The following is a 144,179-nucleotide window of genomic DNA, read 5'->3' on the forward strand; positions in this document are numbered from 1 at the left end:
AAATTGACTAAGAATAAATTATAGACCTAAATGTCAAATGCTAAACTATAAAACTCCTAGACAATAACATAAGAAAAATCTAGATGACCTTGGATTTGGCAATGACTTTTTAGATATAGCACCAAAGGCAAGATCTGTGAAAGAAGCAATTAATAAGCTGAATTTTATTAAAATTACAAACTTCTGCTTTGAAAAATATACTGCCAAGTGAGTGAGAAGACAAGTCACAGAGTCGGAGAAAATATTTTCAATAGTTATCTCATAAAGTACTGTCATCCAAAATATACAAACAACCCTTAAAACTCAGCAATAAGAAAATGAACAACCCAGTTAATAAATGGGCCAAAGATCTTAACAGACACTTTACCAAAGGAGATATACAGATGACAAATAAGTGTGTGAAAAGATGTTCTCCATCATACGTCATTAGAGAATTGCAAATTAAAGCAACACGATACCACTAAGTATCTATTAAAATAACCAAAATCTGGAATAGTGACAACATCAAAATGCTGGCAAGGTTTAGGAACAACAAGAACACATCGCTGGTGGGAAGACAAAATGGTACAGCCACTTTGGAAGACAGTTTGGAGGTTTCGTTAAAAACTAAATATATTTTAACTATATTATTCAGTATTTTCTCTTTGGCACTTACCCAAAATAGCTGAAAGCATATGTCCACACAAAAACATGTTTATAGTGGCTTCATTCCTAATCTCCAAATCTTGGAAGCAACTAAGATGTCCTTCAGCATGCAAATTGATGGATAAACTGTGGTAAACTGGACAATGGACTATTACTGCATGTTAAAAAGAGATGAGCTACCAGCCCTTGAAAAGACATGGGAGATCTTTAAATGCACATTACTAAGTTTGTGATTCCACCCATATGACATTCCGGAAAAGGCAAAACTATGGAGACAGTAAGAAATCAGTGATTTCCAGGGGCAGAGTGGGTGGTAAAAAGGCACAGCACAGTGAATTTTTAGGGCAGTAAAATTATTCTGTGCAGTGCTATAATTGTAGATGTATGTCATTATACATTTGTCAAAACCTAGAGAATGTAAAATATTAATGGTAAACTGTATGGTAATAGACTTTTTGTGATAAGGATGTTACAATGTAGATTCATCAATTCCAACAAATGTACCCCTCTGATGTTGGATGTTGATGGCTGGGGGGAGCTGTATGTGGGGGTAGGTAGGGGATATATAGAAACTCTGTGCTTCCACTTAACTTTGCTGTGAATCTCAAACTGCTGTAAAAATAAAATTTATTTTTAAAGAGTAGGCAAAAACAAGCAATTTTTAATAAAGTGATTTAAGAAATTTTAATAAAGTGATTAACACTGATATATATTTACATGTACAGAGACATAATAATGAGAAAAAGGAGCATGCTGGCATGAGAAAAAGAAGATGTATTAATAGACTATTTCATTCAGAAACAGATTGAAATGATTTTGCAAGTTGAGTATGCGATAAAGGCAGATTTTAAAACAGCAAGTGGTGACTTTTTTTCTTTTTTTGAGTAAAAACAGTATTTCCTCAAGTTGGTTAATGGTGGGTAAAGTAATAATGCACTCTGCAGTATTTATCAAAATATTCACCAAAAATTATTTCAAGACCGTTATAGACTTGAACATTTTAAAGCATCTCAAACTAGGCAACAATAAGAATACAGGTATATATTCATTTTGCTTGAAAGTGGTATCTACAAACATCAAATATTTACTCCCGGTAACTTTTGAAAGTTGTGCATAAAATGTCTAAATTCTCATTTCCTGAAATAACTAAATGTTTTTGTGTTGGTCTAGGTTTAACATTTTCTTCTGGGAAAATCATATTCAATCATTTTTAATGCTAATGGGAACTAGAAAAAAACTATTGTGCCCATTATGGGAGAAGTAAAGTAGAAAATTATAAAAAAAAAAGGACACACTTTCTGTCAACATCTTTTCTGTTAATAGAGCTAGCAATAAATAAACACCAAACAGATTAATTGCCCTATTTAGAATCCGGGGGTTACTAATTTGGCCAAAGATATTTGAGTGTTAATAAAGAAGGAAGAGAAATAATCTGAGAAATGTAAATCTGTTTTTATATGTTCTGACTCAAATTCTCATGATTTAACTAAAAAGGAAAAATACTTTTTCTTCAGAGTTTCTGACTGAAAGTTTTCTATATACCTTGTGACAATTTCCTGACAATAAAACCTACTGTTTATAGTAAAACATAATTTCTTATATCTTTACTTTTAATATATGGGCATGCCCTTAAAAATACATTTGAAAAATTAAAGCAAATTATATGCCCTAGGATGGGTTTCTGATTCCTGGGAATTTTTGAATAGTCAAATTAAATAGTACTATCAATTTTATTTGGGAAATTAATAATAGATATGCTAACTATAAGTAAAAAGCAATTGTGAATGAGCATATCAATCTAAACCCTTAATAATATGGGATCTTTTATTAAGTTAATTATGAAATTATAGATTTCCGTGCATAGGCAAATGTGGAGACATATCGTCACATTATTTTTTTTTTTTTCAGGGTTCAGAACTCGTGGTTTATTGACTCGAGCACAGCGGCCCCTGGGACTCGTCCCTCAGACGGGGAAACAGCCACCCTGTCTGGGAACAAAACCCCCTCGCACATAACACCACTTCCAGGAAGCCCACCGAGAGGTGCACAGATAAACCCTCAGCAAGGCTGCAGGTGCATCTGGCTAAGCTGTGGAGCCTCAAAGAGCACAGGCCTCCGGGGGTGCCCGCTTGGGGCTGCCGCCAGAAACAAGCCCAACAGCTGGTTCTGCACCGGCCCACCTGGGCTCCGTTTGGCTCAGGTCGGGGCCAGGCACGGGAGCGGCGGCCATGTCCCCCCGCCCTGGGAATACGGCAGAGGTGGCCAGGACACCCACGTCCACAGTGGAACTCCAGCTGCAGGGGAAGGGGTGGTGCGGGCCTGGGGAGGGCAGGGGTCGCCAGAAGCCGACCCAGGACCCTACACAGCCTGTGCTTCTCCTGGGGGGCCTGCCCCGCCCCCCCACCCGCCGACCCTCCCCAACCCCCACACGCCCCCCTTAAACACACCAGTTCCTAGTCCTGGAGGCTGCGTTTGCCCCTTGTAGGACTCCCCATCGCCCCCCCACCGCTGGCTGGGAGCAGCCCCACCTGTGAAAGCAGGGCTCAGCTGCTCCGGCTTTTCCGTATAAGGAAGGCGCTGGCATCAGTAGCCCACTTCATGTTAAGAATAGACACTAATAATACTTAGTCACCCCTCCCGGCGGGCGGTGGGGCGGGGCGAGAGCGCCCTCAGCCCGGCAGCATCTCCCCAGGACGCCCTGGCTCGCCCAGGAGCCCCGGCGCCTCCAGAATTCCAGTGGCTGCTGCAGACTCAGTGCAACCCTGTGCCCTACAGAGGGGACACCGAGGCCCAGGGATGCACAGACAATGACCAAGTGACAAAGCTGGGGCTTGAGAAAGGGGACGGAGGTTTCCAGACCAGTGTTCCCCGCTAGGGACCCTCTTGGTACTGTGACCTGAAGAGGAAGTGGGCCAGGAGTCTCGGAGGCCGAAGGTGCCTCGTCCAGAGGGGAGGATGGCTCTGTGCCCAGGTGTCACACGAGGCCAGACGCTCGAGGTGAGAGGACAGGGGTCCCTTGACCCCCCACCACAACCTGAGGGCTAGCCTATCCCTGTGCTGGGAGGGGCCGACGAGGGGGCACCTGGCTCCCAGAAGGCAGGGCCTTCAGGTTAGCTACAGGAACGCCCGATCACCTGGCCACCAAAGTCTCTCTGAATCATAGTGAGCACGCTTAAGGTGCTTCCTACCACGAGCCCCTGAGTGAGGCACTGGCCACGTGGTCTCAGCCACTTCAGCCCTGCTGGGAGAGGGGGAAACGCTGAGGCTGCAGGTGATGCACCCCGCCCCTTCCTGCAGGACTGGCCTGAGGAGGGGCTCTCATTGCCCCCCCTTCCCTGGTTGAGGAGAGTGGAGGCTCCCTCGGTGCAGCTGGGATCCGCGTGCACCCTGCACAGCCCGTCCTGGGTCCTGCTGCTGCAGGGGGACCCTGACCGCCTCCACAGGACCGTGGCCTGAGGGACCTGGTGCCACGTCCCCCCAGGGAACATTATATTTTTGAAAAAAAAAAGAAAAACAAAATCTTGGCCTTTGTTATTCTTCCTTTGCCCACACTCCCTACCTAGAAATAGAGGCATTTGTGAAAATGGTATGGACTTAAACAGCTCTCTATGGGCCTGTCCTTTTCTTTAAACTCTCAGAAAACGAGTAAATTTACAACAGAGTGATTGTTTAGCTTTTTCCCTGATAATGAGAAAAAAGCAAAGTTAAATTCCTTCTTCTATTTATTTTCCAGTTGATACCAATGCCCTTCTGCTAGTACAATTCTCTTAAAAAAAGAATCGTGGCTTTCCTACAGATTTTCTGGTAGTTGGCTCTGTTAAACAAAAAGTCAACCACCCTAACGCTTTATAACATGGGTCCTTTCCCCCTTGGGCTGTGAACCATGGTGCTGCAAGGAAACCTTCTTCAGCTTTTTAGAAACCATTTTGGAAATCCTGGAGAGTATATTAGGCATGTCTTTAAGGTCATTTAGAAATCACTTTATCTATTAGAGAGCACATAAGAAACATCCCTGCCCTTACTATTCTCTCTCTCTCTCTTTTTTTTTTTGTAGTAGGCATCAAGTTTATTGGTCACATTAATTTAAAAATACATCTTCAAACAAAATGGACCTTAGGTTTGGACCAGTATCAGTAGCAACAGTCATCAGTCTTTCCTGGGCACCCAAGGAAACAATGTTGGCATAGCTCCCGTGGAAGCTTCATTTTGTATTTTATTTTTCATTTTATTTTTTATTTTTTATTGAAGTATATTTGATTTACAATGCCATGCTAGTTTCAGGTGTACAGCAAAGTGATTCATCTATATATGAATCAATTTTTCATGCCTTTACTATTCTTTTTTTTTTTTTTTATTTTTTTTTTTATTTTTTTGGGGGTATACCAGGTTCAATCATCTGTTTTTATACACATATCCCCGTATTCCCTCCCTTCCTTGACTCCCCCCACCTCGAGTCCCCCCCACCCTCCCTGCCCCAGTCCTCTAAGGCATCTTCCATCCTCGAGTTGGACTCCCTTTGTTATACAACAACTTCCCACTGACTATTTTACAGTTGGTAGTATATATATGTCTGTGCTACTCTCTCGCTTTGTCTCAGTTTCCCCTTCACCCCCCGCCTCCTCCCATACCTTGAGTTCTCCAGTCCATTCTCTGTATCTACATCCTTGTTCTTGTCACTGAGTTCATCAGTACCATTTTTTAGATTCCGTATATGTGAGTTAGCATACAATATTTGTCCTTCTCTTTCTGACTTACTTCACTCTGTATGACAGATTGTAATTCTATCCACCTCATTACATATAGCTCCATCTCATCCCTTTTTATAGCTGAGTAATATTCCATTGTATATATATGCCACATCTTCTGTATCCATTCATTTGTTGATGGGCATTTAGGTTGCTTCCATGTCCTGGCTATTGTAAATAGTGCTGCAATAAACATTATGGTACAAGTTTCTCTTGGGATGATGGTTTTCTTTGGGTATATGCCCAGGAGTGGGATTACTGGATCATATGGTAGTTCTATTTGTAGTTTTTTAAGGAACCCCAAATTGTTTTCCATAGTGGCTGTACCAACTTACAGTCCCACCAACAGTGCAGGAGAGTTCCCTTTTCTCCACACCCTCTCCAACATTTGTTGTTTCCAGATTTTGTGATGATGGCCATTCTGATTGGTGTGAAGTGATACCTCATTGTGGCTTTGACTTGCATTTCTCTGATGATGAGTGCTGTTGAGCATCTTTTCATGTGTTTGTGGGCCATCTGTATGTCTTCTTTGGAGAAATGTCTATTTAGGTCTTCTGCCCATTTGTGGATTGGGTTATTTGCTTTTTTGGTATTAAGCTTCATGAGCTGCTTGTATATTTTGGAGGTTAATCCTTTGTCCGTTGTTTCATAGGCAATTATTCTTTCCCATTCTGAGGGTTGCCTTTTAGTCTTGTTTATGGTTTCTTTTGCTGTGCAAAAGCTTTGAAGTTTCATGAGGTCCCATTTGTTTTTTCTTGATTTTATTTCCATGATTCTAGGAGATGGGTCGAAAAGGATCTTGCTTTGATGTATGTCATAGAGTGTTCTGCCTATGTTTTCCTCTAGGAGTTTTATAGTGTCTGGCCTTACATGTAGGTCTTTAATCCATTTGGAGTTTATTTTTGTGTATGGTGTTAGGAAGTGTTCTAATTTCATTCTTTGACATGTTGCTGTCCAATTTTCCCAGCACCACTTATTGAAGAGGCTGTCTTTTTTCCATTGTATACTCATGCCTCCTTTGTCAAAGATAAGGTGCCCATATGTGTTTGAGCTTACTTCTGAGTTCTCTATTCTATTCCATTGATCATCCTTTCTATTTTTGTGCCAGTACCATACTGTCTTGATCACTGTGGCCTTGTAGTATAGTTTGAAGTCAGGAAGCCTGATTCCACCAACTCCATTTTTCCTTCTCAAGATTGCTTTGGCTATTCGGGGTCTTTTGCGTTTCCATACAAATCGTACGATTTCTTGCTCTAGTTCTGTGAAAAGTGCCATTGGTAATTTGATAGGGATTGCATTGAATCTGTAAATTGCTCTGGGTAGTACAGTCATTTTTATGATGTTGATTCTTCCAATCCAGGAACATTGTATGTCCCTCCATCTGTTTGTGTCGTCTTTGATTTCTTTCATCAATGTCTTAAAGTTTTCTGCATACAGATCTTTTGCCTCCTTAGGCAGGTTTATTCCTAGGTATTTGATTCTTTTGGTTGCAATGGTGAATGGGAGAGTTTCCTTAATTTCTCTTTCTGCTCTTCCATTGTTAGTGTATAGGAATGCAAGAGATTTCTGTGCATTAATTTTGTATCCTGCTACTTTACTAAACTCATCAATGAGTGCTAGCAGTTTTCTGGTAGAGTCTTTAGGGTTTTCTATATATAATATCATGTCATCTGCAAAGAGTGACAATTTTACTTCTTCTTTTCCAATTTGGATTCTTTTGATTTCTTTTTCTGCTCTGATTGCTGTGGCTAACACTTCCAAAACTATGTTGAATAACAGTGGTGAGAGTGGACACCCTTGTCTTGTTCCTGTTCTTAGAGGGAAATCTTCCAGTTTTTCTCCATTGAGAACAATGTTGGCTTTTGGTTTTTCATATATGGCTTTTATTATGTTGAGGTAATTTCCTTCTATGCCCATTTTCTGGAGAGCGTTTATCATAAATGGATGTTGAACTTTGTCAAAAGCTTTTTCTGCATCTATTGAAATGATCATATGGTTTTTATCCTTCAATTTGTTGATATGATGTATCACATTGATTGATTTGCGTATATTGAAGAATCCCTGCATCCCAGGGATAAACCCCACTTGATCATGGTGTATGATTTTTTTAATGTGCTGTTGCAGTCTGTTAGCTAGTATTTTGTTGAGGATTTTTGCATCTATATTCATCAGTGATATTGGTCTGTAGTTTTCTTTTTTTGTGACATCTTTGCCTGGTTTTGGTATCAGGGTGATGGTAGCCTCGTAGAATGAGTTTGGGAGTGCTCCGCCTTCTGCAATATTTTGGAAGAGTTTGAGAAGGATAGGTGTTAACTCTTCTCGAAATGTTTGACAGAATTCGCCCGTGAACCCATCTGGTCCTGGGCTTTTGTGTGTTGGGAGATTTTTAATCACTGCCTCAATTTCCGTACTTGTGATTGGTCTGTTCATGGTTTCTATTTCTTCCTGGTTCAGTCTTGGAAGACTGTATTTTTCTAAGAATGTATCCATTTCTTCCAGGTTATCCAGTTGATTGGCATATAGTTGCTTGTAGTAGTCTCTCATGATGTTTTGTATTTCTGAGGTGTCCGTTGTGACTTCTCCTTTTTCATTTCTAATTCTGTTGATTTGCATCTTCTCCCTTTTTTTCTTGATAAGTCTGGCTAATGATTTATCAATTTTGTTAATCTTCTCAAAGAACCAGCTTTTAGTTTTATTTATTTTTCCTATGGTTTCTTTCCTTTCTTTTTCATTTATTTCTGCTCTGATCTTTATGATTTCTTTCCTTCTGCTCGCTTTGGGGTTTCTTTGTTCTTCTTTCTCTAATTGTTTTAGGTGTAAGGTTAGGTTGTTTATTCGATCATTTTCTTGTTTCTTAAGGTAGGACTGTATTGCTATAAACTTCCCTCTTAGAACTGCTTTTGCTGCATCCCATAGGTTTTGGGTTGTTGTGTTTTCATTGTCATTTGTTTCTAGATATTTTTTGATTTCCTCTTTGATTTCTTTAGTGATTGCTTGGTTGTTTAAGAGTGAATTGTTTAGCCTCCATGTGTTTGTATTTTTTGCAGTTTTTTTCCTGTAATTGATATCTAGTCTCATGGCGTTGTGTTCTGAGAAGATGCTTGATATGATTTCAGTTTTCTTGAATTTGCTGAGGTTTGATTTGTGACCCAAGATGTAATCTATCCTGGAAAATGTTCTGTGTGCACTTGAGAAGAAAGTGTAGTCTGTCGTTTTTGGATGGAATGTCCTATAAATATCAATTAAGTCGAGATGGTCTAATGTGTCATTTAAAGCTTGTGTGTCCTTATTTATTTTTTGTTTGGATGATCTGTCCATTGATGTAAGTGGGGTGTTCAAGTCTCCCACTATTATTGTGTTACTGTTGATGTCCCCTTTTATAGCTGTTAGCATTTGCCTTATGTATTGAGGTGCTCCTATGTTGGGGGCATAGATATTTACCATTGTGATATGTTCTTCTTGAATGGATCCCTTGATCATTATGTAGTGTCCTTCCTTGTCTCTTGTAATAGTCTTTACTTTCAAGTCTAATTTGTCTGATATGAGTATTGCTACTCCAGCTTTCTTTTGACTTCCATTTGCATGGAATATCTTTTTCCATCCCTTTCCTTTCAGTCTATATGCATCCCTTGGTCTGAAGTGGGTTTCTTGTAGGCAGCATATAGAAGGGTCTTGTTTTTGTATCCATTCAGCCAGTCTGTGTCTTTTGGTTGGAGCATTGAATCCATTTACATTTAAAGTGATTATTGACATGTGTGTTCCAATTACCATTTTCTGAATTGTTTTGGGTTTGTATTTGTAGGTGTTTTCCTTTTCTTGTGTTTCCTACTTAGAGAAGTTCCTTTAGCACTTGTTGTAAGGCTGGTTTGGTGGTGCTGAATTCTCTTCACTTTTGCTTGTCTGGAAAGCTTTTGATTTCTCCCTCAAATCTGAATGAGATTCTTGCTGGGTAGAGTATTCTTGGCTGTAGGTTTCTCTCTTTCAGGACTTTCAGGATATCCTGCCATTCCCTTCTGGCCTGCAGAGTTTCTGTAGAAAGGTCAGCTGTTATCCTGATGGGTTTTCCCTTATATGTTGTTTGTTGCTTTTTCTTGCTGCTTTTAATATTTTTTCTTTGTGTTTAATTGTCATTAGTTTGATTAATATGTGTCTTGGTGTATTTCTCCTTGGGTTTATTCTGTATGGGACTCTCTGTGCTTCTTGGACTTGGTTAATGATTTCCTTTCCCATGTTGGGGAAGTTTTCCACTATAACCTCTTCAAATATTTTCTCAGACCCTTTCTTTTTTTCTTCTTCTTCTGGGATGCCTATAATTCGAATGTTGGTACGTTTAAGGTTATCACTGAGGTCTCTGAGGCTGTCTTCTAATCTTTTTATTTTTTTTTCTTTTTCCTGCTCTATGGCAGTTATTTCCCCCATTCTATCTTCCAACTCACTTATTCGTTCTTCTGCCTCAGTCATTCTGCTGGTTATAGCATCTAGAGTATTTTTAATTTCAGTTATTTTGTTATCCATTGCTGTTTGTTTTTCTGACTTCTTATGAACTGTTTCTTGTACTTTATTTTGTTATCGAGATTTTGTATCATTTTTACTATCATGACTCTAAATTCTTTTTCAGGCATTTTTCCTATTTCCTCCTCATTTATTTGGTCTTGTGGGTTTTTTTCCTGCTCCTTTGCCTGCATGGTGTTTCTTTGTTTCCTCATGTTTGTCCAAACTTTTGGGGTTACTTGTCCTGGCGATAGAGGTGTTTATAGAAGACTGTCCAAGCCTCAGACTAATGTCCAAGTATTGGATTAAACGAATATTCAGTCTAGGAAACACATATATGTATAAGACACACAATTACTGAATCCGTTAGGACATAAGGCTCTAGAAAGACCTGACAGAACCCCAGTGTGCTATCAGATATTCAAAGAGAAACCCAACAGAAATTGACAACTGAAACAGAACAAATCAGAGACAAAAGCAAAAGCAAACAAACAACAAATAACACCCTACACATACAAACATCAATCCAGGGAGATTTTGTAAGCTAGGATCAAATATAGAAATGAGCTGGAGTACCACCAGAGAGAATGGAGATTCTCAGAATGTAATTAGACCACTGTACTAAGAACTGAGATAAAGACAAAAGCCTAATATTAAATACCAAGGCAGTGCGTCATCTGGAGAATAGAGCAAGGAGTCTGAGCAGACCGATAGTGTTGCTTATAAGTATGTTAAGATAAAATAAACTTAAAAAGGCTGGAAGAAAGGGGAACAGAAGAGTGTAATGTGGTTGGAAATATGCAAATAAAAAGAAAGGAATAGAAATGTATAAAAGATAGGGATGAAAGGAAAGTATGAGAGATATTTTGTCCGTACTACCAAAAACTTAGCTAGATATAGAAGTATATAAAAAGGCAAAAAAAAAAAAAAAAAAGAATAAAAAATATCATTAAAAAATTATGTTATAAAACTTGTAGATCCCTTAGGGCTAAGATTGTATTTAATAAATCAAAAAAAAAAAAAAAAAAAAAGAGAGAGAGAGAGAAAGAAAAAAAAAAAAAATCCAGAACTGATCCCAGAATGGACCAGTTCAATAGGTATTGATACTACTATTTCTGTTTCCTTAGCGTCTCAGCTGTAAGTGTCCTTCTCCTTGCTTGGGTTTTTTTTGCGTTATTCTGTGACCAGCAGAGGTTCCTTTATTGTTCGTCTGTAAGCCTCGGTGTGTGGGGAGGGAGAGGGTACAATAGTGGCTCCTTCTCCTGGGAGTGAGTGAGCAGTGGCGCACTGTTGTTTCAGTCAGGCTTGGAGGTGCCTGTTGCAGAGGGCGCCGGTGGCTCAGGCGTACACAGAAAGTCTTAGAGTTGGGCCTCTCTTGGGGTTTTTTTCTTTTTGATGCTGGTTTTTTTTTTTTTTTTTCTCTTGGCAGCCTCCCTGCTGCTGGCGTTGCAAGGAGTTTTAATCTAGCCCCGCCCGAGCGCCTGAGGGTGCTTGTTATCCCTGAGAGCCTTAGGTGACCTGCAGGGCGTCTCTCCGCTGCCTGTTGCAGAGGCCCCGAAAGAGACGGAGAGGCTACGCGCGCAGCTCCTCCCCCCCCGCCCGTGAGCCTGCAGCCTCCAGCCGCCATCATGGCCGGGCAGCGCTCAGGGACGGGCACTCCTCGCCGCGGACCTCCTCCCTCCTGTCCTCTCGGTCCGTCACCCTACCGGCAACAATGTTTCTCACCCTGAACCAGCTCTCCGGTTCCCACGCTCCCGCTCCCGGACCCTCCGTTCAGCCGCAGATCGTCGTCCCGGTCCGGGAACGCTGAGCTGCGCTGCGGACCCTCCGTGTGTTTCTCACTTCCTCCTGTCTGCCACAGCTCCGTCGCTTCACCCTCTTTGAGCCCTCGTAGATGCCTCCCTACCGGCTATGTCAGGCTCCCCGCAGTCCTTTCTGGTGTCCGAGGCCGTCTGCTGGTGTTCAGCTGGTTCTCTGTGGGAATGACTGCGTCCTTCCGTGCATTCCCAATGCATCTGTGGAGAGGGATGCACTCCACGTCTCTCACTTCGCCGCCATCTTCCCCCCCCACCGTGCGCTACTCTATTAAGAGACACCTGGGAGCCATTCAGGCAGCAAGTCCAAGTGAGGACTTATGGCTGCTAATTTGCATCTGCCGCCTGAATGATTTTTGGGGAGAGGGCTGCCTCCACCCCGCAGGCTGTGCAGGTGTGGGCCGGGACCTGTCTCTGCAGGCGAAGATCAGGGACCGTGTTCCATGTCTTTACTATTCTTAAAAGAAAGTTTGTCTAGTAAAGGTTTACAAGGAATCATCTTATATCCTCCTTTTGGGACCTTAGCCAAGGGTCTCACAGCTACATACTTCATTTCAAAATTACTCTGAGGCCACATTTTTACTCGTAAATTCTAAATTTGAGTCTTTATCTCAGATCGTTTTTTACCTTAAGAACATTCAGATGAGTGGAAAGGCTCTCCTAGTCCCTCTGTATGTCCTATAAAATTTGCTAAAATATTGAAAGGTTTTATTTTTAGTGTATCTATATCTGCATCTTTTCAGACACTGCTTCAAGAAACCAGTTCACCTGAACAATTTCTTTAGATCAATTCATAGGCTCATAAAGTTCAATATTTCTTTTTCATCTTATCAGAGGCATTGGTTTTGCTAAATTTTCTGCCACCACAGGCACACATTATCATCCCTCCAGTCTCCCATCTCAGTGTCCTTTTACCTTCCTTCAGTTTCCCTGAGGTGATTCTTGCTTCTGCAAGTCGTCTGGTACCAATGTCATTGCCAAATATTTTAGGTTATTTTTATGACACCATCACAGCAACTTCCCAGTTGGTTCATTCATATGGCTGGTTCTTAGCTGAGAATTCCTTAGAGTCTGTTTAACTGGAAAATCCATTTATAATCTTTCATATGTGCTATGGGCTCTTACTGCATGACTCCTGAGTTTTAAGAGGTAAGATGCAGAAACTGGTTAGTTAAGGGTTATCCCTGGACCTGATAGTTCTGCTGTATTATATTGGTCAAAGTAGTCTCAGAGACCGAACAGATTCAAGAGAGTAAAACGATAGATTCCAACTATTAGTGCAAGAATAGTAAGATTACAATGCCAAAGAGCATCAAGGATGGGAACTAGAGGTACAGTCATACTTAGAAAATAAAATCTTTCATACACTCTGGTTAGAATGATTCTTACACTTACACTGCATGCCTATTACCAAAGTTCATTCCAAACATTAAGTATTAATATTTTGAATAAATATTTACTAATGGCATATATTGCTTCTGAAACAGTGTGAAAAAAACAAAGAAAAAAAATGACAAGCCATTAGAAAATACAAATGGAACTGTAATTCTCTAAGAAATTACTATTTCCATAACTTTTTAAGAAATTAATTTTTTTTGTTCACTAGAAGATATGATAAACAGTAAAAATACAATCCAGAGACTGGGAAATTATTTTGATAATGTCATAAGGGTGAAAATGATCATGCCCTATGGTAGAGCAAATCCACTTCTAGGTAGTACCCTAAGGAAACTCATATATACACAGTGAGACATGTACAAGAATGTTTGTTACAACATTATAAGAGCGAATAGCTGCAAACAAACTATTCATCAAAAAGAGAATAAATAAATGTCCTGTGGGGGGGGGAATCATTTTGAATATAATAGTGAAACAATCAAAAAAGCTTCCAAGTAGCTAACGTTAAAGTGGCACAGATATTTATTCAACTGTGATGCATGTTACAAAGTCTAACATGATCTAACTCTCATTCTTTTCAAGGTGTATTGTTATTTTTTTTTTAATTTTTATTTTTTGTACCATTTACTGTTCTTTGGTTTGGTTTTGGTTTGGTTTTTTTTTTTTTTTTGGCTGTGTTTGGGTCTTCATTGTTGTGCGCAGTCTTTCTCTAGTTGCAGCGAGCAGGGGCTACTTTTCCTTGCCGTGTGTGGGCTTCTCATTGCAGTGGCTTCTCTTGTTGTGGAGCATGGGCTTTAGGCACACAGGCTTCAGTAATTGCGGGGCACGGGCTTCAGTAGTTGCGGCACGTGGGCTCAGTAGCTGTGGTTTGTGGGCCCTAGAGCTCAGGCTTAGTTACTCCACAGCAGTGGGATCTTCCCGGGCCAGGGATGGAACCCATATCCCCCCTGCACTGGCAGGCGGATTCTTAACCACTGCATCTCAAGGTGTATTTTTATTTGTTTGCTTGCTCTTGTTGTGGTTTGTTACTGAATGCTTCTAGAATCTATTATTTATCCTTGTAATTACAGTATTTTCACAATGGTTTTGGGAAAGAGTCTTTATAATTCACTCTGCTGGGCAACAAATAGGTCCTCTCCATCTGAAGTCTTTGTAATTCTAGAAAATACAATAGAATTTCAGTGATGAGTTTCTTCTCTTCAATTTTTGTGTTTTTCTCTTTCTGTAATACATCTTATGTGGTTGCTGAAATGTCAACATTGATTGATTATCTATGGGTCTTTTCTCAAACTTTTAATCTTTGTCATTTGATTCTATGTTCTGGAAAATCCACTCACTACAGCTGCAAAACTTCAATTTTTTTTTTCATATTGTTGTCTTTGACAGTTCTATTTTTAATCTGAGGGTTTTTTTTTTTTTCTTATGCCTCTATTTCTATTACTTCCATTTTTGTTGCATTAATTTCTAGTTTTACTAATTTACTTCATTTTTTTTCTGTTTTTTTAACCTAGTTTTTCATTTTTTTTTTTAATTTAGTATTTTCCCAGTTACCTGTTAATCCTTGATAATCTGTTAGTTGTTAAGATTGGGAAATTTTTGACCTGCTGCCATCATGTCTATGGCTATGAACTTTGGTATAGCCTCTGGACAAGGGCAGCTTCCCCTGAATCATTTCAGTGAATATAAAAGTTTTAGAGAAAAACTGACAAAGTGTTTCTGTGGCGATAAATCTTAAAGCGCTATGTGCAAAAATGAATAAAATGACAATGAGCCAGTTCTGAGTTTAGTTCTCAAATGCCAGGCATGTTTCTGCTGTTTGCCTTGTAGCCCTGTCCAACCACCATGAGCAAGGCTCAGGCTTGCCTACTAGTGAACGAGAGATTATAGGGACATAATTGAGCCCTGCTGGGTCATCCTATGGTGGCTAGCCATCTGCCAAGCCCTGGAAGGTGACTACAGATAAATGAGGGAGACTAGCTAAAACCGAAAGAACCCTCCCCTGGTCTGAGTCTGCGCAAAATGCCAAAATAGAGAATTTTGAGCTATACTTATGGCTGTTGGTTTAAGACACAAAATCTCGGGGATCTTTGTTTTGCAGCAAGATTTAACTGACACAGATTTCTGTACACCATCCACACTTTTATAAATAGACTATGTCAAATTAAGTCCCATCAGATGATGTTTTAATGTCAAATCAATTCCTTCCTGATCCCTGATTGGTATATCAGTGGTTGGTAAAATTATTAGGATATATCCCAGAAAATGCAAAGGGACCACTGCATTCCTCAACACTATTCATCTACTTTTACCTAGATTATTCGCTTCCTATAAAATTTTCTTGTTGCTGATGTGAATTTTCAAGATAAATTTCTCGGATGGTAAGTAGGAATATTTTTACCAATTTCATGTTCATTACTTGATACTCTAATCTTGTACATCAGATGATTTTGAATTAATTTTTTGAGTCTGATCAAATTTGGGTATATTGAGAGCACTGACTTTCTAGAAAGCTTGGCACCATGGAGGCTACTGAAAAAGACTAATTATTCTTACTAAAACATATACCGTCCCATCTTTGTATATTTACAATGGAATGTGGCGAATTCTAGCACACATTTTATGGTATACCAGATGTTAATAGTATCTTGTGTTGTCTTTTAAAGGGCAACAAGCAAGTGATTCATTTTATTACTATTCATTCAACACAAATATCAAAAGTGATGGCATTACATTATATATGTAAGATGTTTAAAATGCAAATATCAGTAGTGGCAGAATGCACAAATGAGATGTTTTTACCTAAATTCGCTCACCACTATTTACAAGATAATAACTGAAGAAAAAGTAATTTGAAAGAATATTATGTTTGTCTTGTATTTAGTTTCAAGTGTTCTGCTCAATGGATAACACTTGTCTTCAAAAAATCAATTGAAATCCTTCACAAAATACATTTGGCTATTCAATAGCAGGAATTGCATTGAGAGAAACTGCAAGATACTTATTCAAAACCTGACTCATCAGGATTTATATATGCAAGGACTTTATTGACCTCAGAGTCAATGGAACTTCAGGCAGAAATTTTGGCTGAGCAAACACAGCTGAATCAGGACCCAAATGAATTAATTTAGTGCCTATCTGCAATATAGATTGGCAATTTTCCAAAATGAATATGTAAGTTGAAAGCAGTCTGGTTTCTAAATGTAAAACTGAACTGCTTGCTGTTTTTCCTTAGCAATATAAGGAGAAATGTAAATCTATTGCTAAGGGATGAAGACATTTTCTAACATAGAATATCTTTATCCAATGATTAAATTAAACTTAGTGCTTCAATTTTAGCTTAAGGTTTGTGTTTGGTGTTGTCATTAAAGGGTTTGTTTGGTTCCAAAATGATACAAACTCAGGGACAGACCTATGGTTCTCGGAAGAAATGAAGACATGAAACATAAAGAAGGATGTATGGTAAGAGTAACCAAAAAATGCAAAGCTGAGAACAAATGAAGGGCTTGAAAATGAACAGGGTACAAGAAGTGAGTGCAATTATTTAAATTTGAACTCAAGGTGATCTACGTCACTGGAGTATAATAGCTAATGAGAGATGACATTCATTGAAGTTAAAATGAACCATCCCTCTCCTGAGGGCTTTATTTGCATTGACTCATTTAATATTCACATTGACCTTATGAATTAGGTGGTATTAGTACCCCAACTGACAATGAGGGAATGAGAAGAATTTGCCCAAAGTTGTATAAGTTATATAAGTAGCCAAAGTTACATAAGTAGCCAGTGTAGAGTCAGGATTCAAATCCAGAGCATACAACTGCAGAGTTCATGTCTTAATAAGTATGTGTTTCCTCTCTCAACCAAAAGTCCATATTTGGTATTTGCTGAATGAGAGACAGACCAAGAACTCAACTAACTTTATGTCAATGTTCTGAGTATCTGAAAATATTTTCCAAATTCCATTACACTAAGGGAAAAAATGGCCCGTGGCGAGCAATGTATAAAATAGCAGTTCTGAAGCTATTCCCTCCCTGCTAGTGAAGCCAGGAGAAAAGACCTTCAAGTTATATTTTAATGATTTGGACCAGATCTGCCTACAAACATGCTAATGGTATTTAATAGTGAAAGAGGAGTCTCCATCTACAAAATTACTTTATCTGGATACAGCCAATATCTTCAGATTATAAATAAACATAGCATTTATGTATTTATAGGATATGTTGGATAGAGAATGAGGGGTAGTCAGATAACCTATGTGATTTAAGGAGTGTAAAACATAGATGTTCCAACATTAAAAAGTCTCTCTTTGTGACCAATGCATTACTGTTACTCTAAAACTGAAATTCATCCTGAAGCAGAAGAAAAAAAAAGACCAATTTGGCAGATCTCACAGGTTTCACACTTCTCAAAAGAAACCAATATTTTGCTTATGTTTTGAATTTTGCACCATCTTTTTTATCAGTAAAATTGGGGGTTGGGTAACATCTATGATTCCTGCAATCTATCTTAGCAGTTCAACCTGTTGTACTAACAGTTGGCAGCAACAGAATTGTTTTTTCTGAACTATGAATCACAGTGTCTAAAATAGGATACAGTAGGGGAAAAAAAGGAGGCAGTGGAAGGAAATGGCAGTAGTTTGATGTCTGTAGAGCTCTCCATACATCTTTTGTATGAAGAGGTGAAAATCTTGAAGCAATTTAAAAGCGAACATATTACCAACATAATTGGAAGAAACAGATTGATATCTTGGAGAATGTGCTAGGTGAATAAACATAGAATATCAAATGAAGGGAAGGTGAGGAGACATACTTTTTGATGGCTATTGTCAGAAACTCTGTTAAAACCTAGCAGAGTAGAGGAAAATAATTAAAACACTTCTCCTATAATTGCACATCCTTCTAATACCATTACATAGTGTAGTAAGGGTCTGTAGGTTTATAGATATTATAAATAGCAGATGACAACATATTTTATTAAGGCTGATTGAAACTCCTCATGTTTTGATGCTACCAGAAACTAAACTGGACAGAAAGGTACGTATACTTAGCTGTAAAAAATTAGATAATTAAATGCCTGCACGAATACATGTAAAATGTATCAAATAACTATTGATAAATGAGAGAAAAAGAAAAATTGAGCTAAGAAGATATCAAAATATTAACAGGAATATGGTTGTGATTAACATGGTTTGCATCAGATTTAATCTGGTTGTTGCCCAGGTGTTAATGACTTATTTTTTTGCAGAAAATGTTGAAAGAGAAGGTGTAGAAAGATGTGTGAGAAATATGTGGTAAGGAAATATTCACTACGTTCAGGGGTTGGATTGGGAAGGAAAAGAGTCCTGAAATGACCCTCTCACTGCTGGGGACACAAGGAGGTGAGGACCTTAAGTTCTTCTTGTAAATATAACATTGATTTAGGTCAAAGTCATTCAAAACCTTGTGATTTTGATAATGGTACTTTCCAGAGGAAAGGTGAAAGCCTGCCTATAAAATATTTCAGCAGCACATGCCACTTCTCCCTAGACTGTGTATCATAAACCTAGAACATGTAGGTGATGAGGTATAGCTGGCTGGAGTCTGGGAGCAGTCAAGTAAGGAGGGAACACAATCAGATGTTCCAGAACAGAAGTGGCTCCCATATTGGACTATGGTGCTTCTCACATAGAGCAGAATCTCACCTATCATCCCCAAATAAAAATATGTCCTAATATGTAAGAAAAAGGATACTTTGTTAGCTATGTCTGATTGTTTCACTTTCACTTACAAAAATATTTTGTCCATGTTTGACATTCATTTGCACACTTTACAAATCTGTAACATTTTTGTCTTTAAACTTTTTTTAAAAAAATCTCTTTATTGGAGTATAATTGCTTTACACAGTTGTGCCAGTTTCTGCTGTACAACAAAGTGAATCAGCTGTATTTATATACATATCCCCGTATCCCCTCCCTCCCGTGACTCCTTTCCACCCTCACTATCCAACCCCTCTTAGTCATCACTCGTCATCGAGTTGATCTCCCTGTGTTATGCAGCAGCTTCCCACTAGCTAGCTATTTTACATTTGGTAGTGTATATATGTCGATGCTACTCTCTCACTTCGTCCCAGCTTCCCCTTCACCAACGCCCCCCACCCACTGTGTCCTCAAGTCCATTCTCTACATCTGCATCTTTATTCTTGCACTGTCACTGGGTTCATCAGCACCATTTTTCTGGATTCCATATATATACATTAGCATATGATATTTGTTTTCCTTTTTCTGGTTCGCTTCACTCTATATGACAGACTCTATGTCCATCCACCTCACTACAAATAACTCAATTTCATTCCTTTTTATGGCTGAGTAATAATCGATTGCATATATGTGCCATATCTTCTTTATCCACTCATCTTTGATGGGCATTTAGGTTGAATACAACATTATATAATGTAAAATGTTAATTTTTCCCATAAATAATCTCCTCCCATTCTTTTACATTCTTGGTTATTATATCATGGGTCAGCCAACTTCTAACTATTTCTTCTGGGTTTTATTTCCATATTCTAAGCAATACGATCATATGCTTATTTTAATTTTTAATATTCATGCCTTATCTTTTGACTTATAACTATGGAAAAAAAAGATTCTACTCCTTCTCCTAGTCCTCCAGCCGCACCAAACATGTCACGTAAACTCATGCTAAGATAGCGGGAAATCAAATATTGACCAAATCAATTTGTATATTTTATCAAAGTCATTCACAAATTAATCATGTATTATGCTATTATTAAATTAAATTTTCTCATATACTTTGCATTATTTGACACTAAAAACTAAGTATTATTTTATTCCTATATACTGATCACTAATACTTTCTCCAAATTATTATTTTAATATATTCAGACACTTTTCCTTCCTAGAGAAATCTCTCCTGGAATCCTGTATCCACTCATCCAGTTCTGGATTGAGCCCTGTTCTTATCCCAGAAATGCCCTCTAGCACCCACTCAGAAGCTGCCCTCATGTTTTCTGGTGGAATGCATCCTTCAGCAGTTTCCTTAGAAAGGGGATCTGGGAGATAAAAAATTTCTGAGATCTTAAATGCTTGAAAATATTTTTACTTGACCTTTGTGATTGATGAGTTAGCTGGGTTACAAAATTCATATTTCTATTTTTCTCTCAGAAAAATTGCAGCATTTTTTCACTTACTTTTAAGGACAATTGCTAGTTTTCAGACATGAAACTCTAAATTCCCAAATAAAGATATGTGATATTTTTCCCTTTATAAAAAGTTTTAATACCTAGTCTTATCCCTATTATCCAAATTTCCTAATGCTGTGGTCTGGAATAGGACTTTTTTTCTTTATGTGTTTTATTCTGGAAATCCATATGCTTAGAATCTGAGACACTTGATTTTCATAGTATTATAATTATTTATATATCTACATTTTTCTCTCACTTGTCTTCTGGGAACTCCTACCAGTCTTTCATTAGACATACATCACGAACTTTCTAAATTTTCTTTTTGTCTACATATTCTAACTTTTAAAAAATATTGTTATTCAACTTTGGAGCCAAACATGATACTGTATTTTTTGAATGTCTACTATCATATATGTTTCACTGCTGAAGAAATATTTTCAGTACCTATGTTTGCAGCATGATTTGTTTGCTAATGCAATCACAATCATTTCTCTGAAAAGGTGTATAGAGTAACCATGTCAAAAAAATAATGCCTTCACAATCTCATATTTGAATTTTGAAATACATTTGACCTCTACTTGTATCCCAGTTGATTCATTAGATCAAATTCTCAAAACATATCTCATTTGAAGAAGATATTTTCATCCCGCTATATTCTTGATAGCACTCCAAACACCCATCCCTTTATAAAAGAATTGAAATTAAATAGACACAATTATTCTTCATGAATTTACTTCCCCTTATTCTAGTATAAAATCTTCTTACTGATAAAAATTAATTAAATGTAGTGTGTGTTTGTGTGTGTATGTAGTTTGTGTGTATATATACATATATATATAGTGTCTTACTATTGTAACATTTTTGGTTATTTTAAATATAAGGTATGGAGATGTGTCTGAAAAGTAAACAATGAAAACTAAGTTATAATTTTATTTATACATAAACAAAATTAACACCAAGAAAGGAAATTACAGACAACTTGAAGCAAAATATGCAACTCTATTGCAAAAGTAATTGAGAATGCTATATGTGAAAAAATGGGATTAGGGAGATGCTTTCCTTTATAACTGCCTATAAGTATTCACATATTGTTAGTTTTATTTCATATTTTAATAATAAAAGGAGAGGGGGAAATATGTGTGTGTGAGAGAGAGAGAGAGAGAGAGAGAGAGAAAGAGTGAGAGAGAACAGTGAGTTGAAATTTTTACTGACTCTGAAGTCTCTAAACTGTCTTAGTCTGGGCAAAGTGGATTCTCATCAAGTAGAAAAGATAGTTGCCATAAATCAAATCCTGTCAGGATTAAGTTCTGGATGTCAGCTCGTGTTTGTCAGACATGGTTACAGGCCAAAACCTGTGATGTAGGTTAATACAAAAATGCAGTGAAATATCTTACACCCAGCAGGAACTTAGAAACAAACACCCAACTAAAGCTAAGATCGCTCAGATTCCATTTGACAGAGATAGGTAAGGGTTTTGTCTATTCTCAGTGTCTCTTCATATTTGAAGTATTTTCTTGCTTCCTCTAACCAACTCTTTTGTTGCTGTTTTCTATTTACCTGTTCTTTTCCTGAGACAATATTTTTTATGTTGCTTTATAGGGGTAGGTATACTTTTCAGCAAATACTTGTGCATAACATGAAAGAATGCATATATACATACATATATATTTACATTATACATATAATGTACACACATACATATCATATCAAAAATCATAACATGGCATTATAGCCATTAATTACATATATAATTTGTATATATGAATTATATATATAATTTATGTATATATACACACAATATCATTTAAAAATATCATCAAAAACAACAAATACCCAGCAACAAATCCACTGTAAAGTGTTCAAGACCTCTGCATGGAAAACTATCAGAACTACCAAAAACTATAAAACAACAGTTAGGCATAACTTAAAGAGGACTCAAACTAATTGGGGGATAAATGTTCATGCATGGAAAATTCGGTATTATTAAGGTTTCAAACTTCCTCAGATTTATCTATGGATTTAGCACATTCCCAATCAAAATGTCAGAAGTTCCTTACTCCCTACTGAGAAATTATTTTATTCTAAAACTTGATGGAAAAGCAAAGGACCTAAAATAGCCAAAATAATCTCATATATATATATATATATATATATATATATATATATATATATATGTAAAGAACACATTTGGAGAACTTATTTTACCTGATCTGAAGATTTACAAAGAAGATGTATTAATCTAGAGATTGTGATATTGATAGAAGAAAGAAATAGATAAATGGAAGAGAATTAAAAGTCCAAAAATAGATCCGCTTCTCTATGGTCAATTTTGAACCATAGCACCAAGGCAATTCAATGGGGGGAATAAAAGATGTTTTCTAAACAAGTGATTCTGGAAGAGCTGTATACTCATAAGGAAAAAAATAATCTTGACATCTACCTAACTTAATAAAAATATTAATTCAAGGTGGATTATAGGCTTAAGAGGATAAACTAGAACCATGAAATCTCTACACGGAAAACTATTTTCGTAACTTGGGGTAAAATAGGACATTTTTTTACAATAGGACAATTTAATCATTAAAAATGATGATTGGATTTTATATAAAAATAAAAGGTGCCAGCTTATGAAAAGGCAGCATTTAAGAGAGAAAAGGCAAATTTCAGATATAGAAAAAAATCATCTGTAATTCATTTAGCTCAGAAATGAGTTGTATGTATAAACTAGTTTTAAATCTCCTACAAACAAATCCATAATAAATATGCAAAAAAGCTAATTAAACATGGATAATAAACTTGAAAAACACTCTGCAAAAGACAGAGAAATGATCAATAAGTACATGAAAAGTTGCCAACATTGTTACATTGTCAGTGAAACAAAGACTAAAAACACTACAATGTCTAAAAGCAAAACAACTGATAATACAGGTTGTTGACAAAAATAGGGCACAGTTGAAATTCTTATGCATTCCTGATTTGAGTGGAAAATTGTATATCAACTTTGAAAAAATGTTTTATGTAAAAGAATTTTATAAGAATAATTACAGCAGCCTTTATCATAGTAGCCAAACATTAGAAACCAACCAAATATCTATCAGGAGGAGAATAGATATTGTAATTTTAGTATTTCATATATCAGAATACTGCTCATCAATAAAAAAAAATGAACTATATGTACACATAACAGCACAAGTGTAATCTCAAAAGCATTATGCTGAGCTACAGAAGGCAGACAAAAATAGTACATAATCTATGATTCCATTTATATGAAGTCAAAAAATAGACAAAATTGATCTATGATGTTAGGGTTGGGAAAGTGGTTATCTTGGTTGAAAGGAGGTATTCACTAGATAGCAGTACACAAAAATTTCTTGGATGATGGAAATATCCTATATCCTGTTTTGAGTAGTTTGCATAGCTGTCATAACACATCAAAATGAAAACTTACACATAAATTTTATTTCAATAACAACATATTTCCCTATTAAAAATAGCAGAAAGGCTATAATTATCTCCCTCATCATTAAATATCCCATGCTTTGTTGATTTTATTTCTATTTTAAAATATTATGTATGTTCATCACACAGAGTTTTGAAAATAAGCACTATTCTTTTCACAAACATAAAAAAGCATTTCTCATCAAAGAGAGAATACTGCTTAATAATGATTTTGGAAAACATTCACAAAGACATTTCTGTCTTTTGAAATTAGAAATATAGCTAACTATATTCATTTGCTTTTTTTCTTATTAATATATTTTAATGTAACTCCACCTTAGTAAATGTTCTTGTCCAACATAAGTTTTTAAAACCATATAAAATACCATTTTATTGGTATGTCATAAGTTACATTACTTAAATTCTCTTTTGAGATATGCAGTCTGTTTACAGTTTTGTTCTGCCTGTTTATAGGATAAGTTTCATTTGCTGGTGCTTCTCACTTGTGGCATTGGCAACCCTCAATCAATTACATTCTGACGTCCTTTCCCATCACACCAATGCATATGAGCTCACTAATAGCATCTGTGACCTCTCCTGCTCATTCTTATCTTACTTAATCCTTTCTTTGGCATTTGTGACAGAGTTCAACCTTCTCTTTTTCTCAAAGTTGTCTGTTATTCTGACTTTGGTGATGCCATTCTTACGTAGTTTTTTCCTGTGGATATTCTTTCTCCATGTATTTAATGAAATCTTTTCTGACACCCATGTTTTATAGGTTGATCTTCAGATTATCTCTCAGACCTTTGCCGTTTTTATATCCACACATTTTCTGGGTTATAGTATCTGAATGACATTATCTAAGTCCATGTCTTCAACTGCAAGCTGTTACACTCGGGACTCTAAATCACTTTTCAGATTTTTACAACTTTTATTTAAGTTCTGGTCCCCTGACCAACATCTATAAGCACTTTAAACATTAAATTTTTCCTTGAAATCCCCATAATTTGTTCTTATTTTTATATTCCCTATTTGATATAGATCTGTGGGCCCAAATCAATATTGCTATTTTTAATTCATTTTCATTAGGTAACATCTTAATAGTATCTCTTAAGTGTGTCTTCTCCCCTCCATTTGTATTATCAGCACACTTATCAAGTCATTATCAGTAATACACAAGAGACATACATGTGTAAAGTGTCAGATCACAGGCTGGGATCCATGGTGACAGACAGTGCTCACCTTGTCTCAGTGCGGCCTTCAGGAAAACAAACACTACCCAAATATGAAAAAAAATAAACCAGAGGCTGTTTATTCACAACTTCCTATAGCGACAGAGTCAGCCATCATCACTTGTGTTTTGCAGAGATTCAAAACCAGTCAAGAGAGTGGAAAGCTCTACATTGATAAAAGAGAGTGTCTCAGGTATTCTCTATGTGAAGGTTGTTGGTGGGGACAGCTGGAAGCAGACTAATTAGAAGTAGAGTATCTTAAGTGATTGGTTTGGAGACTGCAATCGACTGTTTCTAGTTCAACCCAATTTGTAAGTGAGGACAAAAAATATGGAAGTTGGGAGCTGTTTTCCAAGCCCCGACCATTATGGACTGATTGTGGCAAAAACTGTGGTTTGGCCTCCTTGGCTGGTTGCTGCAGAGTTATATCTATGACAGTTTGTGGTTTAGCCTTCTTTCATTTGTGTATTTAGTGTCTCATTCATTGGTCCAGAAGATATTGTCTAATAGCTGGTGCCAAATGTAGTCTTCTAGAGGAAATTTCTTGTATTAGTTCTGCAGATTCTATCAGACCTGGTACTTAGGGATTATGGAGGATGTGATAAGAAAGGTGAATTCTATTTATGTTCTCCTTTCTCTAAGATGAATTCCCTTGGCAGCAGCAAAATTGTATGAAATAAAGCATTACAGAAATTCATGAAGAAAAATTTGGGCAAAGGTGTAGGGGCAAAGCAGACAACCAAACCCAATGCAGGAATCTATTCCTTTCTTTGCCTGTTGGAGGAACTTCAATGTAATCAACTCCAATTGAGTGGTTGACTCCCCAAGGAAATAGACTGCTAGTGTTAATATTCATAGTTGGCATGTTGACCACTCAGCAATGGCTACATCCAAATCAGTCTTAAGGAGAAGAGGCCCAAGATGTTCAACCCATGACCATCTTCTTTTACTCCCCATGGTCACATTGGAACAAAGCCCAATGATTGCAGGAGAGACAAAAAAAGTATCTACTTGACAGCCACAGATTATTTTATCTGTATTCATTAAAAACTTCCCCTGAAGTATTGACCTTTTATAAACTTTCACACATTACACAGATATCATCACCTTCAGGCCATTCATAAAGGTCATCCATGTATCTCCCTCCTTGATTTTCCTATTAGACATTTCCAATCTTATTTCTTCCAAATTCCTGATAACAAATACCTGTAAACACTTAACTCTACCATCCTTCCCCCCTCAGGAAAATAAACATCCAGATGTACTGCTCACAGTTTTGCCCATTTTTAGGATTTTCCTTTACCATTTTTCATCAGAGACACCCTCTGGTGGGGCTATAGTTCTATCAGCTTTCCACATATGGGTGTGTCAGATTATATGAGAAATTATTTCCCAACCAGTTGTGCTGTTTCTCTCCCTCAGGTCATAAGAATTCCAGTATGGTCAAAGGTATAGGATGAAGAAGAGCAGACAAAGAGCAGTAGTAGTATCCCTTGCTTATGTAACTTACCTGTGTTTTAAGACAAGATTCTGCAAATTCAACAATCCAAGATCATGCATCACTTCCACTGAAAAAGAAGTAAGTGCTGGTGCCCAGATTCAGCTCTAATACTCAGTGGGTGAGATAACTTCCAGTTTATAATGGGCAGTCAGGACATGTGGTCCTTTGGAGCCCCATAGTTGCTTATTCTATCTCTATTAGAAAACAATAAGATACAAGGAACTGTTTTTGTTCTGTTTTGTTTTGTGATCCTCCAAATGAAAAGAATCTTCCTTGCAATTCTATCAGGGCCTTCTTTTCCAATCACAGCAAAAATTCATCAAAATATTAACACAAATCTGTCCACCATCCTAAATCTAAAATTTGGGTATCAAAATTCATGGGTATTATACCTTGTCAGACAATTTAGTAAGAATTTGTGTATCCATCAACTTACTTCTGATCTTATGTTTGCTTCTAAAACCATGGAAATCTGACTTTTACACTTCAGTAAAAACATTGCCTCTAAGATCACAACCAAACAGTTTGTTGCTAAGGATAGCGAACAGGCCAGGGCATTTATTATGAATTGGTTTACACCATCAATCTGCCCTCAGCTCTCTTAAAAACTCCTTCATCTTTTTCTCCTTTGTTTTTTTTTAATCCTTTGTCTTGGGTTCTTCTTAATTTACATTGACTCTTCAAATCTTCTTTTGAGTTCCAGAATTTGTCTTCCATGTTTTCTACTTTCACATCTCAAAGGCATGTAAGTTTGTACACAATTTATCTATGTCTGACATACTTCTGCCCTTCCTTTTGGCCCTAACTTCACTGATACATGGTAGAAGCTGGTATGGTCTTGGAATATTCTCTATCATTCACACCAACTACCCCCCCACCCGCCCAGTATTACTGTGTTTATTTCTATTCTTTAATACCCTTTAAACTCTTTCTCCACTTTTGGTATCTTGTTTAATCCATCATATTTTTTTAAGATTATTTTATTAATTTTTAGAGGATTGTTTTGGGTCCTCAGTCAAGCTATTAGAATTATAGTCTAATTCATTATCCACTATATAATCAGAGGGATCATTCTAAAGAATAAAACTGATGAAGTAACTCCCCACACTATATTTGCTATGATTCTCATTAAGCTTATTATAATGTCATAACATTTTAGTCTACATTGGTATGATCTCAGTGTTATCATCCTGAGACACTTTTATGAGTGAAATGAAATGCAAAAGTAATTTATAAGATTAATCGATCTACATCAGATAGAAACCAAAGCTCTTTTGGACTATCCAGAATATCTGACCATTATTGTAACTACAGTTTTTCATGGATACCTTCTAGCACATGAGAGTAGAGCAGAGAGACATTAAGTAAGACCTTACCTTAGCAGAAAATCTCTGCATACTGGTCTTGTCATGATTTGACTTTTAAAAGCATTTACTTCTCTATAAAATGACATTATATTCCCTAAATTTTATTTGATAATTCTGGATATTGACACCCAGGATTCAGAATAACAATAAAAAAGCATAAGTAATGAAATGAATGTATCCATATGTTTGTACAATTTATGGATATATTGAATACCCTAATATCTAATATCTAAAAGTCACACATTAAGCAACATCTCTATATCAGTAACTTACAAAAATACTATTTATCACTCAGTCAGCAAAGGAAAATACTCAGATTTGATTTGAAGGGATTTTTGTTTGTTTTGTTTTGTTTTGTTTTTAGAATAACCTAAACCACATTGGCTTTATTAAAACAAGTGTAAATCTTTGAATCATACTCAGGAGCTAAAGTAAAACCAGCTCCTAATGAAAGATTTAAAAAGTTTAATACATAAACTCTTTCAAATCAATAAGAAAACTCATGTAGTATAATAAAAAAATGTGGGCAGAAGACACAAATACTAACAGAAGAAGAAAAAGGTAACTATAACAAACAGTAATAATAAAAACCAAACTGTAAAAGATCACCCTCAATAAGAAATGTTTCACTTACTATTTTGGCAAGATTTAGGAATGAAAATGTTTAATACATTATTTGGGGGATAGAAATTGTAAGAAACTTTTTTTAGAAATTGAGCAAATGATTCAAGAGCCATAAAAATGGAGTTGTTGAAGTTAGGAGATATTTTCTCTTTTAAAAAGTAGTAGTCTTAGTAGTTGCAATAAAGATTCCTATTTTTAGGAATCTCATTTATTTAGCACTAACCCTGCTGTATGTTTTTGAAGAGTCAATTTTTGAAGAAGATGTTAAAGGCCAGATATTGTCTCTGATCTTAGAAATGGAATAAAATAAGTTAGCATTTGGAGTGAAAATTGTTGATTGTTTTCTTGACAAGATCTGAGTTGTGTAGCATTATCTGTAAACTAAATAGAAGAACAAAATGAACAGATAAATAAAACAAAAAGATTTCACCCAACTTAGATGAGAAAGCCTCAGTATTGATAGTTTTTTGTTTTTGAACTTTTAAATGACTTACAAAGCCATTTTAAAACTGCATTCAATTACTCTCTTCTACTAAAGGAAGCCAAATATAATAGTCTACATTATCAAATTATTCTGGAACATCCCTTATACAAACTCACCTAAGAAAATGTCAATACACATTAATAAAATCAAGTATTTAAGAAATCTTGGACCAGTCATGGACACTTTTTCTGGTTTACTTAACTCTGAATTTCTACATCATATTTGATGATTTTCTTTCTGTGTTTCAATTAATGATTCATGAAATATGAGATATCTTGCTCTGCACCCTCTGTCCATGATAAGTAAAATTGCTTTATCTTCTCCAGATTTTGAAAGGCTAGAGACTATGTGACATCACAACTATAAAGTAAATTCTTTTCAATCAAATTAATGTCAGAATTGTGACCATTTATTATACAAAGGCCTTTTTCTAATTTGCATGTATACATTTTTAGAATTACCCAAAACATGTTACTATCTTGGATTTCAGCATAAACATTTTATGAATGTTCTAGCTGCTGAAAATCACTTTAGGAAAATATGCATTCCATTGTACAAAGATTTGTATCTAGACAATATAATAGGTTATAAAAATTAATGTGATATTTCAAAATGCCTTAAATCCACTGTAGTGAATAAGCAGTTTTAATATAACTAATTTTTTAACTTAGCTGAGTAGTATTCAAATCTTAAAAGTGTGTTATTATTACCTTTAAGCCTTTTGGAAAACGTAAGTATTCAGTACATTATATAATGTTTCTCAAGGCATGTCTTTCCAAAAACAGAAAAAATGCAATTCAGCACATAGCCCGAAATATATTAGCAAAAAATATAAAGTGTAAAGACAGCCTATATTCTACATGTGCCAAAGTAAATGGAAGATTGTTTCAAAATGCAACCCAGCTAGTGCCTCAACTACGAGTCTCTTCTTTAATGTTATACTTTTTATGCATACAACTTTAGTGCCATGATAATTTGCTAAAACTTGATTGTGTAAAGCCACTGATAAACTCTTTTAGCATGTGGTCACCTCTTTTAATATGAAATAAAATAAAATGAGTCTTTCTATGCTGCATATAAATAAAATTATTACAAAAATATAAATATAAGGCATAGAGCCTCATGCAAAAGTATATAAGCACAGCCTTACTCAAAATATGCAGCACATGATAGAAAATGTTTAGTTGACTCTGCATCAGTATTGTGCTTTTTAGTGCAAATATCAGCCTTCATCTGACTATGATTTATGCTAGGCTGAAGATAGTTCACTTTCTTTTCTTCTGTGATATTAGTATCTGGCTTATTAACGGGTTTAATATTGGCTATTATTTCATGATGAATTCACTTGAATAAAAAAGAGATAACCTTTTCAATTCATTAATTTCCAGTGTGATTGGAGTGTACTTATAAATTAACTTGTTTTTAAAGTACTATAGAGTTATGCTGCCAGCAGTAATACATATTTACTGCAACACATATCTTATTTTATCTTTATAATACTCTCTAATGTTTAATTGATGTCCTTGGCAATTCTTTCTTTGCAAATGCACTGACTGTAAATGGAATATTTTAAATCAAAATAATGAAGTGGTTTGTTAGCTTTACAATCATTTCCCTTTTTAAAAGACACAGACTTTCACAAAACATCTCTTGCATGTAAATGGGTATCACATCTTCGATTTTTCATCAACTCATTATTATTGGTTCATTTCAGTTAAAAAATTTTAAAAAGGAAAGAAAAAATACCAAGTTTCACCATTTATTTTTTTTAGTTAAATATACTCTTTTATTTTATTTTCTGGTCTTTATTGGAATATAATTGCATTACACTATTGTGCCAGTTTTTGCTCTACAACAAAGTGAATCAGCTGTGTTTATACATACATCCCCATATCCCCTCCCTCCTGTGACTCCCTCCCACACTCCCTATCCCAGCCCTCTAAGTCATCACCAAGCATCGAGTTGATCTCCCTGTGTTATGCAGCAGCTTCCCACTAGCTACCTATTTTATATTTGATAGTGTATATATGTCAATGCTACTCTCTCACTTTGTTCCAGCTTCCCCTTCATGCTACCCACCCTCCCCCCCACCCTGTGTCTTCAAGTCCGTTCTCCACATCTGCATCTTTATTCTTGCCCTGTTACTGGGTTCATCAGTACCATTTTTTTAGATTCCATACATATGAGTTAGCATACAGTATTTGTTGTTCTCTTTCTAGCTTACTTTGCTCTACATGACAGACTCTTGGTCCATCTACATCACTACAAATAACTTAATTTCATTCCTTTTTATGGCTGAGTAATGTTCCATTGTACATATGTGCCACATCTTTTTTATCCATTCATCTGTTGATGGGCATTTAAGTTGCTTCCGTATCCTAGCTATTGTAAATAGTGGTGCAATGGACATTATGGTACATATTTCTTTTTAGATTATGATATTCTCAGGGTATATGCCCAGTAGTGGAATTGCTAGGATATGTGGTAATTCCATTTTTAATTTTTTAAGAAACCTCCATGCTGTTTTCCATAGTGGCTGTACCAATTTACATTCCCACCAACAATGCAGGAGCATTCCCTTTTCTCTGCAAACTCTCCAGCATTTATTGTTTCTAGATTTTTAAATGATGGCCATTCTGACAGGTGTGAGGTGATACCTCATTGTGGCTTTGACTTGCATTTCTCTAATGATTAGTGATGTTGAGCATCTTTTCATGTGTTTGTTGGCCATCTGTATGTCTTCTTTGGAGGAATGCCTATTTAGGTCTTCTACCCATTTGTGGATTGGGTTATTTGCTTTTTTGGTATTAAGCTATACGAGCTGCTTCTATGTTTTGGAGATTAATCCTCTGTCAGTTGCTTTGCTGACAAAAATTTTCTACCATTCTGAGGGTTGTCTTCTTGTCTTGTTTATGGTTTCTTTTGCTGCGCAAAAGCTTTTGTTTCATTAGATCCCATTTGCTTATTCTTGATTTCCTTTCCATTATTCTAGGAGGTGGGTCAAAAAGGATCTTGCTTTGATGTATGTCATAGAGTGTTCTGCCTATGTTTTCCTCTAGGAGTGTTATAGTGTCTGGCCTTACATTTAGGTCTTTCATCCATTTTGAGTTTATTTTAGTGTATGGTGTTAGGAAGTGTTCTAATTTCATTCTTTAACATGTAGCTGTCCAATTTTCCCAGCACCACTTATTGAAGAGGCTGTCTTTTTTCCATTGTATACTCTTGCCTCCTTTGTCAAAGAGAAGCTGCCCACATATGCATGGGTTTCTCTCTGGGCTCTCTGTTCTGTTCCATTCATCTATATTTCTATTTTTGTGCCAGTACCATACTATCTTGATCACTGTGGCCTTGTAGTATAGTTTGAAGTCAGGAAGCCTGATTCCACCAGCTCCACCTTTCCTTCTCAAATATCTTTGGCTATTCAGGGTCTTTTGCATTTCCATACAAATCATAAAATTTCTTGTTCTAGTTCTGTGAAAAATGTCATTGGTAATTTGATAGGGATTGTGTTGAATCTGTAAATTGCTTTGGGTATTATAGTAATTTTCACAATGTTGATTCCTCCAATCCAGGAACATGGTATATCCCTTCATCTGTTTGTATCATCTTTGATTTCTTTCATCAGTGTCTCATAATTTTCTGCATACAGGTCTTTTGCACCCTTAGGCAGATTTATTCCTAGGCATTTTATTCTTTTTGTTGCAGTGGTAAATGGGAGTGTTTCCTTAATTTCTCTTTCTGCTCTATCATTGTTAGTGTATAGGGATACTAGAGATTTCTGTGCATTATTTTGTATCCTGCTACTTTGTTACATTCATCGATTAGTGCTAGCAGTTTTTTGGTAGCATCTTTAGGGTTTTCTGTGTACAATATCATGTCGTCTGCAAACAGTGACAATTTTACTTCTTTTCCAATTTGGATTCCCTTTATTTTGTTTTCTTCTCTGATTGCTGTGGCTAAAACTTCCAAAACTATGTTGAATAATAATAGTGAGAGTGGGTACCTTTGTCTTGTTCCTATTCTTAGAAGAAATGCTTTCAGTTTTTCACCATTTAGAACGATGTTGGCTGTTGGTTTGTCACATATGGTTTTTATTATGTTGAGGTAATTTCCTTCTATGCCCATTTTCTGGAGAGCTTTTATCATAAATGGATGTTGAATTTTGTCAAAAGCTTTTTCCTCATCTATTGAGATTATCATATGGTTTCTATCCTTCAATTTGCTGATTTGATGTATCACATTGATTGATTTGCATATATTGAAGAATCCCTGCATTCCAAGGATAAACCCCACTTGATCATGGTGTATGATCTTTTTTAATACGCTATTGGATTCTGTTTCCTAGTATTTTGTTGAAAAATTTTGCATCCATATTCATCAGTTAAATTGGCCTGTAATTTTCTTTTTTTTGTGACATCTTTGCCTGGTTTTGGTATCAGGGTAATAGTGGCCTCATAGAATGAGTTTGGGAGTGTTCCTCCTTCTGCTATATTTTGAAAGAGTTTGAGAAGGATAGGTGTTAGCTCTTCTCTAAAAGTTTGATAGAATTCTCCTGTGAATCCATCTGGCCCTGGGCTTTTGTGTGTTGGGAGATTTTTAATCACAGTCTCAATTTCTGTACTTGTGATTGGTCTGTTCATATTTTCTATTTCTTCCTCGTTCAGCTTTGGAAGATTGTACTGTCCTAAGAATGTATCCTTTTCTTCCAGGTTACCCAATTGATTGGCATATAGTTGCTTGTAGTAGTCTCTCATGATCTTTTGTATTTCTGTGGTGTCCATTGTTACTTCTCTTTCATTTCTATTTGTGTTGTTTTGCATCTTCTCCCTTTTTTTCCTGATGAGTCTGGCTAATGGTTTATCAATTTTGTTTTTCTCCTCAAAGAACCAGCTTTTAGTTTTATTGATCTTTGCTATTGATTCCTTCATTTTGTTTTAATTTATTTCTGATCTGATCTTTATGATTTCTTTCCTTCTGCTCACTTGGGGGTTTCTTTGTTCTTCTTCTCTAATTGTTTTAGGTGTAAGGTTAGGTTGTTTATTTGAGATTTTTCTTGTTTCTTGAGGTAGGACTGTATTGCTATAAACTTCCCTCTTAGAACTGCTTTTGCTGCATCCCATAGGTTTTGTGTTGTTGTGTTTTCATTGTCATTTCTTTCTAGGTATATTCTGATTTCCTCTTTGATTTCTTCAGTGACTTCTTGGTTATTTAATAGCATATTGTTTTGTCTCCTTGTGTTTGTATTTTTTACAGTTTTTTTTCCTGTAATTGATATCTAGTCTCATGCCATTGTGGTCTGAGAAGATGCTTGATATGATTTCAATTTTCTTGAATTTGCTGAGGTTTGACTTGTGACCCAAGATGTGATCTATCCTGGAAAATGTTCCGTGTGCACTTGAGAAGACAGTGTAGTCTGTCGTTTTTGGATGGAATGTCCTATAAATATCAATGAAGTTAAGAGGGCCTAATGTGTCATTTAAAGCTTGTGTGTCCTTATTTATTTTCTGTTTGGATGATCTCTCCATTGATGTAAGTGGGGTGTTCAAGTCTCCTACTATTATTGTGTTACTGTTGATGTCCCCTTTTCTGGCTGTTAGCAATTGCCTTATGTATTGAGGTGCTCCTATGTTGGGAGCATAGATATTTACCATTGTGATATGTTCTTCTTGGATGGATCCCTTGATCATTATGTAGTGTCCTTCCTTGTCTCTTTTAATAGTCTTTACTTTAAAGTCTAATTTGTCTGATATGAGTATTGCTACTCCAGCTTTCTTTTGACTTCCATTTGCATGGAATATCTTTTTCCATCCCTTTTCTTTCAATCTATATGTATCCCTTGGTCTGAAGTGGATTACTTGTAGGCAGCATATAGAAGGGTCTTGTTTTTGTATCCATTCAGCCAGTCTGTGTCTTTTGGTTGGAGCATTTAATCCATTTACATTTAAGGTGATTATTGATATGTGTGTTCTGATTACCATTTTCTTAATTGTTTTGGATTTGGATTTGTAGGTGTTTTCCTTTTCTTGTGTTTCCTACTTAGAGAAGTTCCTTTAGCACTTGTCGTAAGGCTGGTTTGGTGGTGCTGAGTTCTCTTAACTTTTGCTTGTCTGGAAAGCTTTTGATTTCTCCCTCAAATCTGAATGAGGTTCTTGCTGGGTAGAGTATTCTTGGCTGTAGGTTTTTCTCTTTCAGGACTTTCAGTTTATCCTGGCATTCCCTTCTGGCCTGCAGAGTTTCTGTAGAAAGGTCAGCTGTTATCCTGATGGATTTTTCCCTTATATGTTATTTGTCCCTTTTCTCTTGCTGCTTTTAATATTTTTTCTTTGTGTTTAATTGTCATTAGTTTGATTAATATGTGCCTTGGTGTATTTCTCCTTGGGTTTATTCTGTATGGGACTCTCTGTGCTTCTTGGACTTGGTGAATTATTTCCTTTCCCATATTGGGGAAGTTTTCCACTAGAACCTCTTCAAATATTTTCTCAGACCCTTTCTTTTTTTCTTCTTCTTCTGGGATGCCTATGATTCAAATGTTGGTATGCTTATTGTTATCACTAAGGTCTCTAAGACTGTCTTCTATTCTTTTTATTCTTTTTTCTTTTTCCTGCTCTGTGGAGTTATTTCCCCCATTCTATCTTCCAACTCACTTATTTGTTCTTCTGTCTCAGTTATTCTGCTGTTTATACCATCTAGAGTATTTTTAATTTCAGTTATTTTGTTATCCATTGCTGTTTGTTTGTTCTTTAGTTCTTCTGAGTTCTTATGAACTGTTTCTAGTACTTTCTCTATTTTGTTATTGAGATTTTGTATCATTTTTACTATCATTACTCTGAATTCTTTTTCAGCCATTTTTCCTATTTCCTCTTCATTTATTTGGTCTTGTTGGTTTTTTCCCTGCTCCTTTGCCTGCATGGTGTTTCTTTGTTTCCTCATGGTAGTCCAAACTTCTGGAGTTGCCTGTCCCAGTGATAGAGGGGTTTATAGAAGACTGTCCAAGCCCCAGACTAATGGCCCAGTGTTGGGTCAAACAAATACTAAGTCTGATCTTGGAGTCAGGCAGTCTAATTTGCGCACAGGCTGAACAGATGGATAACTGATCATAAGCAAATTCTTAACTTTTCTCTTCCTCAATGTCTTCATCTGAGGCGCTACTCCAAAACAGCTTGGTAGGAGAGGCTGAGGGAAGCTGCTGTCTGCAGCTCCACATGGATTGCTTTTAATGATGAATAATTTTATTAAATATAGTTTTCAAGTACCCAATTTTATGATAAATATAATTAAGAATTAAAATTACTTAAAAAATTAACATCCTTTAATTAAAGCAGAGGCAATACATAATTTACTTTTTTTTAAAAGCTCATGTCTTCCATGTTAAAAAGTTCATGACTGTTTTTGTAAACCAAACTCATGACTTCCAGTTCCCAGCCCTGTATATAAGGGGCTTGGAAGTTGGCATTCCATCTTGAGTAAAAATCTGAGCAGACTGAAAAATCAACAACTCTTCTTATATTCATAAGAGAGGGGAGGACCCAGAGCAAATTACTGTCTCCAAAAGTGGAGTGGCAGTTGTAAATATAGAGAGACACAACTTACCAGAGTAGGGAACTGCTAGCAGAAACTGACTCTGGAGTCAGTGCTTGGGGTAGGAAAACTCATACTGTAATTTATGAATCACTGGAGGTTCAGTATAGCCAATTGTGAGACATGAAACCTCCAAGGGGACTCAGGGATAGGAAAAGACCCATGATATTGTGAGATACACCTCTAAGAGTTCCACCAGGTTTCTGTAGTAATGTCAAAGAAAAATCCCCTTGTGCCCCTGAAGGGCAAGGGGAAAAGAAACTACTTTGAAATACACAAGAGCATTCTGTTCTTAACAGGCCTGCCCTCAAGGGAAACAAGCTAGTCAGAGATGAACCTACTCAGGTATTATCAGAGCCTAACTAACCTGGGGTAAGAGAAATATCCAATTCTAGCCCCCTCTAGCCATCTTCTGTCACCTAAGGGAGGAGGTAGAGTAGATGGGGAGAAAACAAAAACAAAACTTAGAAACACTTGTGAAATTCATAGTCCAAAGGCATAGGCTCACTTAAAAACTCAGACTTAACCATAGGCTGTGGAATGCTTCCCAGTCACCCCATACTTCACCACCATATGACTAAAGGCCTACTTATAGCAATTTCCTTTACCCAGTACATCATATCTGTCTATCAAGAAAAAAACTACAAGGCATACCAAAAGGCAAAAAAACCCCAAAACAAACAAACAAAACAAACAAACAAAAACAAAACAAAAACATAATTTGAAGAGATAGAGTAAGAGTCAGAAGCAGACATGGCAGGGATATTGAGTAGACAAAAATAGATGGGCAATGTCAGCAGAGAGGTGGAAAACCAAAGAACCAATAAAAAATATTAGAAATCAAAAAACACTAACAGAAGTGAAGAATGTCTCTGAAGAGCTTATTGGTAAATTGGACACCACTGAAGGCAGGGATCCTGAACTAGAAGATATAGCTATGAAAGTCCAGGTTGTCACTTGTGTTTCTGATCAACTGTCTATAAACCAGAGGTTTCCTTCAGTTTGATTAATTTGCTGGAACAATTCACAGAGCTCAGAGAAACATTTTACTTGTTAGATTCTCAGCTTATTGTAGACGGATATCACTCTGGATAGCCATATGGAAGAGATGCCTAGATGTCATTACAGCATCAATTCTAGGTCTGAAGTCTCATCTAACGATCATCGCCAGTTCAACATTACAAATTCCAACAAATATAACTCTTTTACAACAGATATGAGTGACACTCTGGATATGAAACAATTCCAGGCAAATTACCTCTCCCCATACAGATCTAATAAACTAGAAAACAGTTATCATTTCCCCAAATGCAATGGTGGTCCTTCTTAAAGGGCAGAACATATTTGCAGACACTAGTTCTCTCGGCCTGGTTCCTGCCTATAGAATGTTTAAAGTCTCACATCATTCTTTTTCCCTCCTATATTTGTGCCTTTCAGTTCAAGCTGGCAATATTTCTGCTGGTATACCATTCAACAAAATCTTTTGGGTCTCTGTGTATGTCACAGGGATTTGTGTCATTAAACAATATGGTCAAAACCACAATGAGGTATCACCTCACACAGGTCAGAATGGCCATCATCACAAAATCTGGAAACAACAAATGTTGGAGAGGGTGTGAAGAAAAGGGAACTCTCCTGCACTGTTGGTGGGAATGTAAGTTGGTACAGCCACTATGGAAAACAGTTTGGAGGTTCCTTAAAAAGCTAAAAATAGAACTACCATATGATCCAGTAATCCCACTACTGGGCATATACCCAAAGAAAACCATAATTCCAAAAGAAACATGTACCATAATGTTTATTGCAGCACTATTTACAATAGCCAGGACATGGAAGCAACCTAAATGCCCATCAACAAATGAATGGATAAACAAGATGTGGCACATATATACAATGGAATATTACTCACCTATATGTAATGAGGTGGATAGACCTAGAGCCTGTCGTACAGAGTGAAGTAAGCCAGAAAGAGAAAAGCAAATGCTGTATGCTAACTCATATATACGGAATCTAAAAAAAATAAATAAGTAAGGTGCTGATGAACCCAGTGACAAGACAAGAATAAGGATGCAGATTCAGAGAATGGACTGGAGGACATGAGGTTGGGGGGGCGGGGGGCGAAGGGGAAGCAAGGACGAAGTGAGAGAGTAGCATAGACATATTTACACTACCAACTGTAAAATAGATAGCTAGTGGGAAGTTGCTGTACAACAAAGGGAGATCAACCCAATGATGGGTGATGCCTTAGCGGGCTGGGATGGGGAGGATGGGGGGGAGTAGCAGGAGGGAAGGAATATGGGGATATGTGTATAAATACAGCTAATTGACCTTGGTGTACCTCAAAAACTTGTAGAAGAGTGTAAAGCAATTATATTCCAATAAAGAGCTTAAAAAATAAAAAAAAAAGAGGGTCATCCACAGATCCTTCCTGTGTAATCTCGTATCCATTCCTGGCTTCTACTGAGAAGTTTGAAGGGATCTTTTAATCACATGTCTAATCTCTTCACTACCAGCAAATTTTGTCCCATCATCCTTTGACTTCTCTCCATAGTATGTTTTTCCTAACAGTTAATCTCCTGTTTTTAGCATCTTTTGCAATCTGAACAGGTTGAAATTTGACAAAATCATCAAGTCCTGGTTATTTTTCCCTTACCAGCCCTTCATCTCTTTTCCCTCATATTTTAATATAACCAATAAGAGAAAAACAGGCTACAGTTTCAACTTTGCAGAGAAATATCCTCATTTAAAATCCAGGTTCGTCACTTAGAAGTTCTGCTGTCCACACCAATGTAGAATACAATTTAGCTACATTTTCTGTCATTTTATATCAAAGAATGCCTTTTCTCTAGTTTCCAAAATATGGTCTTCATTTCATTCTGAGCTCTCAGTCAGTGCCTTTAACTTTCATATTTCTACCCACATTTCCTTTGTAATGATGTATGTATTCTCAAAGATAATGTAGACTTCCTATACTATAATCCTAATTTCCTAATGAGCCCTCAATAGCATTGCCTTTAATATCCATATTTCTAAATAATGTTCTCTTTAAAACAATTTAGACTTTTTCTACATATACCTCAAAATCCTTTCAGCTTCTATGTATTATTCAATCCCAAGGCCACTTCCACATATTTAGGTAATTTTTTATAGAAGCACCCCCACTTCCTGGTACTAAATCTGTATTAGCTTTAAATGTGCTGCAATAAACTAACAGAAACTTGGTAGCTTGAAACAATGGAAATTTATTATCTCATAGTTTTGGATGTCAGATGTCAAAGATCAGTTTCACTGGGTGTTGGCAGGGCCATGCTACCTCTGGAGAATGTAGAGGAGAATTTGTTTCTCACCACTCCCAGCTTTTTGTGGCTGTTGTCACTAAGTGTCTTGTCACACCACTACAAGTAGCCAACTGATAGAATTATTAGCTAAATAAAATAGCTGTTGCTTTAATTGACTATGACTTTTGTTGTTATGTTGTTGTTATATAAATGAACCCATTTATTCCATGTTACAGATTCTTCAAATAGTGGAGCTTCTATTGTTTGTTTACTTTTTGGTTTTTTTGTTTGTTTTGTTTTGTTTTTCTTTTAATTCCCTTAAGACTTCTGCAGGCAGACTTCTCTCTTACTGTGGAAATGTCAGTGTAGCCCCAGGTACCACTGAGTACTCATTTTTGCTTACCCAGTGAAGGAAAAAGTGTATGTGGTATCCTGGCTGATTTAAATTTTCCTGAAGGAGGCATTATATCAGATTCCGTATTTACTGATTTCAATCTTCTTGTTGTGTTAACCATTCCACAAAATAACTCCAAGTCTAGAGAGGAATAGCATTTTAGTAAGTTTGAGTGGTTTGTTATACATAAATAAATAAATAGATAATTCTTATATCTTTAACATGGTGTAAATAAACTTGAAATTAGCTAATCTAGCCCCAACAGTCATCTGTTTGAGAAAGAATCTCAACATCATCTCCCAATGGTGAAAAATTAACATCAGAAAATATATGGAATATTTTTTGTGTCTGCATTTTTTTTCCAGTGGGTAGAAGTAATCAATTTTTCTAATAATCTATAAGTAAATATTTAGATTTCAATTCAATTTACTCTCTTAGAAATATGAGGGTTTAATTACTACAGAGAGGGCTTCCTAGGTGGCGCAGTGGTTAGGAATCCACCTGCCAATGCAGAGGACATGGGTTCGATCCCTGCTCCAGGAAGATCCCACATGCTGCGGAGCAACTAAGTCCGTGTGCCAAAAAATAAATAAATAAATAAATAAATAAATAATTACTACAGAGACTCTGTTATTTAAAATACTTATAAATTTAAGAAATATATTTTTTAAATATTTTATAAATATATAAATTTTATAAATATATATTTTATATATATATATCATTTTATTTTAATTCCATAGCTTTTTAGATTCATGGGTCTAATGTTAAAATCTAATCTTGTGTTCAAACAAACTTTGAGTATGCTATTGCAGCCTCTATACCTAGGATTTTACTGTTCACAATAAGAACATTGAACAAAAGTATAACTTGTCTCTATTTTTTCATAAAATTGAACTTGTCCTTAGAAAGATTTAAGGTACGGTTTCCATTGTGAATGTCCAGTGAATTGTCAAAAATGGCTTACGAATTGGCCATTTATTCAATCTGTAGAATAGTCTCTCATTTTTGTGCCTCAAGGCTACTAGAATATATAGTTGTAAAAGGAAATTTTTTCGAACTAAAACGTGGGAACTTCTAATGCAGTTTGTCTTTAAAAGATAGATGTATCTTTGTTTCATTTGGAGGAAAGCAACTATTTTCTAAATATTATGTTTTGACTCCATTTCCATGTTGAAAATCTTCCAGGTACTTTTGAAAGAGAGTTTCTTGCTGCTTACAATATTATAGCCTAATTCAAAACCTTTTTACTATGAAAAATAGCATACTGTAAGGTGATAGGAAAAGTCCTTGGATCTCAATGCATTATTCCAATTTTGGTCCAGTAAAACACTTTTCTAAAAGAAATACATTTTCTTTCCATCTATTTCTAAACATATTAGTTACTTGCTTTTCATTTATTTTGTCTCTTTCTGGGCAGTCTTCAAACAGCTGAAAAAAGTACCTAATTAAGTAGACTATCACTCAAGAGGAAATTAGTAAGTATCTCCATAAAGCCAAAGAAAACTGAGGTGAATTTAGAAATTACTGATTGTAAGTTGAATTGATTAGTACTTCAGTCATTCTTTGATTGATTTCCTTAGTGAAAATAACATTCTGAGCCACTAAAATATGTTATTAATGTTTGTAACTGATACAAGTAAACAATCTTTCTCTTTATAATGTTTTCTATTTTTATGGTCTCTTATACACATTCATTCTTGTTTCAATAACTTATTTATTGAGATAAAATCCACATATCATAAAGTTATTTTTCTCTTACTACTTTGAAGGTATTTTCTCTTTGGTTTTAGAGGTTGTCTATGATGTGTCTAGGTCTATACTTTTTTTGTAAACAAATTTATTGAAGTATGATTGGCATACAAAGAGCTGTACATATTTAATGTATACAACTTGATGTGTTTGGAGATAAATATACATCTATGAAACCATCACTACAGGCTATGCCATAAATGTGTCCACAACCTCCAAAAATTTCCTCTGGTCTTCTTTATTATTATTATTAATATTTATTATGATGAGAATGCTTAATATAAGATCTATCCTCATAGAAAAGTCTTTTTTTAAGCTGTTATTGTAGTATAATTGCTTTATACTGCTGTGCCAGTTTCTGCTGTACAACAAAGTGAATCAGCTGTATTTATATATATATCCCCATATCCCTTCCCTCCCGTGACTCCTTTCCACCCTCACTGTCCAACCCCTCTTAGTCATCACCCGTCATCGAGTTGATCCTGTGTTATGCAGCAGCTTCCCACTAGCTATTTTACACTTGGTAGTGTATATATGTCAATGCTACTCTTTCACATTGTCCCAGCTTCCCCTTCAATCCTCGCCCCCCCAACCCAGTGTCCTCAAGTCTGTTCTCTACATCTGCATCTTTATTCTTGCCTTGTCAGTGTTGTTAATTATAGGTACTGTGTTGTATGGTAGATCTCAAGGTCTATATCTCTTTGAATTTATCCTCCTTTTAGTTTGTTAAGCTTCCTAGACATAGATGAAAGTTTTTCACTAAAACTGAAAATTTTCCAGCCATATTTCTTCTACCCCTTTTCTCCTCTCCTCTATGGATCTTATCTTTCATGTGTTGATAAGCTTCATGGTGCTCTGCAGGTCACCATGAGAGTTTTGTCTTTTTTTCTTATTGTTATTTCTCTCTGTTTCTCTTACTAGGTAATCTCAATTGATCTATCTTCTTGCTTGGGGATTCTTTCCTCTTTGGTTCAAAAATCTGCTATTAAGCCATTTGTGAATTTTTAATTTAAATTATTTTACTTTTAAACACAGAATTTATATTTGGTTGTTTAAGAATGTTTTCTATTGTTTTATTTAGAGTTTTATTTACTGAAACAATGTTCTAACACTTTCATTTTTAAGACAATGTCTTCTACTTTTTGAACATATTTATGATATTGGTTTAAAATTCTTTGTCTCATAATTCCAATGTCAGGACTTCCTCAAGAACAGCTCTTAATTGTCTTTTTATTCCTTGTGTGCAAGCTACACTTTTTAAATTTTTTGCGTCATAATAGTTTTGTTAAAAACTGGGCATCTTCGATACTATAATATGCTAACTCTGAGACTAGCCCATCCTCCCAGGATTTATTGTTGCTGCTGTTTGTTGCTTCTGGTTATTTGTTCAATTACTTTCTTGGACTAACTCTATAAAAATTAGAATGCTGTATTCTTTACTGTGTGCAACCATTGAAGTTTTTGCTTGATCTAGCTTGATAGAGAGCTAATGATTGGACAAATTCTCTTCAATGTCAGGAACCGATAAGTACCTCAGTCTTTGCTGAGGAAGTGTGTGGGACAGGGGGACGCATTTACAACACTCCAACAGGCATTTTACAGCTTATCTTTCTTCTTGTACAGAGGCTCAAATTCAGGTAGAGGTGAAAGCATAGGGTCTTCTTGGGAGTTTCGTGGGTATTTACAAGGCAATGAACATGTGCATAAGTTTCTAGAGTCCTAGGACTATATCAGAGCAAATTTCAGGTATACATTACAGTAATAATCACTGTGCTGTACATTAGATGCCCAGAATTTATTCATCTTATAACTGAAATGTGTACCTTTTGACCAATATATTCCCATTTTTTTTTCTAACCACCATCCACTGGCAAATACCATTCAACTCGCTGCTCCTATGAGTTTTTCAGATTTCACAAATAAGTGAAATCACAGTATTTGTCTTTGTATGGCTTATTTCACTAACCAAGATGTCCTCTAGGTTTTTATATGTTGTAGCAAATGGCAGGATTTCCTTCATTTTCATGGCTAGATATTATATTGCATATATATATGAATATATATGCTATATTTTCTTTATCCATTTATCTATCAGTGAATACTTGGACTGTTTCCATATCTTGGCCATTGTAAATAATGCTACAATGAACAGGGGAATGCAGATCTCTTTTTAAGATCCTGTTCATTTGTTTGTTTAAATTTCCATTGGCTATATATCCAGAAATGGGATTGGTAGATTTTATGGTAGTTCTAATTTTTATTTTATTTTTCAGAGGAAACTTTATACTGTTTTCAATAGTGACTATACAAATTTACATTCCCACCAAGAGTGTACAAGGGATTCCTTTTCTCTACAATGCCCCAATTTTTTAATCTCTTGTCCTTTGAATAATAGCCATCCTAACAGATGTGAAGTGTTATCTCATTATGGTTTTGATATGCATTTCTCTTATGATTAGTGATACTGAGTACCTTTTCATGTACCTGTTGACTGTTTGTATGTCTTCTTTGGGAAAACATCTAACTGGATATTCTGTTCATTTTTTAATCAAGTGATTTCATTACATAACTTTATTTTTGCTATTATTCAATATATATATTTTGGATGTTAGCTCTTTATCAGTTAGAGGTCTAAAAATATTTTCTCCCATTCTGTAGGTTGTCTTTTCACTCTTTTTTTCTTTGCTGTGTAGAAACTTTCAAGTTTATATAGTCCCACTTATCTATTTTAGTTTTTCTTGCCTCTGCTTTTTTGGGTCAATCCAAAAAAATCATTGCCAAGATCAATGTCAAGGATATTTTTCCCTATGTTTTCTTCTCAGAGTTTCATGTTTTCAGGACTTACATTTAAGTATTTAATCTATTTTGAGTTAATTTTTGTGTGCTATGAGAGTCCAGTTTAATTATTTTGCATGTGGAAAACTAGTTTTCCCAATGCTACTCATTAAAGAGCCTATTCCTTCTCCCTTGTGTATTCTTGGTGCTCTCATCAAAGATTAGTTTCCCATATATACACGCATTTATTTCTGGGCTCACTATTCTGTTTCATTGGTTTATGTATCTTTTTACACTAGTACTATTGCCTCAGTCTGTTTGAGCTACTGTAACAAAACACCACAGATGGGACAGCTTGCAAAAGAATAGAAATTTATTTCTCACAGTTCTGGAGGCTGGAAGTTCAATACCATAGTGCCAGCATGGTTGGGTGAAGGCTGTCTTTCAAGTCACAGACTTCTTATAACCTCACATGGAGGAAGGGAGTAGAAAACTCTGTTGTGTTTCTTTTATAAGAACACTAACCTCATGCATAAGGGCTTTATCTCCATGATCTGAGCACCTCCCAAAGACTCTACCTCTTCATATTATCACACTAGGCATTAGGATTTCAACATACGTATTTTGGGGGAAACAAATATTCAGGAACTAGCAACCATGCTGTTTTAATTACTATAGCTTTGTAATATAATTTGCAATCAAGAAGTATGGTGCTTCCACCATTGTTCTTATTTATCTAAATGGCTTTGACTACTTGATTCTTCTGTGATCCTATAAATATTTTAGAACTGTTTTCTTTATTTCTGTGAAAATTCCCATTCGAATTTTGATAGAGAGTGCATTGAATCTATGGACTGTTTTGATTAGTATGGATATTTCAGCCATTTTAATCCTTCCAATCCATGGGCATGGGATATCTTTCCATTTATTTGTATTTTCTTCAATTTCTTTTCATCAAAGTTTTATGGTTTTCAGCATACAGATTTTACCTCCTTCGTTAAATTTATTCTTAAGAATTTTGTTAATTTTGTTGTTATTGTAAATGGGATTTTTTTTCTTTTTAGAAAGTTTATTGTTGGTGTATAGAAACACAACTGATTTTTGTGTGTTGCTTTTGTATCCTGAAACTTCACTGAATTCGTTGATCAGTTCTAATAATTTTTTGTGGAGTGTTCAGAGTTTTCTACATATAATATTATGTCATCTGTCAATAGAGATAATTATGTTTCTTATTTTCCAATTCGGATGTCTTTTATTTCTTTTTCTAGCCTAACTGCTCTAGCAAGGAGTTCCAATACTATAAGTAAATAGAAATGGCACGAGTGGGCACCCTTGTGTTGTTCCTAATATTAGAAGAAAAGGTTTCACCTTTCGCCTATGTACAATATTAGCTGTAGGTTTCTCATACAAACCTGCATACATACAGACAGACAGACTTTTATTATGTTGATGTATGTTCCATCTAAACATAATTTGTTGAAGTTTTTAATCATAAAAGGATGTTGAATTTTGTCAGAGTAGTTGTCCTTAACCTTTAGTTAATTTTTCAATTCTGCCAATTTGATTGTGATAGTGTTTGCCAGATATTTCTTTTCTTCTATAAAGAAGAATATTTTTAGAGTTCCTTTTGCTGCCATCCCTGAAGTCTTCCCTTCCCATTTATTCTTCTTTCAGTATGCATTGATAGAGTACCTAATATATTTTTCCTGTGTACAAATACTATAATGTACTAGATAGCTCTTCTTTGGCCATTAGGGTAATTGAAATTTACAAAGATAAACACCCCTATGAAGATCATTTTCCATTTGCTTCATCACATTATACTCCTCACTAGTTCACTCTTGATCTTCCTTTGAATGAAACAACATCGTATTTGTATTTAAATTAACAAATATTTGAAAGAAGGACTTATAACTGAATGACCAAAAGTATTAGCTGTAGTATGAAAGTAAAGCTTTTGAGATTTTGAAAGTTTTATTTGGACTTGTTAAAAAGATCTGTGAGACCTACCTCAAAAAAGTACAATTTCAACAAAATGGAAAAGAAGAGAAAAAAGCAAGATCAAGATTACAAATGACTAAGCAGTTAATAGGATCACGATAGATCTTAAAAGTTTTTTTTTTCCAAGAACAAACAAATGGAAAAAAAACTCTATAGGGTGCTAAAATTCTATTTATAAAGTAAAAGCAAAGGGTATTCTTTCTTACTTTCTTGGACTCTCTCAAGGGCCACATGAAAAATACATAAGAGAACAAGGCACATGTGTGACATTTCTCCAGTTTGAATGTTACTTTTAAAAATTTACAAAGTTTCCAAAAGTTTGCTCTTTATTTAAAATGTACAAATTGAAATAAAAAGTGAGTCTTAACCAACTGCTGTAACTTGACATGTTAAATATATGACTGCCTAAACAATGTTAGAACAGATCAAATTAATGTATTTCTACACAAAATATCACTTCCACATTGTACTACTGATTTCCAGGTCTACAGTTTCAGGAGTTTCCAATGTAAACCACTGTAATATAGGAATTGGGCCCTGAGAACTGTAAAACCAGCTAAATGCCTGATTCACAGTAGTCTTTTAATACAGATTTTTAAATTAAGCAACATTTTGTAAAAGGCCTTGTTATTTGTCATTGTTTCACCTATAGTGGGACTTTCTCACACTGAATTATCAGCCAAAAAAGATGAGAGAATATTGTAATTGAACCCCATTTACAGAAACAAAATACCAGGTCATGACTACTTAATTAGTATGCTTTATTAAGCATACACTGGGAAATTTCTTATAAAGTGGAACATACTGAACATATATTAACTTTATAAATATTGTCATATTTCACAGGGAACATACAAGTGTATTAATAGCTCAGTCTCTCATGACCGCAAGTGTGATCATAAGCCATGTTAACCTACAGCTGATGACAGTCATCTCTCCTGATGATTTGAGCTGCAATATGGTTATCAGGAGGAATTCTTCAGCATCAGTCAGTATCCTCTTGTGATTCCAGTTAACGCTAAATGGCATGATATCATCAAAGACGCTGAATAAAAGGCCAATTGCTAGCAATTGTGCATGTAAACCTTACTATATTGTCTTGTATATTTTTAATGAGACTTCTTTTAAATCAAACCTAAATCTCAGAAAACTTGTATTCTAATTCTTCCTGTTAGAGGAGGCATATTGATTAAGTCACATAAACTTTCTAAGGATTTTTTTTTTTACTTTTCTTAATTTCTGTTTATTTTAAATTCTATTTGATAAAACTGGTGTAATGAGTTTTGAGTAAAAAAGGAGACATGATAATATGGTTAACTGTAGAAATCTATTATTATTACATATTAATACTAAATATAAAATTTATAATTTATAATTATGCATATATATGAGACATTAATTTATAGCATTATTTTATTCCTTTGAAAATGAGTTTTTTATGTCCATTTTTAATTTCAGTGCATAGGTCTTTAGTAGCATGCTTCACGAGTTGACAACCAAGTCAGAGATCAAATAAATGCTTGCCAAGGAGTCACTTAACATGCCAGCCTTTACATACACAAATGTGGAGTCTTTAAAACATATGCAGCAAACAGTGCTTTTTATACCTTAAAGAGTAATCTGAGGCATCTCTAGCTATGCAAAGGTAGGGTGAGAAGACAGGCCGAATTTTAGTGAATGCATCGATAATGTCACCTCCAAAGACCCAGGCAATGCCAGTCTCATAGCTTAGAATATAGGTTATCAATATGCTTACAACTCTCAAAAATCTGCCTCCTTTCTCTCTAGAAATTAAAGACTTGTTAGTGATGCTAAAGTTACGTTGTTAATCAAGGTGAATCAGTAAGGAAAGAGTCTAGGTCAATGACTTAGCTTAATATAAAATCAGAGCCTTTCCAAGGTGGGGATAGTTTCAGCACACATGGTGCTTATACAAGGAAGTTCTCTGGCAACAACACATCTGGAGTATAATATAATTTTTACTGAGTTTGTTATAAATGAAAGCTCTAAGACCTGGGGGAACAGCATGAATGGGAAGTTACACCAACAGCTGATGGTTCAGATTTTAGCCCTCTCTCATTTGGTAAAAGGAAAGTATTAACTCCAGGTTTGATTTCAAAATCTTGCATTTAGGGACAATCCGTTGTGCTGGAATGAGAAATTGAATCTCTTGTCAAATGGACAAGTGAAGAGTAAAGAAAACAACAAATGATTTTCTATTCCCAAACTGAGAAGCAGTCCATACCAGTTTTACATGGTATGGAGCTCAAGAAACCACGCTAGTATTATTTTCTTCAGAATATACAATACTATGGAACTTGCTGTTGAAATGTTACTTTTGTAAGATGGCAAGACACAAAACTTGTTCAGATGCTCAGGGTTAACATAGACTTTGTGAAGTCTCAACAGTTTTGTTTTGTTTTTTTTCTCTTTTCTCACTATTAAAACATCAACAAGTTAAAGTTCAGTTGCTTTTCCTTGTAAAAAAGATATAAGTAGTTGCCTCTGGGTTTTAGATACATCTTTCCATTTTTCGTCTCTATTTTCCTATGAAATTACAAAGGACCGTGCCAAATACAAAATTGATTTCTAAATAATGTTACCAAAAAATAAAAATGATTCTGTCAAAACATCCAAGTTTCTACTAAAGAAAAAAAAATCTGCCTTTCTGCTTTAATTTAACTAGCAAAAGTATGCCTAGTCTGTGAGAACGAGTGCAGCATCTGTAAATGAATTAAAAAACATTAACTGAACAAATAAGTGAATGAACAAATAAAATATTTTCAATACCATATAATCCTGTCATTCAAGCTTTACCAGAGTGAGAGTCTGAGTGATAAACTCCCCCTCTTTGCTTCCATGAAATATATTTAAGCATATTAAGTCAGTAATAATGAGATTGAGACATTTTAAGATGTACCCAAGAGAGTAATGCTTTGGTTCCTGAATATGTTTAACATTTGAATGACTTCTAACCATCTTAAGGATGTTTGCTGAAAAGATGATAAAATAAATAGTACAAGCATCCTAAGAAAACATGGAGTAGATTTGAAACAAGCTACTTTCCTGAAATCTGATCCAGGACTGCTCTAAAGGGAAGAGTCCTCTCCTTAAGTATTTTGAGGTTTTTTGTCTTTATTTCTTGATTATCATGATGCCACAGTGATAATAAGAAATAAATTGTTCATTCACACATAATTTCCTTATAGTTCAGGTGTACTAGTCACTTGGATGTGGATATGAACATGGCACATAATATTTTCACAAAAAGCTCACGTTTTAGGTAAGGAAAAAACATACAGATACAATTCCTACAGAATTAGATAAAAGCATTGCCAGAGTTTTACCCTGGGTTCTTAGGGAGCTAAGCTGAAGGAATTCTGAGTCTGCCAGAGAAACTTTGCAAATAACAGCTTCCAATTTCTTAATTTCCCACTAGACTTATTCAAATACCATGGAATTAACTGTCTCTTCTGTGCTCAGAGTGTGTGGTATAAGAATTAAAGGATCACACATGCAGAAGTGTGAGGACTGATGATACCAGTTGGAATAGAAAAGTGATTCCTCAGCTTTACTATGCATTCAAATAAGCTGTTTCATTGCTTTGCACTTAAGAAGGAAAATCTGTTTTTTTGTTTTGCTACTTTTTCAATGATAAGCCCATTCATATATGACATAGTAGGAAAGACAAACAGATAAAGGAGAAAAAAGGAGAGAAAAAAAGGAGGAGATGAAAATAAAAGGGCAAAAAAGTGTAACAAAACAGAGAAATGTGGCTGGTAGTGAGATCCTGAAGTTAGTAACTGTCTTCTTCATGTTAGAAACCACTTCTCTTGTAAACCAGTGTGGGGACTTCCACAAAATAGATATACAAACTAGCCATGGGTTTATCTCATGGGTAACAAAGTAGCATCCATTCTGTACAATGGTTAGCATTGCCTCCAAACTGCCTTTATTTATAGCTGTGTAAAATGGCCCCTGTTTGCATAAGAAAGTTTTGTTGGCAGTAAGAGGACTGTGCAACAGAAATCTAAACTAAAACAGTTTGCTTCACGTTTGAATAAAAATGTATCTATTTACTAAGCACATGATTCTTATGACAAGAGCTCAAATGAGTAAAGATAGATAACATACCCAAAATAATATTTATCTAACTTTTATAAGGAAGATATATATTTTTCCAAAGGATTAGATATATTAACAAAAATAAAGGTTCCATTTATTTAGTTCTGTAAAATTAAAAAAATCAACCTGCAATAATCATAATTAACCCCCTTGAAAACATAAACTGAAAGCTATGTAAAACATACAGAACCATAACAGAATTTTATTCTTAAACAAAAGTAAAATATGATAAAAATCACTTTCTTCTTAATTAAATAATATATGCATATCATACGGTTGTATTTTCTTATAACATCACAACGTATGTGTCCAAGTATAGCTGAAGATTCAAATTGGCTGCTACCTTTTAGCATTAGTTTGAGCCTCTAGGTTAATACAAAGATAATCTGAATACATATTTCTCTTGAAGCAACTACTTGTTGAGGATTATATAAGAAAATAAAGTTAGAATTAAACCTATTAAAAGCACAAGGAGAGGGAAACCATTATATGTTACATATAGTCCTTTAAATAAGAAAGAAAAACAAAGTAATATGTTTTCTCTATTACCCAAGTAAATGCTCCTTCCAATCCAATGAAATAAAATTATCCAACAATAACTTAAGAATATTACTGTTTTCTTTCCTCCACTATTTTGCTCAACAAAGAAATATTTTACAAGTTACTTTGGCTTCAGAAAAACTCTTAGTAACTTAAAAGTGCCAGAAGAAAAGATAGTACTTACTTGAACTCTCTTTCATAAATTTAAGGTATTCAACAGAGATAATCAAGAATGTAAAATAAAATATTAAATATAGGCTAGACTGAGAAATGTACAGAAACCATAATTTGCAAAACAAACCCTACAATTCTCAAGAAATCAACTGTATAATTATGAAATATGATACAATTTATGTCGGTGCAAACTGTTTTAGCAGCACCTTGTTCCGAAACCAAATAAGGCTACACACAAACACCTGTGATAACATAAATTAACAGAAATTTTGTTCCGATCAAATATTTCAAGGACTTCTGACAGTTCTAGCAACTGGCCTGCTTTACAAATTTATGAAAATATGCACAATTCCTTCTCTATGCATACTCTTCTCTAAACTTTCTCCAATTAAGGCATAGGGATAATCCCATTGGATGGTGTCCTTCTTTGCTTACTATTAAAAAAACAAAAACAAAAAACTGAGCCTTGTATAATCAATGGATTTTCCTGATGGTCTCTGTAGGGGATCAGACAATTTCATGAATACATAAAATACAGGTATTAAAAAACACTTTTTATATAATTAATAACAAATTCTATTTTGTTAGTAATAGATACTTTATGCTAGTAATAATTTTAGAGTAGTATAAATATTATGAAGTATTAATTTACAATTTTTTCTTCTTGCTTTCTGTCTATATTCAATCCAATTTCCTCAACCCAAAATTGATATTTAAATTTTGATATTCATTCTTTAGACCTTTATTTGTCTTAATATTGACTGTTTTGATAGTTTAAAGAAAAGCAACAAAAAAATTGCCAAGAACAACTTTAAAAACATAAAAGAAAGCTGGAATTTATATAAATGTATATTTTTTTAAATTTTATTTATTTATTTAATTGTTTATTGGCTACATTGGGTCATCGATGCTGCACACTGGCTTTCTCTAGTTGCAGCAAGTTGGGGCTACTCTTCATTGTGGTGCACAGGCTCCTCATTGCGGTGGCTTCTCTTGTTGTGGATCATGGGCTCTAGGCACATGGGCTTCAGTAGTTACAGCACACAGGCTCAATAGTTGTGGCTCATGGACTCTAGAGCACAGGCTCAGTAGTTGTGGCACACAGCCTTGGTTGCTCCACGGCATGTGGAATCTTCCCGAAGCAGGAATCGAACCCATGTCCCCTGCATTGGCAGGTGGATTCTTAACCACTGTGCCACCTAGGGAGTCCTGAAAATTATATTTTAATCATTAAGTAGAGAGCATCCCAGGTGATTTGCTATGCTTTTAGAAAACAGAAAGAGAAAGAAAAGGAGACAAAGAAAGCAAAAGAAAGAGAAAACAATAAAAGAAAGGAAGGTATTTTATTTAAAACAGGGGTCATGCTATAAATTATACTTTTAATATAACTGTGTTTTTGTTGAATTTAAAAGAAAAAAGGAAAGCAACTTAAATGTTTAAATGTATTTATATAACTATATGTTCTTCTTAAAGTATTCTTATTCCTTAAGGTATCTCAATACTTAAGAAAGCGTAAAAAATATTGAGAGGTTGTTGGCTGTAATTATTTAGACTTGCAATAGCACACCCTACAAAATCTTGGACATTTTTTCACACCCCAAGCCTTCATTACTGATGTACATAATATGTGCATTTTCACTTAAAGTTTCATTACCCCACAGATGCTAAGTCTATATTTATTTGATTTGGATTCTCACAATTCCTTTCTTCATCTGTTACTTGACTGGCATAATTGTCAAAAAGGTGTTGTGTTTATTTGCCTCTCTGCTTGTTTCTTTTCTTTTCCCAGAAAGGCCTACTGATGATTTTATTTCCTTTTACTTTTTATTTTGATATAGAAAGTGACAGTCTCGTATTTTCATGCTTGCATGACACCTTGCCTGGATTTATGTCTTGAGTAACGCTTTTCCTTTTTATTTCCATCAGAACTCTGTAGCTATTGTGCTATTATCTTTGGCCACTGAACACTATAGGTAAGTCTGAGGCTATTCTGAATTTCCTCCCCATTCATAACCTTCATCTCTTCCTCATAGGCCAGACAATACTTAGTTCTTCAGTTTCAATGACATCAGCCGGCTATTTCTGGGGACAAATTCTTTTGCAACTATTGTTTCTGGAACACTGTGCATTCTATTGTTCTGCAGATATATATAAAACTATTTTGGGGAAAATTTCACCCATTTTAGATGAATGATTTTTGTTAATTCTACTGGATTTTCTACACTGCAGATGACAGTAATTCTCCTATTGGAACATCTATTGTGATTCATCTAATTGCTTTGATCTTGGACTTTTTCCTCTGTGTTCACATAATTTTAATAAGTTTTTTCTCCACTGTGTCAGTGATTACATTTTCAGCCACATCTGCTCTGTTTTGTGCTGTTTAGAATACATTTATTATTTCTGTGTTGTTGTAATTTATTTTTCAATTTGTTTCCACAGCTCTCCAGTTCCCATTTTCATCTTACTGTGTGTAGTACCATCAGGTTTCTACACTTTTGTTTCATAAATGAATGTTTGTATTAAGTACTTACAAGTCACTTGTGGAATATTTTCTTCTATTCATTTGTTGATTTAGTCTTGGCTAGGACAGTAACTTGTCTTTTGCAAAGCATATTCTTTAATTTATGCTTATCTTAATGTTTACATTTTGTCAAACCTCTTCTTTTCATCTTGCTAACATGATATTTTTCACAGAATTTAGCATAATTCTCCTTTCTCCCTACTCCTTCAGCTAAATCCTATTTCCTCTCCTTCCACTCTGAAAATAATGCTTGTTGAGTTAGAGGGAACAGCTCAGCTTTCTGTAGGTATTCTTAACAGAACTAGTTCCTAATGTAGCATTATAATATTTCAAGTCCTTTAAAATAATGTTTTGAAACATTAATGCTATAGGAGTTACATGGGTATCTTGCTAAAGTGTAAAACAGTTCCCATTAGTCAACATTTGCTACAAGCTCCTAGGTGATTCCAGTGTTCCTGGTCTAAGAATCAAACTTTGAATTGCAAGAATCTAAAAGGATTCCCTACACAAAACAAAAGTAAAATCTAATTCCACGAGTGGGATATCCTAACAATTAATAAGAGAATTGATAATATATGTAATATATATTTATTGAATAATAATTCAAGGAATTAAATTATTTTCATAATTCACATACAATTCCTAGAGTTTATGCTTTTATTGGAAAATTTCAGCCCCATATGAGCCTCTCAGTCAGTACGAATCTCATCCACAGTCATTTTCTTTCTCTGCTAGCCAGAAATGGAAAAGATAAAAATATCCTCTCAGGCAGCTTCATAATTTAGTGTCATTTGTGAGGATTTTTCAATGTTAAGGCATCACTCCAATATCTTATTTTGGGTGGAGAGCTGGGGAAGGGCAAGATTAGGCTGCCTTAATTTCATTTCTGACCTTGATTTCCATCTTGTGAAATTTAAAATGAGATTGTGACCTTTTCCTTGATTGCTGTTTTTTAAATTCTAAATATGACATCACTTATTTAGTCAGTTAGGTAATTTTAAGTAGTACTTGAGGACCAAATTTTAGTGAATAAATTCCATTCTAAATCTTCTACTGAAAATCAAAATCAATTTTTATGTCTCTTGAATGCATTTAATTTGTTTATATACACATATGTAGTTGCACATATAAATGATATCATTAGATGCATATAATCTTGTATTTTTTATTTAAAATACATCCTCATGATCTTTACAAAATAATATATATAAATATATTTTATTCTTTTTAATGGCTGAGTATTTTTCCATTTTATGAAGTTACTACTAGTCCCTTGATAAGTCATTTAAGTCATTCTAATTTTCAATCGATGCAAAATTAATCATCTTATGTTATACTTTTATAAATATGAAATTATTTCCAAAGAATATATTCCTAGAAGTAAAAACCATGGTCACCAATTAATACATTGTAAGACATCATAACCACTACTCAATTACCTTACAATGATGTGCTAATTTATATTTTCACCATAAATAAATGAATATCCACTTGTCATACCTTTGTCAGAATTATGTGTCATTTATCTTTTGATGAAGCGATGGATGATAAGTGATATATTTTGTTTTAGTTTACTTTTAATTAATTTTGTAATAAGATTTAAAATAATTTCATGTTCATTTTCCATTTGTATTCTCATTGCAGGAACTCTGTGCTCATAATATTTTATTTGTATCGGTTGTTTTCCTTTTATCTACTGATTTTTAGGAGATCATTTAAATTTTAATATTAAACATTTACCTATTTTATATGCACTGAAAATGTTTTATCAGATACATTTAATAATATACCAAAATTCAATGTAACCAAATCAAAAACTCAATCTTAAGAATCAACTAAAAATTTGAATTTGAAAACATGTTACTTCTTTCTCACAATATTTTCTACATAAGGTCACACAATGAGCATTTTACTATGTCTCTGAATATAGGCTATTGCAAGTCGAGCACCATCAACTGCTGTAGTAATGTAGGGTGACGTAGGCATCATTTCATAGTAGAATTCACATAGATGAGTATATGATTCTAGCTTTTCCTTTTATAGGGCATATAGATTTGGAAACTTTACTTAAGCTTACAAGATGCAATGTAACATTGCATCTATGAAGTGTCCCTCTTTTGTGATCCACTGTGTACTAGTCAGCTTGGGTTGCCATAACAAAATATTAAAAACTGAGTGGCTTAAACAACAAATGTTTATTTTCTCACAATTCTGGAGGCTAGAAGTAAACAGTCAAAGTGCACTTATTCTATTTCTGGTGAAAGCTCTCTTCCTGACTTGTAGATGGCATACTAAGACCCGCTGTAGAATTTCCCCTGCTTTACAAGTGAAGAGAAAGAGAGAGAGGGAGAGAGAAAGCTCACTGGCACCTACTCTTATCAGGACACTGATCCCACTGTTTGAGGACCCCACATGTGTGTCCTCATTTAACCTTAATTACTTCGAGGCCCCATCTCCAAATACAGCAACATTGGTAACCAACACCTCACCATATGGATTTGGGGGAAACAGTCAGTCTCTAATACAGAGTCTTAGCAAATGTTCAAACACAATCATATTTGTTCCCATTCTGTGAAAAATGTCATGGGTATTTGGATAAGAATTGCATTAAATCTGTAGATTGGTTTGGGTAGTATGGACATTTGCAGCAATTTGATGGACCTAGAGAATATTATGCTTGATGAAATGTCAGACAGAGAAAGACAAATACTGTATGATATCACCTGTATGTGAAATCTGAAAAATAATACCAATGAAGGCATATAGCAAAACAGAAGTGACTCACAGATATAGAAAACCAAGTAGTAGTTACCAGTGGAGAGAGGGAATGGGGGAGGGGCACCTTAAGGATATGGAATTAAGTGATACAAACTATTACGTATAAAAAAGCAGCAAGGGTATATTGTATAACACAGGGAATTATAGCCATGACCTTATAATAACTTTTAATGGAGTATAAACTAAAAATACTGAATCACTATGCTATACATCTGAAACTAATATAACATTGTAAATCAAGTATATTTCAATAACAAATTCAATCATAACATTTTAAGTATAAATTAGTGTTAGATGATACATCCAAGCAATGACCTCTGTTGCATGATCCAAGTAACATCAATGAAAATGATAGACACAGATGTAGAACTGCAGACAGAGAATTTTTAGCATTTCAGCTTCTCAGAAAAAAATTTTAAAATATGGAATATTACCTGAGTCTTCAGCAAAGTTTGTAACAAAAGGTACAAAGAAAATTAATTTGATTTTCAGGTGTGTTCATTTTATTATATTGATTTTTGCTGCTGAATTAAAAGCACTTCACCTAAAATTGAAAACATTATTTGTTAAAAATAATTTTAAGCAGATGTGTTGAGATTTGCAAAGCATCCCTGAGGGATAAACATGCTTTTCTTTATACAAGTGAACACTGAAGAATGGCAATAGAGTCAGAAGAAGAAAAAAACTAGGGTTTCCTTTCTCTTTTTCACTTTTTTTTCTTTTCATCAATAAAAGGCATTCATAAAACTATTCTTCACGTTAGATTTTAAAATATCAACAAGATCAATCACACATAAACTGAAACAAAATGTTAAGAACAGACTACACAGGAGGAAATTTTTCTTTTAAGACTACCTTATTTATCCACTCTACAATCTGTACACCTTGTAAAGGAGAAGGTGAAATAAGAAAAGCTACAGTATATGTTTTACTAAAGATAAAGGGAAAATGGATACAGAAATGTCACAGGACATATTCCAAAGCAGGTTGTCACACTCACATTAGATTTGATTTCCAAATAAATGGAACAAAATCATTCCTCCTTGCAAAAGTATTCAATCTATCAAGTCATTAATAATAAATTATTAAAAAATGGTCATTCTTGAGAAAACATCAATTTATATTACTATTAAATTGTGTTTCCCATTAGAAAAAAAAATATTAGTAACGTAACATTGAAGTTAATTAGTTTTCACCAGGAAACCTAGAGGCCTTAGTAGATATTCCACATAAAATAATGGATTAAAATCCCCTGAAAATTACTTGATAGTAATTTTGCTGGTCAGTTACTCGTGGTCTTTCAGCTTTAAATTTATCCTTTACACTCTGCTTTGAGATGCTGGGACTGCAACTTTATAAACAATATTTCTCGGTCCCCACACCCACACCAGTAACAATAGGGGGCCCTGAAGAGAAGGCTGAAGGAGGAGAAAAGAATCTGCCTCCTGTTTGTTTTAATTTATTTTCCCTTTTGCTTCACTCTTTTTAAGTCTGCATTGCTCCCGAAGAGAGTTGGCTCCAATCTCTAGCTTCCTCTGCCAGCCCCAGTATCAACCTTATCACCCTTCATTGTGGGCACAGATGACAGCCAGGGGGCATCTTCCCTTCAGAGATCTGAGCACCAATGCTATGCATAGGGCCTCACCAAGGACCCCTTGCTTCTGCTAAGCCACCTCTTCCCCCATCTCCCTTTTCATCCATTATTGTCTCTGGCTTAGCCCAGTTCCCTGTTTGTTCTCTAAGTTCTTCAGTTCCTATAACGTCATTTTGCTCTATGAGATCCTCTCTGTATAAAGTTCCTAGTTGGTGATTGCTCTTCCCCTCAATAAACAATGACTGATACAGTACCTTCAAAATAAGAGCTGAACTGATTCAGCAGCACAATTTCAAAACACACATAGACCAAGTGAGCTGTTTAGTAAAATGTATTCACTAATCCTGAGCCTCTGTTGATCTCAAGTAGTTGACCCACCCTTGGCGATCAGCCTGATGTGAAGGTGAGATTAAGTGCTATATTACATGTGGGAATTAAGGCAAACCTGCTTTAAAATGGACAGTTACCAATGATTTATTAACTTTACAATCACTATATGAACTGAGTACATGACTTTAGTTTTCATTTAGAAGTAATATAGAAAGCTGCAAAAGCAATGCAGTATAAAACCTTTATCTAACATTCAGAATTGACAATTTTTAATACAGAAAGTTATCCATTGTCATTTGTTGGGAAACGATCTCTGTGGTGTTTCTACTACCTTCTATTTTCTTTTCAAGAATGCTTTGCTAAGGCTACTTCACTCGATTCTGTTTATATTTAGAGTGGCCTAATAAGCAGGCAGAGAGGTGTATTGAAAGGAACAGTTTACTTCTAATCAAAATCATTAGCATGTAGTCTTTGCTTTGCATTTGTATTGGGAAAACTACGCAGTTTTCCGCCCATGTGTCTTCTTTACTTTCACATAGAACTTTTCACTTCTGACACTTTAGTCACCAAATGTGTGTGGGTTTTTTCAACACCAAGCAGTTCTCTGGAGACCAGCTCGGTATCCTTCTCAGGCTATCTACCTGAAGATAGTGTCAGATCACACAGATCAAGGGCTTAGTCCCACAAGACTGCCCGCTACTTCAGATGCCAATAGCAAGTCTAAGTGCCAATACCAACCCCAAGTTTTACTCTATCAACTATAAATCTGAAGTTCACATGACCCTTTCCTAGGGTTTGATTAATTTGCTAGAGTAGCTCACAGAACTCAGGGAAACACTTACTTACATTTACCAGTTTATTAAAGGATATGATAAAGGGATCAAATGAACAGCCAGATGAAGAGATACATAAGGCAATGTCTGGGAGGGCCCCAAGCACCAGAGTTCCTGTCTCCATGGAGTTGGGGTGCATCACCCTTCAGGTACGTGAGAGTGTCTGGCCACCTGGAAGCTCCCCAAACCCCCTCCTACTGGAATTTTATAGAAACTTCATCACAAAGGCATGATCACTAGCTCCTTTGCCCTCTCTGAAGAATGGGGGTTGGTGGGGCTGAAAACCCAAAGCTTCTATTTATGACTTTTAGTCTATTCTGGTGACCAGACCAGATCCAGGAGCCATCCAGGACACCAACTCTAGGTGCCTCAATAGAACAAGAGATGGTCCTGGTGCTCTTATCACTTAGGAATATACAAGGATTTTAGGAAATCAATATATATGTTTTCTATATCTCACAATATTTTTTTAATAAATTTACTTATTTATTTTTTATTAGTTGTGTTGGGTCTTCGTTGCTGTGCATGGGCTTTCTCTAGCTGCGGAGAGCAGGGGCTACTCTTCATTACGGAGCATGGGCTTCTCATTGTGGTGGCTTCTCTTGTTGTGGAGCACGGGCTCTAGGCACACAGGTTTCAGTACTTGTGGCACTCGGGCTTAGCAGTTGTGGTTTGTGCGCTTTAGAGCACAGGCTCAGTAGTTATGGTGCACGGGCTTAGCTGCCCCGTGGCATGTGGGATCTTCCCAGACCAGGGCTCAGACCTGTATCCCTTGCATTGGCAGGTGGATTCTTAACCACTGCGCTACCAGAGAAGCCCCTATATCTCACAGTATTGACTACAAGTTTCAACATATTTTGTTGATTTGTATTCCTTGGTTCTCATTTTTATCAACTAAGAAATTTAGCCTTTACTGAGTTGATACAAAAAATTCTGCATACAGCTATTGCATTTGTATTGTCTTTATTTTTCTCTCCTCACTTACTTGTTCTAAAAATGTTACTTTAAGATTATACATTTTTCAATCTTTCCTTGTCCAGGTTCTAGATTTTAATACTATGCTGCAGGTATCTGATGTCTGCTCTCACACAAAGACAGTTTTGGTGACAGACAGTTATCTACAGAAAACTGACATTTTCTCCTCAAAATAATATACCTTCAGAAATTTAAAAACTATTACTTTTAAGAAAAAGCAGAAGTTACCTGATTTTATGAAATAAAATTGAGAAGTCAAAGCCAAATCTCAGTGAGCTGGGTCAAGAACTCAATGCATTCCTAAAATAAAAATGCCAAAACTAGAGAAAATGTATATGTGTAGAAAAGAAAGATGAGAGTCTATTGATATAAAAGTCAGAGGTCAGAAACTTGTTTTAAAATATCTATAAAATAAAGTATAAATTAATCAGCAAGTATATGTTTCTTAGAATAAATAGACCACAAATAAAATAATAGAAACCTGAAATTATGAGAAATATTTTGAGACGCACCTACAGGAAGTACCATGTTCAAAGGGCTGTAACAAATGGCAAAAGACTTCACCAAAGGGTAGAGAACTTTAAAGCATTTTCTTCATATATCCATAAAAATAACAGGAAATCTAAATGTTAAAATGGTATATGAAAGTAGAAAATCAGTTTACATTATAAAAAGTCTTTAAAATATTTAAAGAAAATGTTTTCATGGATGAGTTCTGTATAGATTTTGAGGTAAAAGTGAAAGGTTTTGTGTACCAGTAGTATCTTTGGAGAACCAGTAAAACTTTGGAGCACTCCTGATATTGACTTTTTGAAATTATTGAAAAATAAAGCAAAATAAATCTTTCTCCTGGAAATTTTAAACAGTCTCCTATTTTCAAATGACCTTATTCGATGTCTGATCCTCTCACCTTGCCTGTGACCAAAAGTCAGGGCTTCTCATTCAGCAGAAAGCAGATCATTTATTTTCTTAGCAGGAGATCTCCCCCATGTCATTAATGATTCATATAGGTCATGTTTACAAGGAGCAAATGTTTCCAAGTTTGCTGTATCCTAAAACAGAAACTTCAATTTTAAATAAATATAGTGCTAGAACTTCTTATTTAAGACAATCAAGAGTGATAACCTGATTTCTACTGTCTTCTGATTTATGACAAAGAAATGAAAAGGGAAAACATAAAGAAAAGAAGAAATAGAATCCTAGGAACACGTGACCTGTGTCAAGCATCTATGAAGCTGTCACAGAAAACCAAGGAAGATATATTTTTTTAAATGTATCTATCACCTCATATGTTTACATCTTGTTTTGTCTATTTGGTTTTTTTGTTTGTTTTGTTTTGTTTTGTTTTGGTGAGAATACTGTTAGTAAGTTTTATTTATAATACAATGTTATCAACTATAGTCATCACATTATACCTGAGATCCACAGACTTTATTTGTCTTATAAATGAAATTCTGTACACTTTTACAACCTCTTCCAATTTCCATTCTTCCCCTAGCAACCTCTTGAGAACCACTTCACTACTCTGCTTCAAGGAGTTCAACTTTTTTTTCTTAGATTCCACATGCATAATATAAGTGATACCATGCAGAATTTGTCGTTCTCTCTTTGACTTATTTTACTTAATAATGCCTTTCAGATTCATTCATGTTGTCACAAATGACAAGATTTCTTTCTTTTTAAGGCTGAGTAATCTTTCATTGTATACATACACCACCTTTTCTTGATCCATTCATCCATTTGTGGGCACCTTGTTGTCATATCTTGGCTGCTGTGAATTAATGCTGCAATGAACACAGAAATGTAGATAACTATTTTAGATAATGGTTTAATTTCTTTTGGATATACACCAGAAGTGGGATGGTTGGATAAAATGGTAGTTCTAATTTAATTTCTTGAGGAATCTCCATACTATTCTCTATCGTGGCTGTACCAGTTTACATTCCCACCAATAGTGTACCTCCTTTCCAGCATTTTTAGCCTCTTGTCTTTCTGATGGTAACCATTCTAACAGATATGAGGTGATGTCTCATTGTGGTGTTGATTTGCATCTCTCTGATGCTTAGTGATGTTGAGCACTTTCCCTTACCTATGGAGTATTTCTAAGTCTTCTTTGGAAAAATACATATTTAGTTCCTTTCTGATTTTTTAATCAAGTTAGGTTATTTGGGATTTTCTTTGTATTAAATTGTCATAGTTCCTTATTCTTTATATACTATGAATGTTAACCCTTATCAGTTATGAGGCTTGCAAATATTTTTTTTCTGTTCCACAGGTTACCTTTGCTTTTTGTGATGGTTTCCTTTACTGAGCAGAAGTGTTTTATTTGATATAGCCTCACTTCCTAAAATTTTGCTTTTGTTGCTGTTGCTCCTGATGTCAAATCCAAAAAAATTAAAAAAAATACAAAATCACTGCAGAGACCAATGTGCACAAGCTCCTTCCAGGGAGATACTAGTGACTTGAAGTTGATTAAAGAGGAAAGGAAGGGATACATCCACCAGTTTCCCTGCTCTCTGAGGAGGACTACAGTCTGTCCTTAGATGTGTACTAAATTAGAAGCCTGACCCTCAGGCAGTAGTTTTCTTTATTTCCCACATTGAATGTATGTATGTATGTATGTATGTATGTATGTATGTATTTATATTGAAGTATAGTTGATTAACAATTTGTTTTAGTTTCAGCTGTACAGCAAAGTGATTCAGTCATACATATATATTTTGTGTCTTTTCCCTTATAGGTTATTAAAAAATATTGAGTGTAATTCCCTGTGCTATACAGTAGGTCCTTGCTCCTAATCTATTTTACATATAATAGTGTGTATATGTTAATCCCAAACTCCTAACTTATTCCTGCCCTCCTTTCCTCTTTGGTAACCATAATTTTGTTTTCTATGTCTATGAATATTTTTCCTCTTTCGTAAATAAGTTCATTCATATCATATTTTAGATTCCACATATAGGCAATATCATATATTTGTCTTTCTCTGTCTAACTTACTTCACTTACTATGATAATCTCTAAGTCCATCCATGTTGCTGCAAATGGCATTATTTCATTCTTTTTTATGACCGAGTAATATTCCATTATATAAATATACCACATCTTCTTTACCCATTCATCTGTCGATGGAAGTTTAGGTTGTAGTCTGCAAGTCAATAGATGGACCCTTTTCAGGAAAAGCTTGGGAGTCAGTGGTTCAGCCACTCCTTTTGTGGGTTTTGCTCATACTGGGCCATGGTAGACATCTCACCAGCAGGTATTACAGTGTCCCTGAAAGAACATTTGTTTTTCCCGGTTTTGAATTCACTGCTCCTGTGTCTCCTGCATCTTCCAGAATCATCATCTATGAATATCTTATATCAAATATTTTCTCATAACCAATGATTATACTCTGCACATTTTCTATCTAAATAATTTGTTTTAGAGAAAAAAATGACTAATTCTATGGGAAAATGCTCATGGGATCCATTGAATTCATTGTGTACTCCATCATAGAGAAGCTATGGCTTTTATAGTATATAGGAAAATTAGAGATACAGCTCAAAAATTAGAGATAATACCTTATAAGTTGGGGTGTCATCCAATAAGATACAATATATGCTCCCAACCAATAACAAATATGATGTGCCTTTTCCAATAGCCATAATACCTACAGCTGGTAACTAATAAGAAAAGTTAATGTTGAAAAATATTTTTTAGTTCTGAGCAAAGGGCAGTATTAAATCATATTTTAAGAAAATATCTAAAATAGTTCAATTATATTAGTAAGCTTACACATACCTTTAGTGGTTTAAAATGCATGTAAGATCTTGAGTACTTGTAAATATTAAGCTTTTAAAAATATTTTAACATACTATTTTCTGTTTTACTGATTTTAAAAGTAACCTGTTGGTTGAAAAAATTGAGACAAAAAGAGAATTGTATGATAAAAAATAAAATAAACACTCAATACAGAGATAACTATCAGAATTTTTTTTCTTTCAGTATTTCCTCATACTCATGCTTTATCTGAAAGAATCTTTATCACTTAATAATAAATTAAGTATTCACATATAAGAATTTTGAAATTGTTTCATGTTCTTCCAATATTTTAATAAATAAATTTAAATATTGTTTTTTGACATTAAGATTACTTATGCATTTATACTATTATAAATATTTTTGTTTTCTATAACTATGTACTTGACAATTTTAAAATTGTTTGAGATACATTAGTTAATTAAAACAAGAGACATTCCATGTGAGAGGTGATATACTTTTACCTGTTGAGCTGATTTTGTGTTGTTGTTGTCATACAAATATTTTAGACAGTCAATCTAAGAAATTATAATTTATGTTCCTATATGCAATGGATGTTTCAAATGAGGAGATGATAAGCTTCAACCACAGAATAACCAGTTTAGAGATTGTCAGCCTAATCATTAATTTATTTTATCATCTCATTATTTTGTAAACAGTATTGCTTCTGTCATAATCCATTGATTCAAATTGTTCCTCTTAAGAGCATGGTGGATATTATTTTGTTAATGACCAGACTGTCACAGCAATAAGACATTTTGTCTCAGGCTATTAATTAAGGTGCCATTTTTTGCTCTCAAAAATATTTCTATAGACCTAGAAATTAAAAGGCTAAATGGGATATCTTCAAATTGCACTGGAATATTTTCCAAGCACATACATTCAGACTAGTAAACACAGGTGAAAAACAATCTGACATGTTAACTATTGCTGCCAGCAATTCTGTAGGGAATTAAATCACAGAAGCAGAACTCACAAGGATGTGAGCTGATATTTGAGTGCTGGATAAGCCCAATTATTGACTGTAATTGAGCAGCTGCCAAAGGCTTGATAATTCTATCTAATATTTGAAAATGACTGGCTCAGCTGTCTCTTCTCTGAGCATCCCCAAGTATTAAATCCCTGTATTAGATCATCTGAAGGAAAAGCACCTGCACGAATAATCTCATTTTCCAAAAGAAATGTCTTCACTGGATTTCAATTTAACTTTGTTCTCTCCAGTCATTATCGAGTACACAGATGAGTCTTTCATTTTTAACAGTATATCTGTGTCAATGTAAGAACTAAATTTGAGGGTGATATTGACTATATTACCCAATGGCTGTGACATGAAACTCAAATCTCAATGTTCTCTGAGTTAACTTTTAGGGTGAATTTATGTTTTCAGGTTGATCGTGTGCTTTATTTTGTCGGATCATGAACATTGTTTATAGCTATGTGATGTTGCATGGGTTATAAAGTGTATCCAAAACATATTCTCCTGTATCCTCACTAAAACCTAATGAGGTAGAAAGGTCAGACATCATTGTCCCAAAATAAAATGCAAGTAAATAAAACAAATCAGATTCATAGAGTTAATTTGATTTCCCCTAACTGTCCCCTAAGTGTCTGAGTTGAAACTAAATTTCAAATACTTCATTATGCTTTATTTCTAGTTTCAGGTATATTTTATATCTTTTTGTAACTATGCGGGAAAGTAAAAAAAAATTTACTATACAAAATAAAAATTAACTTATTTCCAGTAGTTATTTTTCTTCTAAATATTATTTATGTGCTTCATTTTTACCATCAACCATTACATTTTAAATTATTTTAAATGATTAGATGTTCAATGAGTTTATAAACATATTGGCCTCAGGTACCTATTTTTCTGATGAAAGAGATACTAGAAACTATATCAAAAGTACAAATATATGTGCCATAGCTTAATTTTTCCAAAACTTTTCTTAAATAGTGGTAATCACTTCCTATGAAACCCCCTTGGTTTCTCCCCAATTTACAAATGGAAGAACATATATGAAGCATATCTACACAAAGAAAATTCTTGTAACTGAGGTAGAAAGAGTGGACAAAAACATGTTTTCTGTGATGCATAACCAGGCTTTCCACACTCCCTTGAAGTTAAATATCACCTTAAATGTTTGCAGCTCATTAAGTATATAAATTGCAGAATCCCACCTGGAGGATTCATCTTAGGGTACATGGAAGGTCCTAATTAACAAGGTCCTCAGTATCTGCAAGGTCCTAGTTAGTTCCTCGATGATTCTTATTATCTCGGGTGTTTGCAAATTATGCTCTTGAGTGATGGTAAGCAAAGGGAGGGCCAGCCAAATATTAAGTATGAGCAACTGCATTTTGCTTGCCTGACTTCTAGGGTTCTTTCCAAACAAATGAGTTGAACAAAACAAAAGCAAACAAAAAAAACCCTGCACTTATATACAGCCACATGAATTACTAAAACGTTAAATCTCACAACCATTAGCAAGAAATGCAAGAGGACATAAGTAACTAAAAGCTCTCTCTTTATTTTGCCTCAATAATAGAAACAATTTAACATTGACATATAAGTGAGAACTAGATATACAGATAGATACATTGATGTATGAATAGAAAGCCCTTTTTTCTCTATACTATTCTCAGGGACAAAAATCCTTCTAAGCCTACTTCCATATTATCCCTCATGTAGCACTAAAAAACATTTGGTCCTTTCATCGTCCACTTCCATGAATATTTGCTTCTTTTGAGTACATTCTTTTCTTAAAATACCTTTAACATAAAGACGACATCCTATTGCCATAGCAACAAGAAGTATAGTATTTTCAGTACAGGTTTGACCTGATACATAGTCCTACTTGATCTGATCCCCACCATAATTTTGATAACATTTATTGATGTAATTATTTGGGGAGAAAGGGATGAGACAAAGGAAGATTATTTTCCCTCCTCCAAATGTTTTTTCCCTTTCTCCTCATGGACTTTTATTTCTTTTTTGGAAAGTTTTACCTGAATTTACAGATTTAATTTTATTTTTAATTCTCAAACTTATTTTTTCCCATGCTGTACTAAGATTTCTCATCTAAGAAATACTTTTCACTCCAAAAGGCATAGTCACAAGCTGTGAAACATAGCAAGAAAAAAGCAGAGAGCTGTAGGGAACCAGGGAAATGGGAAACTGTCTGTGCCTAGGCCTTACTCAACCTTTGCATTGCTTTACTAGCTTGGTCAAAGTCTTAACTCTCTCTAGGGTGGAGTCTGGAACCTGGGTGTGGATTAGTTCTGTTTCGTATTCTGCCTTGTATTTCCAGATAGTCTTAGTCAAAAGCGAAGCTATGAAATTAAGACTCACTGGTAATGGAAGTGTGAAAACTTATTTGCTAAGATACTAAGACAAAGTTGGTAACAGTCCTGTACAGTAAGATAGCTTTTTGCAAATGATAACTAAAGATTGCTATAAATGATCCAAAACACACCTGAATGTAATTGTTGCTTTGTAAAGGAAAGTCATGTTATTCAGAAATGAGTTTATGTCTATGGCCATACCACTCTGAATGTGCCTGATCTCATCAGAAATGAGTTCAGCAAATCTCCACCAACAGAATGTGAAGGGTTGTGTATGTAGACACATAGAAGGGCACATTGGACTCTCTTTTTGATGAGCGGGCAATTACAGTTTTTATGTCACTTTGTTCGGTTACAGAGTCTGTGATCAGTTATGTAAAATTCTAGCAGGTCTAGAATCATTGACCACACATGCATGTACACTCTAAATTTAGAAATATTTTCCCTAAACAGTGATGTGATAGAACATAATGGAATTCACAGAAATCAAATCTGTGAGCAGATATCCAGGGCTTCAAAGCAATTCCAGAGCCAGAGAAACTTGAAGGAGAGCAAACAATAGCCTGCACTTGGTCAACCCCTAAGATGATCCTCTGGTCATGGTCCTGCAACAATAAGAAAAAAAATCAGCTAAAAATGGATGTTGAGTAGGAATCACTTTGAATATCTCCATAAAATGTTCCTACAGAAGACAATAGGAGACCAGATATTTAGCACAAATCATTTTGTTCTAAATCATAGATTGTCTTTTTAAGGGAACCTACACTGCAATTTATCTTCTGTGTTTGTGTCATTTTATGTTGCTTCATCATTCTGCTTTTTCTACATGTGAATTTTTAAATTTTTCACTATCCATTTTTCCTTTCTCTGTTACATATTGTATATATTTGGGCAAGGTTTAATTTTTATTTTGGGTTATAAGGTCTCATACCAAAAACAGCAGTAACTGCAGTCAATTGAGGAAAGAAACCCATCTGACTTAAAGCTGAATGTCATGAGTGCATGTGAATGTTATTTTTTCTTTCCTTGTGTGAGAAAGAAAGTTGCTTTATTCTGAGTGCATCGATTACATATTTTGTGTTAGTTTCTTAAGGCTTCAGTAATGAATTACCACAAAGGGTTTGACTTAAGAGAAATGTATTGTCCCATAGTTCTAGAGTCTAGAAATACAAAGTCAAGCTGTCTTGGTGCCATACTTTCTTTTCAAAGGCTCTAGGAGAAGATCCTTCCCTGCTTCTTGCTAGCTTCTGGTAGTTGCCAGCAATTCCTGGTGTTCTTTGGCTTTGGATACATCATTCCAATCTCTACCTCATTCTTCACATGTTCCCTCTCTGTGTCTGTGTGTCTCTGTGTCTTGAAGTGAAAATTTCTCTCTTTTTGTAAGGACTCCAGTCATTGGATTAAGGTTTACCCTAATCCAGTATGATCACCTCTTAACCTGATTACATCTGCAAAGATGCTATTTCCAGATAAGGTCACATTCTGGTGTTAGAACTTCAACATATCTTTTTGGGGAGTAGAATTCAACTCAAAATAGATTTTTATAGGTTGAAAATCATAGGTATGTGAGTTGGTAAGAAACACAATATAATGGAAATTTCTTATTTTAATCTGTTTCGTTCCCCATCCTCTTTTGGATGCAGCTTAACAAGCTCCAGTCACCTGAATCTGTTATGGCTTCCCATCTCCCAACTCCTTACAGAACTGGTCATAAAAGTCCATTCAGATCAATCACACTTTTGTGGTTTTCTAGTAACAGTGTTTGGTGCAATGGTTAAAATACTAGACATGCCAGCCAATTTAGAGTACTACCTATATTTTTCAATTCAGCCAAAAGATAAAGGGGAAAAACACTTCTCAATCTTTGAAGAAGGAGACAATACAAATCAGAATGTCTGGGGTCTTGTTGCCAAAAGAAACAAAAACTCCAGTCAAAATAATGGGAGAATAGAACAAGAGACAATTCTTTAATGGTGGTGTAAGGATCTCTGAAAATGTACTCATTCATCAAAAGCAATAAGACCACAGGCAAAAACTGTCAAAATCAACTTTTTCAAAGTTCTGAAAATTAACCAAAAGCTTGCAAAAATGTAATGAGTATGTATTCAAGAAAAAGTGAATGACTATCTGTAAGAGTGAGATTTCTAGTGTTTCACATTCTCTTATCCCATACCCCTCTCTTCAGCTCCATAGTAACCTTGAAATCAGCAGCCTGAAAACCAGAGTAGCAGTGTGAACCAGTAGCCTAGTGGCCACTGGAGAAAGTAGAACAGGTTTTGAGCTCCCCAAAACTCTCATCCTCGAGGACTGTTGATTTTTAACCTGTGTGACAGTTCCTTGGAAAAGCCCCATTCACAAGGCTTGTCTTCATTTGACCTCATTAAGAGTTTGTTCAGTGGGAAAAGTCCTATCCGCCTGCCAGTTGTTGAAAACAATGAGAATAAATTATATAGCATCAAGCTGTTAGAGTTGGTGATATCAAACATGTGGCTAGACGTAACATTTAAAAGGAAAATGTAGTGAATGACATATCCATTGGGAGGGCATGAAAAACTCTGACAGAGTGGAAATTGGGCAGGCCAGGCACATATATGGTGGGAAAACACCATAAAAGGATATGGCTGGCCTTGAGACTCTTCATGAACAGGAAGGCTAAGAAAAATTCACAAACTTCAAAGCATTAAGACATGACCCAGTAAATACACAGAGCACCTCTGAAAATGCTAGATTCAAGTCATTTAAGGAAATCTATGCTCCTTCACTCACAGAACACTAAGCTGAGCATAAAATTCAGTGGCCACACATATCAAAACTATAAATTTTGGAGAATTACTCCAAGAAAATCACTGAAAAACAAATGGCAAAACAACTAACCTTGGGGAGGAAGGAGTTACTTCTAGAATTGCTACAGTATATTATTTAAAATTTCCACTTTTAATTAAAAAAATAAACGAGACACACCAAGAAACAGGAAAGTACAGCCCATCCACAGAAAACAAAAATAAAACAAAATCAAAGAGCAGTCAATAGAAACTGTCCCTGAGAAAGCCCAGATTTTGAACTGATCATACAAAGACTTTAAAGCAGCAATTGTAATATGTGAACATATTACAACGAAATCATGTCTTAAGGACTAAAGTAAAGCATGAGGAAAAGAAAGTTTCATCAAGTTAAGAATATCAGTAAAGATCTAGAAATATAAGAATAACTGAATAGATATTTTAGAATTGAAAAATACAATAACAAATAGAAAATTCACCATATAGTTTCAACATCAGATTTGAACTAGCAGAAAAAAATAATCCATAAATGTGAAGATGGTTCAATTGAGATAATCTAGTATGAGGAATTCAAAGGAAAGAGAATGAAGAAAAGTGAAGAGAGCTTCAGATACATATGGGATACCATCAAGTAGACCAACATATATATACCTGTAGTCTCTAAATTAAAAAAAGAGAGTGAAAACGGCTAAAAGAATATTTGAAAAAATGGTGGTTGCAAATTGTCCAAATTTTATGAAAAACAATAATCTGAACATAAACTCCAATCAAAGCAGGATGACCTCAATGAGATCCACACCTAGACATTCATTGACAAACTGCCCAAAATAAAGACAGAGAATCATGAAAACAAGAGAAAGATGACTCATCATGTACAAGAGATCCTCAGTAAGACTAGTAGTTGGTTTCTCATCAGAAATCATAAAGGCCAGAAAGCAGTGTGGTGTCATATTTAAAGCACTAAAGGTAAAAGAAATTAATAGTGAAACTTCAACAAAGAATTCCATATCCTTTAGAGTATCTTTCAAAAATGGAGTATTATTTAAGGCATTCCAAGATAAACACTGGGAGTGCTTACTGCTGTCAGACCTTCCCTACTAAATAAGAAATACTAAAGGAAACTGTTCATGCTGAAATGGCATTGGATATTAGCTTATCTCCACAAAAAGAAATAAAGTACATCAGGAATGGTAAGTAAATATGTAAATATAAAATATAGCATAAGTGGATTTCTGTTTGTAATTATTTCTCCTATCTGACTTAAAAACTACATAAAGGAATAATTATAAATCTTGCTGATGGACTTACTATCTATAAAAAGGTAGTTTGCATGACAATTTAGCACAATGGAGGGAGGAGGGAAAGGAGCTCAGCTGGAGTAAAATATTTTACTTTACTACTATTCTATATATACATATATATTTTTAATTTTTTTTTTTTTTTTTGGCTGTGCTGGGTCTTTGTTGCTGTGCATGGGCTTTATGTAGTTGTGGTGAATGGGTGCTGCTCTTTATGGGGTGCATGGGCTTCTCCCTCTGCTGGTTTCTCTTCTAAAACACAGGCTCTAGGCATGCAGGTTTCAGTAGTTGTGGCTTGCGGGCTCTAGAGTACAAGCTCGGTAGTTGTGGCACGTGGGCTTAGTTGCTCTGCAGCATGTGGGATCTTCCCAGACCATGGTTCAAACCCGTGTCCCTTGCATTGGCAGGCGGATTCTTAACCACTGCGCCACCAGGAAAGCCCCTTCTATTGTATATTAAAGAAGTTACATTTATACAAATTTGAAATAAATTGCTTTATATTAAGATGTTAATTAAAACCCCAGGGTAATCATTAAGAAAATTATTGAAAGTATATTATAAGAAACAAAAAAGAATGAATTTTCTAGAAGAACTCATCCAACATAAAAGAAGTCACCAATGGAAGAACAGGTAAATAAACAAATAGATAAAGACACATAGAAAACAAATAGCAAATAACTCCCTCCGAAACCTCAAGATGATGATCCTTCCCTTCCTCTTTCATCTTCTGGTACCACCAGATGGTCCTTGGCTTATATTAGCACAACTCCTTATTTTGGCTCTGTTTTAAAATAACCATCTTTCCTCTGTGTGTCTTCACATAGAGTTCTTCTCCCCATATCTTCATTTTCTCTTCTTATAATGACAGCAGTCTTATTGGACTAGGGCTCACCCTAGAATATGACCTTATCTTAACGGGATTGTATCTACAAAGCCCTATCTCCAAATAAGGTCACATTTTTACCTGTGATATATCCTTTTGGACGACACAGTTAAGCCCACAGCAATTACCAAAATAATCTTGGAAAAATAAAAAGAAAGATGTTGGTCTCAGATTTCAATTATGACTGCCAACCTACAGTAATAAAAATATTTTGATACTGGTGCATATATATAAATATAAATAAATAAATAAACAGCCCTGAAAATCTCAAAATAAAACCTTACATTCATGGGTAATTGCTTCTTGTTAAGGAGGCCAAGAGAATATAATGGGAGAGTTATAATGGGTTGTTGCAAGGGTGATCTAGACTTAGATCCTCCCCATACCACTGCGAGCAGAAAAAACCAAAGTTGTTGGAGGGGTATGGGGCAGGGAGGGGAAGGCTAGGCAAGGCCAGTTCATCACAAAAAAAGAAAGAAGTGGACAACCTATCTGAGTAGATGAGGAGATAATAAGGAGGTATGACCATTGGTGAGTTGAAGCTCCAAGACCCTGCTCCTTCATCTCAGCAAATATCAATGAGAAAGTGTAAATTCAAGGATTAAGTTAATAAAATTTAAAGACTGTGATCACAGAACATTTAATGTTAAGCACATGGCTCTTGCAGGCCTGTGTGACTATACTATTCACACATCTATGAAACCAGTCCTAACCTTGACATGATGAAATTAGGAGCATGTTAGAAAAAATTAACCATTCAGGGCAGTTTGTTCAGAAGACAGAGAGAATATTGAAAGAAATAACACACATGCCTAGAAGTAGGTCGTGAGAGTGTCACCATCTGTAAACTTGTAGAATTGTGTAGCTTGGCATTACATTGGAACCAATGCTACATTCAATGAATGTATTTTTGTGTGTGTGTACATAAGTGATTGGTTGTTGGACCAGGTGAGAGCTACAACAAATGAAATGGGGTCCATAATACCTAATGCAAAATTCTTCCATGGGAAAACAGTAAAAGTCAAAGCAGTTAAACAAAAATTGTCAGATGCTTAAAAATCCCTACAGTTTTTCACAAACATTTTAATTGGTTTGTTTTTGGCTACAACTTTGCTGTTATTATTAGGCCAAGTAGCATCACAAATTCATGTTCGTTGTTTGAAAGTATTATACAATATATTTGTAGTAATATGTGTTCATATACATATTTTTATGAAATTTTTACATAATTCATATTATTGACAAAATATTAAATCAAGTTTATATGTGCTAAGTAAAATCCACATAAAGGACAGATAAAACAGGTTTACAAACCTTATAACACACGTTTGTGCACACACACACACCTTTTTATGTGTTTGTGCTTCAAAAGTCACATACACATCTCAACTGATGTATCTTCCTGTAAATACTCAGCAATGTGAATAAAAATTTCATCTCCTACTACTTTTCATAGACAAATTATTTGATACACTCATGAGAATGCATTTACTAATTTAAATCCAAGGATACTTACTATATGCCAATAACTATTCTTTTTAGAAAATAAAATAAAGACTCTCAAGACACTGGTGCTTTTGTAAAAGATTACCTTATAGGAGGAAATATCATCAGGAGAGAGTAGATAGTATTCAATATTCACCTACCTTAAAAGTGATTTTTTATTTGGTGATAGGCAATGTTCTTGAGATGCTGAAGGCATTTTCATTCTGTGAATATTTGAGCTTCTTCATAACATAGATATTTCTGAAGAGAAACACATTAATGGACTACAACACTTGCATCTTATGTAATGTCTTCAAGCGGCAATGAAAGCAGAAGATAAAGGGATTTTATAAACTCAATGATAGGATTTTGTGATGTAAGTTACAATATAATGTCTACTTTTTGAAAGATATCAAATATATACAGTATGTTATTACCATCTGTCCCAAATGACCTCCATCTGCCTAGTTCAATCATTAAAATGCTCTATAACTGCCAAGTGTTAGTGTTTTCCCAGTACATGGCTGACATATTGGAAAGAATTTCAACCTCACAGAATACTGCTTTGAAAAATTTGGGTTTCTAAGGAAAACAAAACCAAAAAATTGGCACTTTTTTAGCATTTATTATCAAAATCACATAATTTAGTTACGTGGCGATTTCATTCCCAGAAGGACCTTTAAAAATTAGTAATAGAGTATATAAGTGGCTGGAGTGTAGGTATGGACCACAGAATGACCCAACATCATTTACAAAATATTGAGAATGTCACAATTCCACCCTTTTTCCTGCTTTAAAAGTAAAATAATTTCAATGCAGATTAATTAGAAGACAGAAAATTATCTTAGAAATTAAGGCCACCAAATATGATCATATGTTGTGACTTGAATATATCTACTGTTAACATGATGGTATATTCACTTCCAGGCTATTTTTCTTTGTAGATTCAGACACATTTTCACATAAATAGGATTATATTAAATTAAATATTTTTAAAGCATCAGTACAATGGCTGTCAATACAGGATATTAAAAACTATGGAAAATAAAATGAGATCAACATACTTGTATGATTAAATTTGCCAATATTTGGGATAAATTTAAGGAAACCTCTGTTACTCATTTATTATTCTAAATTGTACAAAGAAAATGCAGGAAGATAAGTATTTATGAGTACTACTCAGAACAATTTATGATTGACTAAGTATGCACATACAGTTTTATGGTATGATTATATCTCATTTTCTGATTTTATTCAGAAATTACATAATTTGCATGTCTTCCAACTCTAATTATATACCTGTATGCTCTAGGATCCAGAGAACATGTTAAATTATTGTTGGGGTGGTCATCAAGAACATGTGTCCACAGGTTTGACCTCCAGCTGGAACCTGGCAACTTGGAATGTGCCTTCTGCTTGCCTTCCCTACTCCCAGATGCTGCTCTAAGGATACAGCTTTAAGGCAGAAATGTGGTATTTCTATCTGACTGGGTACCCATGACTGAACCCAGTTAAGACCTCTATAAAACATTAAGATTCTGTCTGGTGGGTGTGGAATGGAAAGCTATTCCTCTTGTGGCCGCCCAAGACCAGCCTCGTATGTAAGCACCCTTGTTTATTAAAACTGCCACCTACCCATCTGGAGTGGCCTGCCTCTTTCTTCAGTAACTCCCTGGCCTCTAAGTAAGGGGATCAGTTTCATGTCTCACCCAGGGAAGCTCCTGAGGAGGTCTGTGAATCAACGATTATCACACACCTTTATTAATCCATGATTCTCAAACATTGTGACTCAATTGGTTTCATGTAGAGATAGATGAATTGTTACACTCAAGCTCAGGATTGAATAACTCTCAATGGTCTCAGGTACTTGTCTTTGTGCTGTTTTCCATAGTACATGAATCTGGATTCTTGTTTGATTGCTGTTATTTTAATCTCATTCATAATTTTCTCTGGAACAGAAATGGAAAAGCATAGTGGATTGTAGCTAGAACCATAATTCTTTTTTATATGATTGAGTCAAATAATAATTTAGATAAACATCTGCAACAATGTAATTTAGGAAAAATATGAATTTGCCTCAAACTGTCAGAGCAAAACCAACTGCCATAATGAAAAGCAGGTATCATGTGGCTATTTTTGAGCATTGGTGTTAAAAATAATTCAATGGGAATAACATAGTTATATGTAAAGAGAGTGGAAATATGCATATTGCTGAACATAACTCAAGTAGACAATTATATTTTGACATCCAATGAAAACGGTATCTGAACTATACCTTCTAATGTATGCCGTTATTTAGGTGGGAACAAAGATGGCATTTTTTTTTCCAGTGGGTTACAGAGTCTCCAAGAACTATGCAATTCTTTCTTTGCAGCTCCAAAGTAGCCAGAAACAATACGTAAATTATCTTGTATCTCTTCTTTGGAGGCAACCTCTCTTGTCTCACAATACATGGCAGGTGCTGATGTGTTTTCTACCCTTAGAGGTTTATCTTCTTCTAAATGTCATGTAAATATGGAGCCTTGGAAGCTGACATTTCACTTAACAAATACTTATAAGATGCATCCATATCATTGTGTGAATAAATAATTTGTTCCTTTGATTGCAGGGTAGTATTTTATTGAATAAGTGTATCACAGTTTACCCATTCACATGTACAAATAAATCATGAGTTTTCAGTTTTTGGTGACAATGATCACATAACTGTAAACATATACAAAATTTTGTGTAAATAATGGGCTTAGTGTACATTATATAATGCTATCGATATTCCATCCAGGGTGGATGCACCTCTTTATGCAGTTTTTTAATAGACAAAAATTATATTTTTAATTGATGTATGGTAAGAAGATCTATGAAATCTAAGTTTTAAAGAGCCATCATAAATCCTGAGCTTTTTCTTAGGAAAAACAAAACCAACATATGATAATGGCTATCTGTTCTTCAACAAAAGCCAAAAAATGTTTAAAGCATATTGCATATTACTAGAGATTTAATTACCTAAAATATGATGCTGATTTTAGAGGGCTAGGATTACAATTCTTACTTTAAGCAACAGAAAAGATGATGAAAAATGATCACTTTTTTGAGGAATCAAAAATTAACCATTTTGCTTTTTCATGACCATCTGTGTAAAATTAAATATAAAATTATGGTTTAGTTTGAATTGTAATAACAACTGTACATTTACCCTTGAAGAGCTGTTCTTTTGATCCATTGTTCTCTTTGGCTCAAAACTAAAACTTTTTAAATAGGAGACTTTCACCTGTCCATTTGACTGTGTCCTATCAATGGGAAAATGGGCAGTTTGTTTCTCGTGTGAGGATGATGATCTATCTTTAGTGCCTTGTTTTCTGCCCTGTGGAGATGAACACATTTTGTGACCAAAGAATGATGGAGACTCCTTAAGCAGTGACCAACATTAACACCTGTTTTCTCCTGTCTCCACAGCAATCCACAAATAACAGAGTGGAATTGAATTGTTTTACTTAACTTCAGGGTATAATCTACGGGATTGTTACACAAAGCCTGGGTCATTTATCTTTAGAGGGTGTTTTCTATCAATCTCTGTTATACTAACTCTCATTTTATGGTGAGATTTTTATTCTATTACTCAAAAAATGTATTAGAGATAAAATTGTATGAAATTTTGAGTCATTTACATGTGGATAGAGAATATAAAATTTTATTTCCAAATACTTCTAGGACAAAAAATTCCCAGTAAGAGAACAATGTTATATAAACTCTATGAAATTAATTGAAATTCTAGGTCCTCATTTGACCTGGTAAAATAATGTAGATAAAAATGTATTTTGAGAGTGCATAGAAAGTATTTATTCATCAACTTTACCTCAGTTGTGCCTTATTATTTTTATCACTCATTCATAAATTCATTTATCATTCCAAAATGTTTTCATTGCTTTATTTTAAAATGCCTATAATGGATATATTAATAGCAAGACATTTTGCAGAAAAGTATAGTAGATTTCAATTATCACATAAATGATTGTTTAAATAAATTTAAAAGAACAGTCCTATGGTGAGAAAGTGAAAATAGTTGTTCTGCAGTCTATAAAACCTAGAAAAAGTTGGAATCTTACAAAATCCCAAACTTTTTAAAGTAGAAGTTAATTTAATGATGTATCTTCCTAAATTTTTTTCTAAGTATATTTAGGTTTTAAATCAAAGGTACTTTCTCAAAGAAAATGTTCACAACAGAAAATTTTAAGAGTTAAATCCTCACATTTCAAAGAAGAAACCTAAAAAATGAAATTATATTCCCCAAATAACTCAACTAATGTATGAGAGTCAGTTTGAACCCTATTCCCTGATTTCCAATTAAGTTACATAAAGAATGCTTGTTATTAACATGGTGCTTTTAAATTTTTCTCATAAGTTTGAATTGCAAGCAGACCTCTTGCACCTTTTCTGTTTGTCTATTTGTGTTCCCCTTAAACCTTAATCATAAATCACTAGGTAACAATTAACCTAACTCTGATTTTTGCTTCATTGAATGTACACAATGTCTTGCCTAACTTGATTCTTTTCCTTGATTAGAAGGAGTAAGAATGAAGAAATTAAGTAGCTAACGAATGACTGACTCTCTACCCCTACCTCTCCCCTTAGTAAATTTGCAGGTGGACCATGTGGGCAGGATAGCATCCAAAGGAACATCAGAAGTCAGCAGCCTTCACACAATGGAAGATGACAAAGAACCTAACCTTTTGCCTGAATGGTTAACTGAGATTACTTCCCTTTTATCTTTTTAAAAACTGTCATGGCCAAACAGAATCTTCAAAGGTGGTCTGCTGACATGAGTCCACCTTCTCCCTAGACCGCTGGCTTTTCTGAATAAAGCACCTTTCCTTTCTACTGACACTAACCCCCTCGATTATTCATTTTGGAGCAGCTAGCAGCCCAACCTGAATTCGGTAACAGAATTATTCCCTTTGTTATTTTGGATTGTGGATATTCACTTTATTTTTCATTTAATAACACAATGTTTATGTGTATTTAAGGTAGAAGGGGGTTTACATGAACTCAATTGATCCTAATATCAAAAGTCAATTACCAAACTCTTGGGGGAAAAATATATTTAACGTAAGAATTTTTAAAATCTTGAAGTGATTTTAAAAAATTATAAGGGCTCTTTAACCTGACTTCATATATTCATTTGAGGCAGTTTTTACACAGACGCAATTTATCTCATAGGAATTAATATTAATGATGTGTTATTTTTGTCTAGAGTTATATTTAATTTTTTAAAAAATTTCTGATTTACTAATGGCAGTTTAAATATTTTGCTTGGTGTACATCACTGGGTCTTTGAGGCTGCACAATTATATAAATAAAACTATTTTTAAATTAGGTTTTAAGGAGTGCTTCTTTATAAGTTTTATTATATTTGCTGTATTTTTTATGTCAACATTTTAACTGATAATTAGACCAGAAATGTTAACTCCAGGTATGTTTATATGATTGTACTCTCAAGCATTTCAAAGGTGATTTATTAGGTTACATTATGAAAATTTGAATGAAGAAAAAATGATACACTATCAAGAAAAATTAAATCCACAAAGTTAGTAACTTGCAGTAACAAATGAATATTGACTAAAATACTTGATATAGGTAATAATATAAATTTAATATGAACATTGAGAGTTTTATTAAACTTTATATCATTTTGACTTCAAAAAATTAACATTTCAAATGTTCTCCTTAAAATTTATTTTATTGTGGGCTTCCTGGGTGGCGCAGTGGTTGAGAATCCATCTGCCAGTGCAGGGGACACAGGTTCAATCCCTGCTCCAGGAGGATCCCACATGCCATGGAGCAACTAAGCCCATGTGCCACAACTACTGAGCCTGCGCTTTAGAGCCCATGAGCCACAACTATTGAGCTCATGTGCTGCAAATACCGAAGCCCACGCACCTAGAGTTCATGTTCCACAACAAGAGAAGCCATGGCAATGAGGAGCCTATGAACCACAGCGAAGAGTAACCCCCACTCACCACAACTAAAAGGAAGCCCACACACAGCAAAAAAGACCCAACACAGCCAATGAAATAAATTTTTTAAAAAATTTATTTTATTGTAAACACTCTCTAGCTTCCTTTTTTCCTTATCTTTTCAGAAGACATTAAGTTACATCACATTACTAAAGGGAAGTAGAAAAATGTTTTAGCTAATAAAATTAAACATATAATTTGTTGAACAATTTTTGATAATTAAACAGTTTTAGGTGTAAATATGTTTGTATAATGTCTTCTGATAGACATTTTTTTAAGGACTGTGAAATATTTGGGGCAAATGGTCCCAAGATACCAATTATTAAATAGTACACAAGTATGAGATGATTTTGGTGTGTCAAATATACTTTGATAACTATTTTAGGTGGCTGCAAAAAGTAGTATTTTCAGAATGAGGCAGTTTGACTGCTGAGGAGTCTTTAGAAACATTAAAGTACATTTCTCACATTTAAAAATATATGTGTAAGAAATTTGTATTCATTTTGTTTTAATTAGAGAAAACAACTTGCCTGTGGGTGTCTAAACTTAGAATGTTTCACATCAAAACACAGTTTACATTTTCTAAGGGAAAATTAAAGAAAGCTAAAAGAAAAATTCTTTTTGAGTCTTCAAATCACAAAACAATATATTCCAATTTACTTTGGGTTCTCAGTAGTCTTCAGGGTTTATCATACAACACCATTTCTGCATTCTAAGGGAAAAAAGATTATGGTTCAAAAGTTCACATTTCTACCATCTTTGCAGTTTTTCTTTAGATTTGTAGATCTAAAACACTTCTAAGATAGAAGTTCACTAGATAACAAGTTTATGTGTTGTCTGCTGAAATAAACTGCACTTAAGGGAATGCACTAAGATGCAGAGCATTATTATACAAAGTAAATAGTCATCAAACATGCCAGATCTTTGTTAAATTTACTTGCTAAATGGCCATCCTGAGAAAACTGTTTTTGTTTTAAATACTCTAAAAAGCATAATAGTGTTTGGATATAGGAACATTCGCTCCTTTCTACAAAAGCCAAATCAAATATTATGTGTATGTATAATGTATTTTGTCCGTGTGTATTTTAAATGAACCAGTCAGTATTCATTATATGATCAATGTTGAATTGTTCTAGGATAAATATATTTTCTTGATTTTAACCTCAATACTCATAAGAGATGACAAAGTTAGATAACAGCAAATCAAAACTGAAGAAATTATGAAAAAGTTAAATTATAATTTGGCTCAAACATTGAAAAATTTACTATTGATCAGAATCAAAACCATTACCTGTCATTGGTGTTTACTTTGTCTTCAAGGTTTTTACTTGGTACAAAATTGAGGCACTAAAAAAGAAAGATGTTTTCCTCTTAAATGCTTTCAACATGTCCTTCAGTTTCACTTAAATCTGATGTTTATAGAACATATCACCAACAGCAAAATACATATTATATTCTTAAGTGCATGTAAAATTTTTCAAAACAGACTATATCCTCACCATAAAAACAAGCTCAATAAATTTATAAGGATGTAATTTACACAAAAATTTGAGTTTAGTAAAATTAAATTGGAAATAAATAACAAAATAACTCTTTAAAATCTCCGAATAATCAGAAACAAAATAGGACACTTCTAAACAACCAATAGGTCAAAGAATATTTCAAAAGAGAAATTTGAAATAATTAGGAATTGAATAAATTTGAAACCACAACACAAATAAATTTGTAGTAAAATGCTAAAACAGCACTTAGCATGAAATTTATGGCATTAAATGGTTATAATAGAAAAGAAGAAAGACTCTAAAATCAATAACTTCAGTTTTCACCTTAAGATACTATAAAGCAAAGAATGAATCAGGTCAAAAATAAGCAGATGAAGAGAAATAATAAAGATGAGAGTAGTTATCAGTGAAGCAGAAAATGGGCTTTAGAGATCAACAAAACCAAAATCTAGTTATTTGAGAAGATCAAGAAAATAGATAAATTTCTAGCCAGACTGTTCATAAAAATAGAATAAAGTGTCACCAATATCAGGAATTAGAGAAATGGCATTGCCATAGAGTGTTCTGAAAATGCCATAATAGTAATATGGCCTATGGTAATAAAAGCATAGTAACAATTTTATGCCAGTAAATTTACAACTTAGATAAAATGGATAAAACCCTTGAAACTTACTAAATTTCAAAAGAAAAGTGTAACATCAATAGTCTATAATAACTAAATCAAATTAATCTGTAATTTTAAAATTTCTCATGAAAATTGTAGGCCCTTATGGTGAATTCTGCTAAACATTTAAGGAATAAATAATACCAATACTATACAAAACTTTCCCCAAAATTTTAGAGGTAGGATTGCTTCCCAATTTGCTATATATGGTTACAATTCTACTGATACCAAAACCAGAGACACATGCTCCAAGGATAAAAATATCCCTCATGAACATAGTGCAAAAATTATAAACAAACCTCTAGCAAATAGAATTCAGCAACATGGAAAGAAGAGTGTGCCTTGATCAAATAGATTTTATCCCAAGGATACAAGTTTAGAATAACTTTTGAAAATCAATGTTGTTCACCACATTAAAAAACTAAAAGAAAAAAACAAATGAGCATCTCTATAGATAAAGAAAATACATTTGACAAAATCTGTCACCTTTCCTGATTTTAAAATAATCACAGCAAACAAGGAATAGAAGATATGTCCACAACATACTAAAGGGCATCTTGGAAAAATCTATAAGCAACATCATACTTAATGGTGCAAGAATGAATTATCAAATATTTCTACCTAGAATCAGAAACAAGATAAGGCCATCTGCTCTCATTACTTCTATTCAATATCATATTGGAGAGCTTCCCAGGTGGTGCAGTGGTTAAGAATCTGCCTGCCAAACCAGGGGACACAGGCTTGATCCCTGGTCTGGGAACATCCCACATGCCACGGAGCAAACTAAGCCCATGTGCTACAATTAGTGAGCCTGTGCTCTGCAACAAGAGAAGTCGCTGCAATGAGAAGCCCGCGCATTGCAATGAAGAGTAGCCCCCACTCACTGCAACTAGAGAAAGCCTGTGTGCAGCAACAAAGACACAAGGCAGCAAATAAATAGATAAATAAATTTGTTAATTAATTAAGAAAAACTAAAACAAACAAAAAGAAACAACAACAACAGAAAATCACATTGGAGTTTCTAGCCAGTGCAGTCAAGAAAAGAAATTTTAAACTCATTTGCCTGAGAAACTTATCCTTCACCTACCTTTCTACTGATACTGATCATTTATACAGTCCTCTCCTGTACAACCATGTTCCTGGGAATGACTTGAATTCACATTCCTTTCCAGGAAGAGTCTTTTGCTTTAAGGTAATCTCATGATTCTAGCCACTTTTAACTAGTTCTTAAATAAACATGCAGCCTGATCCTAGCAAATATGATACCAGTGGACACCTGAGCAGAAGTTTCTAGAAAGAAAAAAAGGTTTTCTTTCTTTAGATAATCTGCACTAAGAGAAATTCTCTTCTTGTTCTTGTTGTGACAGAGGCACCTGGACCAACCATAGTCATCCTATCTCAGCCTCAGGACAGAGCCACCACTGATGCTGGTAGAGGTAGAATAAATTTACATTGCAATTTTGAGTTGGTAAATTATCTAGTTCTGAAGATTTATCTTTCTAGATTACCTGTTATATCTGATAATATATGTTTTTATATTTAAAAGCCAGTCTGAGTGGATAATATGCTTCCTGCTACTTGAAAGTATTCTAATGTAGATTTTGGCACCAGAAAATGAAGAGTGGTATGTAACAATACTAAAATGTGAAATTCTGAGTGGAGGATTGGGCCAGAGGAAGTGCAGATAGTACATTTTCTGGCTAAAATTTGCTTACATTTGTTTTGCATTTATCAGAGTTGATTCCCAGACACAGGGCAAAAAGTGGGTCACTCAAATTGTGAAGCTCATCTTTAATACAGCCCAAGAGGGTAATAAACAGTGAAGGAAGACTTTTCTCAGAAGACAGAACCAATGTCCACGTTGGACAGTTTAACCTACAGAGTGTTGTTTCCATTTATTCCTTTTATATTTGTTTTTTTTTTATTGTAGTTATCTATTCTTCTTTCATAAATGAATATATATTATTGGTAGACAAATATTTCTAACTATGAGTCAGAATATAAGCAAATTCTGAGCCATGAGCCATAAGAGAATATTTTTTGTTCATTTTTGTGGAAAGTTTGCTATGTCCCAAGAAAGAACCATAGAAAAGAGTGATTTATAGTGATCACTTGAAAAAAAAAAAAACATGTGATTTTTATCGTGTTTTTTGCCCTCCAGATGGTGTCATGTTTAAGTGACATCTGGAAATTTAGGTTTCTGACAATTCTCAGAATCCTAGCAACATGGATGAATTCAACACTGAAATTAGTAGAAGGAAGGAAAAAAATAATCTGGGTCTACAGATGTTGTTATATCATAGGACTAACCACTCATGATTCCTGTCCCACCATTAAACTGCTTATGAGAACATTTATGTAATCATATTCATAGTTAATATTATTTGCAACTGAATACATCCTAACTTACATAGCTAGCAATGTTTGATAAACACACACACTAATGGTGATAGAATAAATAAACATAAATTTTTATGAAGGCAATTTGTCAATATATAATAAAAGCCTAAAAATCTCACTCTTGAATATAATTTGAATCTAGAAATCTTTCCTAAGGAAATCACTTAAAGTAAAAGCAAGTATTTATACCAAAATACTTACAACAGAGTTATTTATAATAGTGCAAATATATAAAAATAATAACTGTCTACAATAGGCTGTTGCTGAAGAGATGCATTCATAAAATTAATGTTTGCAGCTTAAAAAATGTTTTTGAAGTTAATTGAATAAGCTTTGGGATGTACTTAGGGTATAGATGCTAGTAAGAAATAGAAGAATAATTTGTTTATTCAGATTTATCTCAATTATGTTTAATATATGAAAGAAATGTGCCTGGTGCTGATATGGAATGATACATAGACTTTTTCAAATCTTTTCAAATTTCTATACTTACATTTTTTATATTTTTATTATAGAAATACAATAATACAGTATTTTTATGTTTGACTATGAGTCATGGAATACAATAAAATTATAGGAACTAGATTTCTCATCATAATATATTGAAATACAATTAAGCACTATCATAATTTAAAATTCATAAGGTAAAAAATAATTCATTAAAAATTATTACTTATATTCATCTTCACCTCTAGTAATTGACTTTTTCTTTTAAATAAAATGTGCTTGCATGATTCCGTTAGAGGTTACTTATTTTGATGAACCACAAATAAAGTTTTAGTTATTGTGACAAAAATTCTCCACAAAAATTTGATTTGCTCTTTGTTTTGTATGTTATCAAAAGGATATGTAAGGTTATAAGCAAGAGTTAGAATGTTTGTATATTTTTTTAATATTAGTTTTTCTTTGGATCATCCCATAATGGAAAATGCATAATTTGGCTAGTGTATTAGAGACACTTTAATAGAACAGCATTAGGCTTAGGCAATTCAAAATCCCAAGTAGTTTGTTTGTTTATATTTTTGCTTCATTTTAGCTTATGAATTATATAATCTAGCCTTCATTTCCTACATGAGTAAGTCTCCTAGGGCACTCTTCTCACTAACCATGGTTTTTGCACTCAGCCAAGATTTTATCTTCCAAAGTTCTTTTGATAAACACTTTGCATAACTCCATTGAATTAAATCATATTAGGAAAACATGGACCAAGGTAGATTTGACTTGTCTGCCTAGCACTAAAAACCAATCCAATGGGAATGCAAAACCCCTGCATATGGCTCAAGTACAGTTAGGAATCAAGGCTGCATGTAAATGAGAATGCATAGGCAGCTTCGCCATCTGTCTGCAAAGTCCTTCCTGATTTGCTTGTCGAAAATGTTATAGGCTTAGTTAAAGCGGGCAGCACCGGGGGAAAACTGAAGAAGACAGCTGCCTCCTCTCTGTAACAGAACAAGGCAACACTCACTAATAGGAGTTGGGACCTGTCTAACCTAATCACAGAAGTCTCAAATGGTTTCTCAGTGGTCTATCCATCTATCACTGAGACAGCTGAATCCTTAAAAATTTTTCTCTGCATGAGTAATAATTAATCCTTTTACTCTATTCAAATGAGACTTCTTGCCTTTTATAGATCATAGGCAACTTCCAGGAAGAAAAAAGAAAGAAAAGATGTTTCAAGTGCATTTGGCATTAGATTACACCAGTAAAATATTATGAAGTATACAAGGGTATAGTTTTTACATAAAGATATATAAGAGAGATCCTATTTCTATTACAGAGACTGAGATCACTTCAAATTTAGTGTAAATAATTTAGACTATGTACCATGATAACTTAAACCAGTTTAAATTCTGTTGTGGTTGAAGAAGTGAAGACATTATCTCAGCCATAGTTACAGATTTGATGTATTATTATTCATCATAATTATTCATTCATAAAAACTTGTCATGTTAATGTAAAAACTTATGTTCATTTTTTCTACTGCAGGCTATTGAGTATACCACCTTGGTCTGAACTAATTAGGAAATGTATCTCGCAATGTTAAGCAAAAGTTCTGTTTAAAGGCATGCAACCATTCTTTCCACCATTCTTTTCAATAACATTTTTATTGGTTATGCCACTTATAAAAACATAGGTACTCAATCTTTTTCTTTCAATACCAGCTGTGAACCCAAATAGAAGCATTCCAAGAAGAAAATAGGCTATCAGCTAATATCTGACTTCAGAGAAAATTACTTAATATATGTCATCACATCTGTAAAATGGGGAAAATAGTACTAGTCCTGCAATGATGTTGTTAGTATTAAATAAGGGATAGCAGAGTTTCTGGCATATAGGAAGCTGTCAGTAAATGGCGTTGTTCATTCAAGCATACATCAAATAAATTTTTGAGTTCCTACTGGGGAATAGTCATTGCTACATTCTGAGTTATTAATATTATTAACAAATAAACATATTCACATTTCAGCCATTTTCTGGTATTATCAAACAATTGCTTTACTGAACAGAAGTCCATAAGATGCCATAATTAGAACAAAATATCTTCATGTATTGTTAAAAGAGCAATGAGTCTAGCATATAGAATATAGATGACCATGTAATCCATGTTCATCCCTGGCAAAATTTTCCATTTTTAAGCATACTAACTTGTTTAAAACAATCATTAAAAATGTCAACTTTATTTAAATATAATTATTCTCCTGTTGGACCTAGAGACTGTCATACAGAGTGAAGTGAATCAGAAGGAGAAAAAGAAATCTTATATATTAAAACATATATGCAGAATATAGAAAAATGGTAAAATTCAACCAGTTTGTAAGGCAGAAATAGAGACCAAGATGTAGAGGACAAACATATGGACACCAAGTGGGGAGAACGGGGAGGGATGAATTGGAAGATTGGGATTGCCATATGTACATTATTAATAAGAAAACATATCACATTGTACACTTTTAACATATACAGTTTATTGCATGTCAACTGTATATCAATAAAAGTTCTTAGAAAAAAAAAAGAAAGGCAAAGGACCCAAAATAGCCAGATAATCTCAAAAAATTTAAAATAAATAAATAAATAAATAAATAAATAAACTTATTCTCCTGTGTTGTGTTTAAATGAAGTAGCAATTGCTAGTTAACATGAAGAACATTTATTTTACTTAAAAATACAGTACAGAGTTTCCTTCATAGTGTAATGTAAAGAATCCCGTAAAATCCACCCAAAATTGACTCCCATCCCTGTCTCTTTTTACCAGAAGCACTCATACCTTTATTAGTTCATACAACTGTTTTACTTCCTTTTTTAAAACAAAAACCATATTTAAAATATATTTTTAAAATATATTTATATTTATTCTATTCTGTTAAGTGACATGGCTGCCCCCATTGGCTGCCTACCCCTTATCAATTTACTTCCTTATTCCTTCCCAGTAGGATGTTGGTTTTGTTCTGTTCTCTACCACAGAAAGTGATCCCTTATCAGATTCCAGAGATGTATCCTGACTGGTCCAAGACGATCTCAACACTTTCATTTCTCCTGTCATTTGTTGAATTTGAAAGAGTGCGTGACTGATTGTGACTAATGAGTTATGATGGAAGGACTTCTGTGTTGTTGGTTTTTTTTCTGGAAATTTTGTCCTTTATTCTCTTATAAAACTAATCCAAAAATAAAGAAGCCATCTTTTTTCTGTGGATATTATTTTGTCTGAATGAAAAATCTGGGAAGACTTGAAGAAACATTCCTTGCTCTGTGTAAAAGCTACAGTATGAAAGACAACAGAAACAATAAGAGGTTAAAGCTGAGGATATTTGAAGCTTACCTAAAATTGGAGCATTCTATTGTATCAATATAATTCTTTTATTATAAGCAAGCTTGTTTCCAGTTTTCTTTTATGTTCTGCCAGGATCATTTCAACTGCTGATTATTGTCCTAGAGCAAATTAGTCTAATTTACTTTCAAGAATAGGACTGCATTGGCACTGAGGAAATTTGGAAACTGGAAAGCAATAGATTAAAAAAGCATATATGGTAGCAGCAAAGGAGTATCAAACCACCTCCTTCACAATTTCCTATAATATGTGCCCATAAGCCAAGCTTGTATTTCAAACAGGTTCTCAGAGCTAACATCAAAGCACAGGTATTGCTCTAAGCCTTTATCTCAATAGGATTTATACAGTTAAATAGAAATTAAAAAATTTTCTAACACTAATCTAATATTCTTTTTGCATAAGTCTAAATTTACATCTGTTAGAATTTAAATGTAGATTTTAAACTTTTACACCTTCTCAGAGACTATCACCATATCTATATAACATATTGCAGAACAAAATTACATATGTGAATTACTAAAACCAAGTTATCTACCCTCTTAATGACCAGATTTCTTCCCCAAATGTTGGACACATTCAGTCCCTGCTTTAACTTTTATGTATTTTTTCATTCTTACAATATCAGGTTTCATATCTAAAATTTCCCCCAAGAAAAGAATATTATTAAAACTAGATTAGAGACAGAGGTAGAAGAATTCTGTGAAATCACACCTTGATTTTAAGATTTTGGAGGGCCTACATTAATGTCAATTTTCACTAAATTTACAAATTCTCTAAGAACTTTGAGGCCGGCACTAAGGTTTGGTTACCCAAATTCACTCAAAACCCATTCCTCTATGGTAAAAATGGGAAGCCTAAAGTATGTGTTCTGAGACCCCATGGAGTTTTTTGGTGAAAAGCATTCATGCCTAACAATAAGGTATTTGAAGAAATTTATGTTTGGGTCTTCCTAGAAGATTAAAGACCTAAGGTTTTGAATATTGGCTATTTTCTTTTTTCTTTCCCTTCCATCTGCGTGGAACACAGATTGAAAGCTTTCCTTAAGAACAAACAATTTTGAGATGAATTTTCCCCATATATCATAATCTGCACATTGTATTTCAAATTTTATTTTTATGTCTTGTAAAATTATACAAGCAATTTTTGAATATATTATAATTAAAATTTATTTACAGAAATATTAAAACATCCCCACTTAAGAGACAGAATGTTTCAGACCTAATTGTTTCCACCTTATCCCAAACACACACAATGATGGAAGGCAAAATGTCAATTTTATTATGATAGAGTTGAGGTCAGCAGAAATAACTCAGTCTGATGTCCAAATGGAATTTGTACTTGAATCTCAGAATAAGACTTAGTCAATGAGTCACATATTCTGCTAGTCATAGACAGCCTTCCCTACATGGAAGAAAGATCTAGCTAGGTTAAGACAGAAGCTAAGATGCATGCAATAACAATTATTCTCCCTGTGAATAGATTTGCTCCCAAAAGGAAGTAGGTAGGGCTAAGCTACACATGCCTAATTAGTCTTTCTAAATATACCAAGGAGATGAAGCATTCTAAGCCTTTACCCCCATCCTGGAAGACTGGAGAGTTGGCAGAAGAGGGTATTTAGAGAAAATCTTTCATCTTAGAAAAAAGGAAAGTTCTCTATCTTTAACCTATAAAAATGTTATTGATGTTATGCATTTATCTGCATTTATCACTTTAAAAAATATTTTAAACATTCATTTATTTTTAAACCATATTCAACTTATGTAAAAAAAGATTTGCTTTATTCCCTGCTTACATTTATAAAGTTATATTTTCTCCCTCATTACAAGAAGTACACTGGTGAATTTTAGCTGTGATTATTGATATTCATTAGCTGACATTCAAATTTCAAGAATACTTATATATATGACTACAAGTAAAAAGCTGTGTCTGACAAATATTGAGAAAAATGTGCCATTTGACTATAGGACATAACAAAAGATAAGAATGATATATCTTTGGAGAAATGAGATGAATTCATAAATTCATCATAATTATAACTGAAACCCTAGTAGATTTTTCATGAAACTTAAAACATATTTTCAGAAAATCTTATGTAAAAAACATAGGCAAAAAATAACAGAAGTGATATATTAATGATAAATAAATGGTATTTTGCCTCCCAGTCATCTAAATATTTCATATCAAGAGCCCTTACAAGTCCTAGAGGGGTCCTAAATTGCTGCTGTACCCCCACTTCTTACACAAATTCCTGTATATACTCACTTCATCCTTGGCTGAAAGCAACCAGTGGAAAGTGTGGCCACCATGAAAACATGGTGACAGAATTCAGAGCACATACCTGCATTTAGAACTGTCTGAGGCACATTTTCTTGTCCCCAAGACATATCGATAAAGAAAAGAGATACAACTGATGTATAACTGAAAAGGTACTAAATGAGAAATTAAGAAACATGTTTTTGAAATTGAGATAAGAAGTATGTTAGTAAACTAAACATAAAGAGACAAGATAAAAAGTGAATGACACTTGGACTAAATTTAAATGGAAACTTTTATAAAATAAGAAACAACATTAACAAAGTTTAAGAAAAAGTGGCATGCCAGGGTGAAATAGGCAGAATTTATTATATAATATAAAAGAATTGATACTTATGATTCATACAGAATTCTCCAAGTCAATAAAAAACATGATTTCATGATAGTGGACAAAGTATTTGAATGTATGCTTTAAAAAATTTTTAAATAATCTTTTGCAGTAATTCACAGCTTGTCCTTAAAACAGCTAGAAAAGCCAAAAGTAAGTTATCAAAGGCACCAAGAATTCTGGATGCAGTTCAAATACATACCCAGGTACATTTCCTCCTCAGGATACATGGAGAATTCTGAAGCTGTGTACGATGGTTACAGAGCAAGGCTACAACCTCTGGAAAGCAGACTGGATATACAAAGAGTTACTGCAAAAGGAGGAGATAAAATCAGCAAGGTCAAAGCTGGTTAACTGCCACACTGGGATCTGGTACTTGTTCAAGGGAAAGAGAAATTGAGGAAGGATAACCTTCATCCTTATTTTCATATTCAGAAGTGCCACATGGACCCCTGTTCATGGTCCTGTGGTCACATGATGATATCTAACAACCCATTTTCTGTGGAAGAAGAGAACAAGTTATACCAGATATGCAACGGTTTCTTTGCTTATCACCTACCATGGAAGAATCCTTATTCTTTCCCAGTTAGAAGAAATATGTCCAACATTTTCCTTTTTGAAAAATGTCTTTTTAGTTTTTTGGATCATGCAAGTAATGTGGTATTCTCAAATGGAAATGATAAATCAAGTACGTTTATTATTAGTTCTAAGGTATTACATTAATTAAGGGAAACAACTTAAAATGTATTCTTGGTAGCACTCATAAAAGTAAATTTTTTAAAAAAGCTGTGAAAATGACAAAGTAAAAGGAGAACAATGCTAAGTCTCTATAGATTTTGCTACTTTGTCATATTTGCATTTGTATTTAGCAATTTTGCAGCCTCTTCACTTTCATTTTTAAGGACTGAGTAAAATATTTTGAGAACTTAATCCCTATTGCTGTTAAGTCATGGAGAAAATTTCTTTTCTTCTACATCTTTCATTTTTTTCTCTACACAGTATGTGCTTTAACATCAAAGGATGAAATTAAACAAAATAAGTGCAAGCACAAAATGCATGCGTGCACACACACAGAGTCAAAGAGGTGTATTTTCACCTGGGGACATAGAAGTTCAGAGCCAAAGAGACAAAATGCAAGTCAGTAACTTGAATATCCAGCTTACTGACAAATCAGCCAACTCTCAAGAAAGCTGTCAATCTATGATTTTATGATGACTGATATTTTGGTTTCACTAGCTCATATTTGAAAAATGTCCTTGAGGCATTCTGGTTGAAAGACCTATGATCTAAAATTTCCCACTAAGTAATGACTATATTACTTGAATAAGTTTGTAGAAAACTTCAAAATCAAATTCATGCAGTGAATATAGAGAACTTGAGAAGACATGACATCTTGAAATTTCAGAAAATTAATCTTACATAAATTTTCAAATGTATGTTATATTCAATAGTATGAATAACAATTTTATGTTCAATTTTTTTTACTGTTTCATTTAGCAGTGATTTCCAATCCACTCAAGAACTTATCTACAGGACTTCCTAGGTGGCGCAGTGGTAAAGAATCTGCCTGCCAATGCAGGGGACACGGGTTCGAGCCCTGCTCTGGGAAGATTCCACATGCCACAGAGCAACTAAGCCTGTGCATGACAACTATTGAACCTGTGCTCTAGAGCCCATGAGCCACAACTATTGAGCCCATGTGCTGCAACTACTGAAGCCCACGCACCTAGGGCCTGTGCTCCACAACAAGAGATGCCACTACAATGAGGAGCCTGTGCACCACAATGAAGAGTAGCCCCTGCTCACAGCAACTAGAGAAAGCCTGTGTGCAACAACAAAGACCCAACACAGCCAATAAATAAATAAATTTATTAAAAAAAGAATTTATCTAAAAACCAGTTCTTTAAAAAAAAAAAGGAGGATGTTGATTAATACTTTCATTCTCATTTAAAGAATGGTTATTTTAGAAAATAGTTTGGCATGATTTACTGAATAAAATGACGAGGTTGACGATGCTGCTGCTGCTGCTGATGGTGATGATGATGATGGTGATGATGCTGATGGTGATGATGCTGATGATGATGATGATGATGACGATTGAAAGCAACTAAAAAACTGGCTCTGTAATTTGCATTCTCCTAATGTGATCTCCTTATACTATTTGCATGAATTATCTCATAACTTACATTTTACAAATTAGGGAACTGAATCAGGTAAAAGAGTTTCAGTAACAGATTCAAGATTATGTGGTTAATAACAGGCAGCAATGACATTTGGACCCAGGCAGTCCTGCTTGAAAGACTGTGCTTTTTGATGTTCTAATACTGCTTCCTCAATCAATTTATTAAAGCAACAAATTGAATTATGCAAATATATAAATGTTACTGTAAAACATTATAAAAATAAAATATTTGATTAGCTAAATGGGATTAAGTTCTACCAAAAAAACAGAACAAGCAAACAAAAAAAATAAAAACCAATAATAAGAGACATTTACAATCTTGGAGGAAAATGACTTTTTTGGAAAAAAATCTATTTATTCAAGGAGTTCATTTAATATTGTTTCTTAGTTAAATTACATATATTTTTAATACTGCTCATTTATTTCCACGTCTAACAGAAAGTTAGTAGCTTGAACAACCATCTGATTAAGTGCTTGCTGACCTTGGAACAGTATCTGTACTTGGCTTTATTATTTTCCATATGAGACCCAACTCCCTGGTGGACTAATTTAAACAAATCCATGCAAAATATTCATTAGGTCTAGTAGTGAAAGCAAACGTGGTAAAAAGGTTTTCAGCGATGAAAGCTCAGCTCTCTGCCTTGATATGTCTATACTTTCTTCTAATGTGATCTCTTCATATAGTTTTATTAATCCCCAAAGATAAATCAATCATTCTTAGACTACCTCATATATTTCTTCTTTATCTGATTAAGGGTAATTATTTTCTAGACACTGATTTGTTCACAGAAAATTATTCTCTGGAGAACTGGAAATTGAAGGTAGAAAGCTATATAAAGAGTACTGCCATATAGAATACTACATTTTAATAAATATAGAATACCAAAGGGATTATACACACATAACAAGAAGAAAAAATTGTGTTTGCATGTAAAAATATTTTTTCCTGGTAACTGGCAATATGGGAATAACCATTACTGTTTTGAATTTTAATATAATAATGAACTATACATTTGTAATGAGATGAGTGACAAATTTTAAAATTGAAATGTCTTGTATATTCTTCTATAGTTGATGGTTAGGATTTTGATTTGTAGTAATCAATTTCACATGGCAGTATTTGTTTTTAAATGTAATATAAAAATAAATGTTTCATGCCATATGAGTTATTTTCATGGTGTGATTCTTATTCTTAAGACAGTAGGGCTTCTTTCTTCCAGCCTTCTTCAGTTCCATCCATTATTTCTTCCACCTTCAATTCTTTCCTTAATATCTCCCCTCCTCCCTTCTTTCCATTTATCTTTTGTTTTCTTTTTTCATTTTCTCTCTTTTATTCTTTCTCTTTTTTTATTAATTTAGTTTGATAAAGAATTAAGAAATCTTAAAATTCTATACTAAATAAAATTTAATACAATGAATCTGATGAAATAATAATTCATAAGCTGTAGGTTACAATTTAAGACATGAAAATATTGTCTGCATGGGAAAAGAAAGTCACAACATAAAATTATTCTATTCTTAGAGATTCTCATATGTGTACTGCATTTTAAAAATACTCTAAAAAATGCCATCAACATTTTGAAATTATAATAAAAGTAAACATATGATTTCTTTTTCCAGTAGAATCCTAAAATTTAAATGAATTTGGGACTTTTAAGTTTTATTTTCCTTGAGAAAGAAAGTATCTTTCCTTAGTGTCATTTTAAATTTAGGTTTTCATTAATATTATGTTTAAAAACCTTAATATGGCTTTTCTAAAAAGAAATCCCTCTATAAATATGATTGACTAATTTTATAGCATTTTTTTCCTCCATAGTGTTAGATGTGCTAGGCAAAGTTGGAACTGCAATTGTTTATTTTTAATGAGAAAAATCTCATTAACTACTCAGAAAGAAATGGCATGAGGGGAAAAAAATGTTTCAGAATCTAGAAACACAAATGAATCAAAATCAATGTTTACCTTAAAAGGAAAAGATGAAGATATAAGAAGTTTAAATCAGCTGTACCCTTTTAAGTGTGCATTTTCCCACATCAGTGATATTTCCTGAATCATTTCAATAACGGTTAATTTTTAATTCACTATTTTTTCCATAGGAATGCAGCACAAATACATTAATTCCCATAGACATTTACTTTAAACATTGCCTATAAAAATGCCATATTATTACTTAGCTGAGAGGTCAAATTCTCTTCTTTTTAATTTATATTTTCTTATGTATGAAGATGAACACGTGCCATGGTCTGAGTATTTATGTTTCCCCCAAATTTAAATGTTAAATGCCTAATGTCCATTGTGATAGCATTGGTAGGTGAAATATTGTGGATTGTAATTGGGTCAAGAGGGCAAAGACTTCATGAATGAGATTCATGCCCTTATAAAAGGGACCCCACAGATTTTCATACCAATGGAGGGAAGAGGAAGAAGGTGCAGTCTATGAACCAGGAAGAAGGCTGGCTACAGTCCTCACCAGAAGGGGACTATGTGTGCACCTTGATCTTAGACTCCCCAGGCTCCAAAACTGTGAGAAATAAATTTGTTTTTTTATAAGCTACCCACTTGTGGTATTTTGCTGTAGAAATCTGAATGGACTAAGACAATGTGAAAGAACAGTGCCTGTTCTGAACAATCAGAGTGAAAAACCTCCTCACTCATGAGGCATTGGGTGGAAGATTAAGAACCACATTTCATTTAGAGGGGAAAGGACCGCCTAGACCACATGTGGCTCTGGTTTTGCCTAAAAATAACTTAAAAGCATGATGCAGAAAATCAGTTTCCAAGTAGCTCAACTGTGTCCTGGAACTAATAATTCAAAATGGTACCTAATAAAAATTACCAGGCATTAAAAAAGAGAATGAGGAGAATGGCAATCAATTGAAATGGATGCAGAAATGGCATCAGTGACAAAACTCATAGTCCTTACGACTGTATGCCATTCAAGAAATGAAGTATTTAAAATGTTAAAGAGAGATATAATTTAATTTTTAAATGCAAAACATTTCTAGAGATTAAAACCTTCAATGTCTCACATGAAACATAAACTGGATGGGTTAAATCCTCAAAGAGATGAGATAGAAAAAAAGATGTGTGAACATGAAAGCATAGTAATAGAAACTATCCAAAATGAAACACATTTAAGAAAAAAAAAAGCTGAAAAAATTAACAGAGCATATGGAACTACAGAAAACTTCAAGTGGCAAAATGTACATGCAATTTATAGTCTCAAAGAAGAGACAGAGGAAACTATTTGAGGAAATAGTGGCCAAGATTTCTTTTATATTTAATAACAAATATAGACCAGCTTATATAAGAATCTCAACAAACCCCATGCATAAGAATCATGAAAAAGATGGCATTAAGGCATGTACACTGTATTAGTCAGATTGCTTAAGACCAGTGATAAAAGAGCAAAGAAAAGACACCACAGAAAAAAGGCAAGAGATAAACATGTTAACATATTTCTCATCAGAAACAATGTAAGCCAGAATACAGTAATTTCTTTAAAGTATTGAAAGAAACAAAACTATCAACCTAGAAATTTTTATCCAGCAAAAGTTGCTTTCCTAAGTGAAAATGAAATAATTTTTAATATTCATAAAAGCTAAAAGAATGTGTCGATAGGAGGCTTGCATCACAAGAAATGTGAAAGGAAATATTTCTGGCAGAAACAAAATTATACCAGATGTAATGCTGGATCTATCTAAATTCATAAAGAGCACTGGTAGTATGGGTAATTAAAGGACTTTTTGCTTCTTATTTAATTTCTTCACAGAACAATCAACTATTATTTAAGAAAAAGTAATAATGTATTTTGATATTCATAACATTAATGAAATAAAATTTATAACAAAAATAGCACAAAGCCCTAGAAAGAAATGACAGAAGTATTCCCTGTTTTCCGAAAGTTTGCATAAAGACTTGCATTAGTACAATAATGGCTTTTTTGATAAAAGCAAAAATCCTCTTTGGATTTCATTCTATCAGTGAAAACAGATGCTAATGCAGGTTTTTCATAACAGCGAAGTAGCCTAATGCACTTTAAGAAAGCAGGGAGATACTCTTTGTTTATGATATTTTGGTTTATGCCATTTTGGTTTATGAATGTTTTCATTGGAATGCTCTACTTTCAGATAGTGAGGGAAAACTCTGTGCTGTTATAAGATTCTTTAATATGAATGAAGTATGTGTAAAGTAGTATATTATTGACAGTAGATTATGTTCAGTTAAAGAACTTTATTATAACTCTAAAGCAACCACTTAAATAGCACAACAATTTTATCTAAGAAGCCAAGACAATTAAATGTAATAATAAAAAGTGCATGATGATGTTTGTAATTTTTTTTTTTTTTGGTTTTGGTATCAGGGTAATGGTGGCCTCATAGAATGAGTTTGGGAGTGTTCCTTCTTCTGAAATTTTTTGGAATAGTTTCAGAAGGATATCTGTTAACTCTTCTTTAAATGTTTGATAGAATTCACCTGTGAAGCCATCTGGTCCTGGGCTTTCATTTGTTGGGAGTTTTGTAATCATAGTTTCAATTTCAGTACTGGTAATTGGCCTGTTCATATTTTCTATTTCTTCCTGGTTCAGTCTTGGGAGATTGTCCCTTTCTAAGAATTGGTCTATTTCTTTCAGGTTGTCCATTTTGTTGGCATATAGTTGCTTGTCATAGTCTCTTATGATCCTTTGTATTTCTGTGGTGTCCATTGTAACTTCTCCTGTTTCATTTCTAATTTTATTGATTTGAACCCTCTTTTTCTCTTGATGAATTTATCTAAGTGATTATCAATTAGTTTATCTTTTCAAAGAACTAGCTTTGTTTCATTAATCTTTTATTTTATTTTATTCCTTTCTATATCACCTATTTCTGCTCTCATTTTTATGATTCTTTCCTTCTACTAACTTTGGGTTTTATTTGCTCTTATTTCTCTAATTGCTTTAGGTGTAAATTTAAGTTGTTCATTTGTGATTTTTCTTGTTTCCTGAGGTAAAATTTTATTGCTATAAACTTCCCTCATAGAACTGTTTTTTCTGCATCCCATAGGTTTTGGATCACCATGATTTCATTTTCATTTGTTTCTAGGTATTTCTTGATTTCCTCTGATTTCTTCAGTAATCTATTGATTGTTTAGTAGCATATTGTTTAGCCTCAGTGTGTTTGTGTTTTTACAGTATATTTTGTGCAATTGATTTTTAACCTCATAGTGTTGTGGTCAGAAAAGATGCTTGATATGATTTCAATTTTCTTAAATTTATGGAGGCCTACTTTGTGGACCAGTATGTGATCAATCCTGGAGAATGTTCCATGTGTACTTGAGATGAGTATGTATTCTGCTGCTTTTGATGGAATGCTTTGCAAATATCAATTAAGCCACCTTGTCTGATGTGTCATGTAAGGCCTATGTTCCCTTATTGATCTTCTGTCTGGATGATCTGTCCATTGAGCAAAGTGGGGTGTTAAAGACCCTCATTATTATTGTGTTACTGTTGATTTCTCCTTTTATGGTGGTTAGTATTTGCCTTTTATATTGGGGTGCTCCTATGTTGGGTGCATATACAAGAGTGAGTCAAAAATTATCCACTCTCTGGCTGTAGAATTTATTTTAACTTTTAGAAAAGACAAATACATCATTTTTCAACATAATGTCCTTGTTTTTCAATGCACTTTGTCCATCTGTCAACAAACTTTCATATTCCCTCATTAAAAAATGTTTTAGACTGAGCTGTGAGCCACAAATGCACTGCTGTCTTCACTTCTTCATCAGAAGTGAATCTTCGTCCTCATAGGGCTGCTTTCAGACTAAATGGGTGAAAGTCTGATGAAGCAACAGCAGGACTATAGAGAGGATGCTTTAATACCTCAAAATGAAGTTTTTGCAGAGTGTTGATAATGTGGGCAAAAATGTGCTGATGTGCATTGTCATGAAAGATCACAATGCCCTTAGATAGCAGTCCTCTGCCTTTAATCCAAAGTTTAGGCTTCAGCTCTTCAATAAGCATCTCACTGTAATGTGCACTGTTGATTGTTGAACCTTTGAGTTATGGCTGATTTGCAAATGATTTGCCACATAATCCACTGTCACTCATCTATTTGACAGAATCATTTCACACGTACGCTCAATGTTGTCATCAGCCATGGACATAGATAGGCATCCGACTCCTTGATGGCTAACACTTGCTCGACCTTTCTTGAACTTCTCTATCCATTCATACACACTTCTTTGCCACAAAACACTTTCTCCATACTGCACACAAAGTCTTCGATAAATAAGCACCTGGTACACCCTCAGGCCACAAAAAACAAATCACAGCACGCTGTTCTTCTTTCATGCAAATTACAAGTGGGACATCCATTTTTGCTGGCACTGCAGTTACAAATGAACTGATGAAACATGTTCACCCTTGTACAGCAGTGACTGGGGAGACAGTAGCCTTGAAAGGAAAGTGCTGATAAGACAGTGCAGCCAACAGAAGTTTTAATATAACTGGAGGGCAGATAATTTTTGACTTACCCTCATACATTTACAATAGTTATATCTGATTCTTGGATTGATCTCTTGACCTTGACACTTTATTCAACATAGTTTTGAAAGTCCCACCCACCATAATCAGAGAATAAAAAGGAATAAAAGGAATCCAAACTGGAAAAGAAGAAGTTAAACTGTTAAAGTTTGCAGATGACAATCCTACACATACAAAATCCTAAAGATGCTACCAGAAAACTCATCAATGAATTTAGTAAACTTGTAGGATGCAAAATTAATACATAGAAATCTGTTGCATTTCTATACACTTACAAGGAAAGATCAGGAAGAGAAATTAAAGAAACAATCCCATTTACCATCACATCAAAAAAATAAAATACCTGGGAATACACCTACCTAAGGAGACAAAAGACCTGTACTCTGAAAACAATAAGATGCTGATGAAAGAAATCAAAGATGACAAAAACAGATGGAAAGATATACCATGTTCTTGGGTTGGAAGAATCAATATTGCCAAAATGACTATACTACCCAAGGCAATCTACAGATTTAATGCAATCCATCTCAAATTACCAATGGCATTTTTCACATAAGTAGAACAAAAAAATTTTAAAATTTGTGTGGAGACACAAAAGACCACAAATAGCCAAAGCAAACTTGATAAAGAAAAACAGAGCTGGAGGGATCAGGCTCCCTGACTTCAGACTATATTACAAAGCTACAGTCACCAAAACAGTATGCTACTTGCATAAAAACAGAAATATTGGTCAATGGAACAGGATAGAAAGCCCAGAAATAAACCCATGTACTTATGGTCAATTAATCCATGACAAAGGAGGCAAGACTATACAATGAAGGAAAGACGGTTTCTTCAATAAATGCTGCTGGAAAAAAAGTGGACAGGCACATGCAAAAAAATGAAATTAGAACATTCTTTAACACTATACACAAAAATAAACTCAAAATGGATTGAAGACCTAAATTTAAGAATGGATACTATAAAACTCTTACAGGAAAACTTAGGCAAAATATTGTTTGACATAAATCACAGCAATATCTTTTCCAAGCCATTTCCTAGAGTAATGGAAATAAAAACAAAAATAAACAAATGGGACTTAATTAAACTCAGAAGCTTTTGCACAGCAAAGGAAACCCATAAACAAAATAAAAAGACAATATACAGAATGGGAGAAAATATTTGCAAATAATGTATCTAACAAGGGATTATCCTCCAAAATTTACAAACAGCTCATGTGGCTCAATATCCAAAAACCAAACAGCCCAATCAAAAAAATAGGCAGAGGACCTAAATAGACATTTCTCCAAAGAAGACACATGTATGGCCAAGAGGCACATGGAAAGGTGTTCAATATCACTAATTATTAGAGAAATGCAAGTCAAAACTATGAGATATCACCTTATACCAGTCAGAGTGGTCATCATTGAAAAGTCTTCAAACAATAAATGCTGAAAAGGGTGTGGAGAAAGGGTGTAGAGAAAGGGAAACCCTCTACAATGTTGGTGGGAATGTAAGTTGGTACAGCCATTATAGGGAACAGTATGGAGGCTCTTTAGGAAACTAAAAGTAGAGCTCCTTTATGACCCAGCAACCTGCTCCTGGGCATAAATCTGGAGAAAAACATGGTTTGAAAGGATACATGCACCCGTGTTCACTGCAACATTGTTTACAATAGCCAAGAGGTAGAAGCAACCTAAATGCCCAATGACAGATGAATGGATGAAGAAGGTGTGGTATATATGTACAATGGACTATTACTCAGCCATTTAAAAGAATGAAAGAATGCTATTTCCAGCAACATGGATGGACCTGGAGATTATCATACTAAGTGAAGTAAGTCACAGAGAAAGACAAATATCATATGATATCACTTATATGCAGAATCTAAAAAAAAATGGTACAAATGAACTAATTTACAAAACAAAATCAGACTCAGGAAAAAAATAAATACACAAGTGAGCTAAATTTTCTTTAAAAGATTAAAAAATATATACCATGTTAACTCTAATCAAAAAGTTAGAGTGACTAATTTGATATTGTGATGTAGATTTTTAAGTAGAAAATATTACCAGGGTCATTTCATAGTCTTAAAGGGGTCAATTCAGTAAAATGACAAAGTTTCTAAGCAGCTATGCACTTAATATTAGAGCTGCAAAATATGTGAAGGAAAAACTGATAAACCTGCAAGGAGAAATAGACACAGCCACAACTACGGTCAGAGATTTCAATGACACTCTATTGATATTGAAAGAAAAAGAACAACTAAAATAAAATTCATAAGAACATAAGAAACATGAACAAATTTCCCCAAGAAATTGACATTATGGATGCTTACAGAATACACCATATAGGAACAGCAATATACACATTGTTTGTAAATGTGCAAAGAATATTTACCAAGATAGACCCTTTCATGATTAATAATACAAATTTCAATCAATTTCAAAGAATTTGTCTTACAAAGAATGTTCTCTAAATATATCGGAATTAAACTAAAAAGCATCAAATGATGACCTGGAAAATATCCAGATATGTGGAAACTGAACACTATACTTCTAAAGAATCAAGAGGAAAATTAGAAAATATTGTTTTCTAAAGAAAATAATAATATACCAATTATAGAATGCATCTATAAAGACATTACCAGTATTACTTATACATATTAAGAAAGAAGAAATGTTTCAGATCATTAACCTCTGATTGTACCATAAGAAACTAAGAAAAAAAGAACATTTAAAATTAAAAGAAACAAAAGGAAGAAAATAATAAAAATTAAAGCATGAATTAATGACATAGAAAACATAAAGCAACAAAGAAAATTACAATAAAGAAAATTGTAATCTGTAATCAATAATGGGTTCTTGAGAGAATCAACCATATTCATACAATTATAGCCAGATTGACAAGGGGGAAAAGGAAACAGGACAGAAATTTCCAACATCAGGAATCGCAGAGGTGATAGTATTGCTGATTCTGCCAGTTAATTGAATAATAAGGGTTTGTTATGAACAAATTTACAGTAATAATTTGACAATATAGATGAAATGAACAAATTCCTTGAAGGACATAAACCATGAAAGTGCACTGGATAATCACTGAATATCTCTCTAGCTAACAAGGACATGCAGTAAACTGGAAAGTGTGTCATTATTATACTTGCCACACACACACACACAAAAACAGCTGAACGAACTGCAAATAATAGCTTTTCCTGAAACCATCAGAAAACTGAGGTCACAGGGCAAACTACTTAGAAATATTGAGAGATGCAGAAAACTATAAGTAGAAATGGGGTCTGACCATTTGCTTACCTAGGACAGACATCACCAAATGATATAAAAGTAAGTAAGATTGTTAGAAAATTTTAACAATTTCTTAAAGCTGAGTATAAGCTAGTGAGAGAGCATGAAACCATAGGGGATATCAGACATACTAGAATTTGCTCTCTTTGCAGGCTTTTTCACAGACACAGAGAAGATCAGAAGGATTCCTGAGAACACCTTTCCCAAGGTGATGACATGGATACTAAAGCATCAAAGCCATCCCAAAATTTCTGCCTTAAATCCAAGGAATAAAATCTACCAGGAGGGTAGATTATCAAAACATGTATCCTGAAAGCATGCCTGAAAACCCATGGCAACTAGAGGAAAGAAAGAGCAGCCACCAATTAAAAATCCATCCAGACCTTGCTTCCCTGATCTGCAGGAGTAAAGGCTTCAAGCCCTCAGCTTGAGGCCACTGATGTCTCTGCTTGCAACACAGCTTTGCAGTCACCTTGACTTCAGCCCATGGACTACATCTCGGACTTCTGATCTCTATAACGTTAATAAATCTGTATTGTTCTATGCCGCTAGATTTGTGTCAATTTGTTATAGCAGCAATAGGAAACTAATACAGCTGTCATTCTAATATTTTACTCAAACTCTCTTGAAATGTATGTACTATCAACTCTTGGGGGAAAATTTGATCATGTCTCAACTTTTTCATTTCTTACATGGAAGACGCATCACTAATAGTAGTGCTAATCTTTCTATCTCTGTTTTTGACTCTCTCTCATTCTCTTCCTTACTCCTCTCTCTTTTTCTTTATTATACACAATAATAAAATTTACTTTTTTTGATCTCAAGATTAAGTTCAAGTTCCAACTTCTATTCTTCATTATTCAAAGAGACCATCAAGTCTTTTTAATTAAACTACCATAGCATAGATCTTATTTGCACTATTCAATTCCCTATCTCACATTAATGGATTTTCTATTGTTCCTTCCTCTGTGTTTGTCTTATATATGGAGAGACATTAGAATTTTGTCTGTTATATAAGTGCAATTCTCAGTTTGACATTTCTGTTTTAAATTTATTTTCCTCTATACATTTTGTTTTTGTAATTCCATTTTGACCTTGGTTATTTCTGCTTATTTTAAAATATTTTAACAACATATACAAAAAAAAAGTATTGTGCTATATCTTTTATAATATAATGGGAAATGGGAATAAAAATGGGATATTTCACGCCCATAGACAAGAAGGGTGAAAGGGTGACCATGAAAAACTGTAAGTACAATTTAAGGCACCCAGTTGTAGTTAGGTCTTATAACTACAAACTGTTACAACCTGAATTTACCAGAGGCACAAAGCAAAGGGCACTTCTTTTTCAGACACCTGGAGTCCCAAAAGAATTCATATTAGGCCTTGTTGTCTGACATAGAAAGAAACATGAAAATTTTAAAGCTTGATCTGCTAGCTATAGCTTAGAAGCCTGAAGGGTGAAACTTTGAAAACTTTTGCAATAACTTCAAAATTGTCAGTCTGATAGTTTTGTACAAAAACAAGTAAAATATATATCAAACATTTTCTTATGGACAATCTATGTAGATACATACATCAATCAATCTATTGATTCACCTAAATACACAAGTTGAGTTTAGCTTGAGAAAGTTCATCACTGTATATCCACATCAATTACATTCATGGAAAGATTAGTATTAAAATCTAATTATTATGATATTATGGAAAAGGGACCCCTGATGATAGAGGAACACTGTTATGCCAGAAGAGACAGCAGTTAAGTACGGTCCCCATCAGGCTAAATACCAATTTAAGGGCAGACAAGTCTTTCTGAGTTTTTGGTTGTTTGTTATTGTTAAGTAGGTATTGTTCAGGGATCCAGTTTCTTGGTTTATTTATCATCATCATCTGAAGTAATTTATGGCTAATGATGGGTAAATATGCAGTGGTGATTTGGATTTGTGAGGATGTTTATTTGTCTGTTGAACATGAAATTTTGTTAATACAGTCATTTTTCAACCTCCCCCAAGTTGCAGTGATTTATATCCATGTAGATTTTTTTTAAAGTGGAAATTAACTTCATGCCATCAATTTCCTTTTCCACTGAGTAATTTAGGATACAAGATATTAGCTTAAAATGTAAGAAGAAAATTAACTTGTAGCAAGATAATTTAGCCATTCACTTGGACTTTAATTTTCTATTAAAGAGAAAAAAATTGAGTGTACTTAAATTCTTAATTTTGCATTTATAAGATAAACATCCAAATATTACATTTCCTTTCATCCCATATACATCTGTAATTATAAAATGTATATAATTTTGCCTTATTTTATTACTCATATCAGTTGATATTCTTTTAGAGATGACTTTTTCATCAAATACACTTGTAGGGACCTAGACCAACCATGTATCAGAGTAGGTTTTCTTTAACCTTTTAAAAGTTATTGATTCAAAATAACAGAATTCTGCTTTTTATTGTAATGCTAATTTTTGCTATACAAGGATATACAAATGAGTTTTGAGATCCATTCCATTCATTGAATTAACAACAGAAGTTCATCAGAAAACAGAATATTGATTTGCTGTTTAGCCTTTCTCTAATCAAAATATTAATTTTCTCTAAAAATTTATTTAATTTAAATTAATATATTTCTGATTTCACTGTGCACTATTTTACCTGACTTACCCAATTATAGAAGAAACTTAACAAAACATACCTATTAAAGCAAAAGGTATATATCATGCCTATGGAGAGGACAAAAACATAATTATATATCCTCTTCTGTAAGGATGCTGTATATTATAATTTATACTTTACCAGTAAAGTGTTGGAGGTTCATCGAAAGTGAGAAAATTATCAAGGATTAATTGAACAGATGTCAAAACAAATGTGGTGCTCTTCAGATCATGCTAGAGCCTCTACGTGTGTTTATTGTCATAATTACTTATCTCAAACATGCATAAAATGCATTAGTCCTTGATGTCTTCACAGATATATTAGAGGCTCATAATCTATCTATCTTAGAAAAACTACGTATATATTGCCTACAAAAATGGAGGTTTTAGAAAAAGAAAATGGCTTCAAAAAAAGGAACTGCTTTTCTGTTACGGATCACAAACTCTGGACCTTGAAGAAACTTATGAGGTAATATTTCACAGTCTAACATTCAACAGAGCAAGTCAGAGCTCCATGTCCTTTCAGCCACGTGATGAGGATTTCCAGTGATGGGGAGACCCACTTTCACATGAGATATCTTCAGCACCATTAGGCTGTATATTATAGCCTATTTCCAGTAACCTCATGTCCATTACCATTCTGCTTTCAGTTCTCAGGTTGAATTTTAAATAGTCACAAGATATTGCTTAGAAAGTAAATATGTGGAGTACACACCTATATTATCTTAGTTCTGGACACTAGGCATTTATTAACAGAATCAGAAGTCTTATCACCTTTTTCTAAAATCATGTTATAATGCTGCTAATAATTGTATTTATCTTCTTGAACCATCAATCTGTCACCCATTATATTCACAACTCCTATTATATAATTTCATATTACATTCCCCTAAATTCAGCATGTATAGAACATTCTCCTTGACCTCAAGCCTATAAAGTCTATAAAAAAGTAAATGACATTCTATCCTCTTACCACCCCCAGAAGAAGAGTCCCATGCCCTGAGTAGAAAGTGTCTCAAAAAAAAAATTTCAAACTAAGTTAGTATCAATAAATCAGAAGAAAACTGACCCTCCCCCCAACACAGAGTAAAATTTATTATGAAAACTGTACTTTATGTGGCAACCAATGAAAATAATTTTAACTAAGAAACTAAATAAGCCTTTCTTACTTTTTCTCCCCAAGTGATTGCCTTATACTGCAGGTCTGTGAAAATCATGAAATATACCTGAATATGAAAAAAATAAAATTAAACGGAAAAAAGAACACCAAAACAAAACCAAACTTCATAACCATTCAAAGTTACTGAAATAACTTAAAATATAAGAAATAAAAATTTTCAGCTGATAAAATACTCTGAAACAGTCTCAACATAGAAGAAAAATCAAATACAACAATTCAATATGAATTAAGTAAAACTGAACAAGCTACTGAAAATATGGGAGGGAGCATAAATTCAAAAAACTAAGAATAAAAAAGACAAACTGCTACAAAACTGGAAAGGAGATATAAACAATCATATTATTATATGCAGAGCCCTGGGTGGGTGTGAGGGGCAGAGGCTACACTTCCCAAATTCATAGACATGAGGTTTGGACTTTTGATTTGGTCTGGCAAATTAACTGTGAGCAAAATTAATGTCGCCATCTTTAAGAAGTTTTAAGAGCTAAAATCTGGAAGTCCGTGCTCTGTTTTACCCTGCGCCGTAAGGAATAGGCATGTGTCTACTCAAGATTGTCCCAATGTTCTTAGCTCTGAGTGGAATTGAAATACACAGGGTCAAACATGAATGGGTCTAGTGGCACAAGGAAACTGCTCAGTACCTGCTTTAACTGCTTTGCCACCTCTTGCTCCTTGCATATCTCTGAGTTCCTGTGGTGTTTCCTCAACCAGCTAATGGAGAGGAAAGGACAAACCAGTTTACTGAAGGATCTGACAGTATGCTGTAAGTGAAAAGTTGCTCCACTTAGTTGCGGCCATGAATGACAATGGTGGTAAAAACTTTTCCTATTGAGAAGGACTTCCAATGATAAAATTACACACACATACACACACATGTGCACATACACACAATTTCCCCTTTCCAGAGGTACCTGAGAGCCAGATAAGATGGTGCCCCATAAACAATACTTTTGAGGAACTGGTTCTGGGTCAGGAACCCCAAAAATATGAATGCAGACTGTGTTTTTCACCACTTATTTTTCTCTTCACATTATATTCCTTTATTTTTTCTTTAGTGCTCTGTCATAACTTCACATTTTTATAACCATTTGTTTTAATTTTCCCATAAATGCCAGTGATCATACCTTCCTTGAATTCCTATTTGTGCTGAGGAAATTTGACCAAATATTTCTTAACCTCCCTATTTTATCTGGCTTCAGTTACCTGCCTCCTCCTAAATTCTACTTGGAAGATGCATCAGTCTGTTCGGACTGCCATACAAATATCACAGACTGGGTAGCCTAATGAACAGAAGTTAATTTTCTCACAGTCTTGAAGGTTAGAAGTCCCAGATCAAGGTGCTGGCTGCTTCAGTCCCAGATAAGGGCTCTCTTCCTGGCTTGGGATGCCTACCTTCTCACTGTGTCCTCACGTGACCTTTTCTCTGTGTATTCACTGAGAGAAGGTGGGCTCTCTGGAGTCTTTTTATAAGGATGCTAATCCTATTGGATCAGGGTCCCACCCTGATGAACTTATTAAATCTTAATTACTTCCTTATAGACCCCCATCTCCAAATACATTTACACTGAGGGGTTAGAGTTTCTACATATGCATTTTGGGAGAATATAGTTCAGGTCATAACCGAAGATCTGACAGTGCTTCAGGACACTAGTCTCTATTCTAATATTTTGAGGTGCAGTAATGTCACATTATTTAGGACATTGGGTAACACAAGATTAGAATCCTAGGCTTTGCTCTCTTTTCTGAGATCCTATATCAAGGTCTACTCCAGTAATCCACGAGTTTCTTTCACTCTTACAAGTTTCATCTTATATGCTTATCTTCCTACAATTGAGAACATATATTATGTTCAAAGTATATTTTCTAGAAATATTTGTAAACATTTTCCACCAAGGATTATTAGAAACACAGAACATATATCTAAATTACAGGAAAGTTTATTTTAAAAATAATTGTTAATGTAGCATTAGAAGACTGTGTCAAATATTTGATTAATACATAGCATTTGGAGAATCTTCTTCCTGTTTTTAAAATGTAATATATTCTATAACTGTGGTAATTATTGAAATTAAACAATCAAAATCTTGCATAAATATCTAAAATTTAAAAACAAAATAATAACAAGAAAATAAAAATTACTGCACTCTACCATCTGCTTACATCTCTGCTTAATGTGCCAAATCATAATTTGCAGAGAGAAATTGTTTTCCAAGCTACGTAATTAAACTTTAAAACAAAAGGGCTTCATTTATAAAATACTAATGCTGACTTGGATGTTATTGGCAGTAAAATTTTATATGTTGGGAGTAGGGGCAGAACAGTGTAGAAGAGAATATATCACAATTAGAATTCTAAGCAAGTGCTACATATTTTTTTAAAGCTAAAGATAAATCACTATACAGGAATTATTAGATTAAATATATTTTGCTAGTAGCAGTCTAAAGGACTAATGTTATTGAGTCCAAGTTCATACTGCTCGCCATACAACAGGCCAATAAATTGAGAACTGAGTTGTTGGGGTAAGAACAGTGACTTTTACTCAGGAAGCCAGCAGACCAAGAAGATGGTGGACTAACATCCTAAAGAATCATCTTGCCCAGGTTTGGATGCTTGTTTCTTTACAGAGCAAAGAGTGGAGAGCTGAGGAGGTAAAGTAAAAAAGGCCATAAGTAGTTGCAAATATTTCCTGGTTTCAGCCAGACTCTAGGAGGGGATACATTAAATTTCTTCTTTCCTGAAGCCATTCATAGGTGGGCTGGGTCAGGATGTTTCCTGTGGCTGAGAAAAGTATTTTAGCTTAACCTTCAGGCATGGGAAGGCAGAGTTTCTGGAAATGGGCCATTATGTATACTTTAAACTAAAGGCAACATCTCTTTAGTTGTTAACTTGTAGCAAGAGCAATAGAATACAAAGGTTAAAGTTTAAAAAAAGATCCAATATGAAGTCAGATTTGTTCTTCCCTAGTACACTAATCCAAATTTTAATTTTACATATTTTCATACAATAGAAATGAACCAATGACAAATACATATAAAAATGCATGAAGTTAAAGAAGACAAATGGTTGTTGCTGACAGTCCTCACTGTGTTACTTATTAATGCCCTGAGAACAGTTATTTGGTGCTTTGCCTTTAAATTTTATTTTACTAAGTTCCTTGCCTAGGGTGAATTTATTTATTTATTTATTTTTCAGTCTGGATAGCCTAATTCTGGATTACTTTCTGAGAAAATGTGTGATGTTCAGGGAGGAAGAAATCTTTAGGCATAGAGGTCAATGGCTGTGTTGAAATCAGCTCGAACATTCTGGCTCACAGTAATATAGCTCTCTTTCATGGAACATTTATTATTACAACAACTAAATATGGCATTGCTGCAGCCTGGCAAAATTGATAGAATGCCTCCTGTAAATAGTAATAACTTCACAGTCTTCATCTTGCACATACCTTTCCCCTGATACCTTTGAATTTGTTAACACTATTTTGAGAATCTGTACCCCATGGAGGAAAACATACATGTAATGTACATTCTGAGTGAAATTCTTACAAAAGCACTTTGAGATGTCTAAACATTTTGTAAGAGATGTCTCAAGACACCACGGATCATTCTGGGATTCTACAAAGTGTTTCCCTTGTCTGTCACCTGAACTTGTGTGTGCTTTCTTGTAAGTGCATTTGCATTGCTGAATATATGATAAAGACTTTATTTATGTTTATTTTCTTTTATCTCTGGGAACACACACATGAAAAGGATACTTATTTCATCAAATCCATAGAAATTTATACATAGCCAGAGCATATGTTATCACTGCAGTTATAAATAATGAAACTAAACCATTTGTGGATTATTTTCCAATATATTTACATGTCTATCTGATGCAAGGATGCATCTATTAATTTCTTCAATGACTTTTTATTATACCTGAATGCATTTACTGTATATTTGCAACTATATGTGTATACATGCATGCACACACAGTACCTGGCAAACACATAGACACAGATGACATAGATGATAGATATAGATACAACATAGATTACAAGAAATAAAGGTATTTATCTTATTTTATAGTCCAAAAGTAAGAAATAGGATGGGAAAAATATACATTTATTAACATTGTATACATTAACTACATATAACAGGCTTATTTAAAGTTATATGGCATTACAAACAAAAAATATTTTCTGTTAATTTTTATTTTTGTAGTGAATTGTGATTATTTTGACACATTTATTCAAAACATGTGTCATGAGTGTTTGAAGTGAGTGTATACTTTATTTAATATATCAAATATGTTCATTTGGTAATTCATCTATTCTATTTAATATTAATTATTTAATTTTATTTAATTTTATTTTTGGCTATGTGGTCTGTCAGTTTTTTAAAGAAATATGCCATGTCATATAATTATGCAAATTTATACATTTCTTGATATCATACTAAAATATTTGTTTTATAATTATTGCTTATGTAATTAGGTGCAGACCAGTTCAGAGCTATTGTAGTTTCTAGAGTGTAATTTCATTAAAATATTTTTAAGAAGATTTTTATGATTTGTTTATGTCTGAAAATATTTCTGTTCTCTCATAGTTGACTATAGCACTGGCTGAATTGAAAATTCTGTGTTTAAAATTGTTATTCCTTTACCTTGAGAGATCTTATTCATTGTCTTCCAATATTCAGTGGTGCCAACATGTTTATTATTAATAGCCAGTGATTGATTAATTTGTTGCTTTCTGCAAGGTATTTGGGTCATCTTTTTGTTGCTATTGAAAAATCTGACATTTCACTAACTTGTTTCTAATGTTGATAATTTTATTTCTTGTGTTTATTGTGTTAGGTACTCAATGTTTTAAGTACTGTTCTAGGTTGTAATTTGATATATATGAATATATATTATATGTTATCTTTTATATTATTTATATTAAATATGTATCTTAAAGAGTATTAAGATGAGATTAATTCTATTACATATTACATTTTTAAGAGTTTTGATAAATTAAAAGCATAGTACTAAGATAAAAAAACTAAAGAGAAAGTTCAGAAACTATATAAATATAAAATATCAGTATATAATTAAATATGAGCATAAAATAATTTTTTAAAAGTATATCAACAACTTGAAAGCAATCTGGAAGAAGAATAAATGAATGTAGACAGATATCAATAAAAATGGCAAAGCAGGACCTATGAAACATCTTTTTCCATGAAAACAATGAGAACACTGGCCAAATTGTCAGGATCAACTTTGTTAGTACTCTGGAAATTAACCAAACAGTGCAGCCATCTAGGTTTATTCAAGAAAAAGATGAATCTTGGTTAAATTAAAAAAAAAAAGTGACTCTTGTGCCCTTTTAGTCTGTCTTGTGCCATCCTCATTCTTGAGCTCCATGGTAGCCAGTGTTTGGAATTAGTACTGATTGAAGGGTAGTACAACATAGATAAGCCTTGAAAATATTATGCTAAATTGAAAGAAGTCAGATAAAAAAAGCCATGCATTTTATGATTCAGTTTAAATGAAATGTCTACAATAAGTAAATCTACAGAAACAGACAGTAGATTAGCGTTTGCAAAAGCTAGGAGTAGAGAATGTGATGACTGATAACAGATGCTGGGATTTTCAAGAGTAATGAAAATATTTTGAAATTAGTTCATGGTAATGTCTGCATGACTTTTAAAATACACTAGAAGTTGCTGAATTATACTTTTTTTTTAAGGATAAATTTACAATATGTAAATTACACCTCAAAAAAAAACCCCAAACTTCACCAGGATCAGAGATAAAATCATAAAATACTAGACAATATTGTCATATTATTTAAAAATGTGTAATTGAAAAGTTCTAACTATGACTCAAAATCTAGAAATCATAAAATTTTTAAAAATATAAATTCAACTGTATAAAAAACATGTATGGGAAAATACAAGTGAAATCAAAATACAAAGGGAAAATCATAAAACAAAAAACAAACACTTTATAGCACATCCCAAAGGCTAATATCCTTACATATAAATTGTTCTTAATACTTTTAGGTAGACACAGGCATATACATTCAACAAACATGACAGATTTTTTTTCCCCAAACATACACATAATATTTAAATATGTAACTATGCACTAGCTCAAAAGGAATACAACACATTTCAAAATCTACATGTAAAATAGATAATATTCTGTGACCCAAATGCAAATTTTTCAAAGATAGGGGTAAATAGAGTAGAAAGTGTTAGGCAATTAGTAGGAGGTTAGGAAATGGACACAAGAAATACAAACAGGATCGCAAAGAGATTATGGAATTATTCACAACAGCCAAGATAGGAAAATAACCTAAATATCCATCAACATATGAATGGGTAAAGAAAATGCCTTATATACATACAATAGAAGATTATTCAGCCTTAAAAAAGAAGAAATCCCTGCCGTATGTGACAACATAGATGAACCTAGAGGATATTATACTAAGTGAAAAGTCACAGGTCACAGAAGAACAAATACTGCATGATCCCATTCATATGACATATCTAAAATAGCCAAAATCCTAAAAAGAGAATAAAATGGTAGTTGCCAGAGACTAGAGGGAGGGGGAAATGTGGATTTGCTGTTCAACTGTATAAAGTTTGTTTCATATGGTGAAAAAATCCTAGAAATCTGTTGTATGATATTTTGCCCATAGTTAACAATATTGTATTGTGCTCCTAAAAATGTGTTAAGAGTATAGGTCTCAGGTTAAGGGTGCCTACAAGAAGGGAAGGAAGATGGAAGAAGGAAAAGAAAGGACAGTGAAAGGAAAGGAGGGAGGAATTCTACTAGTATAGTAAGTTTACTTGGAGGTGAAGGAGATGGGGGTATGCATGGTTGGTCAAAGATGGCCACCACCAATTCCTTTTCTCCTTGTGTGAGAATGTTATTTCTCATATCAAATAAGGAGTGCAGTGCCCTTCTCTTTAATTTATGACTTTCCTTGATCAGTGGAATGTGGAGGAGTTAAGATGTTCTGGAGCTTACAATAAATGGTCATAAGAAACTTTGTAGTTTTCTCTCAGTACTCCTGGAATTCTTACTCTTTTGATACTTCTGTGGAAACCCACCACCATGATGTTAGAAGCCCAGACACATGCAGTGAATATGTAGGTACTCTAGTTGAAAGACCCAGCTGAGCTTCTTGCTAAAAGCCAGCATTTACTACTAACTAGATGAGTGATCTCTTTCAGATATGAGGTCTACTTGATCCTTCAGATGCCCACAGGCCCTTCCAGCATCTTACTACTACAACCTCATGAGAGATGCCTGGTGAGCTGTGTTCATCTGAGCCCAGTAACACACAGAGACAATAAGTTGCTCTTTTAAGTCAGTAAGTCTGGGGGTAGTTTGTTATCTACAACAAATACAGAATTTGAAACTAGAAGTGATGTGTTGACTTAACAACAAAATAATCTAAAATATGTGATTTTGGCTTAGAAACTTAATATTTGTATCCTTCTCAGGGGAATTACCTTTGGCAGTCGGCAGCCACCTCGCCCAAAGCTTCCTGGAAAGTAACATCATCACCCACATAGGAGGCAGAGGCAGCAGACGACCAATTGATATGAAGCTGCTAAGCCCATCTCTCTGTAATCAAGGTGAGACAACTTTACACAGCCATTTTCATTTGATAAAATACTTAACTCTAAATGTATAGATAGTGTTTGTGGCATAGCAAGTCACCAATGAAGAAGAGTGGGGCACAGTAGGAAGATGCGAGTAGAGTCTTTATATTTGTAAAAGTAGCAAAGACAAAGAGGTAAGGGAAATGCATATATTACATAAAAAATAAAATTATTTCAGAAACAGGCAAAACTAGTAATAAATATATAACCCCTTTTAAAATTTGTAAAATCTCTCTACTGTGAGAGAAAATAGGTTAAGACATTCATACAACACACTCATGTACAGTGAGGAGAATGTGTAACTCTCTTGAAATTCTAGCCTTGCACACATGTATTTTCAAATAGTAACTAGTAACATAAATAACTAGTAACTAGTAACATAAATAAGTAAAAGATGAATGATTAGTTCCTTTGCTTGTATAACTGAAACTGTAAGTAGTGACTTCCAATGATAATACTTTCCCAACTCAAGATGACCATATTAGATATACTATGTGACACCCTTTGCCCACTGCAAGTGTCAGTGATAGAATTATCTGGCCCACAGTGAGCCAAATAGTTTCTCTAAAATAAATATGAAATTTAAATTAGCAAGGGAGTCTGGCAAAACTGAGAGATATTGAAGCTAAGGTTAATAACAGCTGTCTAGAGAGGCAGAATTTCCTGCAGATATCCTTATGTTCATGCTCTTGTCATTGCATTTGGAATATTAGCATTTCCTTCAATTGAGAAGATATTACTTTCTGCTTCCTGTAATGTGTGTGTATAAAACTATGTTCTATTTGCACTTTCATTCTCCACATCAAAATCATTATTTGCAGATTGTTCTACATTTTAAATCATTATTAAAGTTTATTTTTCTTTCTCACATTATGATTTTTATTATAAATATAAATTATCAAATCCAGGGCACAATTTTTAATAGTGATCTGTGGCTTATTATATCTTGAGAATCACATAGAAATAAAGGTACACAGAAGAATAATGTGCATACACTTTTAGTTCCAAGTATCTGAAGTATAATTATTAATTACAGATATGCACAACTTCCTAATAGGCTCAGGAATAAAGACAATTAAAACCAAAATTACACTACCAAAAAAAAAAAGATGCTGCCGCCATATGTTGTGCATTTACTTTGATTGAAAGAAAGAAAAAAATGGAGGAAACAGAAGGAAGTCTACAGAAATAAACTCACCCTCACAACCTAATTATTGGAATATTAGGATTTTTTTTTCACTGCAGATTTTGACTCATCAAAAAGTTGTGAAATTGGTAGGTCACAACCAACATTTTTTTGTGTAATTTTCAAAAACCAGTTTTATTATGAAAAGTTTCAAACATACAAAATGTAGGGAAAAACAGTATATTATACTAAAACCATCCACATTCAATAATTAGTATTTTGCCACACATTTCACATATCTCATTCTTTTTTTCCTAAAGTGATGTAATAATTTAAAGTAAAACCCTAAATAATTTTTTTTATTCAGAAATATTTCCTTTGGCATTTCTAAAAATCAAGGATATTTTCTTACCTAAATACAATTCAATTATCCCACCAAAAAATTACCAATAATCCCTTAATATAATTTACTACCTAGCCTATACTCATATTTTTGAGTCTTCAAAAAATTATTTTTCATAGATGGATTATTTGAGTTAAGGATAAAAGAAAGTCTTAAAATCTCAATGCTCCCCTTGTGGTTATTATGACTATTAAATATTCCTTGTTTGGCTTCCTTATTTGGTTCTATGCTATTGATTTTTAGAAATAACTGTCAGATTTATTAAATATCCCCCTCAGTCTATATTTATCTGGGTGATTCATACTTATGTCATTTAATGTTTTGCTGTATATACCATGTGTCTTGTAAACTAGAAGCCAGAAATAAGTATTGATTAAACCCAGGTTCAAATCATGTTGGTAAGACCATACTATAGGATGCGCAATACAATTCACGTTGTTTTGCATGAAGAGGAGCACATCTTTGTGAATCTTAGTCAGGTTGAGACTGATCAGTGGTGATGCCATCTTTCAATTATAAATTTCCCATTCATCCTTTTCTACCGGTTTATTATTTACCTACACTTGTCTTACCTCAAAATACAATCCAAATAGAACAAGTGGGGTATTTGCTTATTTTTTCCCATTTGACTAACTTTGTTTGTTTGTGAAAAAGATACCTCTTTTTCTTTCAATAAATCTTTCTTTTAAATGAAAACCAGACCAGATAAATTAATGTTGCCTTTAGGCAAAAGATCCTTAAATTGAAAATAACTACTCATGAATTTAGGAAAATATGCAGCATTTGAACATTGTTTTAAGAACAAGGCAGGTCCAAAGATAAGATCTACTTTTTTTTTCACTTCTATGGTGGGAAACAAGAGCCAATGGCATTCTGAAGTTAAGTAGGTAATAAATGATCAATTTTAGTTACTTTAGAATCTATAATATGGAAAATTTATCCCCAGAAGGCCAGTTGTCAACCTGTTGGAAAAGATGAAAACTTTGAAGGCAGTAGGATCACATGACTGTCCCAGACAATTTTACAAAATTGGGAGTGATCAAAGGGCAAATTCACATCTCTTCATTCTAACTTTTAGCAGATAATAAATTTTTTTTTTTTTTTTTTTTTTTTTTTTTTTTGGCACACGGGCTTAGTTGCTCCGCGGCATGTGGGACCTTCCTGGAGCTGAGATCGAACCCGTGACCTCTGCATTGGCAGGCAGATTCTTAACCACTGCGCCACCTAGGAAGCCCTAGCAGATAATAAAATTTAGGGCCATTATCTAAATAAAATATTGTCTAAGGCTGTTATACCTTGACTTCTGAAAGTCCAGGGCAGAAGGCAATTTTATGTGTCATTGAATTAACACAACATTTGAATTCACAATTATTAAACTAAATTGTCAAATTTTGGGTGAAAGTATGAAACCATGAAAATTGGAATAGAAATATCCTGGAGTTATTGGATGATCTAGAGAATATTAAAATACAAAGCCTGCCTGATCTATTTTCACTGAACATTTCTTCCTGTTCCCCTCTCTCTCCAATTGTGAACTCCCAAATCTTAGCACTTGAACTCAGAATTGCTCTAGGGAGGATAATCAGAATAAGCCTTAGTTAGAAAGCAAATTTGATCTGAAGAAAGATCAGAAATTTGTGAGTTTATGTTAAAAAGGGTCAATTTCATGAGAAAAAAAATGAGGGTTGATTAAGACAAACCAAACATAATTTTGATCTGCTAGCAGCCATTAGCTATATAGCACTGATTATAGCGATAGAGTAGCCGATTGATTCTGACAGTTCAGATAATGTGAACATGGACTAAACAATTATGAACTCTGAAGTGACATTTACAGGTCAGAGAACTTTGGCAAAATTTAGAAGCAAAACTAGTCTAGTAAATAAGAAAGCAAGAGTGACTATATAGTGCAAATCCAAATTTTCTGAACATTCTTTACTCATTATGGTGAAAATAATATTAAAAATGCTCTACCAGAAAATATGTGCAACCATATTGAAGAAAAAAATCAACACAGAAAAAGAAAGTGTTATTAGTTAGGGTTAAAGAAAAATGCAAGATACAGAAGAAACTTCACAGCAAAAAAATTTCTGTGCAGTGCATTGAGACAGGTGTAGAAGATAAATCTATTAAAAATGACTTTTAAGACAAAGGAGTAATTGAATATAAACACTTTTGAAATTTATAAGCTTCTTGAAATTTTAAAATACAATGAATGTAAACAAAATGTAATAAAACAAGGAAATATAATGCCAAAAAAGGAAATATAAATTGTTTGCACATTCTGTGATTATGTAGTTATAAAATTTAAAATATTCTAAAGATAAAATATTAGAAATAATAAGGAGATTTTAGCAAGGTGGTTGGATGTGAAACTAACCTAATAAACAAGTTTCGGTTCTACATGTAAGAAGCGTGGAAATCACCACTCTGTCCTAACAATAAGTAAAAAGTTGAACAGACTGAAAATTGAACAATTCATCCTGTATACATAAGAAAAGGGAGGACACAGGACAAAACAATGCCCCCAACATTAAAGAGACAGAGGGGCCTGTACAGGGAGGTGTAGTTTACCTGAGCAGACACTCATGAGAAGAAACCACCTGGGCACCAGTACTGTGATAGGAAAACCTGAACTGCAATTGACAAATTTCAGGAGGCTCAGTGTAGACAACTCTCAGAGTTAATCAGACTCTAATCTGTTGGGGTCTTATCAAAGCCTGACTGAGCTTGGTAATAGAAGTATCCAACTCCTGTCCACTCTAGCCTTCCTTGTGGGAGAATAGAAATAGCCAACTCCAGCCCACTCCAGCCATCCTGTCCCAAATAAGCAGAGAGCAAGAGAGAGAAACAAAAACAAAAACGAAAATAAAAACAAGACTGAGAAACACTTGTGAAGTTCACAGTTCAGAGGCACAGGTTCACTAAAGATTAAGAACGAATCCTAGGACTACAGAATGTTTCCTTTCCACCCACACTTTACCAGCACATTACTAAGACCTATCTATTTACAGCAATTCTCTTTACTCAGTAAATCCTATCTGGCTATTAAGAAAAAAATTACAAGGCATAACAAAAGCAAAAGAGCCACAATATGAAGAGACAGAGCAAGCATTACAATCAGAGAAATAGCAGGGATGTTAGGATCATCAGCCTAGGAACTGAAATCAAATACGACAGTATCCTAAAGGCTCTAGTGGGTAAAGAGATCGGATGCAAAACAGATGGACAATGTCAGCAGAAACATGGAGATCCTAAGGAAGAAGCAAAAGAAAATACTAGAGATTAAAACCACTATAACAGAAATGAAGAACAAATTTGATGAGTTAATTAGTAGACTGGATGCAAAAAAAAAGTTACCCAAGTATATACTGTCTACAAGAAACTCACTTTAAATATAAACACACATACAAATTAAGAAAATGGAGAAAATATATCATGCTAACACTAACTGAAAGAAAACAAGAGTAGCTATATTGTTTCCAAACAGAGCAGATTTCAAAGTAAGAGAAGTTATAAGGAGCAAAGGACATCATAAATGATAACAGTGTCAATTATGTAAGGAGATATAACAATTCTTAATGAGTATGTACCTAAAATCAGGGCATGTAACTATGTGAGGCAAAAACTGATAGAACTGCAAGGAGAAATAGATGAATTCATTACCAAAACTGGAGACTTCAACACCCCACTCTTAGAAGTGGAAATATCCAGCAGGCAGAAAATCAGTAAGGACATGTTTGAACTCAAAAACACCCTCCATCAGCTGAACATAACCGACATCTATAGATTAATCCATCCAACAAAGCAAAATACCTATTCTTCTAAAACTCACATGGGATATTCACTAGGATAGGCCAATCTGGGCCATAAAATAAACCTTAACAAATTTAAAAATATAAATCATACAATATCTGCTCTCAGACTCAGCAGAATTAATCTAGAAATTAAAAGGATAGCTGAAAAACCCAAAACTATGTGGACCTTAAAAATAACTCATGATTTAAACTACAATGAGGTGAGAATGGCCATCATCAGAAAATCTACAAACAGCAAATGCTGGAGAGAGTGTGGAGAAAAGGGAACGCTCTTGCACTGTTGGTGGGAATGTAAATTGATACAGCCACTATGGAGAACAGTATGGAGGTTCCTTGCAAAACTAAAAATAGTTACCATATGACCCAGCAATCCCACTGCTGAGCATATACCCAGAGAACACCATAATTCAAAAAGACACATGCACTCCAATGTTCATTGCAGCACTATTTGCCAGGACACGGAAGCAACCTAAATGTCCATCAAAAGATGAATGGATAAAGAAGATGTGGTACATATATACAATGGAATATTACTCAGCTGTAAAAATGAATGAAACTGGGACATTTGCAGAGACATGGATGGACCTAGAGCCTGTCATATAGATTGAAGTAAGTCAGAAAGAGAAAAGCAAATATCGTATATTAACACATATGTGAGGAATATAGAAAAACGGTACAAATCAACTGGTTTGCAAGGCAGAAATAGAGACACAGATGTAGAGAACAAACATATGGACACGAAGTGGAGAAAGTGGCGGGGGGCATTGGGGCGGAATGAATTGGGAGATTGGGATTGCCATATATACATTACTAATAAGAAAAAAAATACCAAATTGTACACTCTAAATATATGCAGTTTATTGTCTGTTAACTGTACCTCAGTAAAAGTTCTTAAAGAAAAAAAATTAAATAAAATGGCTAAAGTATATAAAAAAAACCTTATTATTCAAAGGAGAAATCTCAAGATAATTTACAGATAGTTTTATTCAAATGAAAAGTAAAACCAAACTTATAAATATTAGGTATGCAATGAAAGCAGTGCTTAAAGGGAAATTTATAGCATTGAATGCATATATTAGAAAAGAAAAAAGATCTAAAGTAGATAATCTGTATTTGTACCTTAGAAAAGTAGAAAAAGAAGAGTAAATAAAATCCAAACTAACCAGAAGAAAAGAAATAACAAAAATCAGAGCAGAAATAAGTAATTTGAGAACAGGAAATCAACAGAGAAAATCAACAAAATCACAAGCTAGTTCTCTGGGAAAAGATCAGTAAAATTGATAAGCCCTTGGTCAAGCTAACTAAGAAAAAAGCGAAAGGATACAAATTACTAATATTGGCTCTGAAAGAGGGGATAGCACTATACATCCCATGGAAAGTGAAAGAAAAACAAAAGGATACTATGAACAACTCTATATTCACAAATTTGATAACCTAGATGAAATGGACTAAGTTCCTGAAAGATACAATCTGCCAAAACTAACAGAAGAAGAAACAGATTATCTGAATAGTCCTATATATATTAAAAATTGAAAAAGTAATAAAAAAAAACCTTCCATAATAGCACCAGGCTCAGATGGGTTCATTGGTGCTTGGTCTACCAAACGTTTAAGGAAGAAATTATACCAATTTTCTACAATCTCTTTTAAGCTCTTCGCAGAGAGAATATTTCATAATTTACTCTAAGGGGTCAGATTATCCTAATACCAAATTCAGACAAAGGCAATTCAAGAAAAGCAAACTGGAGACCAAAATCTTTCAGGAATATAGATGCAAAAATCCTCAAGAAAATATTTAAATAGAGATGTCCCATTTTAAGTTTTACATTTTTAAAAGAACATTTCAGAACTGCATAAAGGATGCAAGCGGATATATGTAAAGACAGAAGTTACACTCTTCAATTGGGAGATGCTCATGACTTGGATGAGTGCAATAGCAACACAGATGAACATAAATGGACAAATTATTGCTAAATTATGAAGCCATAATTGACAGAATTAGTAATGAATTGGGTATATTTAAATAAAAGAAAGGAATCAAGTTAACTATTATTTCTACCTTAAGGATCTAAGCAAAATGATGGTAAATCTCCTGAAACAGAGATTGGGGAGATACAGGTATAGGGAATAAAACAAAAGTCTATATTTTGTTTCAAATGCAACTTCAAGAAAATGGGGGCCATCAGAAAAGGGTTATTTTTCCATATGCCAAGAGTGGATCAAATCCTTAAATTTACTACATTCAAATACTTACTATACTTACAGTAACAAAATATGATTATTCCAACTCCCAAGATTGAATAATCTTGATAACAATATCTTGCATAAACACAATTCAAGATAGAATGATTTGTGTGCCAGAAAATTAATAGGGAAGTTTTAATAAGAAACACAGTTGCCAATGGGACTGAATACACAGTTCCTTTGGTCAGCATGTGTTCTTCCTAGAGAGAACACTAAATGAGACTCCAATTTATAATCTATAGATTTCGTGGTAAACTGGAAATTAGTGGGTAATTAAAATGTAATCAGAACAAAATAAGAATATAATTGCCTCTTCTTGAGAGATATAATCCTTGCATACATTTTTTAAAAAAGTAGCTAGGTAGAAGAAAGGCCAGGAAGTAAGGATGACAGCTATTAGATTAAAAAATATATATTTAAAACATTAACTTAAAAATTGTTATAGTTTTATTCTTGTTATATCAAGATGAATGTTATGTTACTTATCAGCCATTCATCGTTTTGTGGAGCAAAAATTAGAAGAAAAACTATTGCCTCTGGCTTTGATTCATCATAATAAGCACCAGAGATCACATTACATTCCTCAAATCTGTGAGATAAGCATGGATTCCTTTCCAGAATCACTTTATAATTCTTCTTGCTCTAATAGTATGCGAATAATGAAGCCTTCTCTCTTTGAGTGGAAACTAATTAATTGGTTGAAAATACAGGAACAAAGTTGAACAGTCTTTATTTGAGAACCTAATGACTACATGGTTTCTTTTCAGTAACCAAACCTTTATTTTCTCACACAGAATAAAATGTTATAAAAACAGAAGGCTGAAAATCCATATGAACAATCAAAACAAGATGGTACAGAGAAGAAAAACTGTAATTGCTGTGATTCCAGTTCTGATGGAAGAGACTCAGATTCTTAATAAAAACAGTAAGAAGAAACTACAAGAAGCACTTAATTTACTTAATATTATAAGAATTACATATGCACTCTCCCTTTTGGTCACTTGCTGGGTTTTTGTTTTGTTCTGTTTTTGTTTTCTTCAAAGAGGATTTATATTAGTGCTTGAGATAAAGTGGAACCGCATATTAGAACCAAAAGTTGCTGCCATATTTATCACATAAATTCTTACTATTTTTCATTATTTGCTAATTATCTCCTGTGCATTAGTCATCTCTTTTTAATTAAATTGTAACATTATTGAGAATAGGAACTACATTTAATACTTCTTTTTCAGGCTCTTTAGTAGCCAGGAAAAATCCTCATTAACAACTTGTTAATTTTTAGTTAAAATATATTTATCGGTAAATGCTCCAAGGATATAGAATATTACTTACTAGACCTATCTGGTATTCTGGTTCTGTGATAATCTGTCTCCAACCTGCTTCATGAATTTATTTTTTTGAATAATTGGTTTATAATTTTAGTACGCACTCTCTCCTGGTTATATTTCCATTTTAACCATCCTAATTGAAATGTAAAAGTTTTATTCACTGCAAAGTAATTGCAAGCATCAGGTAGGTGATATATTTTAAGTGATATAAGATCCTTTCCCCTTTTTTAAAAAGTTTGAAATATGTGTGTCTTTACGTAAACAATTCTTACCTACATTTATCTGCATCAAAACACTACTCATATTAGTAATTTAAAATCCAATTAAGCATAGCATTTTTTTTATTTAAATAGTGATTATTAAAATCATGCTGGGGGTTTGCTACATAATAGGTAATTATCTGGAACATAATTGGGAAAACAATGTAGTCAATGCTATTTAGCTCTTCTCACTGCACCCAGAGTTAATCCTGGGGGATGAGTGGCTTACTCAGTGGCACCAGCGATGTTTGCAGTCATGTTCTTATTATGTCCAAATCAAGTGGAGACGCTTCCTCAGAGTTACTTCCCCTTCATGTCCAGCCAGAACACATCAAACCATTGCTCCATTTATGCCTTTGTACAATTAAGCATTTGCTGATTGTTTTTTTCTGTTTTTTGTATGCACTCATTCACCTCTTGCACTAGTTTTATTTTTCGTGCATTTATTGCTCCTTTCATTCATTTGTTCACATATTCATCCCATGTTAGTTTATTCCTTGCTATTCATTCCTTCTTCTGTTGATTGTACTTTCTTTTTTAAGCATAGCATTTTAAAACATCAGACCAGAAGATAAACATTCCTCTATCCATCCCGCATTTTAAGATAGTTGTTTTCAGGATTACTGATGATGCACGTTGCTTTATTTGTTCTGTTTTCCTTTGCTTATTTAGTTGCAGTCTATGAACAATGGACTCAAAACAAATTTTAACAGCCATTCCTTAAACAAGCTTGGTAGGAAGGGAAGTTTAACTTGCAAATGAAGACTGAAATTAGAGTTTAAATATTTTTTCTAAAGAAAGAAAATGAGTTGGTGAAGAGGTGCAACACGCTAAGTGGCTAAAAGCAAAAGACTCATTTTTATAGGAGCCAGAACATTCTTCTGTCTCATCTGTAATGACTAGTGATTGCTACCTCCTGGAAGGAGAGGAATTTGGTTTCCTGTGCTGCTGCTCCTCCTGCTGCTGAAGCCCTGCATTGCCAGCCTTAGCAAACTGCAGATGTACACTTTTTTAAGTTTTTTTTTTCCACTTTCTAAACCACTTTCAAAGGCATTGCATGAAATCTTATTTCTCCCTACTCACTGCATTAGTTTTTTTGTTTTTGTTTTTTACTGCTGCAACAGATAACTACACGTTTAGTGTTTTAAAACATGTATTTATTGTCCCACAGCTCTGTAGATCAGGAGTCTGGTGGCAGTCATCCTGGGCTCTTATCTGAGCCTCTGGGAGAGAATCCACTTCTAAATTCATTGAGGTGGTTGGCAGAAGTTAGTTTCACAGGATTGTAGGACTGAGGGCCCTGTTTCCTTGCTGACCATTGGAAGGGCATCATTCTTCACTTCTAGAGGCCACCTGCATCCCTTGCTAGTTTATATTCAATATAGGCAATGAGTGATCAATTTCTTCTCATGCTTTTTAGCTAACTCTTCTGTTTTCCTGTTCTGCTTTTACATGCCTTTGTGCTATCTTTGAGCCCATCCAGATAATCCAGGATAATCTTTCTTTTTTTTAATGTCATCTAACTAGGGACACTAATTCCATCTTTTCATCTTCAAAGTTTCTTCACAGAAGTATCCAGAGTTGTGTTTGATTGAATATCCAGGAGTTGGGAATCCTGGAAAATCTTCAGAATTAAGCCCATGCTCCACACAAACCCCATATTTGAAGGCTAGGTGTTCCTATATACCTTCCTATTCTTCTTGCTTATCATCTGAAAAACACATATCAAAGTTTACTGCTTTATAGTCTTACCCAATTAAGGCATATCTACTTTGGACTACACAAAGCACTGTCCACTGGATAATAAAGTCACACTAGTCCATTGGTGGAAATTGACACACACCTTTAAGTGCTGGAGCTCGCTAATAGCAGCAGGTATGGATCAATCATGTTTAATTTTTCAAGCTCTGTGTCCAATGACATCACTTTGGTAGCTACAAATCAGCTTCTGTAGGAGTATTTATACACTGGGGACCTAAACCTTTGTAGAGATGGGTTGCCAACACATCACTGCAAATTGCAGCATGTAATGGTATGTGCTATGATCAGGGGAGTTGCATAGGGTAAAGGGAGCAGCTAACTCAGGCAGTCCAAGAGGTAGAGGCCAGAGAATATTTCTTTGTGGAAACAACACAGTAGACATCTTGAAGTCCCAAGTATGTCTCTTGCTAGTTTGGAACTTTAAATATTCCCATTGGGAGATGCTATCAGAGAGACCGGAGGTGCATCTCTCACTTGACACATGCTAACCGAGTAACCCTGAGCAATCAGGTTAATCTCTTTATGCTTCAGCCTCCAAATCACTTCCCAGGATTTTTATTTGTTCAAACATTCAAAAAATCATTGTTAAACATTTCCATGCATTATAGTATGACAGTTATATCTCAATAAAAGTTCTTTAAAAAAAAAAAAGCATTTCCATGCATCATGTATTTGATCTGGGAATAATATGGTGAATATTAAATATTTCTATTAATCCAAAATGTGTTTTATATATATTATAGAGAAATTGGGACTGAATAAGTAAATAAAAGCTAGTGATAATAATTTTGTGTATTTGGGCCTCTTTAAAAACTTAAAGAAGCTCAAGAAAATTTTCTTGAGAAAAACACATATGGGCATAGGCAAAAATTTACATATACAATTTTAAGAAATTCAAGGCACATCTCACGGTCATTTATGGACTCTGCATCCATGCAAAGCATATTAAACTTTTGGAACATTACTGGGGAAAACATGGAAACAAATTAGCTCTTCATTTTCAAAGACATAGTAGAGAAAAGCAACAGGGAATCTACTGAGAACAAAATGTGTTTTTGTATTGAAATGGAGAGGCCCCTATCGTCCTTGCCCCCCATGTCCTCTGTCTGCCTTTTGTCTGTGGAAAAACTTTAGGCAAAGAATAAGTTTCATCAGGAAAGTGAGAAAATGTAAAAACAAAGGAAAACATTCAAAGGAGACCAAATAATAATAGTTTAGTCAGTAAACAAGCCAAGGACCTCTAGTTCCTCCTCAACGGCTATAGGTAATATCCTGAGCCATAGCCTGTGAGCTGTCTTAGAGATACTGAAACCCCCACCAGGTGGAAGAGGTAAACTACATGATGACCAGACTGTAGCCATGAAGTACACTGCCCCAATTCTGAGAATTGGCTCAAGGAAATGGGAAGAAACCGACCCTGGAACTGAAGACCAACTGTACTTAAAACAATCAAGATGACTTTGGTCAGACCACCAATGACCAACTTCGAGATGACTGTCAGAGCTGACTGTGCTGTTCCTAAATGTAGTCTCCTCCCTCTGTCTAAAGGGGTGGATGGGGAGTTGGCCTTTGGACAGGAGTCTACCCTCTCCCTGCCCCAGTTTTTGGCATCCAGAATAAAGCAAACTTTCCTTTTTACAAACCTTGCCTCTTTATTGGCTTTTGAGCCGTGTGATCCAGACCCCACTTTCAGTTACAGTATGATTGAGTCATAGGATATAGATGTGGAAAGAAGCAAAATGTAAGAAACAATATGCAACTAAATTAAGACCACATATGGCTCTGTGTGTAACAGTGGAGAGTTTATTGTATTAAGTTCACTTTGGGGTTCAGATTTTTAAGATTACTGTTTTGTTCTCTATGTAGTATCAAAAGAAAGACCTGGAACTTCGTTTCATTTTGGAAGGAATTTCCCCAGAGAAAACCTAGAGAATGAGTTGTATAATTCTTTCCATTAAAGTTTTTTCTTTGGGTTGTTTCCCTGCTTCAATTCAAACAACAAAGTTCTAAAGAGAACTTCATGTAGTATTTGAGATATTTTAACTGAAAGTCTTCCAAATATTTAAATGAAACATTTTAATTGGCCTGGGGCTTCTTAACTCTTAAATCTTTTCTTTACAAAACAATAGAACTTTCATTACTTTTTACAAGCTGGGAGCAGAAAAACATAAACAATTTTGAAATCATTTTTGGAACTCCAAAGATAAATACAAAATAGTTTACTTTTTATACTATATAAAACCAAATATTTACCCTTAGGCAAATTAATAGCCAAATAAATTTATTTTCAGTTTCTTTGGAAAGAACATTTGAAAACTCATAATTGTCTCATTAAAATAAACAAGATCAGGGAACTCCCTGGAAGTCCAGTGACGAGGACTCAGCACTTTCATTGCCATGGGCCCAGGTTCGATCCCTGGTGTGGGAGCTAAGATCCAGCAAGCCAAGTGGTATGGCCAAAAATGAATAAATAAATAATAAATAAGGTCACTGTTCTCAATATAAACTCAATAGTAAAAAGAAAATTTTCTTAATATCAAAGGAATATTTGAATTTGCATTTTATTTTCAAAGCAAGTTTCTTTTAAAATAAAAAAAATCAGTTATCCCAATATATTAATTCATCTTTGCATTGTTCACTCCTTAATATATTTGCTTTCCAACTCTAATTTCATAAATGTACTATGAAGCTATGCTATGTTTCTTTTAAGCACATAGAAACTATTATTTCCATTTATGAATCATCTTATAGTTTTATTATTTCATTGAAATAAACATTAAAAATAAATTATTATTTTTATGTGACACTGAAGTAAATAGAGAAAAACTTTCTTTTGACTACTTGGGAATAACAACAATTAGTATCATTAAAGCTCTTCACTCTAGTCTCATAGTATATGCATAAAAATAATTTTAATGGTATTTATTTAAATTGTTTATTTCCATTCCTAATTCCTATTCACATCAGTAAGAAAATTCCATTTAAAGATTTGAATGACATAATATAGAACAAATGTATAATCTTCATAAAAAATTGGCCAAAACACAAGTATTAAAAAATAGAAAAACATACATAGACAATATTCATTTTAATAAAGAAAATAAAAGTTCTTTCCATATGCAACTATATCAACAACTTCTATAGAGACTGACTTCAATAGGGTAAAACCAAGCCCTTCTACTAGTCATGTAATCTACACGTATCTTTCTGAAGAGTTACAACTTTGTATTCAACAACATTTTTATAAGGAATTATCTCCAATTTTAAAATTGAATTCCTTTGACAAAATCCAAAGGGACTGAAAAAAAACTGTGAGAATTTGAGCTGATGCTGTAATTGGGCAAGATCCTTAGGGAACCTTGGGAGGGAATGAGTGCATTTTGTAAATAAGAGGGACATGAATCATTGGGAGTCAGATTGGATGAGGAACTATTGAGAGTATATTCTTCCTCAATTTTAAATCTGTAAAATTAAAAAGACAAATTATTCACATTCAACCTACAATGTCATGAAATGCATGCCTAACTGTTATAGGGATTCTAGTTTACAAAGGGTAAAATGAGAGACATTTTCATAGAATTTCTATAAAAATTCTGATATCCACCTCAGTAAATGTTGAACATTCCTTGATTAAGTTGCAGCCTGAGAATGTATATATATATATATATATATATATATATATATAAGTTCCCCAAATTTGTCTGTAGGTAGTGCAATTCCAATCACAATTCCAGCAGGCTTTTTCTTCTATAAATTGACAAGCTGATTCTAAAATGTATTTGGAAATATAAAGGACTGAAAATAGCAAAGCAATCTTTTAAAGTTTGTGCACATATAAAAGACAATATGTATGCTCAATGTAAAGAGATCATAAAGACAGTCTGAAATTTGAATAAGGATTGATAAATCAATCAATGGAACAAATGAGAGGCTCCAGGAACAGAAGTACAATTACATGTTTAACACACACACACACACACACACACACACAACATCCCAAAGTCTTCTTTGTTAAACAAACACGTTAAACAAAGCTCCTGAATCAACTGCACATCCAGCTGATAGCTTCATATTGACAGATGTACATATAATATTTTTCTTATACATGTCTTTTCTGATGAGGTTACTCAAAGACAGAGTCATCAAAATAAGGGAATGAGCAAAAAAGAAGACACAGGAATATGTGAAGGCAGAGTCCAACAAAAGAGAGGGGCAATTCAGAATCAAGATTATCAAATATATCAAGTCATTGAAAGTAGAGTTCTGATTAGATTAAGGTGAGGGAAGGCTGCCAGAAGACAGATTCATGAGAAAAGGTAAATACAATCCTTGATCATTTAGAAGATAGGGTTAAGTGGAACTGTACAGATATATTAGAAGGATGGAAAGATTAACCATAAACATGTCTGAATACATAAAAGCAAATGAAAATTTGAGGCAAATATTAACTCTAGAAAAAAAAACAAATATTTTTAATGAAAGGAAGTATAGTTGGGATTGCATAACGATGCAAAATATATTTTGCATATTAGTATGCAACAAGAAAATACCATTACATGTTCATGTTGATTAAAAATCAATTGAGTTGCAGGCATCTATTGTTATATAATATCAAACTTTATATTAGAAAATAAGCCCTGAGTTCTAAACAATTACAGTCCTAGAAAAAGTATCTCATCTCTGTCCTTCAATCCACTACCCTCTACATCCTTTATGCTTTATTATCTCATGGTGCTTTTGACTCCATGATATCATGTTAAATATTGCCTTTGATTGGCAAGACTGCTCACCTATCTCAAAAAAAAATCATTCACTGAACTGCCCAACAATTTCAATATGCTTCTTTGATCTATTCCCACTTCCTAGAACAACAATATTAATTGTATTCCACTTTCTTGAAGTATTATCAGCATTCCTCCTTTCCATCACCACCATCAAACACATACTCTCAACAGATATTTTAGAAAAACCCAGTAACTTAATATTTAAATGGTTCCTATTTAAAATACTACATTTAAAACCAATCAGTTTCTTAAACTACTTTCACCTTTGTTATACCAGAGAACCTGTAACTCCTGTTCTTTAAGAAAAAAAAAGTATTTTATCTATTCATTGAATCCCAAATCATTCAAAGTATAAGGAATTTACATTATTAAATATACATTCTGTTCACTGTGTTAATTTATCTTTTCCTACTCAAGTCAATAATTTCCATCGAAGTAAAAAAATATATAACAAGTCATCCATTAAAATGAACGCAATTTCTGGGGCCCTATTTTCCTTTCTAGGATATTGCTCTCTATACTATGAGGTTATATTTCCAACCTATGTATCACTGAACTTCTTGAAAGAGTTTTCCACCACACTGTGCTATTTTATCCCTTCTCATTCTTTACACTCCAAACTAGCCTTGACTTCACTCTGCTAAAATGACTCTTCTCTAAGCTCACTCGATCAAAATCATATCATATATTATCTTCAACAAAAACAAATATCAGTTCTTATTGTACAGGGCCTCTCATCAGCATATGACAGTGATAACGACACCTTCTTTCTTTGAACTTTTTCTTCCCTTTACTTTGTACTTCAAATTGTTTTTCTGTTACCTTTTTGTACCTTATCTCTTCCTTATGAAAGTTCTTCAATACTTGCTGTAGGCCCTAGTGTCTCCTCAAATGTTTTTTGTTTTTGTTTTTTCCTCTCCCAAAGGGACTACTCAGCATTCAAATATTCAATCTTCACTTACATTCAGATGAATTTCTAATATGACTCCTGAAGCCAGATACCTAGTGAACTTCAGATCCATATATTTCTGGAGTTTACTTTATTCTTGTTTATATAAAAATATTTTAAATAACACATATCCAAAAATGAACTTATAATAGTCCACAGATGTGGTGAATTTCTGATATTTATTATTTTCATTACTGGCTACATGCTGACATTCATTCTGTTTTCAAGATCAACAACCTCAGAATCATCCTTGACACTTGCTTTCAATTTTTCCAAATATTTAACCTTTCACCAGGTACCCCAAATATGAGAACATATTCTGCAGTGAGCAGCAAGGGCTTGGACTCAGTGACATTTGATCCAAACTGGTTTTGACCTCTTCACTCTCTGGAAATGACACTGTACCACAATCATGATTATATACAAAATCATTTACTGTGTCTCAGAGGCATTAAATATAGATATGTAAACTTCCTTTGGTAAATTATCTCTTCTTTTGATTTCTATGACTGACAATTATTTTGAAAGAGTAGAGAACTGAAGTGGTAAAACACCAATTTATAGTGTATTTTAAGAAGACTGGTTTCTTAAGAAGGTTCTATTATTTTCTAAATACTGCTAGGAAGTATAAAAATTATACTTAAACCCAGTGAGTGATAATTTAAGTACTTTAATATTATCACATGTACCATATATTTCTCAAATCCATTATCAATTGCATCAATTTCATTCTTTCTCTTGACAAAGTTTCAAATTGAAATTTAGGAAAATGATATTGCACACCAGACTTATGTCCTTTATACAGCCTTCTGCTCTCAGTCATAGGCTCAATTCATGTGTATACCAAGAATAATAAATAATAGAAGGAAGTGACAGGTTCATATATCTGTTAACCCATTTCCATTTAGAAATAACATTAACCTACAAACTATTTTGCTTTATAATCTAATATACATGAGCAAATTTGACAGATTCATGTTATAATACACATGCAATCTTTGTTTTACATTTTTCAATCTGAAACATATGAACTGAAAAAATACATGTGAATACAAAATCACTGCAGTAAATTAAGGCAGAAATGCAATCAAAGGTGCTATTTCTCAATAAGTCATTGAGCAAAATATTTGAGTCATGCCAAGTACAAAATCTTTTGTTAAGGCTGATTAGATTGCTGATTATAAAATGCCCTAATAGGACCGATAAATTAGAGCCTCCTTTCTCAGGAGAAAGTGACTAACAATGTTTTGGTGCTGAGTTAAATAGAATAAATGTCTCAGAACTTGGCCAGAAGGCTGAAATTTTAATTAGTCATTAAGGTGTTCAGGTTAATGTAAATCAGATTTGCCTTTTCTAGCTAAAGAATCTGAATTGATGGTGACATTATATCTTGAATAAACACTAATTTGCCAGAGCTTGCAAGAGCCTGTCCTGGAAAAAAATGAAAATAAAAAACATAAAAATAAAAACAAACAAACAAAAACACCAGTTAATAGAGTGTTTGTTAGTTATCAAACTTTTTCCTTGTATTATATTAGTCAGAAGTGTACTCTTTTAAAATAAACATTTAAATGCTGATAATCAAATGAAATACATGTGAAACTGCTTGTTGCAGTTAAATGATTACACTCATCTTTTCTTAAAATCTCTCTTATAATGACAGAAAAGTTTCTTGACAGTATTCCTAAATAAGGCCATGCCTACTTACAAATTAAAATAAAATATATCGCAAGCATCTGATTAAGGAAAACAATCTACCCTTTCTAACAATTCTAATTAGAGGCACTTAATTTACAGTTTACCCACCTACCCTCCTTCCTTATAAATATATGCATTCATAAGTTAAATTTTAATAACACTTGATGTTTAATGAGCCTGAAAAAAGATTTTTTTTTATTTTCCCTCTTTTTCTCCTTAACATTTATATCTGTTTTACCTTCTCAATCAATAAATTCTAGGACAATCTGTCTATTAACTCACCTAAACCTCATGCAATGATATGATTGTCATACACCAATGGCAGATGAGGCGATCAAGAAGCAGTTATTTAGTAACTTGATTGAGAAAACAAACATTGAAATTGATAGCTTTTTAGAATGATGCATAATGGTTAAGATTAGCATTCGCAGAATCAGTACAGCTGAGTCTAATCACTAACTTTAATAATTCTTGTGGCAATTACGTGAGATAATACACATAAATATTGAAGACAGTGTCATTCACATATCAACTATTTAGTATGTGTAAGTTATTACATCCTTTTCTTGGCTATACTGTTTGAGTTGTTTCGATTACACTCCCACATTGTAATCACTTTTTTGTGTTCCCACTTGGAATTATTGGAAATACACATATTTTAAAATGGATACAGTGTTCTTAGTATTTGTATATGAATTTTAAAGATTGGTGTTGAAGAAAATTCCTGGTGACTTGACAAGAGTATCTGCAAAGGTGTTCCTTCATTTCATAAATTATTTATGAAATGTAAGATTATGAAAGCAACCTTGTTTTTGCCTCCCAATATTAAAAAATTAGAAAGAGAATGCAGAATCCCAAGACTTTGTGTATTGCACTACTTATTTCTTCCCTGAAGGAAGTTTTTCTAGGAGGAAATGAGTGGGATCAGAGTGACTGCTTGAAGGAAAAATGAAGAAATCCTATACTGTGAGAATAAGATTCCAGGTGGATTTTCTAAAAATGGCAGAATTTATCAGAAGCTTTTTCTTATTTTGAAATGATATTTATTATAAAATTTAATTTTTTTCTAATTGTTGAAGATTCTGTAGTGATCTGAGGTTTGTGCTGACTAGTAATAAATATTTAAAGGGAAGAGATATTGAAACACATGAAATATCATATATATGAAATAAAACATAAACTTTTGCTTATAAAGATTGTGCTATTAATCCACAAATAATAGGCCATGTGTTTTCTTAGTGCAATAAAAAAGTACAGAGCAGAAGAGTCATATATTCTCACTTATGTTTGAAAAGAATGGTAATGGCTCCTGGACTGAACATGAAGATGGCAAAGTCAGAAGCAGGGAAAGTGACACAGAGACAGTTGATATGTGAGAAATGGTAGTGGTGATAAGAACCAATTATATTGTCAATACATTTTGTAGGTGGAGCTCATTGAATTTTTTGTTGAATTCAACAGTGTGAAAGAAACAAAAGTTGAGGTAAATTCAAGTATTTTCACTTATGTCAAGAGAAGGATGGAGTCTCTTTGTACATGCTTTTATAAGGTTGTTTTTACAAAATATGGAAGACTACAATATAAGGAGATATTGAATGAATGATTTCAGTATGGGAATTTAAGCAGTGCAAATTGGGGTGTATTAATAGGAGATTGCCAATTGGATGTGTAAGTAAAAGTGGTGAATAGTTAAATTTTTGAGTTTGGGATTTAAGATAGAGGTCTGGACTGGAGATATAATTTTGGAATCAGTATATAGGTGATATATATATCTGGGGGCAAGACTTTGCAACCAAGTGAGTGACCATGGATGAACAAAAGTGACCCTGAACTAAACTAGGATCATTTTAAAATTAAATGGTTAGAGACATGGTGAAAAACTTATAACTAATGTAAGAAGGGGCTATGAGCAAGATAGATAAGGGTGTGTTGTCCCTGAAATAAAAGAAAAAACAGTTTCTAGAAGTACTATACAACCAATGCTGCAGAGAGAACAACTAGGAATTGAATTTGAAGTTCATATTGAATTCTCCAACTGGAGATTATTCTTGACATTGACAAAGATAGTTTTCTCTTTGGAGTGTTAGGGTGATGGCTTAATTGGAAGTGGTTTAAATGAGAATGGAAGGTAATAATTCAGACTGATATCCTTATTTTTAAAATAAAACAGTAAGTACCATATAGAGTTTTGTTAGAGTTAAATTAGATAATTTCTATAAATTGTTAAGCACAGTGTCAGATACATAGTAAATACTTATTTAAGGATATGTTTAAATGATTATTATGATTATTTTCAATATTTTTGAAAGACATAATTAAAAAAATTAAAGAAGCAGAAAGGACTATGTCATAATATCTGAATTTTTAAAAATTGAGAATATTTTTATTATTGAAGTTGTCAAATAGTTTGATATGGCCTTTGGGAATTTTAAATGATATGCTAAAGAACTTGGGTTGAAGTCCATTTCTTGCCTTTTTCCTAATAGCATATACTTTCAAATTAAGTATGTCAGGTACACAAAGTATACTTGGAGTGCTATAGTTTTACATTTAAAGGAAGACAGAATTGGAAATGTTTTATAACATAGATGTAATTAGTGTAAGCCTGTTAATCTGAATGAGGTTTGTCTCTGAGAGTGGTCAGATACACAAGTATGGCAAAGGCCATATGGAAAATGGGTGTTTTTATTTGCATTTATCTAGATCCCTAAGAGCTAAGTGGAGAGTGAAGATGAAGTGTTCTGTTCACCCTAAAACACTATGTTCATGTCTCCTCACTTCTCTGAGTTTTCTATACCTCTGTTAGAGATATTCTTTACCTATTTTTAACTTCCATCTCAACAAATCCTAGATTTAGTGAAAAAGAAAGAAAACACTGGAATTGATATTTTGCCCCTTTTAGCATCTCTGACTGAAAAATGAAAAAAAATTTCTCAATATAAAGAGTTTGAATTGTCAAGGGTGGCTGCACCTTGGCAATAATAAGACTTTTTGTATCCATGAAAGAAACATGTTTCTCAATTTGAACTCAATCATGAAATGTTTGTAATTATAGAGTAATTGAAAATATATAGCTTCAAGGCTTCCTGCTGTTGGATAATAGATATGATATGAGATAAACATTTTGGACTAGATTCTTAGCAATTTCTATGGCATTGTTAGAAAAGTAAGAATGTCTAAATCCAAAAAGGAAAGAAAAGAAAAAAAAAAAACAACAACAGAGTGACAATCTGAATTTCCAATATCATCTTAATATTCATAGGGCATTTATTTGCATATTTATGAGATATATCTTATATCTATATATTTATTCAACAAATTATTGTTGCCACTTACTCTGCTATGTGCCTGCAGAGACCACAGTGATGAAAAATTATTGTCCTGTCTCAGAAGAAGCTCACAAACGTCTTGGGAGAGAGATGCTTATGGCAAAGTTTGCAATGAAATATACACAATGGAATACTAAATTAATGAAACAAGAACTTTGGCAGAACAGGGAAAAGTCTTTAAATCTACTTAGTATTTTAAAAATTTAATACATACACACACAAGCACATACTATTGGGGTAATTTTTGTGATCAGGACTTGCTTGCTAGTTGATTATTCATGGTAAGTCAAATAGAGAAATTTTAATAACTATTAGTGTTATACCTTAGATATCTTTGTCAACCTAAAAATAATGCACAACATATGAGTTGCAAGTTGAGCTTATTTGGGGCAAAATTAGGACTGCAACCTGGGAGACAGCATCCCAGATAGCTCTGAGAAATTGTTCCAAAAAGGCGGGGGGAAGATTAGTGTATATATATTCTTGGTAAAGGAGGAGTACATGTAATCAAACACATTTTTTTGTAGGGGGTTTCTGCTAGTCATGCGGAGCAGACATCACCATGTAGGGATTCAGTGCTTTTCTAGATATGAGGAGATGCAAGGGTTGGGTTCATAAAGTCAGCTCCTGAAAACATCTGACTATCTGAAGACCTGTTCTGCCCATCCTCCAAAGCACAGAGTGTCTCATTCCTGGTCTCCACCCTGAATTCCCTTCAGGGGATGTGGAAGGTCAGTAGGTACAGCAGCACAAAGTGATTTAACTCTTGTACAGGCAGATGGCAAGTTCCAACTTATAGCTGACATCTTCATGTATTAATAAAGAGGGTATGCAAGAATAATTTGGAGATGGATAGTTACTTTAGCTCCTCCACTTCACTAAAATTCAAGTATTTATTTAAATGACATTACAGATGAAAATTAAAAGGATGGAGTTTAAGTAGCAAATAGTTAATTACATGTGAGAAAACATTCAGAAGACTTTCTGAAACATTGAAAATGTTACTAAAAGTAATTAAAGTATGTGCACTGAGCAACTGGATGCAGGATGTCCTGCTTGAGCAGCGGAGGAACTAATGGTGCTGGGCATGGAGACCATGGAGGCATAGGCTACTATGGAAACAGAAAATTGACCCTCTTTGGGGGTGCAGCCCCTTTCTCACTTGCACACCTCATATCACCCTGTTTGGCCCCGGAGGATGGCTGATTAGCCAGAGACAGGTAAGATTCCTCAGGAGAGGAACAACCTAAGACAGGCACAGTCGCAGAGGGGCCAACAGGGGTGGGGCACAGACCCTTAATCCTTTTGAGAGAGGTCTCCTGCTCCCAGGGCTGCTTTGCTCTCCAGGCCCAGCTCAAATCCACACCCAGCTCAAATCCACACACTGCTCAAATCCACAGTCTGCTCAAATTGGACCCAGGAGGCAAACAAAGATCATTGCCCCCAGTCATGTGAGGCCTTTGTTTACTTCAAAGATAACCTTGTTTGTGGGACTAAACTGGCAGTGTTAGACCCTTAGGCTATGCCAAGAACTCAATAAAAGCAACATGGGATCAATCAGCGATGCTCTTGGTCCTAGAGGTCTTGAGTGCCCTGGTCCCATCTTTCTCTTAAATCTGTGTCTGTGTTTTCTTTAAGCTTGCGGCACCCGTCACTCACCTCGAGTCGCCGTTACACATTATCACGCAAATTTTTTTTAAGATACTGCTTTTTTTCATTAGTTCCATCTATTGCCCAAACAAAATATTGTAAGACCAGTGAAGTATTTTAGGCATTTACTTTGTCTCTTAATCAGTAAATAATATTTAAGCTATATTATTTATGTCAGAATTTTTAAAAATCCTACTCATTGGAATGAATTTCCCCTGATATAATTTTATTCAGCTTTTGAGTAGCTACAACATGAAATGTACATATATATGTATAAATAGATATGACATACATATTTCATTATTTAGTGAAATTTTGCCTTGGTCAATCCAGTCTACTTATTAACCCCCAGTATCACTTTAATTAGTTTTTGGTTTATGTTTCCATTCATTCTAAGTGTATAGAGGCAAATGCTTTTGTAAATATTTTGATTCTGTTACAAAACTAGTAGCATATCGTATGTATTTCTGCACTTTTCATTGTTCACTTTAAATACATCTTGATGATATTTCCATATAAATAGTTTGCTCATTTTTTTGACCAAATAATACTCCATTATACAGATGTGGTTCTATTTATTTAGACAGTCCTGAACTGATAGACATTTAAGGTATATACATTTTACTACAAACTCTTCTATCCTAATACATTAAATCCTTTAACATATTTACTTGTGTCATATGTACCTGAATTTTTAGGAATAGAATTAATGATTACTGGATTTTTATATTGTAATTTTGTTTGCTAGTACTAGATTGTTCCCAGATAGGGTCTGTTAAAAATGACATTCCCAATAATAAGTGATACTGAATCCCCAAGAAACCCTGTTATAAAAATTTTGCATCATGGTCAATAAATAGGTAAAATATTTTACTCTTCAGATTATATTTACTTTGCTTCTATTTTAAGGAAGTCTGAATATTGTAAATATTTAAAAGCTATCAGTATTTCATTTCCTGCAAAATTTCTGCTTAAGAATGTATATTTTACATTGACTTAAGTCATGTTTGTATGAATTTGCATGAGCATTTTATAAAATGCAGACATTTTCACTTTTACTGTACTAAATAGATTTGGAAATAGTGTCCTAATTTGTTGTGGGTTTTTTTTTTTTGACATACACAATTTTTGTCTTTTGTTTGTTTATTTTGTTTTTTGTAATACACTTACATTTCTAAATATTTCTGTTAAGGATTTTGTAATATAGTTAAACATAACCTACTTTGACTTTGTAAAATAAAAATTTGCACATTTTTAAGGTACTTTTATGGATTCATTTAAATTATTTTACCCATTTATGATTTATACTTGTGTAAATTGGAATCTCCTTTCCCCAGATATTTACCCAGTTGTTTCAATGCTATTTATTGAGCAGCTCAACTTTTCTTCTCATTTGAAATCTTACCATTTATATAATTCCCCCAAAGTAGTTCCATTTTGAACTTTCTCTATCTACTTGGACAGTTAATGTTCTCTAGCTAGTTTAATTAAGATTATTATATTATGTTTACTTATGTCAACTATAAATTGGAACTTGCCATCTGCCTGTACAAGAGTTAAATCACTTTGTGCTGCTGTACCTACTGACCTTCCACATCCCCTGAAGGGAATTCAGGGTGGAGACCAGGAATGAGACACTCTGTGCTTTGGAGGATGGGCAGAACAGGTCTTCAGATAGTCAGATGTTTTCAGGAGCTGACTTTATGAGCCCAACCCTTGCATCTCCTCATATCTAGAAAAGCACTAAATCCCTACATGGTGATGTCTGCCCCTCATGACTAGCAGAAACCTCCTACAAAAAAATGTGTTTGATTACATGTACTCCTCCTTTACCAAGAATATATATATACACTAATCTTCCCCCTGCCTCTTTGGAGCAGTTTCTCAGAGCTATCTGGGATGTTATCTCCTGGGTTGCAGTCCTAATTTTGCCCCAAATAAACTCAACTCTCAACTCTCATGTTGTGCATTTTTTTAAGTCAACACCTGTCTCTCTTTCCTTTAGCAACAATTGATCTTTTTATTGTCTCCATAGTTTTTCTTTTCCACAATGTTATTTAGTTGGAATCATACAGTATATAGTTTTTTTAGATTGGCTTCTTTCCAGAAGGGGAAATTTCCCCTCTGAGTTCTTTTGGCTGGCATTGAAAATGACATAAGGCAAATTTCCAGGAAAAAAAACAAATTTATTACATATGCACAGGGAATTCATATAAGTATGAAGAATTCCAAAGACAGCAAGGCTAAGCAGAAGATGACTTCAAGGGGAAGAAAGGTGATTTACGGAAAGATAAAAATAGCTAATGTTTGGTAAACAAATGTTTGCTGGGCTATCCAAAGACAATGAGACACAGAGAGGACTTTGATCAATGGGGCTTTGCTAGGTTCCTCCCTGCCTACTGTACCTAATACTTTACTATGGTTACCTATCCTGATAGATAGCTTTTTCCTGGGACAGGCCTCCTACCTTAAATTCTTTTAGGCAGAAGTTCAAAGGCTCTTCCTGAGCCTTTTGGGCCTGTATTTTAAAACAATCACATATAACATGACCTTATCAGTTTAGCTTATTCTGGTCCCCACTGTGCCCACATCACATGCTTACTTACCCATCCATGCTCTTTAACCTGCACAATAGTGGATACTCTTTACTGATTAGCTCATCCTCTTCAAGCCAAAGAGCTGTCTTACTCCTTGAAGTTAGGCTTTGGGTACATTAATAACCTCACTCATTTATCAGTAGCCTAAGGCTTTAAGTGCTTTATCCCACTCCTCAGTATGACCTAAAAGAGTCTTCTCTGCCTTCTTATTACCTCTTACTAAGCAATAGATGGAAACTCTACTCTTTTCTTCTGAAGATGGGTTTTATTTCTAGTGCCTGGAACCCAGTCATGGATCTCAATATGACCTATTGATCCCATCTGAAGTATAATATCTCACATTTTCCCAGACTGGGATGCATATACATTTCCATGATCCCAAGTGTTGGGAGTCATTGTTAGCAAAGCAGTCATGCACCACAAATGGTTCCACTCTTCAGATACTTTATCTCTTAATTCAGCTCTAAATTTGCTGCTACTCCCACCTTAAAGATACGCTGATTTGTATCCCCATGCCCTTACAGTTTGTAGGTTCTCTTCCCCCTACATAGAACATCCAACTCACTTCTGTCTTCCAAGCCAAAAAATAAGATAAAACTTATCTTTTATGTTCTACCCAAATAATATTTCCTATATAAAACCTTTGCTAACTGCTCCAGAAATGGATCGCTCAATCAACTTTATCTATTTATGTTTGCATTTGTTCATTCCTACCAGAACGTTAGTTCCTTGAAGGTAAGTGCCAAGTTTTATCTTATTCTTTATTCTTTTATTCTTTTTCTTTTTGTGTTCTGAAGTCATATAGTAGTTACTCACTTTTTTTAAATGAAAGTAATAGAATGATTAAATATAGACTTTAAGTTACCTAGGAATGGACTAATTACCTGAAAATTTTTTGAAGAGACTTCAAAATAGACGTTTCAAAAAAAAAAAAAAAAGATCATTTCATATACACCTTTTTATACAAGGTTGTATACCAAGGGAAATGGAAAGTGTGACTTGGTAAACACGTGGGTTCTTGCCTGAAGTATTAGCAGTAGTTTTTAATTAACTTACTTTGCTGTGAACTTGTTGATCTTGGTGATTATTTTTGTTGTTCAGAGCAGAAGGTAGTTGTGAACCAATGAGAACAGAAAGCATTCTCGAGTTGGTTTTTACTTTAAAAAACTGGGGCATTTAGCATGAGTCATAGATACAGAAGTCAGAATGCATTTTACTTTCACCTTGCCAACACAATTGTGGGAGAGCTAATCCCTTTTAAAAGCCTTTTGAAGAGCAAGGAAGTTTCATTCATGAAATGCTGAAGGTAAAAAGTTTAAGGAAGCAAGGTTTTTAGACTGCCATATCCAAACTCTTTCTTTGTTCACTTGAAAAGCAGATGCAAGTTGCCAAGTTGACATAACTGAAAGGTGCTTCCCCCAGGATGCCATGATTTCTTATCTCCTGGGTTATATATTAGGAGATGAAAATATTTTCTCTTTGAAATGTCTTTGTGGTTTAAATTCAAGTGACATCAACTGCAAATAGCCTGAAGCAAAGCTACTTTGATTGTTCTTTTGCTTTGAATGATCTTGTCACTTTGGAAAAGACAACTCACATCAAGAGGGAAAAATGTTTAAAAAATGAAATATTGAATGAAAAGGAATATTTTAAACAACACAGTTTTAGTTGCTGAAAAAAAAAAAGATCAATCTACACACTGCCCTGGAATTAGTATTTTATTTTGACTTGCATGTTACATATTATGTTTAAAAATATTCTTATCATTATTCTTATAATTGTTATTGCCTAAAGTCTAAGGTTACAGAGCATGAAATCACCTTCTCTGGTCTCAACATTCTTACAGATGACCAAACTAAAAATTAGAAAACCTAAGTAATTTTCCCCACCATGCACTTTATAAGTCATATGGGCTTCATCAGTTTTAAACTAGCACTCATTTAACCACATCATAAGTTCCCAAAGAAAGTCTTCAGCATCTAAATCCCAATAACGTTTCAAAAATTGGACTAGAACAGTTACACAAACTTCAGTCCCTCTTGAGTTAATACAAAGAGCTACCTTTACATCAAAAGCAGTGAGAACTAGAGGGAGGAAAATGTTGAATTAGTTTAACTCATGATATCTCAAACTTACCTGACCACTTGTCACATTTTTCCCCCTATCTATTAAAATCCAGTGTGGCTAGTTTCTTTCAAATAAATTTGGTAAACCTTGGAATACAACATGAAAAGAGAATGAGTCTCAGAAGGAATACCTCAAAAACTGTCATCCAGTTCTTTGTTTTTATGTGTGTATATTTTCTAAAAATTTGATATACCAAAAATACCATGGCAGGTTAGTTTGATAGTATGGAAATTACTATGGGTCTAAAAACTTCAAAATATGTGTCAACATGATAATTTAAATATATTAATATAGGCACCCTATAAGTTACTGAAATATTATAGTAAAACTCATAAGTTATTGTCCTTGATAATTCAATATGGTAACGTTACTGGGTCTTTTGCTTTGCAAATGTGTGAAATATTTAATTCACTACAAGTTTGCACTTAACAAAAAGGAAGCAGAAGAAATATATTTGAGTACACCACATTAGGACTCGCTTACGATAGAAATGTTGATACAAGGCTTATTATGTTAGGGCTAAATTCTAAAACATATGACCCTTCATATTTAATTGGGACAGTCTCAAATAAAAGACTGGACAATTTATATGTTACTGATGAATGTGTCTCCATCACATTCTTTAAGGCAAAATATAAATCATTGAAATAGCATGTGCTGGCATAATCTCATTATAGCCTTTTGGAGATTCCCAGAAGCATCAGAGCAGGCACCGCCACATGACATTTGTGACAATCTTTTATGGCTCAGGACATAATCCTTATCAGAACAACCCCAGCCCGGCAATGGGGAGCTGAGACTTAGTGTTCCCAAGAAATATACTTCAGTTTCTTTGTACGTTCAAGGTTTGAGACCCTTAGATCCAGGTATCACTTTTGGTTATCTCCCATTACATTGACCTCTGTGACACCCAAATTAAAAAAACATAGAGATTTTCTCCCAAATTAGACAGCTCCTATATCCCTTCAGTAAAAGATCCAAGACATCTGTGGGTATCAGACTAAGACAGGTTGAACGGCTGTGTCAGGTATTTATTCTGGGTTGTCTGGGAAGATACAGCTGTGGTGACAGCAAGGACACAGTTTAAGAAAACCATTCTAGTAATGGGCTTCTGAGATGGCTCTGTGATTCTTATTGACTTTTTGGTGACTTTTATTTGGCTTCTTGAAATAATATTTTGTCCTACATGTCAATTAAAGTTAATCAATTAAGAGTTCCCACTGTTGACATTTAAAGGTCAGGTATCACAATACACAAAAATCATGACCTCAGGCAAACTCAACTTTTGTTTCTTTAAGACTGCAGCTACATGCATGCCATTTATCTGTAGAATGGTAAGACCTAAAATACTTGAATACTAGAATTCTCTGCTTTGGAAAAATCTGTTCCCTCTTATATATTGCTAACTTCCTCAGCTTCTTCAAACTGTGTTACAAAATCAC

The 144,179-nt window shown here is 34.0% G+C and overlaps 2 long non-coding RNA genes across 3 annotated transcripts; one reads left to right on the forward strand and one right to left on the reverse strand.

The window, feature by feature from the left end:
• The first annotated feature begins 11,551 nt into the window (after positions 1–11,551).
• On the forward strand, positions 11,552–79,488 carry LOC130837343 (uncharacterized). Of its 2 annotated transcripts, none has more exons than XR_009049278.1 (5): positions 11,552–11,710; positions 15,407–15,471; positions 18,338–18,383; positions 26,368–26,524; positions 78,784–79,488. It is a non-coding gene; the product is annotated as an uncharacterized LOC130837343 (long non-coding RNA). The 2 variants fall into 2 exon arrangements; XR_009049279.1 differs by lacking the exon at positions 78,784–79,488 and adding an exon at positions 41,592–41,621.
• A 787-nt stretch (positions 79,489–80,275) lies between these two features.
• LOC130837342 (uncharacterized) lies at positions 80,276–114,627 on the reverse strand. The gene is made up of 4 exons (XR_009049277.1): positions 114,512–114,627; positions 91,401–91,508; positions 81,457–81,512; positions 80,276–80,877 (listed from the first exon to the last, which is right to left on the reverse strand). It is a non-coding gene; the product is annotated as an uncharacterized LOC130837342 (long non-coding RNA).
• Between the last annotated feature and the right edge of the window lie 29,552 nt (positions 114,628–144,179).

Source organism: Hippopotamus amphibius, chromosome 15 (genome assembly GCF_030028045.1).
Source record: "Hippopotamus amphibius kiboko isolate mHipAmp2 chromosome 15, mHipAmp2.hap2, whole genome shotgun sequence".
Taxonomy (NCBI): domain Eukaryota; kingdom Metazoa; phylum Chordata; class Mammalia; order Artiodactyla; family Hippopotamidae; genus Hippopotamus; species Hippopotamus amphibius.